A 144,179-nucleotide genomic window follows, 5' to 3' on the forward strand; every position below is an offset into this window, starting at 1 on the left:
TATATCAAGGAAGGTAACTAGATGGAGAGAGCAGTCTGGGATTTGATTCACATCTGAAATGGTTGGGAAAATGATTTTTTTAATATTTATTTACTATTTTTTGTGCTTAGAGGATCATTTGCTAAATGAAAAACATGCTGTACAGTATAACTATTAGCACTGGAAAGAAGTTAAAGGAAGCAGATTTCAGCTCAGCAGAAGGTGGAACTTTCTAACATTTAGAGCTGGTCCAATAGTGGAGCAGGCTGCAATACTTAACGAGTTCCTTGAAATGTGAACTGTTAAAAAGATGACCATCTGGCTAAATGTACAAGAGGGGATTCCTGCTTGGGCAGGAGTTGCACTAATGACCTTTAAGGTGTCTTCCAATTTTAAGGTTTCTATGGCTGTTCAACTGGGCTAACCTAAGCTCTGAATACATCTGAGTATTCTGTTAAGTAGTTGTTCGATCCTCACCTGCCCCCCCCACCCCCAAAAGTAGTTGTTCGATAAATTGTCAATTGACTTACTTAAAATAACTGTAAGGTCAAGTTTACCGTATGTAAAATTCGATAAAATGGCAAGTGGGAAACCAGGTTTAATATTGCAAATCCAGCCACCACCCAACCGATTCACGACGCTTTCAACTGAAAGGAAGAGCAAGTGTGCCAGGGGTGAGAGTGAAAAATCATTCAAATAATGTCCCTGGCACGTGAAAGTCTTTACATGTATTTGCACTGGCGGATTTTTCACGGCCAACATTCCTGTGCGCGGAGGCGAGGGCCTGGGTGTTGTGAGCGGTTCTCAGGAAGCCGGGACCGGACGCGCGCAGCTGCCAGGTCCGCGGCGGACAGCGGAAGGGAAGCCGCGGGCGGGCGGCCGGGCCGGGCAGGGCCGCGCCGCCGATCCCAGGGGCCCCCGCGGCGCCGCGCACGCGCGCTAGCGTGGCGGCAGCGCCGCCGCAGGACGCAGGGAAGCCGACAAGCGAGCGGCAGCGGCGGTGGTGGTTCGCGGCAAGGGCGACGGCTCTGTGGCCGAGTGGCCGTCCGACGCGGACCTCGGTGCCCTCTTCCGCATGCGTCCGTCGGTGAGCGCGCGTCCCGAGCTATCCTGTGCCGAGTGCACGGCTCCGTGCTGGGCAGCCCGTCTGCTCCGGCCTGGGCCGCAGCCTGCGCCTGACGGCCGGGCGGCCGGGTGCAGCTGACCCCTGGGCCCGGCACCCTTCCCTTCAATGTCTGGCGAGGCGGTGGTGGGGGGACAGGCGGCGAGGCCCGGGAGGAGATGAGGCAACGCGCAGGGGCCGGGGCGGCCGGCCTGGGACGGACCGGAGGGAGGGACGCATGGGGGATGGGGTGGGAAGGGGCCGGAGAACCGCGGGGCGGCTCGGGGTGCGGGCCAGGGAGAGCCCCCGGCAGACAGGACACTGAGCACCCGAGGCGAGAAGCGGGTGGGGTGTCTTCCGAAGGACTCTGGCGGGGATGTCGCGCACCGGGGAATCTTGACAAGCTGGACGCACGGGTCTGGGGCAGCTCATCTACCGTAAACGCTCACCCTCTACCTGGCTTCTTTCCACTTGGGGGTGGAGGTCTGGAAGTGAGGGGCTGTGGGTCGTTTGTTTGCTTCTGTTTTCCTTGAACTTCACGTTTTATTGACTGGCAAAATTGTCATGAGTGCCGGCTAGGCAAACCCCAGAAATAAACAGGAATCTATGCATAAATCTGCATGAGAACAAGGAGACATGGTGTTATGTTCAATGAGAGGAATCAGTGTTTTAAAATTAGCGACAAAAAACAGTTTGAGCAGGGCTTGGAAAGAGTTTCAATCTAGGGTTCACTAGTGGAAAGAATGTGGATAGAATTCAAGGGTCCTGTAACAAGACTAGGGGTAAAATTGCATCTTAATTTTTGTTGACTAGCTGAAATTTATTATTTCCTTCAGTTAGGAAAGTAGACAACAAACCACAATAGTATTGGTCTCAGATTGATTTTAAATGCACAATCTTAGATTTGTAGTTGTTACCAATAAAAATCACAGATGTTGTTTACAGTTGATGTACATATCTCAGATATTCTTTACGCTTATCATTTCTTCGAATTTATGGGGTTACCAGATCTTATAACTAATGTGATTATAAAGCCATATCTTTTTTATTGTTTTGCTAGTATTTCTGTATAATAGGTTTCTTTCATATTCATATATATTGTGCATTTAAAATCAATCTGAGGGCTGAGGACGTGGCTCAAGCGGAAGTGCGCTCGCCTGCGTGCGGCCCGGGTTCAATCCTCAGCACCACATACAAAGAAAGATGTTGTGTCTGCCAATAACTAAAAAATAAAATATAAAAAAAAAGACCTCTGAAATCATTAGCCAAAATAAAATTAAAAAAAAAATCAATCTGAGACCATAGACTTCACCAGACTTCCAAAGCATTCCATAGCACAAATGGTTAAAAACTCCTAAAAAAGTGAGAAGTTTTGGGGCATCTATGAATGCCTGGAAATATTTGTGTCATTAGGTAAAACAGAAGACAAAGTAGACAGGATAATAGTGTAGATGAAAAAGAATTTCATGATCAAGGAAATCAAAGATTTGGATAGAATCAGAGTAGTAGATTTGTAGTTGTTGTTTATACCAGAGTGGTAGTTTGGAAAGACAGACAATAGATTTTTCATTCAGGGTACTGTTAATCAGCAAAAGAATCAGAGGAAGAAAGGGAAGTGAATATTTTGGCCCTCAGATTTTTGTATTAAGGCGCTTCCCTAGTTCCAAGTAATCTAAGTCCTCCAAGCTCTTGTGTAATTCTGTGAAAGGAAATGTTAGTGTTTGCTGATTTTTCTTAAAATCATGAGGGTGGTATGGCTTTTAAAGAGGAGGATATCCTAATTTTCTTTAAGAGAAAAATACCAGAGTCTTTATCCAAATTTATCTTCCTGTTACCCTTTTTTTCATATATGATAGGAAGTAAATGTAGAGATTATGGAGTTGAAGAGTTGGTAAGTCATTTTTTTTTTTTTTAATTCTGTTTCAGATTCTTGGAGTTCTTTGTTTTTCTATTAGTCTTGTCATTGATAAATCACTCAGCATTTTTTTTCCCCCAGAATATGTGTATCTTAAAATTTGTACTTTGTGAAACACCTGTCAACATTGGGTGGGATTTTCTACCTCTGAAATAATAGCAGTAATAAAAAAATCACTGCAGCAATTTTTTTCTGGAAAATAATTAAGAGGGAGTATTAAAATGTAAAGAAAACTATGTTTTAAAAATATTTTTAGTTGTAGATGGATACAATACCTTTATTTTATTTACTTTTATGTGGTGCTAAGGGTCTAACCCAATGTGTCACACATGCTAGGCACACCTTCCATTGCTAGGCTACAACCCCAGCTCCTAAAGAAAACTATTTTATGAAACATGATTGGTATTTGTGTAGAATTGAACATTCCATTATGAGTCCCTGCCTGGGAGAGGTCATCCCTGTCAATCTGTGCCCTTACATTGCTACCTTTATCATTCTTTGCCTGCTGCTCCTGTGTTTTCTTTCTTTCTTTTTTTTGTAGTTGTAGATGAACAGAATACCTTTATTTTATTTGTATATGGTGCTGAGGATCGAACCCAGTGCCTCACACATGCTAGGCAAGCTCTCTGCCACTGAGCTACAACCCCAGCCCTGCCCCTATGTTTTCTTTATGGCATGTGTCTATCTGGTGTTATGTTATTTGTATATTTGTTGAATATTTTAATCTTTTACTTTCCTACTTTTATGTCAGTTCTGTGACAACAGGGGCCTTTTTAAAGTCTTGCAAATAGTATTATCCATATTGAATGAAACGGAAAGTTTTCATCTAATTTTTTTGGGGAAGTACTGGGGATTGAACCCAGAGGTGTATTACTACTGATCTAGATCTTCAGCCCTTTTTATTTTGAGACAGGGTCTCACTAAGTTGGTCAGGGCCTCACTAAGTTGCTGAGGCTGGCCTCAAACTTTCAATCCTGCCAAAGCCTCCCAAGCTGCCGGGATTACAGGAGCTTGCTACCATGCCTGACTTCATCTTACATATTTTTTAAAAGATAGAATATTATTTCCTGAACACTGTGTAGTGCTTTTGTGGGCATTTGGTTCCATTTGGGTACTAATTATTTATTTATCGTGATACTGGGGATTGCACCTGTGGCCTTGGTCATACTAGGACCAATACTTTATCACTGCAGCCCTGGGCACTACTTTTTTTTTTTTAATATTTATTTTTTAGTTGTAGTTGAACACAATACCTTTTTTTTTTTTTTTAAGGAAAGCAGTCATATTTTGCATATAGCAATTTTTTTTTAAAGAGAGAAAGAATTTTTAAATATTTACTTTTTAGTTTTTGGCAGACAACATCTTTGTATGTGGTGCTGAGGATCGAACCCGGGCCGCACGCATGCCAGGCGAGCGCACTACCGCTTGAGCCACATCCCCAGCCCCACAATACCTTTATTTATTTTTATGTAGAGCTGAGGATGGAACCCAGGGCGCACGTGCTAGGTGAGCACTCAACCACTGAGCCACAACCCCAGCCCTGGGCACTACTTATTCTTTTTTTTTTTTTAAAGAGAGAGAGAGAGACAGAGAATTTATTAACATTTATTTTTCAGTTCTCGGCGTACACAACATCTTTGTATGTGGTGCCGAGGATCGAACTCGGGCCGCACACATGCCAGGCAAGCGCGCTACCGCTTGAGCCACATATCCAGCCCCCACTACTTATTCTTAGTGCTTGCTGCTATGCAGGTTTTGGTTATCCCCTAACTTTCTATGATGATGTGATAAAAAGAAAAGGTCTCTGCTTTGCTCAGGTATATTTACTGTGTGATCTTAGGTTAGTGATTTTACTTCCTAATTACTCTCCTATTCTTCCCTTTCCCCCTTACTAGAGATTGAATTTATGGGTTCTTTATCACTTAGCTATATCCTCACTTGCCTACTGGTCTCAAAACCAGCTCTCTCAGCTTCCTGAGTAGCTACTTCACACCCTGCTAATTACATTCTATATGTTGAGGCCTACAGATTTGCCTCTGTCAAAAGAGAAAAGCGGCTCTATAAGGAATAACTAGTGTACTGGCTACAGTGGCATATGCCTGTAATCCCAGGGACTTTGGAGGCTGATGCAGGAGGATCACAAGTTCAAGGCCAATGTGGGCAGCTTAGCGAGACTCTGACTCAATAGAAAATTAAAAACAGGGCTGGGGATATAGTTCAGAGGTTGAGCACCCTGGGTTCAACCTCTAGTAATACCTGTGGGCCCCCCCCCCCCAAATTGCAAACCTATAGAAGAATAATACATAAACACCCATTTAGCCTTCATCTAGATCTGCAAATTGCTAACATTTTGTCATTTTTGCTTTACACAGAGAATACATACACTTTTTGCTGAACCATATGAAAGTTAGGTGTGAATATGGATATTATTTGTTCTTTTTATTCCCAGACACTTTAGCTTTTATTTCCCAAGAACAAGGACTCTATATCTACAATTTAGTTGTAGATATACAGAGATTAAGATTTTTAACATGGATGTAATATGATTACTCTTTCAACTTTTCCTAATACTGTCCTTAGTTTGTTGTTGTCTTTTGTTTTTGATTCAAGATCTAGTTAAAGATCTTGCATGCTATTGCATGGTATCAAATCTAGGATCTTTTTGTTTTTTAATTTTTTTAGTTGTCAATGAACTTCATTTTATTTATCTATTTTTATTATTATTTTTTAAAATTTTTTAGTTATACTTGGGCACAATATCTTTATTTTGTTCATTTATTTTTATGTGGTGCTAAGGATCGAACCCAGTGCCCCACATATGTGAGGCAAGCCCTCTGCCACTGAGCCACAACCCCAGCCCCCATTTTATTTTATTTTTTTATATGCGGTGTTGAGAATCTAACCCAGTGCCTCACTCTTGCTAGGCAAGCGCTCTACCACTGAGCCACAACTCTAGTCCCAAATCTAGGATATTTTTCCAGCCTTTTTGCGGTTTCTTGTGTCAATAACATTTTTTTTTTCTTTTTGTGGTAATGAATCCAGGTCTTCATGTATGCAAAGCATTTGCTTCACCATTGAACTTCATCCTCAGCCCCAGACAGTAACATTTTTATTTTTTTTTAAATTTTTTTTTTAAAGCGAGAGGGAGAGAGAGAGAGGGAGAGAGAGAGAAGAGAGAGAATTTTAATATTTATTTTTTAGTTATCGGCGGACAAAACATCTTTGTTTGTATGTGGTGCTGAGGATCGAACCCGGGCCGAGCGCACTACCGCTTGAGCCACGTCCCCAGCCCCAGTAACATTTTTAAAAAATATTTTTTTATGTGTAGGTGGACACAATACCTTTATTTATTTATTTATTTATTATGTGGTGCAGAGGATTGAACCCAGTGCCTCATACTTGCTAGGCAACTGTTCTACCACTGATCTACAACTCTAGCCCCCATCCCCACCCCCAGTAACATTTTTAAAGCATCCCTACCACTTGTTTTGTAGAATGCTTCTCAATTGCAGTTTGTCTGAACATTCCTTCATGGTCAGATTCAGATTAAAACAAGTGATTTTAGGTCTCTTTTAGTATAGCTCATCAGGGGAACATGACACCAGTTTTGTCATTGATGTAAATTTGATTAAGGTAACGTTTAGATTTCTCTTGTAAAGACATATTTTTTCCTTTGTAATTAATAAATAATTTGCGGAGTGACTATTCTTTTTACGTTTTTGGTTGTGATTTCTAGCCAGGCATGGTATTGCATGTCTAGTACCATAATGACTGAGGAGACTGCGGAAGGAGGATCACAAGTTTGAGGTTACCTACAGCAACTTAGCAAGACTGTCAGGAATATTGAGACCCTGTCTCAAAATAAAAAGGACTGGAGATGTAGCTCAGTAACAAAGTGCCCCTGGGTTCCCCAGTTCCCCCCAAAAAAAGGTTCATATAATTTATTTTTTAAAAAAAAATATTTATTTTTTAGTTTTCGGTGGACACAACATCTTTATTTTTTTATTTTTATGTGGTGCTGAGGATCGAACCCAGCGTCCCACGCATGCCAGGCAATCACGCTACCCCTTGAGCCACATCCCCAGCCCAGGTCTGTCTGTCTGTCTGTCTTTCTTTCTTTCTTTCTTTCTTTCTTTCTATTGTAGTTGGACACAATACCTTTATTTTATTTATTCATTTATGTGATACGCTCTACCACTGAGCCACAACCCTAGCTCTAGGTCATGATTTGTGTTTTGTTTTTTTTTTTTTAATTTTATTTTTATGTGATGCTGAGGATGGAACCCAGTGCCTCATGTGCGAGGTGAGCGCTCTCACTCTGAGCCACAATCCCAGCCCCTTGGTTTTTTTTTTTAAATAAATATTTTTAGTTGTAGTTGGACACAATACCTTTATTTTACTAACTTATTTATATGTAGTGCTGAGGATCAAACCAGGGCCTCCCACATGCTAGGTGAGCATTCTGCTGCTGAGCCACAACCCCAGCCCCAAGGTCATGATTTTAATAGAGGTGCTTGTCAGAAGGGTCATGAAAATGTAGATCAGATGGCTGGGGTTGTGACTCAGTGGTAGAGAGCTTGTGAGACACTGGGATAGATTCTCAGCACCACATTTAAATAAATAAAGAAAATAGAGGTTCATCTATAACAACAAAAAAAGAAAAAAGAAAATGTAGATTGGAGATACTGACTACTAAATGGCAGAATGAGGAATCCAGGAATGCTGTGTGGAAAAGATGACATTTTAACTGCACCTTGAGTCATATATGGCTACAGGGATATTAGAGAAGGGTTCCAAGTGGAGAAGCAACTTGAACAAAGACAAGGACAAAGGAATTTGTAAATTGAATGGGAAAACATCCAGGCCCTTTTCCGGCCCTAGTACATTTAATCTCTGAAAGAGAAAAATGGTAGGAAAGATTATGAAGGTAATTGAGATGAAGAAAGGCTGAAAAATCTGGGCCACCCACCTTCTCTCTCCATTATAACCAGAAGTTCACTATGAGAGCGATCATTTGCCTCAGGTCACCATCCTACCTGGAGCCTATTGAGTGAATTGCTTCCAGGGAGCCTGAACTCAGTGTACATGCAAAGAACCAGAGAGGTTGCATGGGGAAAATGAAGAGTATGGGACTTTGGTGTCAAATCTCAGTTTGAATCCCTTCTCTGCTATATAATAGCTGAATGATCAGGCAGTAAGTTATCTGAGTTTTCTGAATCTTTTTCCTCCTGTGTGAAGAGAAGGAGATATGTACCTGCCAAGTAGGATTAAATCTACTAATGACATAGGAACATGGCTTTTACTCAGTCATTAATAGTTATCATTTGGTGCCCAACCTCTAAATCTACCTCCATTACTTTTCCACCTTGGTACCTCATCCCATACTTTAAAACAAGCTCTTTTGGTGTCTTCTTGGCTACCGTCACAGTACTTTCACTTCCCACTTCACCCGTCAGGCTTTATTGAGTGTTGTGATCTGTGTTTCAGATGGGGTACAGCACTTACTGTCTTACAAGGTGCTACTACCTGATAATGACATTCTGAAAATTGAGACAGTATATACTAACTTGTTGGTGCAGCTAACAATATAAAGGTTTTTTGTTGTTGTTGTTTTGTTTTTTGGTACTGGGAGGATTGAACTCCAGGGTACTCAACTACTGAGCCACATCCCCAACCCTATTTTGTATTTCATTTAGAGACAGGGTCTCACTGAGTTGCTTAGTGCCCTGCAGCTGAGGCTGGCTTTGAACCTGCGATTCTCCTTCCTCAGCCTCCCAAGCCACTGGGATTACAGGCATGTGCCTGGCCAACAATATGAAGTTTTTTTTTTTTTTTTAATTTATTTTTTAGTATTTGGCGGACACAACATCTTTGTTTGTATGTGGTGCTGAGGATCGAACCCGGGCCGCACGCATGCCAGACGAGCGCGCTATCGCTTGAGCCACATCCCCAGCCCAATATGAAGTTTTTTACTCTTTTTTTTTTTTTGGTACCAGGGATTGAACCTAGGGGCACCATATCCCCAGCCCATTTTATTTTTTATTTTGAGACAGGGTCTCACTAAGTTGCTGAGGCTGGCCTCAAACTTACAGGCCTTCTGGCTTAGCCTCCTGGCTTAGCCTCCTGGCTTAGCCTCCTAAGTCACTGGGATTCCTAGTAGATGCCACTGCGCCTGACTCTTTTCTTGTCTTTTAAAAAATGCTTATCTGGGGCCCAGGGTTGTAGCTCACTGGTAGAGCACATATCTAGCATGTGTGAGACACTGGGTTTGAACGTCAACACCACATAAGATGAATAAAATGAAGGTATTGTACCCATCTACAACTGAAAATATTTTTAAAAATGCTTATCTCTATTTTCTGAATATATTTCAATGTGTATTATAATTTTTTTAAAGACATTTTCAGAAGGTCATTTCTTTTTTGTTCCTAAACTGAAACCTAATCTTGACACTGCAATGCACTGGTCAGAGTAAGTGGTGGATATCTATTAATACTTCTGCCTTATTTACTTATGTGTGTATGTGTGTGTGTGTATATATATATATAAATAAAATGATGGTTGAACAAATGTTTGAAAAGGGAAAAAACATACTTCATAGGAGTCTGTATAATTTAGTTTCAAGGTGAACCAGATACCTTAAATATTTGTAACTGAAAGAAAAGCATAACTTGATTTTAGAACCATGTATGTGCATGTGTGCTTGTGTCTTTGCTGTGTTGTGCTTTCAGTGCAGGGCTTGAGCATGCTACACAAGCCTAGGCTACTGCTCTACCACTGGGCTACTTCCCAAGCCCTTGTGTGTATTTCTATGCACATTTTTTTAGTATGCTATCTTCTTAATATAAGACTTTAAACATACTCTTTTAACTGTAAAAACAGGCATGATGTCTGCTCATTACTTAAGATGTCTGTCCAAAAGGTGCTTTCTTGGTCTTGCTCCTGTATAGTGCCAGTACATCCATGCAGAGACTAGTGGAAAGCATGTTGTAAAACGTGTTCAATTGGGCTGGGGATGTGGCTCAAGCGGTAGCGCGCTCGCCTGGCATGCGTGCGACCCGGGTTCGATCCTCAGCACCACATACCAACAAAGATGTTGTGTCCGCCGAGAACTAAAAAATAAATATTAAAAAAAAATTCTCTTTCTCTCTCTCTCTCTCTCTCTCTCTCTTTAAAAAAAAAAAAAAGAGAAAAAAACGTGTTCAATTTTTTTCCTTACTAATTTGTTTTATTAATTATTTTCTGTGAGACTTTGGAAGGGTTAAACTGTGATTTTTCTCCTGGAAAATTTAAAACACAAATTAATCAAGGGATATTAGACTGTGTTCAGGGTCAGAGTCAGTATTCTTTCAAGCAATCTTTTTTTGTTTTGGGGGTTAAGGGGAAGGAATGGGGTCTAGCTATATTCCCTAGGCTAACCTCAAATTCCTGTGGCCCCAGCAATCCTCCTGCCTCGTTCTCCCAAATAGTTGGGACTATAACACCCACCCACAATCTTTTTTTTTTTTTTTTTTTAATACTAGAGATTGAACCCAGGGGCACTTTAACATTGAGTTACATCCCCAGACCTTTTTATTTTTAATTTTGAGATAGGGCCCCCTAATTTGCTGAGGCTAGCTTTGAACTTGAAATTTTCTTGCCTCAGCCTCCAAAACTGCTGGTATTATAGCCATGTACCTCTGTGCCTGGTGGATTAATTCCTTTTGCAGAATTTTTTTCATCTACGCTGCCTTCTTTTGAACCAAGGAATCTAAGTTTGAATTCTTTAGTGTTTGTTTTTAACATCTAACCATTTAATGTTGTGATGGGACAAGTTGAATTCTGACAAAAGTAACTAATCAAACTCTTCTATGAGTAAGTTTCTATTTCATCATCTCAAAACGTTAATAATGATGGTAATGATAAGAATGATAACATTTATTAAGTTCCTTCTCTTTTTCTAAGTCATTGTATAAACTGTTTGAAATTATTAATACTCAAAATAAAAAATACAAAGAACAAATATTATCAGTTTTATGAAAGACCATTCTGGTAAATGTAATGAAACAGACATAATGGCCTGTTTGCTTACATGCTTTAATTTTGAGTATGAACTCTTGAGTCTGAAGCAAGCTTTGCTAGTATTACCGCTCAGCAAAAATGCAGCAGAAGCTCAGAGTTCTCTTTCTGCTCCTCCATTTGGTTGTTTTTGTACGCCCACTATATTTATGGAAGAAGCTAAGTTTATCCCAGGGACTAGAGCTTCCTCAAAGCATGTGGGTGGGGAAGTGTTCCTCTCAGAAATTTCCAGAGGGTTCTGAGGATTTTATTTTATTTTTAATTTTTTTGTGATGCTGGAGATCCAGTCCAGGGCCTCTCAAATACTGGACAGGTGTTTTACCACTGAGCTGCATTGCCAGCCCCTGAGGATTTTAGATTTTTCTTAGTTATTTGGTTCATCTTGATCTCAAAATTTGGGCTGGGGTTGTGGCTCACCAGTAGATTGCTCGCCTAGCACGTATGAGGCCCTGGATTCAATCCTCAGCACCACATAAAAATAAATAAGTAAAATAAAGGTATTATGACCAACTACATAATATAAAATATAAAATATATATATACACACACACACACACATATATATATATATATATATATATATATATATCTTAGTTGTCATTAGAGATTATTGAATTGGAGAAAGTTAAATTTAGTGGTATTTAATTTCAACCTAATAAAATTAGTGGAAATTTATCTATTTATGAAAGTTCATGATACCCTTTTCTAGATTGCATGGATAATTTGTCTTGTTTTGTTGTTTTGGCTGGGGATGGGTTGGCGGGTACCAGGGATTGAACTTAGGGGCACTTGCCCACTGAGCCACATCCCACCCCTATTTTGTATTTTATTTAGACAGGGTCTCACTGAGTTGCTTAGTGCCTCGCTTTTGCTGAGGCTTACTTTGAACTCACTATCTTCCTGCCTCAGCCTCCTGAGTTGCTGGGATTACAGGGCATGGATAGTTTTGTGTCATTTATTTCTTCTGGGAAATAAAGGGATATAATTTTAATGTCATTGCAGTTCTGCTTACTGGGTTGTAGCTTGTTATTGTTGAAGTAGGTCTTATTTTGAAATTAATTACTGTGTCTTTTCTAATGCACTTGAAAATTTCTTTTAATATTTTTTTTTTTAAAGAGAGAGGGGGGAGAGAGAGAGAGAGAATTTTTAATATTTATTTATTTTTTTTAGTTCTCGGCGGACACAACATCTTTGTTGGTATGTGGTGCTGAGGATCGAACCCGGGCCGCACGCATGCCAGGCGAGCGCGCCACCACTTGAGCCACATCCCCAGCCCCCTTAATATGTTTTTATTCACAGAATTTGTTCTGTTTCAGTAATTGCATTAGCCATTGTCAGCAGACAACTTCTCAGTGCAAAGTTGTTGTTGTTGTTGTTGTTATTATTATTATTATTATTATTGATACTAAGAGTTGAACCCAGGGGCTCATTACCTCTGAGCTACATCCCAGCCCTTTTTATGTTTTATTTTGAGACAGGGTCTTGCTGAGTTACAGAGGCTGGCTTTTGACATTTGACCTCTTGTCTCAGCCTCCTGAGTAGCTGGTATAGGTGTGCACCACTGTGTCTGGGTTGTTATTTTTTTTTAATTACTAAAGTAATCAATGTTCTTTGTTTTAAAAAATGCTAATATGAAAGCTTTTCTTTTTTGTGCAGTACTGGGGATCTGCCACTGAGCTACATCTTTAAGTCCTTTTTATTTTTATTCTGAGCCACTAAATTGCTTCAAAATAAATTGCCCACACTGGCCTCAAACTTGTGATCCTCTTCTCAGCCTCCCAAGTTGCTGGGATTGCAGGAGTACACCACCATGCCTAGCAAATTCCTTCCCCACATGGTATGTATACACATACATTTATGTATGATTTAAAGTTTTTCTTTTTTTCCCCCAGAATTATAGTTAACATTATATGTGTTTGCTAAATGCTTTACACACCTTAACTATTTAACTTTCAGAATTCTGTTCTGTGAACATATCTTATATATTAGGTTGTCTTTTATCTATTTGCAGATGACGAAATCTAGGCATAGAGAAATAAAACAACTAGCCCAGTATTGTACGGCTACTGAGTGGCAAAGCTGAGATTTGAGCCCAAGTAGTCTTTTTTTTTTTTTTTTTTTTTTTTTTTGAGAGAGAGAGAGAGAGAGAGAGAGAGAGAGAGAGAGAATTTTAATATTTATTTTTTAGTTTGTATGTGGTACTGAGGATCGAACCCAGGCCGCATGCATGCCAGGCAAGCACGCTACCACTTGAGCCACATCCCCAGCCCTGGTTGCTGTTTTTTAATCATTTTGGAACTATTTACCAACAGCATGGCTAATTTTTTAAAAATATTTATTTTTTAGTTGTAGTTGGATACAATACTTTTATTTAATTTGTTTATTTTTATGTGGTGCTGAGAATTGAACCCAGGGCCTCACACATGCTAGGCAAGCACTGTGCCCCTGAGCCACAACCCCAGCCCAGCATGGCTAATTTTTAATCTGAAGCATTGCCCTTTTTTCTTCATTGTTCATGGAACCCAGGGCCTTGTGCATGCGAGGCAAGCACTCTACCACTGAGCTACAGCCTCAACTTTTCTTTAGTCTTTTTTTTTTTTAGTTGAACACAATATCTTTATTTTATTTATTTTTTTGTGGTGCAATTAATTATTTATAAACTGAAACATTTATTCAGCACCTGCTATAGGCCAGTCACTGTACTAAGTTATGGAGGGTAACAAGATGGGTATGTACCTACTTTGGGGAACTTGGGAATTTTGTTGTGAAAACAAATTTTGCTGCAAACAGTGTGAAATTGCAGTGGGAGATATGGGCCCAAATGAGGATGTGTCTGAGTCAAGGAAATGGTGGCTTAAGCCTCTGTTGCGTTGAGCTGTGCCAGATGCCTACATGGGATCTAACAGACCAATGAAAGGAGTAGGCAGAACATCTAAAAAGAGGCTACACAGAAGACTGTCTTGTGAGAAACAGTCGAAGTTGTCATTGGAATGTTGTATGTCCCTAAGAGAACATGAGCCCCTTAAGGGCAGACCTTGTCTATTTTGTTCATCACTGCCTAGCACATAGTAGGTATTTAATAATAAACATTCATTGAATATATGAGTGAAGGAAGTATTAAAGTTTATTGTATTTGTCTCAGTTTTTTGGAAAGAGAATTAATTTATTAGTATGTTATTACCTGGCAATTTTTAGATAATGAAATTTAATAAAACATTATAAAATGAATAAGAAATGTTCTAGCACTAAAGGAGGTATGTGTTGTAAGGAGAAACAAGTGTAGACAAATCATTGTAATTCAGCATGGTATGTATAAAAAAATTTTGCAAGGAGCACTGTTATGTGGATTGGTTAGATCACTGAAAAGTGTTGGGTAATTAAGAAGCTCATGTTAAAATTATTTGATTGACAGAACACCAGAGATAACATTGTAGCAGGTCACAAAAAATGGTATCATGTCCTTTTTCGTCTTATCACATTAATAGGAATGTTAAATACTATGAGGGGAAAGTGTGTCTATAATTTTAATTATTTATTTATTGATACTGGGGATTGAACCAGAGGTGCTTTACTATTGACTGAACAATATCCTCAGCCCTTTTTATTTTTTATTTTGAGACAGGATCTCATAGAGTTGCTGAGACTGGGGTCAAACTTACTATATCCTCCTGCCTCAGCCTCCCAAGTTGCTGGGATTACAGGCCTATGCCACTGCCCCTGGCAGTGTAATTTTTAAAATGACAGTTCTATGGCAATGTAGCTATCGGTATATAAAAATCTTTCCTATGCTTAATCTTTTAGTTGCATAATCTTATTTTTTCCAAGCCTTATTTAATACTTTTTTTGGTGGTAGTGGTGGTACTGGTGAGCAAACCCAGAGGCATTCTACTACTGAGCTACATCCCCAGCCCTTTTTACTTCTTTTTACTTTTTGTTCTGAGAAAGAATCTTGCTAGGTATTGAGGCTGGCCTTGAACTTGTGATTCTCCTGCCTCAGCCTCCCAAGGTGCTGGGATTACAGGTGTGCACCACCATGTCTGGCTTTATTGATTTTTTTGATAGTGTGTCTCTCCCACCTTCTCCCCCTGCCATAGATAGGAGTTTGTTTTTTGGATATGTTTTGTGTATGGGGAGTACTCGGGATTGAACTCATGACCTTCTACATGCTAGGTAAGTGTCCTACCCTGAGCTTTATCTCTAGACCTTTTAAAAATTTGAGACAAGGTCTCACTTAGTTGTCCACACTGATCTTGAAGTTGTGATCCTCTTGCCTTAGTTCTCCCCCTGCCTGGTAGCTGGGATTACAGGTGTGCACCACCATGCGTGGCTATATAGCTAGTTTTAGGTTCATTGCATTATTCTTTAGAATCTTCCTATCCAGAACTTTATTAGTATATTTAAGTCTTAAACTATATGGAGGACCTGTTGTGTATGGCTGAGTGTGTTTATTATCTGGGCACCATTCTGTATTAATTCCTTAGAACTTTTTATATACTTCCATGTAGCATTTTAACTTAGAATTTGAGAGAATTTACTTGATCCTGAAGTCCAGCTACTTTGTCAGGCAATTGGATGCTTTCCAAGAAAGTTATACACCTGCTGACTTATATATTAGTAGTTGAAGAAAGAGTGAGGCTATTATAAGTAGTAACCTTGACCATAAATTAAAGCATTCATTATTAAAAGATGATTGGCTTAGTCATTAAAACTGATTTCTGAAGCCAGATATACTTGGATTCTGTTCTTAACTTTGCTAGTAACTAATTTGATTTTGGGAAAATACTTAAATTTTTCAATTTCCCCAGGTGTAAATTGTGATTAAGAATATCTTTTAGGGGGCTGGGGTTGTGGCTCAGAGGTAGAGAGCTCACTTACCATGCATGAGGCCTGGGTTCCATCCTCAGCACCACATAAAAATAAAATAAAGATATTGTGTTCACCTATAACTAAAAAATAAAATATTAAAATAAGCATATCTTTTAGGCTGGGTGTATAATAGGGTGGTAAAGTGTTTATTTTTTATTTATTTTTATTTTTTTAGAGAGAGGGAGAGAGAGAGAATTTTAATATTTATTTTTTAGTTATCGGCAGACACAACAACTTTGTTTTGTATGTGGTGCTGAGGATCGAACCCGGGCCGCATGCATACCAGGCGAGCGCGCTACCGCTTGAGCCACATCCCCAGCCCTAAAGTGTTTATTTTTTAAAAAAAAATTTTTTTGAGGGGGTACTTGGGAGTGAACTCAGGGGCACTCAACCACTAAGTTGTATCCCCAGCCCTATTTTGTATTTTATTTGGAGACAGAGTCTCATTGAGTTGATTAGTGCCTCGCTTTTGCTGAGGCTGGCTTTGAACTCGAAATTCTGCCTCAACTTCCCAAGCCTCTGGGATTATAGGTGTGCGCCACCACACTTGATGTACTTTTTTTAAAAAAAATTATAAATATAGTTGATGGACTTTATTTTATTCATTTATTCATATGTGGTGCTGAGAATTGAACCCAGTGTCTCACACATGCTAGGCAAGCACTCTACCACAGAGCTACAATCTCAGTCCACCCGGATTTCTTAAACAAGAAAAGGAAATATATTTGCCTTCCTTTGGTACAGCAGAAATTAGTGCAAAAAGTAGTAGAGTTATGGAAATTTTGTGTCAGATTTATGTATTTCGTTTCTGATCACAGTTTTGTGTGATTATTAAAACCTTGCAGTATATTACCAGATGTTAATGAGTTCTAGAACATCACATGGTAGCTTGTCCCTTTTCTAGGTGAAGGTTTTTAGAGATTGTGATAAATTACAGTGTTCAAATTCTTTTCTCAAGTTTGTTTAAGTGTTCTTACTGAAAATAGTTGCTAAATTGGATGTTTGAAGTTAGAAGTATATTATTTGTGTAATTAAAAAATTTAAGATTTTATTTTTTAGAACAGTTTAAAATTTATAGGAAAATTAAATACAGAGAACCCTTTAGACCCAGTACCAAATTCCCTTTATTACTAATGTTTTACCTTAATATGGTGTACTTGGGGGCTGGGATTGTGGCTCAGCAGTAGAGTGCTCACTTAGCATGGGCAAGGCACTGGATTCGATTCTTAGCACCACATTAAAAAAACTAAGTAAAATAAAGGTGTTGTCCAACTATAACTATAAATAAATAAATAAATTAATTAATGGTGTACTTGTTACAAAGAGTGAACTAATATTGATATATAATTATTCACTATAAAGTTCATACTATAGTCAGATATCTTCAGTTTTCACCTGATGTTGTTTTTCTATTCCAGCATACTATATTTAGTTCTCATTGTATAATTTTTTTTCAAAATATTTATTTTTTAGTTGGACACAATAGTTTAATTTTGTTTATTTTTATGTGGTGCTAAGGTTCAAACCCAGGGCCTCGAATGTGCTAGGCTAGTGCTTTACTGCTGAGCCACAACCCCAGCCCTGTCATTGTGTAATTTTTAATGGGATTATCTTAAATTAGATTTTTGCAAATGTTGCTTTATTCTCAAATTTCAAAGCCATATCATGTGTGCTGAGGTATATTATATTTCTAATAATGCTCTTAGATTGAAGATAACTGGCCCTTTAATTTCTTAATTTCTTTTTTTTTTAATTTTAATATTTATTTATTTATTTTTTAGTTTTCAGCGGACACAACATCTTTGTTTGTATGTGGTGTTGGGGATCGAACCCGGGCCACAGGCATGCCAGGCGAGCGCGCTACCGCTTGAGCCACATCCCCAGCCCTGGCCCTTTAGTTTCACTATTAGTCTTTTTCCAGCATAGTTTCCATAATGTTAGCAAATAGTCTGTCTTACCACTTTAGTTATGACTTCAATCTTTGCCACTTACTTTTATGAAAAGGTTCATTTTGGTGAGTTCTGTCATTTGATGGACATAGAGTCTGCTTTGTCTCAGTGAAATAATAATAAAAAAAAAATAATAATTATTATTATTTTGTAGCATTTGCCCATCTGAACTTTCAACTTCAGGAAGGTTGAGCTGTTTCTAATACGGGACACTTCTTCCCATGATGTTCTTCTTTTAAAAAAATTTTTTTTTTATTCTAATTAGTTATATATGATAGCAGAATGTATTTCAATTCATATTACACAAATAGAGCATAATTTTTCATGTCTCTGGTTAAATATAAAGTAGAGTCACACCATTCATATTTTCATACATTACTTAGGGTAATGATGTCTGCCTAAAATTACTTTTTGTTTAACAAGAATAATGACATCCTTCACTGTGGAGTCATTTTTTAGACCTCTCACAGTTTACTGTGTGAGGTAGATAAAGGTATTATCTCAACTTTGTTGAAGTGATCAGTTGCAAGTCACCTTGCCAGTGGGTGTCAGAGCCTGGTCCTCAACTCCTCAGATTTTCTGGTTCCAGTTTTAGTATCCTTTCCACTATGTTGACGAAAGTATTCTGAATTAAACTAAGAAAATAGGAAGTGGTCTTCTTGTATTGACTGTCTTAATGTTATTCCTGAGTGTTATCTGGTTGATAAAGAGGTGATTAGTTTGTTCACCTGACAACTCTAGTTGTCACAGTTTAGAACTGTTGGATACATATCATTAAGTTGGGATGTCTTTAATTAGAAATTCTCAACAGTAAAAACTTGGAATGTGATTTTTGTCCCATAGAAACTTTAAAATATTTTTCCTACTTTTGAGACCTTCTCTTGAATCTTAGGAATTCATTTAAGTGTAATTGTTAGCATTTGTAATGTTTATCCTCCTTGGAACTGTTTTTTTTTTTTTGTTTCCAAGGATTGAACCCAGAGATGCTTAATCACTGAGCCACATCCCCAGCCCTTTTTAAAAATAATTTATTTAGAGACAGGGTCTCACTGAATTGCTTGGGGCCTTGCTTAGTTGCTGAGTCTGGCTTTGAACTCATGCTGTTCCCGCCTCAGCCTCCTAAGCCACTGGGATTAGAGGCATGCACCACCACTCCTGGCCCTCCTTGGAATTTAAAAAAAAATTATTTTAGTTATTGATATATATTTATTTTATTTATTTATTTTTATGTGGTGCTGAGGATCAAACCCAGTGCCTCACACATGCTAGGCAAGCTCTTTACCACTGAGCCACACCCCCAGCCCCTCCTTGGAATTTTTAATGTATTTTATAATTCACAAATTCTACCTTATTAGGCTGTGCTGCCTCTTCATGCTTTGCATTAGTGTAGTTTTGATTGTTTATCATGCATGGGTTGGCAAACGTTTTTCTTTAGAGGGCAAGATAGTAAATATTTTAGGCTTATGGGCCATAAAGACTATGGAGGAGTCTTGAAACTATTCAACTTTACCATCGTGGCTGTGTGACATGAATGCAGTCAGATTTTATTTATTTATATATACACACACACACACACACACACACAAATGGACATGGATATGTTCCAATAAAACTTCATTTTTATAAAACCAAGGCTGAACTTGGCCCTGCAGCCATGGTTTGCTGCTCCCTACTCCCTTATCATTGTGGAAGTATACGGAAACTCATTGTGCTTAACTATTTCCACTAAAATCTCTCCACTGGGCTCTTGGTGATACATATTAATTATGTGAGTTGAGAAGCTTAAATTTATTCTTCAAAAGTTTAATATTTAATATGCATTGTTATAATCTGTTCATTTTAGTTAATTTCTGAGGACTAGAGATTTAAACTCATTTTGCTTTACTACTGAATTCATTCCCAGCCTTTTTTTTTTGAAAGAATTTTTAAAATATTTTTTAGTTGTAGTTGGACACAGTACCTTTATTTTATTTATTTATTTTTATGTGGTGCTGAGGTTCAAACCCAGGGCCTTGCATATGCTAGGCGGGCACTCTACTTCTGAGCCACAACTCCAGCCCTCATTCCCAGCCCTTTCTATATTTTGTTTTGAGATAGGGTCTTACTAAGTTGCTGAGACTGGCCTTGAATTTACAATCTTCCTGCCTTAGCCTCCCGAGTAGAATTATAGCTGGGATTATACCACTGTAGCTTTATTTTATTTTTGTAGAAAAAGTGGTAAGTGGTATTAAACTTAAGTGGTCAAAGTCTAGTTTTTGACCATTTAAAAAATAAATGAGTTAGTGGATCATGCCTGTAATCCCAGTGGTTTAGGAGGCTGAAGTAGGAGGATCAAAGTTGGAGGCCAGTCTCAGCAATTTAATGAGCCCTTTAGCAACTTAGAGAGACCCTTCCTCAAAGTGAAAAGGACTGGGATATAGCTCAGCGGTCAGCGGTAAAGCACCCCTGGGTTCAATCCCTAATGTCCGTCCCCTAATCAGAAAAATGCTTACAAATTTTAGGAAAAATTATATATTATATATTATTTTTAGGTATACCTACTGTTCATTTTAAAATTCCTTGATATTATTCATGCTCTCTTTCCACAGCAGTTTGTGACAATGCAAGTCTAAGCAGAGGCGTATTAAGAATTTCTTGTGTTTGGCCATGATATTTGGATGGGGCAAAACTCATAGGTCTAAGATATGCTCTCGGACTTTGAAGGGACCTTCTTTCTTGCTGAAAAGATAGGATGTAGAAACTACAGATGGAAAAAAAAATAGAACTAGTGTCAAGTTAGTGATATGAATAGTGAGTGCTTCATGAGTTCAGAATTGGGATTTGTCACTGGGGGATAGCCTGTATGGGAGGGAAGGAAGGTTTTATTGAGTTAGGGCTTGGAAATTAGAGGATGTAGATTAGATGGGCCTGATATAAACATGAAGTTGAATTGAAGATAAAATAAAAATGGGTATGCTAAGCCCCAGGCCAACATGATTCTAAATGGAGAAAAATTGAAAGCATTCCCTCTAAAAACTGGAACAAGGCAGAGATGCCCTCTTTCATCACTTGTATTTAACATAGTTCTTGAAACACTGGCCAGAGCAATTAAACAGACAAAAGATACAGATAGGAAAAGAAGAACTGAAATTAGCACTGTTTGCTGATGATATGATTCTATACCTAGAAGACCCAAAATAATTCCACCAGAGAAGTTCTAGAACTAGTAAATAAATTCAGCAAAGTAGTGCTGCAGTCTGGCTAGGCACAAATCCGAGCCACTGAAGCAGGAACAAACTTTATTTCTGAACTCCATCAGCGCACTCCACATACACTCCTGGGAACTTTCCCTAACTGGCTCCTCCAGCAACCACCAATCCCTCCTCTGGCACTTCCCCAACCAATGGGAACTCTCCGGGAATCCCCACGAGAACTCCAAAGTAGCAGGACTCCAAAGTAGCAGGCCCAGGCGGACAGCAGGCCTCTAATATACACAGCTTAACATAACCATTATCATCTCAATGGCTTGCTGGCATCACCTCTCAACCACTCAGTTCTGGCAAAAATGCCATGCGTCATTCAGACTCTGCTATGGCTCTCAGCAAAGTAGCAGAATATAAAATCAATACCTATAAATCAAAGGCATTTCTGTATATCAGTGACAAATCCTCTGAAAGGAAAATGAGGAAAACTACCCCATTTATAATAGCCTAAAAAAAATAAAACAAAATACTTGGGAATCAACTTGAAAAACTATAGAACACTAAAGAAAGAAAGAAAGAAGACCTTAGAAGATGGAAAGATCTACCTTGTTCTTAGATAGGCAGAATTAATACTCAAAATGACCATACTTCCAAAAGCACTATACAGATTTAATGCAATTCCAATCAAAATGCCAGTGACATTCCTCATAGAAATAGAAAAAGCAGTCTTGAAATTCATCTGGAAAATTAAGAGACCCAGAATAGTTAAAGCAGTCCTTAGCAAGAAGAGTGAAGCAGGTGGCATCACTATACCAGACCTTAAACAATACTACAGAGCAATGATGTAACAAAAATAACATGGTATTGGCACCAAAATAGACTTGTAGACCAATGGTATGAGAATAGAGGACACAGAGACTAACCCACATAATTACAGTTATCTTATATTAGACAAAGGCACCAAAAACATACATTGGAGAAAAAATAGCATCTTAAACAAATGGTGCTGGGAGAACAGGAAATTCATATGCAACAAAATGAAATTAAGGAGCTGAAGTTGTAGCTCAGCAATAGAGCACTTGCCTCATATGTGTGAGGCACTGTGTTCGATTCCTAGCACCACATATGATAAGCAAATAAAATAAAGGTCTGCCGTAGTCTGGCTGGGCACAATTCAGGAGCCACTTGTCAAAAGAAACTAACTTTATTTTTAGAACCACACACACCAAACAAAACAGCTCCTCAGGAAAAAACCCTCAGAGCCCAACTGCCACCACCGTCTTCCCACAAGCCTCTCCACCTCCCACAATCCTCCTGCTCTTGAGGCCGATTGGCTGGGTCGCATGGGTGGAGCCAAAGAAGTCCCCCAATGAGCAGCTCCGTGGTCTGAAAGGGCAGGGAAACAGCCCAATGAGCATCACCGCAGAGGAGCCAATCAGCTAGATGTTGCTAGGGCCGCTGTGAGCCAATCATCAGCTGGCAGTCTGAAGGGCGGGGAAACAGCCCAATGAACATCACCGCAGAGGAGCCAATCAGCTAGATGTTGCTGGGGCCGCTGTGAGCCAATCATCAGCTGGCAGCTGGAAGTTTGCTAGGCCCCCTTTGGCTGTGGCTCTCAACAAAGGTCCATCAACATCTCATTCATATATATATATATGTGTGTGTATATATATATATATATATAATGAAACTAAGCTCCTAGCTCTCACCATGCACAAAACTCAAAGTGATCAAGGGCCTGGGAATTAAACCAGAGACACTGCGCCTATTAAAAGAAAAAGTAGGCCCTAATCTTTATCATGTGGGATTAGGCCCCAACTTCCTTAATAAGACTCCTATAGCACAAGAATTAAAATCAAGAATCAATAAATGGGATGGATTCAAACTAAAAAGCTTCTTCTCAGCAAAAGAAACAATCAGTGAAGTGAATAGAGAGCCTACAATAGGGAACAAATTTTTACCACATGCACATCAGATAGAGCATTAATCTCTGGGATATAGAAAGAACTAAAAAAATCTTAACACCAAAAAAAAAAAAAAAAAAACAAAACCAACCAAACAAACAAAAACAACAACAAAACAAATAACTCAATCAATAAATGGGCCAAGGAACTGAACAGACACTTCTCGGAAGGTGATATATAGTCAATCAACAAATATATGAGAAAATGTTCATCTTTTGCAATTAGAGAAATGCAAATCAAAACTACTCTTAAGATTTCATCTTGGTGCTGGGGATGTGGCTCAAGCGGTAGCGAGCTCGCCTGGCATTCGTGCGGTCCGGGTTCGATCCTCAGCACCACATAGAAACAAAGATGTTGTGTCCGCCAAAAACTAAAAAATAAATATTAAAAATTCTCTCTCTCTCTCTCTCTCTCTCTCTCTCTCTCTTAAAAAAAAAAAAGATTTCATCTCACTCCAGTTAGAATGGGAGCTGTTAAGAATACAAACAACAGTAAGTGTTGGAGAGGATTTGGGGAAAAAGGCACACTCATACATTGCTGGTGGGACTGCAAATTGGTGCAGCCAATATGGAAAGCAGTATGGAGAATCCCTGGAAAACTGGGAATGGGACCACCATTTGACCCAGCTATCCCACTCCTCGGTCTATACTCAAAGGGCTAAAATAAAATAGTAAAAAAAAAAAAAAAAAAAAATGAGAAGGCCTATCTTACTCAACTGTTTTAATATAAGGAAATAGTGTAAAATAGGATTGGGCCTTGAACACTAAGCTAAGGAATTGGAAATTATCCTCTTGAATGTAAGGAATGATTAAAAATCATGAGCACCATTTTTCCTTTAAGTTCATGAAACTCACAGATGTGATTTTTAATGTTTTCAGTATAGTACATGTATTTTAATTAACATTTAAATATAACTTTATTACTGTTCACTTCTTTTTTTTTTTCCCCCACCCACCAAAGGACAATCTTGTCTAGACAAAATATGCAGGGAACAAGGAAAAGGAGTAAAAATGATGACACAATTTTTTGGTCTGAACAATTGGAAGAAGGGAATTGCCGTTGATAGAGATGAAGAAGGCTGGGTTTTGGGGTGGGGATGGGGAGTTTTTTGCAGGAGGAGATAGTTTCATTTTGAATGTTTAGTTTGAGATGCCGACTAAGCAGTTGCATATACTGATTTGGTATTCAGGATAAAAGTTTAAGACTGGTGAAATTAATTGGCAAGTTGTCAGTCCCCCTGCCCCGCCCCGTATTGGGGATTGAACTAGAGTATCCTAGTACTGAGCTATATCCCCAGCCCTTTTTATTTATTTTTATTTTGAGACAGAATCTTACTAAATTACTGAAGCTGGCTTTGAATTTATAATCCTCCTCCTTCCACCTCCCAAGTCACTGAGATTAGAGGTGTGCACCACCATGCCTGACTGTTATCAGTATTTTTTAATTTTTTGTAGTTGTAGATGGACAAAATGCCTTTATTTTATTTATTTATGTGGTGCTGAGGATCGAACCCAGTGCCTCACGCATGCTAGGCAGGCGCTTTGCCACTGAGCTACAGCCCCAGCCCCAGTATTTCTTTTCTTTCTTTTCTTTCTTTTTTTAAAGAGAGAGAATTTTTTAATATTTATTTTTTAGTTTTTGGTGGACACAATATCTTTATTTTATTTTTATGTGGTGGTGAGGATTGAACCCAGTGCCCCAGGCATGCCAGGCGAAAACGTTACCACTTGAGCCACATCCCCAGCCCCCCAGTATTTTTTTTAATATTTATTTTTTAGTTGTAGTTGGACACGATACCTTTATTTTATTTATTTATTTTTACGTGGTACTGAGGATTGATCCCAGGACCTCGCAGTGCTAGGCAAGTGTTCCACTGCTGAGCCCCAGCCCCAGCCTCTGTCATCAGTATTTTGATGGCAGAACCATGAGACTGAATGAGATTACCTGGGCAGTGTATAGAAAGAAAAGAGTGAAGTCTGAGTGTCTAGCCTTGGGGTGCTCCAAGTGTGTGTGTGTGTGTGTGTGTGTGTGTGTGTGTGTGTGTGTATGTATGTGTACAAGAGATTGAACTGAGGGGCACTTGACCACTGAGCCACATCCCCAGCCCTATTGTATTTTATTTAGACACAGGATCTCACAGAGTTGCTCAGCACCTCATTCTTACCGAGGCTGGTTTTGAACTTGTGATCCTCCTGCCTCAGCCTCCTGAGCTAATAGAATTATAGGCGTGCTCCACTGTGCCCGGCAAAAGGGTTGGTTTTGACCAGCAAAGGCAAGGCAGTTCATTCAGAGTAAAAGAGAGCTCACCATACACACACACAAACACACAAGTACAAATGTGTGTGTGTGTGTGTGTGTGTATGCATACATTTATGTATATGGTACTGTGGGAAATCTTGTTGCTTCAGTTTTCTTAGGTAGAAATCAAAGAGTTGAGAATAATGATGGTTAGGTTTGTGGAGAATGAAGAGGTATTGGGTTTGTGGAGAGGATGATATGAATTTAGTGACTGGAGAGAAGGAAAGCGGTGGATGAACTGGAAGTAAGAGTGTGCACGCTGTGCAGCAATGAAGTTCCATCTGGAGTTTATGTTCATGAATTGAAAGTGATGTTAGTGGGACCAAGTGTATGTGTGTTTTCCTATCCACAGGTGTCAATAAGGCAGAGCATTGGATTTTACTGGGATTGTGGTATAGTGAGGGGCAAATTGAGGGTGCACACCATTCTCTGATAAGCAGATGCTTATTCATAATGGGTGACTGGATGGGTAGAGAAGAATGGAGGAACTTTGGATTGGGCAGAGGGGAGGAGGAGGGGCGTGGGGGTGGGAAGGATGGTGGAATGAGACAGACATTATTACCCTGTGTACATGTATGATTGCACAAATGGTGTGACTCTGCAATGTGTGCAGCCAGAGAAATGAGAACTTGTGCTCCATTTGTGTAAAATGTGTCAAAATGCATTCTACTCTCTTGTGTAACTAATCTGAACAAATTAAAAAAAATGTTTGCCATTCGATTTATGTTAGTAGGTAAAACAGGGAGGGGTGAATTTAAAAAGGTGGTAGGATTAACAACTTGAAAGTCATGGTAGGGTCATGTGACTGTTGGTGATTGGGGGTGTAAGGAAAGATTGTAGCATATGACTGCAGTAATTCAGTCTGATCATATGAGAGTCAAAGCTGGGTTTCTTAATAATGAGGAAGGGAGAATGGTGTGAAAGTGCTTGTAAGAGTGTGAAGTGAAGGGTGTGGGAGAGGAAACAGCTATGCCTGACAGGTGTATAAAAGAAGCAATGTTCCTGTGGAAAAACCAGGATTCAGTTAAAGCAAGAAGGTAAAGGGGTTTCTTTCCAGAAAAGGTTCAAGTTACAAGGAAATTTCTGATCTTTGAATTTGTGCTGCAAGTGTAACTGAAAAGGATGGAAGAGATGAGTAGGGCAGGAGGTGAGGTTAGAGGAGGTAAGCTGTCTAGGAATTGGGTTCTACAGGATGAAGTATTGGGATTTCTGGGCTTCTTGGGTGGAGGACATGAAAATAAGTAAAGGCAGGTTAATTTTAGACCTTAGACCTGGTTGGGCCAGAGTAAGTTTAGGTGGTCTTGGTGAGGGGTGAGAAAAAGCAGAGGGATTTTCTTGCCAAATACATGCAGAGTTTTCTGGGGTTTCCATTTGATTTCTGTTATTGGGAACATAGAGATTTAATTAAGGGGCAACCTTAATTGAGCACACAGACTTCCAGCTGATATCTGCAGATGTTTTAATATATTCTGACACTATTAGGAAGTCAATGGATTTTAAAGGGGTCTTGGGAAGGATTGGGAAGTTTTACATTAGAGATATTTTGGAAATACTAATCTGTCAATGTGGGATGGATTGGAGAAAGAAGAAACCAAGAAGAGTACACATTAGGAAATTTTTTTCAGTTGTCATGGTAATGAATTTGGTTATTTGCAGAGGAATTAGAAAGTTGAGGACAGAGAGTTGAACTTGATGGCAGATTTACTACTGAGAAGAAAAATGTGTTTTAAGTTTGAGGAGTCTGTGCCATGACCAAAATAAGAAGGTCCAAAACAATTGCTGGTTTTAAAAGGGATATTGTTGTGTTTTGTTTTGGAGATTTTTGAATGTTAGACTCTTATTTTCCCTTTTTTCATAATTTACTTGCTTCTGACTTAAAAGCTCAGTATTTTTTTTATATTTATTTTTTAGTTGTAGTTGGACATAATATCTTCATTTTACTTATTTTTATGTAGTGCCGAGGATCGAACCCAGGGCCTCGCATGTGCTAGGCGAGCTGCTCTACTGCTGAGTCCCAGCTCCAGCCCCAAAGCTGGGTATTTATTCTTTATGAGAACAGTGGTTGTGTCTTTTTGTTCTGAACTATGTTATCAAAGTTTGTCATAGTGAAACAATTTAGAAAATGTTTGTTGAATTGAATTAAATTGGACAAGATGTTGGGTTTGCTTTGTTTGTTTTTAATATTTTTGTAGTTGTCAATGGACCTTTATTTTATGTATTTATATGTGGTGCTGAAAATCATACCCACTGCTTCATGCATACTAGGCAAGCACTCTACCACTAAGCCACAACCCCAGCGCTGTTTGTTTTATTTTGGTTTTGTCTTTTGCTATACTGGAGATTGAACCTAGAGCCTCACATATGTTAGGCAAGTGTTTTACCGTGTAGGTACATTCCCAGCCCTTTATTTTATCTCATTTTGAGACAGAGTCTCACTAAGTTGTCTAGGCTGGCTTCAAACTTGCCTTTCTCTACCTGAGCCTCCTAAGTAGCTGGCATTACAGGGGTGTACCATTGTGCCTGGCAATAGAAGATAGTTTTTAATAGCTTTTCCAATTCTGAGATTCTAGTTTCATATTAGGATGTTAAAACTATTTGAGGTTGATGGGTGTAGTTCATTGGTACAGTGTTTGCCTAGCATGCTTAAGACCCTGGATTAAATTTCTAGCACTGCAAGTAAAGAAAAAAGAATTTAAGTTCATATGAGGGCTGGGGATCGACTTTTTAAAATTCCACATGAGATTATGTGGTACTTGTCTTTCTGTGCTTGGCTTATTTCACTTAATATAATGATCTCCAGTTCCATCCATATTGTTGCAAATGAGGGGATTTCCCTCACCCCATACTGGTGATTGAACTCAGGGTTCTTTACCATTGAGCTTCATCCCCAGTCCTTTTCCTTCTTTCCTTCCTTCCTTCCTTCCTTCCTTCCTTCCTTCCTTCCTTCCTTCCTTCCTCCCTCCCTCCCTCCCTCCCTCCCTCCCTCCCTCCCTCCCTCCCTCCCTCCCTCCCTCCCTCCCTTCCTCCCTCCCTTCCTTCCTTCCTTCCTTCCTTCCGTTGTAGTTGGGTGCAGTACCTTTATTTTTATTTATTTATTTTTATGTGGTGCTGAGGATCGAATTCAGTGCCTTGCATGTGCCTAGTGAGTGCTCTACCACTGAGCCACAACCCCAGTCCTCCTTTCTTTTTTAAATTTTCTAATTTGAGACAGGGTCTCACTAAGTCTCAACTTGCTAAATTGCTGAGACTGACCTTGAACGTGTGGTCCTCCTACCTCAGCCACCTCAGTGTCTGGTGTGTACCACACACCCCCAGCTTTTTTTTTCCCCCATGGTTAAATTTCATTCATACTCCATTGTGTATATATGCCACGTTTTCTTTGTCCATTCATGTGTTGATTGACACTTAGTTGATTCCATATATTGGCCATTGTGTATAATGCTGCAGTAAACATGGAAGTACAAATATATTATTGGCTATATTGACTTATTTTGGATATATACTTAGTGATGAGATTGCTGGATCATGTAGTAGTTCTATTTTTTATCTTTTGAGGAACCTTCACACTGTTTTCCATAGTGGCTATACAAAATTACCTTCTCACCCACAGTATGCAAGGGTTCAATTTTCTCTAACTCTTTGCCAATTCATATGGTATTTGAGGGAAGACTCAAGTGATGTAGATATTCCCAGAACCCAAAGTTCTGTAAAAACTGATAGTAAAGAGCAAACAAAAGAGTTCCATCCATATTGTTGCAAAAACTTTCAGGAGTCAGTTTTTAACATAATTGGAAATGAAAGTAGATATTGCTGACATAATGATTAAGTTCATTGGTTGAGAGCAAGTGCATCTTTGGAGTAAAAATTGAATCGTTTGAGTCTTTACTTGGCTACTTAACTACTTGTGTCATCATCTTCCTAAACTGCCAGATGAAGATAATGAGATGACACAGGTTTGTGAGAGTTCCCCAAGGAAAAACAGCAGAATTCTTGACATAATTAGTCTAAAGAAATGTTAGTTTGATGTTATTGTTATTCTGATATTTTTATTTTTATTTTTTTCTGTATTGCAGATTGAACCCTGGGTCACTCTACTGCTGAACTACATCCCCCATCCTTCCAGTCCTTTTCATTTATAATTTTTACAAAGGGTCTTGCAAAGTTGCCTGGACTGGTTTCAACTTTTGATCCTTCTGCCTCAGACTCCCGAGTCGCTGGGATTACAGGCATGTGCCACTTTTAAAAAAACTAATTTATTTGCCAGTTGTCTCTGCTTTCCTGTTGTCTTCAGTATGGTAAATTTTTTCTACTTTTAGTTATTTATGTCTATATTTTATTTATGCTATTCTTTAACTTATGACTATTAAATTCTCTTGTGTTTTAAGTGGTATTCTAGAAGAGTAAAGCAATTTTATTGATTTATTTGATTTTGCAGTATTGGGGATTGAACCCAGGGCCTTGCACATGCTAGGCAAATGTTCTACCACCAGAGCTACATCCCTAGCAGTTTTACAAAATTAATTAACTTATGGTACTAGGGATTAAACCTAGGGGTGCCCTACTAATGATCTATATCCCAGCCCTCTTCTTTCTTTTGTATTGAGGTTTGAACCCAAGTGTATTTAACCACAAAGCCACATCCCCGGTCCCTTTAATTTTATATTTTGAGACAGGATCTAACTAAGTTGCATAGGACCTTGCTAAGTTGCTGAGGCTGGCCTGGAACTTGCAGTCCTCCTGCCTCAGCGTCCTGAGTCACAGGGATTACAGTATGGGCCACCACACGGGCCTCATTTTTTAATTTTAACAGTTTCTTGATTAGATGCCCAGGCTGGCCTCAAACTTGTGATTTCCCACTTCAGCCTCTTTAGTAGCTGGAATTTCACCTGGGTACCCAGCAAACCCTTTTCCTTAACGTTTTTTGTTTTTATTTTTTGGTGGTGGGGATTGAACCTAGTGCCTAGCATGCTACACATGTACTCTACCACTGAAGTACAACCCCACCCCTCTAACTGTTGTTTTCAAAAAATAACCGATTTGCTATTGTTATATGTTTTATGTATTGTATTTTTTTTTTTTTAATTGTGCAAGCCAGTAGATTTGGTACTAGCTGAATTGAGTTCACTTAACGTTTCTGAACTTCTGTCTTTCATTAACTATACTAGGGTGCTGAGTTGAGTTACTTTTTAAAAAATACTTTTATTTATTTATTTGTTTACTTATTTTCATATGTTGCTGAAGATTGAACATGTGCCTCACATGTGCCTCACCACTGAGCCATAACCTCAGCCCTCAAGTTGAGTTAGCCTTTATCCTGAGTTTAGTCTACTGGGAACAATGGAGAAAGGTATAATATCATTGTAATGAGGCATGTGCCATTTATTAAACAAAATAGGATTCCAAGTATGAATCCAAGTATGTGCTGTGGGGCATGCCTATATAATCCCAGAAACTCAGGAGGCTAAGGCAGGAGGTGTGCAGTTCAGGGCACTGTATCATTGAGCCACATCCCCAGCCTTTTTTATTTTTTATTTTGAGGTAGGGTCCCTCCATGTTGTCCAGGCTGACCTCTGCCTCAGAATCCTCCTGCCTCTGCCTCTCAGGTATTTGAGATTATAGTACGTACCACCAGGCCTAGCTCCTACTTTTAGTTATAAAAATTTTCTAACATAAAAACTTGAAAGATAGTACAGTAATCACCATATGCTCACTACTCATTTCAACAGTATTCAACAATATACCCACAACTCATTTAACATTTTGCCAATTAAAAAAGAAAAAAACTTTTTATTTTACTTTTTTTTTTTTTTTTGGTACTGGGGATTGAACTCAGGGGCACTCAACCACTGAATCACATCCCCAGCCCTATTTTTTATATTTTATTTAGAGACAGGGTCTCACTGAATTGCTTAGGGCCTGACTAAATTGCTGAGGCTGATTTTGATCTTGTGATCCTCCTCCTCAGCCTCCCAAATTGCTGGGTTTACAGGTGTGTGCCATCACATCCTGTTGAGTGCATTTCTTAAAAGTACAATAGTTTCCTGTATAAACCATAATACCAGGGGCTGGGAATGTGGCTCAGGCGGTAGCGTGCTCGTCTGGCATGCGTGCGGCCCGGGTTCGATCCTCAGCACCACATACCAACAAAGATGTTGTGTCTGCCGAGAACTAAGAAATAAATATTAAAAAAAAAAAAATTCTCTCTCTCTCTCCCTCCCCCCCTCTCTCCCCCTCTCTCCTCTCTCACTCTCTGTTTAAAAAAAAAAAAAAAACCATAATACCAGTGTCATATATAATAAAATCAACACTATTTTTAAAATACAGATATCTAATCCATATTAAGATTTCTCTGGTGTCACCAAAATGTTTTTTTTTTTTTCTTTTTTCCCTCAGTCAAGAGCACATCAAGACTCTTGAATTGCCTTGTGTGGTGGTTTACACCTGTAATCCCAGCTCTTGGGGAGGTTGAAGCAGGATGATCACAAGTTCAAAGCCAGCCTCAGTAACTTAGACTATTTCTCAAAATAAAGAGAGATGGGGATAAGACTCAGTAGTTAAGCACCCCTGGGTTCAATCCCTGATACTCTCCACCCCCTGAAAAAAAAAATTACAGTACTCTGAGTTAAAAAAACAAAAGAATGCTAGGAATAATTTTGCTGATATAATAGAAAAGCTTATATGAACATTAATCTGGCAAAGTAAGCTTGCTTGTATTGAATTGAAATAAAAGAAACAGGTAATTTTTAAAGTGCTTACTCTGTGCAAGATACTTTTTCTTTTTTTTTTTTTTGTTTTTGTTTTTTTGAGTTCAGAGATGATTCAGACATTATTTGTGCCCTAGAGCAGTGCTAGTCAGTAGAATTTTCTGTGATGTGGAAATGTTTTGTCTGCACTGCTTATATAGTGACTGCTAGGTATGTGTGGTCCTTTAGTAATGGAAATGGTGGCTAGTATAACTATGAGACTGGATTTAAATTCAACTAAAATGTTTTATGAAAGTTGAATTTGCCAGGCATGGTTGTGCATGCCTGTGATCCCAGTGACTTGGGAAACCAAGGCAGAAGGATTGCAAGTTTGAGGATATCCTCGGTAATTTAGTGAGATCCTGTCTCAAAATGAAACAAAAAGAACTGAGGATATATTTCAGTGGTTGATCCTCAGTATAAAAAATAAATAAATAGCTGGGATTGTAGCCCAGCAGCAGAGCGCTTGCCTAGCATGTGTTAGGCACTGGGTTAGATCCTTAGCAGCACATAAAAATAAATAAATGAGATAAGGGTATTGTGCCAATCTGCAACTAAAAATATTAATAAATAAAAAATGTGTATTATACATGTTTGTAAGGTTTTTAAAATATATTTTTTAGTTATATTTGGACACAATACCTTTATTTTATTTATTTATTCTTATGTGCTGCTGAGAATCGAACCTAGTGCCTCCCACATGCTAGGCAAGTGCTCTGATGCTGGGCTATAGCCCCAGCTCCATGTATCATACATTTTAATTTTTAAAAAATATTTATTTAGTTGTAGATGAACACACAGTATCTTTATTTATTTTTATGTGGTGATGAGGATTAAACCCAGTGCCTCACACATGCGAGGCAATGCTTTACCACTGAGCTACAACCCCAGCCCCTCATACATTTTAATTTTTTTTAGAGAGAGAGAGAGAGAGAATTTTTTAATATTTATTTTTTAGTATTTGGCGGACACAACATCTTTGTTTGTATGTGGTACTGAGGATCGAACCCTGGCCGCACGCATGCCAGGCGAGCGTGCTACCACTTGAGCCACATCCCCAGCCCACATTTTAATTTAAAAAAAAATTTTTTTTTAGTTGTAGATGGACACAATAGCTTTATTTTATTTATTTTTATGTGGTGCTGAGGATCGAACCCAGTGCCTCTTACGTGCAAGGCAAGCGCTTTGCCACTGGGCCACAATCCCAGCCCTACATTTTTTATTTTAATTCAATAATTTCATGTGTCTAGTGGCTAAAATATTAGGTATTTTAGCCTGAAAGTCTTATCTATTTTCAGAAGGTGATAGGATGTGAACATGTGAGAAATATGAGTTAGTAAGATATTTAAATAGCAGGCAGGGCAATAGAGGGGTATAGTACAGGGCATGTTTGATTTTCATGTTAACACTGCAGAAATGTAGGAGCATGCAAGGTCACTAAAAAAGGGTTTGTGTTAGGTTATCAAGTAAAAGATTTTTGTGAAGTTAAAAGATTCATATAATGGAGCAATGGCAGGTAGATTATTTGGGGCTAGGCTTCAGAAGGCTGTAAATGCCATATACCTAAATACTGAGCTGTTTGCTTGAAAGTAATAGAAAACCATTGAAAATGTTGAAAGCAGAAGAAAAGTAACATAATTGTGGTAGTGCTTTAAATATATTCATTTGGTGGGGTGTTAAATAATTGAGACACAAGTATGCTACAAGGATGGAATTTCAGTATGAAGAATGCTGGCTGGAGATATACTGAGATTCTACAGGAAGAACAGATATAGAAAAAAATTGGAAAACAAGAAAGGGTTTTTGAGAGATTGTGTTTTCAGGGGGAGAAGAGTATTTTTTTAATAATTAATATAATTGAGTTAAAGTGATGGAAAGTTGTTCAAGGCATATGTAGAGATCAAAGTAATAATAATCATGTATTGGTGCTCTCACCTCTCACCTATGTAGTACACAAATTTCTTAATACCCCTGGGCTTAGATTCCTTAGCTATAAAGTACCTGTCTCAGGGATATTGTGCAAAGTTCTAAGAATTTTGAATTACACCAGGAACAATTTTCTACTTATAAAGTATTTTCTCATGTGCTCAGTTGTAATGAATAACACCATACCCTCTTTGTCTATCAGAGTTGAAATTTGTACCTTACTTCCATATGTAGGTGTCAGCAAATCTTCGATTTTCTACCTCCTTACTTCTCTCAAATTTGTCCTGTTTTTTTGTTGTTGTTGCCCAACTGCAACATTCCTTGCTGAACAGTTTCTTGGTCTCTATTTAGTCTCATCCCCACTTCCTCTTCCCTTTCACTCTTGTCCTAGGAATCAAACCTGGGACTTCATGCATACTAAGTGAGTGCTCTGCCACTGAACTATATTCCCAGCCCTTTTTATTTTTTATTTTTGAGACAGATGTCATTAAATTGTTAAGGCTGGACTGAAACTTGTAATCCTCCTGCCTCAGCCTCTTGAGTAGCTGGAATTACAATTGTTCTCCACTGTATCCTGCTCTACTTCCTCATCTTTTATAGTCTCAAATATAAATTTAATCATGTTAATTCATTTAAAGTTCTTCCCATTAACTCTAGGCAAAATTCAAGTTTCTTAACTCTAACTTCTTGTACCCTCTGTCCCTGTAGCCTTCTCTCTCTTTATGACTTTCTTCCTTCCCCAGTCCTCACTCTTAACGCATAGAAATACACATAGCCCCAGGCTATAACAATCTATGTGTAGGTCTCTAAATGTACTATCACAACGCCCCCCTTTTCTATTTTTTGCAGTGTTCAGGATGGAACCCAGAACCTTATGCATGCTAGGTAACCACTCTACCACTAGATAAACCACTCTGAATGTACTTTGTTATACTGCATGCCTTTCCTTGTTTGTTTCTTCAGAAGTTTACCTGCCCACCATCTTCTTTATGTCCGGCAAATATTCGTTTTTCTTTCTTTTTTCTTTTTTTGGTACTGGAGATTTACCCAGGAGCGCTTTACCACTGAGCTACATCCCCAGCCCTTTTTATTATTTTGAGACAGAGTCTCACTAAGTTGTTTAGGGCCTCACTAAGTTGCTGAGGCTGGCCTCAAAATTTTAATCTTCTTGCCTCAGCCTCCTGAGTCGCTAGGATTACAGGTGTGCACCATCATGACCAGTATGTTTCATTTTTAATGCATTTCTGGACACACAACATTGTTTTCTGTGATCTGTGTAATAGATATTTCTATTATCGATACAAGCATTAGACATTCTAGGTTCAAGAGTATATCTTAAATAATAATGCTTTAAAATACATGTGCTATTTGTTTAGCCACAAGACAGACAAAATTTATGTGATTTCATTTATATCTTTGGCAACTATTTATTCAGTCCTGGCTCTGGTGGCATTTACTGTTTAGCAGAGAAGCCATCCAATAAGTTTGACTAACATGCAAGTACATGTCTGTAGCAGAATGCCAGCTAGGGGCAAGTGCTTTTAAGAAGTAATCTTTTCTATATTAGAAACAGTTGTTTGGATAGGCCTAAGAAAATATTTAAGCAAGAGAAACCTGTGTGAAGTGAAAGCACTAGTCTTGGAGCTATCTGGAAGAAATACCTTCTGGACAGGGATCAGCAAATGTGGAGGCTTTGAGGGAGGGGCAACTTGGCCTGTTCAGGAGACAGCGAAGTGGCAGGTATGTCTGGAGCTGCATGAGCTAGGGTGGAATGATGAAGATGGGACTGGAGAAATAGCTGGGGGAGATCAGGTAGGACCTTCATATTTCATTCTAAATGTAAGGTAAAGTCTTCAGATGGTTTCTTGCTGGATAAAGTGATCTGCGTTAACCCTATGAAGAGAACAGACTCCAGATGTTCAAAACAAGAAACAGGGAGGTGAGTTAGGAAGTGGTGATCATAGACCTCCAGGTGAGAGATGGTGGTTGGCTAGCAGTGGAAGCAGGGCATAGTCAGATTTGAGTTATATTTTGAAGACAGAATCGACAGAATGTGTTGATTGTGATGTGAAAGAGCATGGTCAAGGATGACTTCAGGGCTAGTAGGTAGATACTGGACTTAACAGTGTTTGCAGAAGCTGTCTCTGAGCAATGACCTTATTAGGAACTTTTTCCTTCTTTTTTTCTTACCTGTGTTTACCAATTTTAAAAACTAAACCTTTAAAGCTTCTGTAATAAAAATATATAGATTATTTTAAAAATTAGAGTTAATAGTGTTACTAAGTGTAATCTAAATCTTAGTATATTCTCCCACCCCTTTTGATTTTAGAAGAGGGTTTACGTGACCAACTTAAATTTTGTTCTTTTACTTTTAGTGATTGATTTTTGTACCTTTTTCACGTTTGAAAATGGTGAAGCTCGATATTCATACTTTGGCACATCACCTCAAGCAGGAGCGCTTATATGTAAACTCTGAGAAACAGCTCATTCAGAGGCTCAATGCGGATGTACTTAAGACAGCTGAAAAGTTGTATCGTACAGCATGGATTGCAAAGCAACAGAGAATTAATTTGGATCGGCTTATCATAACCAGGTAAAGAAAATATTTTCAGGTTAGAAATTCTGTGAACCACTGTAATGCTATGCTAATTGTAACTAACAGTCTATTTCCAGTCAAGTGCATGGTTAAAGATAGTTTGAATCAATGTTGAGTCTTTGCTTATAAAATAGTTTATTTTATTAAGTACTGCTTCAGAAAATTATAACTAAGGATTAACATTTTATTTTATTTTTAAAATATTTATTCACAATACCTTTATTTCACTCATTTATTTTTTATGTGGTGCTGAGGATCGAACCCAGGGTCCCGTGCATGCGAGAGGAGCGCTCTACCGCTGAGCCACAACTCCAGCCCCAGTATTAAGATTTTATACTACACTAATTAATTTTGTGTTTATACATATGATATTTTATTTTTGTAGAGAGTAAATTACCTTGTATTCTACTTTTCTCATAATGTTATTTAATATGTACACTTCCATGTTTTGATATTTTATATGTATATTTTAGGTTAGGAAACCACATATTTCGTTGTGTTAATCTCTCAATGTTTTGTTGTTCCAAGAAGCAGTTTTTAATTCTAAGAATAGGAATGTTGTCGGATACACACCTGTAATCCCAGCATCTCAGCAGACTGAGTCAGGAAAATCACAAGGTTGAGGCTAGCCTGGGCAATTTAGGGAGGTCCTGTCTCAAAATAAAAAGTAAAAAGGGCTAGGAATGTAGGTCAGTGATAGGTAGATTGCCCCTGGGTTCAATCCCCATAATTTCAAGGGGGGATGAGGAAGAATAATAGTGCTGAGGTATAATCTTAAAGAAGTCGGATATAAAAAAATTTCATTTTGAAATTCAAAAAGAGACAGGACTTATCTTTGATAATGGAAATCAGAATAATGGTTATTTCTTGGACTTGCAAGGATAGTATTGACTGGGAATGGGCATGTAAAAGCATTCTTTGGGTGCTTAAAATGATACATTTTGGGCTGGAGATATAGCTCAGTTGGTAGAGTGTTTGCCTCACATGCACAAGGCCCCACCAACACTGTACATTTTTTTTTTTTTTTTTTTTAGTTTGTTTTGCTTTGTTTTTGAGATGGGGTTTGGATATGTTGCCCAGGCTAGTCTCAGACTCTTGGGCTCAAGTAATCCTCCTGTCTCAGTCTCCCAAGTAGCTGGGACTACAGGTATGTACCATTGCATCTGACTGTTAACATCTTAATCCGAGTGTTGGGTGCATACATATATAAAAATCAAACAACCTACGCACTTGAGATTTAGGCACTTTGTTATATTTTACCTCAATAAAGGTAAGTTGGGGGAGTTTGTGCTGCTATAAACGTTGTTGTCAATTTTTACATCCTCTTGAAGGCTTATTTTATTAAGATTTGCTTCCAGAAGTAAAAATCCTGATTGAAGTATAGATTGCTGTTGAAAAAGGTTGTACAATATACCACACGTAGACTTAGTTTTGATCACTTTTTAGTACTTGAATTTTTTTTTTTTATATAAATGGACACAATACATTTATTTTATGTGGTGTGGAGGATCAAACACAGTGCCTCACACTTGGTAGGCAAGTGCTCTACCACTGAGCTACAGCCCCAGCCTAGTACTTGAATATTTGTACACTTTCTTGTGTTCATAACCATAAATAAGCAGTATTTAACTAGCAATTTTTTTTTTATCATACGGGGGATTGAACCCAGGAGTGCTTTACCAATGAGACATGTCTCCAGTCCCTTTTAATTTTTATTTTGAAACAAGTTCTCACTAAGTTGATGAGGACCTCACTAAGTTGCTGAGGATGGCCCTGAACTCATGATCCTCTTGCCTCAGATCCCTAAGCTGCTGGGATTACAAGCATTGCCACTATCCTGGCCGAATTTTTTAATTAATTTTTAAATTAATAGGGTGCATCTCTGGGCAATAGTTGTTAGAACCTTCAAATTGATATTTTTCATTGAGCTTGATTTTGTATGAAGAAATTAGACTCCTTTGTACTTTATAGTTTTATATTTACTAATTCATATGCTATTGTTCTAAAAGATTTTAGCAGGGTTGTGGCTCAGCTAGAGCACTTGCCTAGCATGCGTGAGCCATTGGGTTCAATCCTTAGCACCACATAAAAATAAATAAATAAAGATATTGTGTCCATGTACAACTAAAAAAATATATAAAAAAAAGATTTTAGCAGGTTTTAGTGATCTTTAGGTGGGGACTACAATCAACTCATAGTTTCATGTTTCTGTATAGTACATGTCTTATATTATTATTGCTATTGATATTATTTTGCTTATTTGCTTATTTTTTTAGTGCTGAAGCTTCCCCTGCTGAATGTTGCCAGCATGCCAAGATTTTGGAAGATACACAGTTTGTTGATGGTTATAAGCAGTTAGGATTTCAGGAGACTGCTTATGGAGAATTCTTGAGTAGATTAAGGGAGAATCCTCGTCTTATTGCCTCCTCTTTGGTTGCTGGAGAAAAACTTAATCAGGAGAACACACAAAGTGTTATTTACACAGTTTTTACCTCTCTATATGGCAATTGTATTATGCAAGAAGATGAAAGCTACCTCCTTCAGGTTTTGCGATACTTGATTGAATTTGAACTTAAAGAAAGTGACAACCCCAGGCGACTTTTGAGGAGAGGAACTTGTGCCTTCAGCATCTTATTTAAACTTTTTTCCGAGGGACTCTTTTCTGCGAAACTTTTCCTCACAGCTACTTTACACGAGCCAATCATGCAACTGCTTGTTGAAGATGAAGATCACCTGGAAACAGATCCAAACAAGTTAATTGAGAGATTCTCCCCTTATCAACAGGAAAAACTCTTTGGAGAGAAAGGCTCAGATAGATTTAGGCAAAAGGTTCAAGAGATGGTAGAATCCAATGAGGCCAAACTGGTGGCGTTGGTGAACAAATTTATTGGTTATCTCAAACAGAATACATATTGCTTTCCACATAGTTTGAGGTGGATTGTGTCACAAATGTACAAAACTCTTTCCTGTGTAGACAGACTGGAAGTCGGAGAGGTCAGGGCAATGTGTACTGATCTCCTCTTGGCTTGCTTTATTTGTCCTGCAGTTGTCAATCCAGAACAGTATGGCATAATTTCTGATGCTCCTATTAATGAAGTGGCAAGATTTAATCTAATGCAGGTATGCTTTTACTATTATTATTATTGTGGCATTTGGTTTTAAAATCAGTTGATTTGGGCAGGGGGGTGGGAACAGAGACTATGAAGACAGTGTTTATATATATATTCTTATCATTTCTTTTCCTCCAACTCTCCTAAGTATTTGCTTCTTATGAAATAAAAGCAGTCATATTGGGATTTAAAATAATGTAATCATTAAAAAATTTGGGTTTAATTTTAAAATGGAATCCTCACACTCTTTTTTTATATATATTTATTTTTTTGTTTTAGGTGGACACAATATCTTTATTTATTTTTATGTGGTGCTGAGAATCCAACCCAGTGCCTTGCGCATGCCAGGCCAGCGCACTACCACTTGAGCCACATCCCCAGCCCTTACAGTCTTAAATATATAGTTGATTCGATTTTCTGAGACAGTTCTACCATCTTGGTTCTATAATTTAAAAATCCAGAATGATTAAAAACTGAGAATGTCTTTTGTACTTCATTTGGTTGAGCAAAACCTGAACTGAACTAACACAAAGCTATTTAAAATTGGTATTCCTTTTATTATTGTTTATTATTATTTTTTTGCAGTGCTGGGGATGGAACTCAGGACCCTGAGTGTTAGGCAAGCACTCTCAGTCCTGATATTCCTTTTAGTGCTAGCAGATACTTGTTGCAGATATGTTAATGTGTTTAACTATAGGATGCCACCAGCCTATATACTGGATGTTCTGTATATATATACTAAATTACCTTTCGAAAATCTCTTAAATTCTGAAGTCTGAAGCTCTTTTAGCTCTAAGAGTTTCAAAAAAAGGGTTTTAATCATCTGAAGTATTGAAATTATGTTGTTTCTGCAGAAGATTTCCTTTTTATTTTGGTGCTGGGTGTTGACCCCAAGGCCTCATACATGCTAAGCAAATGCTCAGCATGTGCTCTACAAGTCTTCTAATAATTTTATCCCCCAAAAATACTGTGACAAAGAGATTTGGTTTATTTAGAATAGACTATCATTGGAATTTTTTTTAAGGTAGTAATAAGCCTTTTTTCACGATCAGTTTTATCATCTTGGGTATTTAGCAATTCATTATATAGAAATCCCTGAAATAAATTTTTAATTTTTTGTCTTCTGTAAATGTTACATGTTTCCTCATGATAGCATTTGTAATTTTATTTTCATCATTCTAGTACATACTGAATAGCATATTTCCAAAATGAGTGAAAAGAGGGTTATCCCAGATGCTAAGAAGATAAAGCCCTAATGATGTTAACTTTCTTTTTTTCTTTCTTTTTTTTTTTTTAAAGAGGAGAGGGGGAGAGAGAGAGTGAGTCATTCTTTATAAATTATTTTAAAATTTTCCTTACACATGAAAGTACATTATGAGAAACAAATGTACTTTTAATTTTCTATCATGTTGATATGTTGTGTTAAAGAGAAATTATAGCAAAATTTTCTACTCCTCTTTATAACACTTAATCTGAAAATAGTAAAAGTTAACATAGACAAGATACACATTTTATAGGGGACACTATTTTGTATGCCTGGTTGGGTGAGTCTGAATGTTATTCTGAAATAGAATTTTAGAATAGAACAGGAGTACTTTCATAGAGCAGAATTCATAAGTATCTGTAGCCTGTGTCTGCCCACCACTGCTTTGGGTTGCAGGTTGGCCGCCTTCTGCAGCAGTTAGCAATGACTGGCTCTGAAGAGGGAGATCCTCGGACAAAAAGCAGCCTTGGAAAATTTGACAAAGTAAGAATTAATATTGTGCTATGTGAAATACTGTTTGTAGAAAATTCTGGCAAAGTATCATTGATCTTAACTTTTCTCTTTCTTAAATCTTGTCCTTAGAGGATGTGTAAACTAATAAATACAGTGGTTAATTAGCTTTTTAATTAGTTACAGTATTTGAATCAGCAGCATTTTAAATTTAGGAAGGGTTTTAGTCTGCTTTTTCGCTGCTGTGGCTAAAGGACCTGCAGCACAATTATAGAGGAAGAAGAGTTTATTTGAGGACTCATGGTTTCAGAGGTCTTAGTCCATACAAGATTGGCGTTCTATTCCTCAGAGCTTGAGATGAGGCAGAACATCATGGAATTTGTGGCAGAGGGAAGCAGCTCACATCATGGTGATCAAGAAGCAGAGACTCCCCTCTGGAGATACAAAGTACATATCGCTTAGCCATGCCCCAGTTCCTACCTCCTTCAGCCACACCCTATCACTTCAGTTATGTTATTAATCCCGATCAGAGATTGGGTCAAGACTCTTACAACCCAATCATTTCTCCTCTGAACCTTCTTCGAATTGACTTACATGTGAATTTTTAGTGGAATCTTCCTCATAACAGGAAGATTCCACTAAAGATTACTACTCTCCCTTACAGATTTATTGGAGAGATGTTGTTCTAATGAGAATGAAAGAACTATTAAGATTATTTTATTTTAAATTTTGCTAGCCAACCTATTTTAAATTTTACTAAACCAGCCAAATTGTGGAGGCTGGCCTCAAAAAATTATCACTAAACCAACCTATGGATATATCAATCAGCAAAAATCTTAAAATATTTAGTGTATTTCATAAATGAACATTTATAATATTATTCAGTTAGTTTAGTTTAAATAAAAATTTCACTGGTCAGATTTTGAGTAGGCTATTCATTCATCCTGGTTTTCAGTTCAAAGGTTATATTGTGAAATTTCCCTTTCACCTCTCATCTCCAACCTTCTTCTTCAAAATATTCTTGAAGTTATCCATTTTTGGTGTATCCTAAAGGTCTAGGTACATATGCTGTCCCACTCACCACCTCTCTCTCTCTTTCAGAAATGGCTTATGTAGACAATATTCCCTGTTATATTTGTTTTCCTTGCCTGAATATCTTGAGATTATTCTTTACCATTACATAAAGAGTTTCATCTTTTTAAATTGAGTTTAAAATAATTTTTATTAAATTAAACTTTTCTTTGCTTATGCTACCTTAATCAGAAATTTTGTTCCAGTATTTTAAAGGGGAAATTTTTCACTTTGATATTTTTCTGTTTTAACAGAGCTGTGTTGCTGCTTTCCTTGATGTTGTGATTGGGGGCCGTGCAGTGGAGACCCCTCCAATGTCCTCTGTTAATCTTCTGGAAGGGTTGAGCAGAACTGTGGTTTATATAACCTACAGTCAGCTTATTACTCTGGTAATGGCTTTATTCTTTTATAGAATTTTTCTCAAAATTATTTTAGCTAAGCATGCACAGAGTCATAGATGAGTACATTGTGTGAGAAATATAAATTATGTTTGAAAAATTGATTTTACTAGCCAGTGTTTTTTTACTTTTGCCAGGTAAATTTCATGAAGAGTGTGATGTCTGGAGATCAACTGAGAGAAGATAGAATGGCTCTTGACAATTTATTGGCAAATCTACCCCAGGCTAAGCCAGGAAAAAGCAGCAGTTTAGAAATGACTCCTTATAGTACCCCTCAGCTCTCCCCAGCAACCACTCCAGCAAATAAAAAGAATCGATTACCTATAGGTAATGAGACTTTCTCATATTGGAGCTTTTCCTTAAATTCAGTATTTCTTCATTAGCCCCTGTTATTGCTTTGTTTTAGAATATAGTTTTAAATACTTTGAAAAATTCTTTTTTTTCCATGTTTACTGATAGTATTTCAGTTTTTAAAAATTATACAAGATTAGTTAAGGTTTATCAGCAGTCTTTATCTAGACATAGAAAATGTCATTTCTTAAAAGTAATCATTATTTTAGTTAGGTAGCACTTTCCTTTCTTTAAAGTTCTAAATAATGTAATAATGTAATAAGTAATATTCTGTTAGAAGTTTGCATTAATTAGATGGAAAATAATAGTTACTGTTTCCATTATTTTCCTTACTAATCAGTCTCTTATCAGTTCAGCTAAAATATCTTAATGTTATAAAATAAAGCAAAAGTTTTACTTTATCTTATTTATTCATTTAAGAATTATGTTTATTAAGCTTTATTCACTTTGCAAACATTTATTATCCATCTACTTACATATACACAAAAATTAATTGAGCATGTAGTACCAGATACTAGGTAAGACATTTATAAATGTTATTTAAGCCATGGAAGCATCCTATGAGGACAGCTGATATCTACTTTGCACATGAAGCACTGTGTTAGGCCCTGGGGATAAAAAGCCCATTAGGACACACCCATACTCTTAAGTTAGCTGCTGATAGGTAGTTTGGAAGAAGAAGAAGGCCAGTGTGTTTCAAATTACTAAGGTGTTCTGCTGGAGATAAGCATGAGGATACTAATTTATCCAAATGGTGGTAGTATAAGAGAGGATCTTGAAATTGACACTCTCTCTTGAAGGATGAATAAAGTTAGAGTAAACAAGCAGGGAAAGTGTTTAGGAGCAGAGTATTTTGTAAGGATGAGGAGGTCAGCAACATGTAGGAATATGAGTAGCTGTTATAATTTATGCATTTTGAAGAATGGAATTTTATTTTTTAAACTTCCATTAAGAACAACTTCTTAAAATTAATCTATCTTACATTTAATATAATATGGAATTAGATCATCAGGCATACGATGTCAGATTCTTCAAGTCTTTGGTTTTCTGCATCTCAAAATGTCAGCTCTAGTTAAAAATAGAAAAAAAATAACATTTTTATACTTAGTAATCTTTAATAATATGGGCTATTTTTATTCTCTTAACATGAAGAACTACACAATTTTGGGTAAATAAAGAGACCCCCCCCCATTGTCTATTGCTGTGCATTAGTTTTTTTCATTTCCTACATCTGAAAGTGTCATTAAAATTGTGTTTAATGGAAAGGAAATTTAAAATATTTGCCCAGTATTGTTTTGTATAGCCACATGTCCTGGTCATTGCATTTATTGCATACTTAAAAAAAATGTATCTGTTCTTCAAAGGGCTGATATTCTTTCTATTTAATGTTTTCGCAACCCAGGACAACAGTTAGCAGCCATCACTGCCTGGGATTCCTCAGCCACCAATCTTACTGCTCATATTACACTAGTAACCCCATTTGGTGGGTAACAGGCTGTTCTTTCTCTTATATAACTTTTATTTAAGAAATAGTGTTTACAAGTATGTTCGGTGTGCATGTTGCTTTTGCTGTTTATTAAGTTGCTACTTGAAATTTGATTACTTGCATTTGTGTAAGTTATAAACTTTAAATTCATGGACTTGCTCATGAAGTTGAATTTAAGTTCACAATTCAGTAGAAGATTGTGAAAGACATCAAATAAAGCTGTGAATAGGCCTATTTTAGACTCTTAGAAATTGATATGTGTCCTAAAGTTTCATACTAAAAGTAGTGAATGAACTGATGTACAACATTCTGAATTAAAGACAATTGTTTATATTTCTGCCTCTTTCTGTCTTCGAGGAGGTCAGATTTTACTCAAGGTGAAGTTGAAAGATTTTTGTATCTATAAAGTGTTTTTGTTTTATGTGTGTTTTAATTATTTTGCAATGAAAGATAATTTCTATTTAGTATTCTGAATTTAATTTTCTTGCTCTGAGAAAAATGTAAACTTATCACAGAAGACTAAAACTCTTAGAAAACTTGTCATAAGCAATCTAAATGTTTTGTGTCTAAAAGTTCTTAAAAGATATGCTTGGGAGCTGGTGCGTTGGCACACACCTGTAATCCCAGCAGCTTGGGAGGCTGAGGCAGTAGGATCACCAGTTCAAAGCCAGCCTCAGGCACGGCAAGGCACTAAACAACTCAGTGAGACGCTATCTCTCAATAAAATACAAAATAGGGCTGGGGATGTGGCTCAGTGGTTGAGTGCCCTTGAGTTCAAACCCTGGTACCATTTAAAAAAAAAAAAAAAGTAGATATGCTTGAGAAGTATCTTACTGGTAGAGTACAAGGTCCTGGGTTTAGTCCCTAGTACCAGCCTCCCCAAAAAGTTCTTTTTTTTTTTTTTTTTAAAGTTGGACACAATACCTTTATTCCATTCATTTATTTTTATGTGGTGCTGAGGCTCGAACCCAGGGCCCTGTGTATGCTAGGCAAGCGCTCTACCACTGAGCCACAATCCCAGCCCCCAAAAAGTTCTTAAAAGATATGCAGTTTTTTTTTTTTCTGAAGTATTGTTTGTTTAATTATAGGTAAGGGAAAACAACAAAAAAATTGAATCCTTTACTTATTCAAAATGTTTCCATAAAGCAGAAAAGACCTCATAAAGACCTCATATTCAAAAATAGGAAGAGCTTCTCTTTTGCATCTCTGGAAAGTGGTTAATACATTTCGGAAAAAAAAATGTGCTTTCAAAAACTGTGGTTTTGTCTGTAATTGTATAAAGTATATTACTTTATATGATTATCATGTTTCCACTGAAAGTATTTCTTTACTTTTTATTTTTTTCCGAGTGTGTATTAAAGCCAGGGACACTTTACCTCTGAGTTACATCCCTGGTCCTTTTTATTTTTCTTATTTGAGACAGGGTGTCACTAAGGTTGCTGAGGCTGGCCTTGAACTTGTGATCCTCCTGCCCCAGTCTCCAGACTTGCTGGAATTACTCGCGTGTGCCACCACATCTAGCTCCACATGAAAGTTTCTAATACTTAAGTTCAGTTAATACTATGGGAAGCCTGTGGCAGTTAATCATTTTATAGGAAAAATAGTGAAGGTTTTCTGAAAAGAAATAAGGTAGTGCTCTTCTTGTTATCCAAAAGTCTTAATCAATAGGCATGTTTTGCTGGACTTCGGATGTGATCATATGTGGTACTCCCTGTCCAGTGGATCATTGTTTCTAATTATCAGTTTTGGAGGAGAATCTGTATGATAGTCATCAATGAAGTAATTGATTCTAATTTTTAGTTTTGTTTTGCTTCTTTTTATCCTTGTTTTCATCAGTCTTTTCTTTGTGCATGTGCAAATGTTTGACACTAAAACATTTTTTTTATTCATTGTGCTATTTTCTTTATTCTGACTTTTTGTTTAAATTATTTGGTTTTATTTGAATTGTTAGCAACTCGGAGCAGAAGCCGCACTAATATGCTAATGGACCTACATATGGACCATGAAGGATCATCTCAAGAAACCATCCAGGAGGTCCAACCAGAAGAAGTGTTGGTCATTTCTTTAGGGACAGGTCCCCAGCTTACTCCAGGGATGATGTCAGAAAATGAGGTATGAATCTATGGCTATAATTACTTAACAACTATTAATATTAAGAAATTTAATTACTTTCTTCAAATTAATGGTCACTTGCTTCAATAAATCAATATTTATATGTTAGTCTGTTCAGGCTGCTATAACAAAACACTAGAGATTGGATGGCTTATCAATAATAAATTTATTTCTCAGAGTTCTGAATGGTGGAAATTCTGAGATTAAGGTAGATTCAGTGTTTTATGAGTCCAATTCCTGGTTCATGGATGGTGCCTCTGCACTGTGTCCTTACATGATGGAAAGGGCAAATGAACTTGTTGGGCCTGTTTTTTTTTTTTTTTAGAATTTCAATATTTATTTTTCAGTTTTCAGCAGACACAACATCTTTGTTGGTATGTGGTGCTGAGGATCGAACCCAGGCCACACACATGCCAGGCAAGTGCGCTACCGCTTGAGCCACATCTCCAGCCCCTTGTTGGGCCTGTTTTACAAGGCATGAATCCTATGCATGATCCAGTTGCCCACCCAGAGGCCCCACCTCCTAATACTTACATCATCTTGTTAGGTTAGGATTTTACCATATCAATTCTGGAAAAACTTTAAAGTTTTATTTAATATGTAATGTATTTAATATGTATTAATATGTGTTCTTCATTATCTGTAATGGGTCTACTGATGACACATAATCAGAGGCCAAGCTTGTTAAAAACAGTTGCAGAGGGAGCCCTTCACATTACATACATCTATGGCACCGAAGTTACTGAACAAACCCACCTCAAAAGGAATTTTCCTAGTAGTAGAAGAGCCAGGAATCCAAGAAATTGTGGTGTGGAAATTGAAGAGACTTTTCCAGTGGTTTGTAGAAAATGATCTGTATTTATTTATTTATTCATCCATCTATCCATTTATTTATTTATTTTCTGGTGGTACATTAGTGGTATTCCTGCTTTACAGAGCTAAAAAGTCTTCCTTCTCCCATCCCAGTACTGGGGATTGAATCCAGGGGCAATGAACCACTAAACTACACACCCAGCCCTTTTAATTTTTTATACTGAGGCAAGATTGCTGAGGCTAGCCTTAAATATGCAATCCTCCTGCCTCATCCTCCCAAGTAGCTGGGATTACAGGTATGCTCCATCATGTCCATCTTTCTTGGTTTTCTTTTCAGTTATCTCTTCCATTTTTTTCCTGATCAGCCAAAGAATAGAAAGTATACCTCAAGAATTTTTGTCTCTGCTAGCTAGAGTTATACACCTATAATCCCGACTACTTGGGAAATTGAGCCAGGAGGTTCACAAGTTTGAGGCCAGTCTCAGAAATACAGTGAGACCCTGACTCAAAACTCAGATTAAGAAATAGTGCAAGTATAGTTCAGTGATAGAACATTCAGGTGCAAGGCCCTAGGCTCAGTCCATAGTATGTGTGTGTTTGGTCGGGGGACTTATAACGACAGTGGAATGCTTAAGTAAGAAAAAAAATTGTTTTATAAGAGACCTCTGTGACATTTTACCTCACCCAATTACCATCCCCATCCCCAATTCAGTGGCTGCCTTGAAGAGAGCAGCTTGTGTTCGTTCTTGTGCAGTTTTTTAGTGTCTAAGAGAGCAATATGGACCTTATTTTCAAAGAATCATCGTTGTGAGTTTTATCTCTCTGGTGGATCCTTCAATGATCAGCTCAAGGGCTTGCTTTTGTTTCTCCTACCTCTGATGTTCCCCAGAGCTGTAGCACTTTCACAGTTGGCATTTGTCAAAAGCATGGAGAGGCTGAGGATGTAGCTCAGTTGTAAAGTGTATACTTAACAATGCACGAGGCCTTTGGTTCAATCCCTATCACCACCACCAAAAAAGAAAAAAAGCTTCAAAAGCAGCAGAGAGATGAAAAAGCTGAAGTAAAAGGTCAGGGAAAGAGATAATATGAGATATAGGGCATTGAAAAACTCTCATGATCCAGGGACTGGAAGGCTATAAATACACTTGTGAAAGACTATAGAAGACTACCAGCAGATGGTGAAGGGTAAGATATATTTGCAGACTGTCTGGTTAAGGGTGGAAGAAGCACCCAATCAAAGCCAGTTTGCAGTGACTTGGGAAGGTTTTCAGTTGTTTTTGTTTTGTATTCCAGGTTTTATATCTGCCAAATCACTTGCTGACCACTAAGCTAACAGAATGGACCTCTGTGGTCACACATGACATGACACAGACAAAGAAAGACTGAAGCTTTCTAATCTATAGTCTTACTTACTGTTCATCCTGTGTCTCATTATTTAATCTGTGGCACTAGTGGAGTAATGGAAAGGCATAGCTTCCATTGTTTCAACTGATAGACTTTTAAAAAAATAATGTTATTATATTTTTAATACCTTTATTTTATTTGTTATATATATATATGGTGCTAAGTGTCTCATGCATGCTAGCAAGGCTAGCCCTCAACTGATAGACTTTTTGTACATGGGATTTAAAAGCTTGTAGAGCTGGGTACGGTGTACAGTGGTGCATGCCTGTAATCTCAGTGGCTTGGGAGGCTGAGACAGGAGGATCAAAAGTTCAAAGCCAGCCCAGAAAAAAATGAGGCACTTAGAAACTCATTGAGACCCTGTCTCTAAATAAAATACAAAATAGGACTAGGGATGTGGCTCAGTGGTTGAGTGCCCCTGAGTTCAATCCCTGGTACATCCCATCCCAAAAATACTCTTTTAAAAGCTCAATAGACATTATAAATGAGTTTTAGTTAAAAATGGTGATTTAAGAAGAACTGAAATATGAATTTGCTGTGGTTTATTTTATTAGCAGTCTTTAATTTGTAATAAACCAAAGTTGATGTTTTGTTTTTCAGGTCCTAAACATGCAGCTTTCTGATGGAGGACAAGGAGATGTCCCTGTTGATGAAAACAAACTCCACGGTAAACCTGATAAAACCTTGCGCTTTTCCCTCTGCAGTGATAATCTGGAAGGCATATCTGAAGGTGAAGGGTTACTTCATTCAAGGAGTTGTGTGATTCAAGTAATACTTTGTTTTGTGTTCTTTAAAGGAGCCTTATAAATTATAATATACCATCTGTGCCTCTCACTGAGGAGAGTAATGAAATTTTCCTCCAATGAGCTTGAACAGTTGGCTGTAAAGATTGTATCCTGAATAAAATCAAGATTGCAAGAGGCTGTTGGTCATATAAAATGAAGAAGATATAAGTCTTTATTTAGACTTAAATAGAATAATAGCAAGTTTTGTTTCTCAGTATAAATATATACCAAAGCTTATAGCGCTCCTTTAGAAGGATATAATGCATGTACACATGGGGAGAAATGGACTAACTAGTATTTCAGGATGTTGTATATACTTTTAATGTTCTGCATTCCTCTGTTCACATACACCTTCATAAAGTAGGAAACAATGGAAATAGGAATTAAAAAAGAAAATTAAAAGCTAAGATTGTTAAGTGAGAATATGTCATTCTACATATTAGGACAAATTTTCTTTTTTAATGAAAAGAAGCCCAAGTTTGCTAACATTTAAGAATAAATGTAGGGGGATAGAGTTATAGCTAAGTGGTAGAGCACTTGCCTAGAATGTGTGAGGCACTGGGTTCGATCCTTAGCAACACATAAAAATAAATAAGCAAAATAAAGGTATTGTGTCCATTGGCAACTAAAAGTATTAAAAAAAAAAAAGTAAATATAGGGCTGGAGTTGTGACCCAGTGGTAGAGCGCTTGCCTTGAATGTATGAGGCACTGGGTTTGATTCTTAACACCACATATAAATAAAAAAAATAAAGGTTCATCAACAATTAAAATAAATAAATAAACTTTAAAGAAGTAATCGTAATTATTTCTCCTTTTTTTCTAACTTTTCAAAAGTAATATAGAACATATTCAATTTACTTATTTATTTTTAATATCTTTTTAAAAAATGTTGATGGACTTTAATTTTATTCATTCATTTATTTATATGTGGTGCTGAACATCAAACCCAGTATTTCACACATGCCAGGCAAGTGCTCTACCACTAAGCCACAACCTCAGCTTCAATAACATATTCATTTTAGAAAAGAGATCTAATCATCTATAATCTTACCATTCTGTTAATATTAGTTAGCACTTTGGCTTATTTGTAGCAAGAAAATGATAGTTCATAACCTTTTTTGTTTAATAATATAGCATTAACATTTCCTTTTGTAATTTTACATTCTTGAATAAATGATTTCAAATGGCTTTTTTCTCTAACTTCAAATGGGCACATGATAATTTATTTCAACATTCTTAGTAAATGAGTGAATTGTTTCTACTTTTTAGACATTATAAGTTCTGCAACAAGCCATCTTAGATTATTTTTTTGGGGGTTGGGAGGGATTAGAGATTGAACCCAGGGATGCTTTACCACTGAGCCACATCCCTGGGTCTTGCTAAATTACTAAGGGTCTTGCAGAGTTGCTAAGGCTGGCCTTGAACTTGTGATACTCTTGCCTCAGTCACCCAAGTCACTGTGATTAGAGGCTTGCACCACACCCTGCTTAATTTTTGATTAGTTCCTTAGGATGAATTCCTAGATGCAGAATTGCTCTCTCAAAGGGCATATATATTTTTAAGAACACTTGAGTATTTAGTCTCTTATCAAGGCATGAAAATTGCATGGTGACTCATGAATGTTTTAAAGATTGCTCATAGGGTAAACATTTCTCTAGGTCCTTCAAATCGGTCCAATTCAGTGTCCTCTCTAGACCTGGAAGGAGAGTCTGTATCAGAACTTGGAGCAGGACCTTCTGGGAGTAATGGAGTTGAAGCTCTACAGCTCTTAGAACATGAACAAGGTAAGGTGAAGTTGAACACAGTTGTACAAGTAGAAAAGAATTCACCTGATTGCAAGGTGAGCAATATGTTTACATAGAAGTTGCCTGTGTTCACTAAGAGAGTAAATTTCATTACATAATGACTGTTAAACTTGTATTTATTCGTGTTCCTTTATTTTTTATTTTTTTAAAGAGAGATTGAGAGAGGGAGAGAGAGAGAATTTTTTAATATTTATTTTGTAGTTATTGGCGGACATAACATCTTTGTATGTGGTGCTGAGGATCGAACCCGGGCCGCACGCATGCCAGGCGAGCGCACTACCGCTTGAGCCACATCCCCAGCCCTCCTTTATTTCTTATAAAAATATGTTTAAATTGTCAGGCTGGGGTTGTAGCTCGGTTGTAGAGCACTTGCCTTGTATGAGTGAGGCGCTGGGTTCAATCCCTAGAACCACATAAAAAAACTAAACAAAATAAAGGTTAAAAAAAATGTTTAAATTGTTAAGTGAATTGTTTAGGTTCAAATTACATACACCAGTAGGAATTATTTTTAATTCAGTTATATTATCTCAATTCTGTCATACTTAAGGGACATGACAATAAATACTCAGGGCTCAAGGAATTTAGAATAGGGCAAAAATGGTACGCAAATGATTGAACATATGGGAAGACTGTTTTGGTCATTGAGGTATAGATAAAAACATTGGAAGAACACACTAGCCTAAAGGCCAGTGACAGTGGGTAGGAGTAGGAAAGAGGACCAGTATACAAATAATTAAAAGAAGTGAAGCCATAGTGCTTACTCAGGTGTTAAGTAGAGCAATGAGTGAGGAGGTAAAGATTTAAAAATGGGCAGATCCCCATTGAGAGATCTGGAGAGGAGGAAGTCTATACCTGAATTGAAACTTAAAAACATTGAAAGTTTTTGGTTTAATGAAGATGAGGGGTTGTGGGGGATATATTCTAGTGCTTTAGGGAAGATTAATTTGAAACATTTTTTTGGATTTGTTCATTGTAAGATTTCTAGTTTAGGGCACTTACCCTGAAGTAGGCTGGAGGCAGTGATTCTTAGACTTTAGTGTACATTTAAAAGTTTTTATTTCCCAAGCTTTACTTCTAGAAATCCTGCTTCAGTTCATTTTTTAAAAAATCTTTTGTAGTTGCAGGTGGACATAGTACCTTTATTTTACTTATTTTTATGTGGTGCTGAGGATCGAACCCAATGCCTCACATGAGCTAGGCAAGTACTCTGCCACTGAACTACAGCCCCAGCCCCTGGTTTAGTCTATGTTTAGAAAAGAAAAGAATGTTGCCATTTGACTGTGTGGCTTGAGTAGAAGCATTGCTGTGTTTTATAGGATCAGTTCATCAATGTATCAATTAAGATTAAATTTGCTGCAAATAACAGAAAAACTTAAGATAATATTAGCTTATGACAAGCTGAATGAACATTATCTCTTTAACAAGCTTTCTGGGTGATCTGGATGTAGGCAGTTGGCAGTTTACATTTTGTGAAATTCTAAGAAGTGAGTTGACACAAGGCCGTAGGTTCAGTCCAAATCTCTAGCACCAAAAACAAAAACAAAGAAAAAAATGTGAATTGAGGAAAATTGGTCTGTGTAGGAATGAAAACTCTAGAAAGTAAATAGCAATTATCCAAGCCAAGTGAAAAACATTTTTAGTGTGTGTTTATCAGCTAATTATTACTACACTAATCTTGCACAGTAAACCACCTCAAAACATATATTTTTGCTCTTAGATCTGGGTCAGCTGGTTGGTTTTTCTCACTTGCATTGGGCTCACTCAGACATCTGTAGTCATCAGTGGTGGTGGCAGGGAGCTCTGCTAATCTTAACTAAGGATCAGTTGGTCAGTGGGAAACAGACTGGCCCAATTAGGTGTAGAATGGTATGGTAATACATGCCTAATAATGATAAAATATGTAACTTCAAATTCAAATATGTAAAGTTCTTTAAAGTTGATTAAAATGTTAATTAAAAAATCATAGCTGTGCTTCCATTGTCAAAGTACTTAATTCTGTTTTTGTTAGCTACGACACAAGATAATCTTGATGATAAGCTAAGGAAGTTTGAGATTCGTGACATGATGGGACTAACAGATGATAGGGACATATCAGAAACAGTGAGTGAGACCTGGAGTACAGATGTCTTGGGAAGTGACTTTGACCCTAACATCGATGAAGATCGCTTGCAAGAAATTGCAGGTAACTGCTATTCAGTGTCTCTGGAAGATTACTACTGAGTTATTCAGATTCACCCACCCTTCATGGATTAGAGTGTTAACACAAATGTGTTAGCACTAACTGGGAAACTGGTTAACTATATGGAATGAGATGTTTGGCTACTTTTTTCTTTATCTAAATATAGGTAGTGTTTTTCCTTTCTGCATTTAATCTCCTGGCCCCCCATTATTTGCAGATCTTTTGTGATTTATCTTTAAAACGTAACTTCACTTGTAACTTCTTCTTTTCTTTTTCCCCTCATTATTGGGAATGGAATCCAGTGCCTGATCATGCTAGGCAAGAGTTCTACACCTGAGCTCCATCCTAGCCCTTTTGATTTTTATTTTGAGACAGGGTCTTTCTAAGCTGCCCAGGTTGGTGAACTTGTGGTCCTCCTGCCTCAGCCTCCCAAGTAGCTGAGATTATAGACATGCACTTGCTTTCAAAATATTTTCATGTAGGGAATAGAATCATTATTTTACTAGGTTTAATCAAAAGTATGGAGCATTCTCTTCTTGAGTATTTTTAACACAGGCATACAATAATATTTAATTCTATTTGTATTCCTAAATAGTGTAAATAGATTTCTTAATTGGTTTTGCACTACTTTGTTCCAGATGCCAAAGTAGTAGTATTCTTGGCAGTAAGCTGTATTTGAGCAATAAGCTATATTTGCAGTTGAGTGAGTAGTATAAAGGAGCTGTGTATTTTTCTGCAAATATATTTTTTTGCTCTGAATATGTGACTGTTGTGCCAGAAGAAAACATATTGGGCCAGTATAACTTTCTGTGGTTAAATCTATTTGTTTGAGTGTTTGTAATCCCTGTAGGACTATAAATTTTAGAAAGCACTTTAGGACACATATAAAATTTGCTGAAATACAAATTTGTTTTCTCTGTGGAGGATCAAGGCTGAGCAGGAGGAACCTGATGAACAGGAGTTTGTGCCGTTGTGAATAGAGTAGGAATTTCGTGTTGTTAGTAGTAGGCCCAACTGAAACCACTCTCATCTTGGCTTCTTTTTTGTGGGTAGAAAACAAAGTTTGCTTGCTTAATATTTTTCCTTCCCCCAGCATCACTGCCTCTTGTCAGATCTCTCTTCATATTTTGCTCCCCACTGATCACACAGGTGCAGCCGCGGAGAACATGTTAGGCAGTTTGCTGTGCCTCCCAGGTTCAGGGTCAGTACTTCTTGACCCCTGCACTGGTTCTACCATCTCAGAGACAACAAGTGAAGCTTGGAGCGTAGAGGTACTACCAAGTGACTCAGGTTAGTATGCTATCATTGTTTGCTTTTTCATTTGCACAGAAGTTTTAAATGTAAGGTTTCCTAATTTCTATGTTAGATATATTATGTCAAATGTGCACTTGACAAGTAATCACGTTGCTAAGAATTTCAAATGGAAAATTAGAGTTTTTTTCCTCCCATTAAGAAAAGACATGGAAATTGTGCTCTGTATGTGTAATATAAATTGTAATGCATTCCGCTGTCATTTATTTAAAACAAAGTAAATAAATAAAGACACTGTAGTAAGCTGAAAAAAAAAAGAAAGAAAGACATGGGGTTGGGGCTGGGGCTCAGTGGTAGAGCGCTCGCTTAGCACATGCAAGGTCCTGGGTTTGATCCTCAGCACTGCATAAAAAAAATAAATAAATAAAAATAAAGGTATTGTGTCCAACTACAACTAAAATAAAATATTTTTTTATTGGTTGTTCACAACATTACAAAGCTCTTGACATATCATATTTCATACATTAGAATCAAGTGGGTTATGAACTCCCATTTTTACCCCAAATACAGATTGCAGAATCACCTCGGTTACACATCCATTATTTTTACATACTGCCATATTAGTGACTGTTGTATTCTGCTACCTTTCCTATCCTCTACTATCCCCCCTCCCCTCCCCTCCCATCTTCTCTCTCTACCCCATCTACTGTAATTAATTTCCCTCCATGTTTGTTATCCCATTCCCCTCACAACCTCTTGTATGTAATTTTGTATAACAATGAGGGTCTCCCTCCATTTTCATGCAATTTCCCTTTTCTCTCCCTTTCCCTCCCACCTCATGTCTCTGTTTAATGTTAATCTTTTCTTCCTGCTCTTCCTCCCTGCTCTGTTCTTAGTTGCTCTCATTATATCAAAGAAGACATTTGGTATTTGTTTTTTAGGGATTGGCTAGCTTCACTAAGCATAATCTGCTCTAGTGCCATCCATTTCCCTGCAAATTCCGTGATTTTGTCATTTTTTAGTGCTGCATAATACTCGATGGTGTATAAATGCCACATTTTTTTTTATCCATTCATCTATTGAAGGGCATCTGGGTTGATTCCACAGTCTAGCTATTGTGAATTGTGCTGCTATGAACATTGATGTGGCAGTATCCCTGTAGTGCGCTCTTTTAAGGTCTTCAGGGAATAGTCCGAGAAGGGCAATAGCTGGGTCAAATGGTGGTTCCATTCCCAGCTTTCCCAGGAATCTCCATACTGCTTTCCAAATTGGCCGCACTCGTTTGCAGTCCCACCAGCAATGTACAAGAGTACCCTTTTCCCCACATCCTCGCCAGCACTCGTTGTTGTTTGACTTCATCATGGCTGCCAATCTTACTGGGGTGAGGTGGTATCTTAGGGTGGTTTTGATTTGCATTTCCTTGACTGCTAGAGATGGTGAGCATTTTTTCATGTACTTGTTGATTGATTGTATGTCCTCCTCTGTGAAGTGTTTGTTCATGTCCTTGGCCCATTTGTTGATTGGGTTATTTGTTTTCTTATTGTCTAATTTTTTGAGTTCTTTGTATACTCTGGATATTAGGGCTCTCTCTATCTGAAGTGTGAGGAGTAAAAATTTGTTCCCAGGATGTAGGCTCCCTATTTACCTCTCTTATTGTTTCTCTTGCTGAGAAAAAACTTTTCAGTTTAAGAAAGTCCCATTTGTTGATTCTTGTTATTAGCTCTTGTGCTATGGGTGTCCTATTAAGGAATTTGGAGCCTGACCCCACAATATGGGGTCAACTTTTTCTTCTATCAGACGGAGATTCTCTGATTTGATATCTAGCTCCTTGATCCACTTTGAATTGACTTTTGTGCATGGCGAGAGGAGGGGATTCAGTTTCATTTTGTTGCATATGGATTTCCAGTTTTCCCAACACCATTTGTTGAAGATGCTATCCTTCCTCCATTGCATGTTTTTAGCTCCTTTATCAAATGTAAGATAGTTGTAGCTTTGTGGATTAGTCTCTGTGTCCTCTATTCTGTACCATTGGTCCACCCGCCTGTTTTGGTACCAGTACCATGCTGTTTTTATTACTATTGCTCTGTAATATAGTTTGAAATCTGGTATCGCTATACCACCTGATTCACACTTCCTGCTTAGAATTGTTTTTGCTATTCTGGGTCTTTTATTTTTCCATATGAATTTCATGATTGCTTTATCTATTTCTACAAGAAAAGCCATTGGGATTTTGATTGGCATTGCATTAAACCTATAGAGAACTTTTGGTAATATCGCCATTTTGATAATGTTAGTTCTGCCTATCCATGAACAAGGTATATTTTTCCATCTTCTAAGATCCTCTTCTATTTCTCTCTTTATAAAATATTTTTTTAAAAAAGAAAGGACACATTGTTAGATAGTACAGACTAAGATGAAAGGTGCTTTCTGACTGTGTTCAATTATTTTGGAAGCAATTGTTTGTACCTCATTAGGGTTCTAAATGGGTCACAGAGTTTAGTGTCTCCCACCAACTTATCCCAAGGTAAGAGTAGCAACATAGTTCAGGTCCTGAGTGGTTGACTTCCTGGTGAGCATGCCTAGGTTTATCTTAGGGGAACATTTTACCCTTTAAAAGATGTTTAATGTATGTTTAAAGTACATAAATTAAAGTCGAGGCACTGTGCTCCTAAGAATTCATTCTTCTGTGTAGGGTTTTTTATAAATATATATAAAGTATTTTGTACTTTTCTTTTTTCTTATGTATGTATTACGGTCTTACTTTTTTCTGATTATGAAGACAAATCTTTACCTTCAACTAAATGTCAATTACAGAATGCAGATATAAGTAACTATTTCTGCATTACATTCTGTCTGATTTATTTGGTGTAAGAATGATTAAGTGATCCTGATATGTTTTATAATGCTATACTAAAGCATTCAGACATGCTAAGCTTGTTAGGAGATGAGTGCAAGACAGTAGGATTAGCTCATCATCTATCAAGTATCCATCTAAGTACAAGTTCATTTTTAGGAGCTGGTTGATTTACTGCTAAGCTATTCCATATATTCTTTTCCACTTTACATATTAACCAAGAGCATACTTTATAATAGTGATCTAGAAACCCAACAAACTGACTTACATTGGGATGAAATCACAACTGTAACTTCTTTAACACTTAATCTAACTAGTTGCTTAATCTAACTAGTTAACTTGCCTATGCTTAGAAAGCTATTTATACTGATTTCATTCATATCTGATGAGCTTTGTTTATCTAGGTCACAAAAGCTGAAATTGTGGCATGTTGACAGAATCACTGATGTGGCTTCTGTTTTTTGCTTAGAGGCCCCGGACCTAAAGCAGGAGGAGCGTCTACAAGAGCTGGAGAGCTGTTCTGGACTGGGCAGCACATCTGATGATACGGATGTCAGGGAGGTCAGTTCCCGCCCCAGCACACCAGGCCTCAGTGTCGTGTCGGGTATGTCTGTCTTGCTTTAAGGTCGGTCTAGGAATTAGAAGGTGTTATCCCCCCCCCCCCCCCCGTTTATAAGATTGATGCCAAAGAGATATGTTTTATTTGAGAGCTGAGTAATTTCCAGGAAACCAAGTGATTTCTATGGCCCCTTTAATCTTTGAAAATTTAACGTTTGGCTTTTAGAGCCTGTTGAAGTAATTGGCAAATGATCCCTATACAACTGTTTCCATTCTTGGTAGCCTTTGCTACAGTATTTAGATACCATAGGATAATTCTAATTATGCTGTATAAAGCAAGATAAGTATATTTGAGCAATGGTACAATAAAGGATAAATTCTAAATAACTCACATGTATACACCTGGGACATATATAAATTGAGAATGTTTACATTTCTTTAAACTTTATAAATATTTTTTGTGTGGCTATTTTGTCCTTCTTGCTGTTTATTTTTTACTATTTTTTCTTAAAGGTATAAGTGCAACCTCTGAGGATATTCCTAATAAGATTGAAGACCTAAGATCTGAGTGTAGCTCTGATTTTGGGGGTAAAGATTCTGTCACTAGTCCAGACATGGATGAAATAACTCATGGTAAGAAGGGGAAATGAGAATGAACTTTTTTTTTTTTTTTTTTTTTTTTTAAAGAGAGAGTGAAAGGGGGGGGGGGGAGAGAGAATTTTTTAATATTTATTTTTTTAAGTTTTCGGCAGACACAACATCTTTGTTTGTATGTGGTGCTGAGGATCGAACCCTGGCCGCACGTGTGCCAGGCGAGCACGCTACCGCTTGAGCCACATCCCCAGCCCCGAGAATGACTTTTTAAAAATTTTTTTTCAATCTCATGTGTGGTCGAAACTGGCATTCTTCCACATTGCTGGTCATTATACCAATTGGTATAGCACTTTGGGGCATAATTTGTCAATATGTACTTAAGACTTGCAGTGTTTGTATTCTAAATTTTGTCTGGTTAGTCTACTTCTAGAAATCTGTCATGAGAAAATAATTCCATATGTGGAGAAGGAGAATTCTTATGCACAAAGATGGCCTTTATAACATTTATATTGGCAGAAAATGGTAACCAATAATTGAAAAACAGAATGACTAAGTGAATTTTTAAGTAACCACTAATTAAAATTTATGCAGATGTTTTTAAGATGCTCTTAAAAAATATGAAATAACTTAGAGAAATACCTTGAATATAATATTACAGGGAAAATATTTTATAGAATTTTATAATTAAAGTAATAAAGCATTAAAAACTCTGCATATTTGAGCCCTTCCAGGGTAGGGGTAAGAAAACCTATATGCATAGAAAAAGAATTGGGAAGAAGTACCAGAATGCTAGCAGTGGTTTTATATGTGGGGCCGTGGGTTTTGAAGTCGCTTTTCTTTCTTTACACTTGTTCTAAATTGGAGTTGTTTTTTGCTTTGTTTTGTTGGTGCTGGGGATTGAACTCAGGGCTTTGCACAGTCCAGGCAAGCACATTGTCACTGAACTCTACCTCTAGTACTTCTAACCCAGGTCTTTTTAAACCTCAGCACTGTTGACATTTTGGGCCAGATAATTCTTTGTTGTGATAGCCTGACTTGCATGTTATAGGATTATTTGCAGCATCCCTGACCTCTTCCAGTAGTTCATGCCTGCCACCCTTCAGAGTCATGACAACCAAAATTATCTCTAGTCATTGCTAAATGATCCCTTTGGGGAAAAAAATAGCCACCAGTTGAGAACCATAGTTCTAAAGCGGCAGTCTCAAAGTGGACAACTGACGGTCTTTAAGACTCTTTTGAGAATAGGGGAATATGAGGTCAAAACTATTTATTAAAGTTTATTGTCCTGGGGCTGGGGTTGTGGCTCAGTGGTACGTCACTTGCCTATCATTCACAAGGCACTGGGTTCGATGCCTGAACCATGTAAAAATAAAAACTAAAGGTATTATGTCCATCTACAACTAAAATAATAATAATAATAATAATAAATAAAAAAGGTTTATTGTCCTTTTTCATGTTGTTGCTATTTGCACTGGTGGCACACAAGCAAAGGTGGATAAAATTTGCTGGGGCCTTAGCAAGAAACAAGGGCACCAAACCATATCAGCACCATGAATTCTTCACTCACAGTTACAAGTAAGGGAAGTTTTGATCATGGATGTCTTTGATGAAGCAAATTATATATACTGTTGTTGTGCTTGTTCTTTTTCTCTCTCTCTTTCTTTTCCCCTGTGGTACTGGGGATTGAACCCAGGGCCTCACACATGCTAGGCAAATGCTCTAGCACTTAGCTGTATCCCTAGCTCTTTTTATTGTGAGACAGTGTCTTGCTAAATTGCTGAGGTTTGTCTCAAATTTGTGATCTTCCTGCCTCAACCTTCTGAGTTGCTGGGATTACAGGAATGCACCCCCTCACCTGGCAGTAAATATTATTTCATTACATCTCAACCCGTGAATACACATCTTTTTAATATTCTGTGTGAAGAAATAGAAATACCTATAATACATTTCAGCTGCATTCTGAAATATGATGTCTTAAGGAAGAGCACTTATATGATTGAGCTGTTAGTTTAACAGCCAGTTGTTTTATTTTTCTTGAAAAAACATTTTTACTTGAGTAACTGACAAACTGTGGTTTTATGAATATATACTCAGCAAACATTTTTTGGAAAATTAACAAAGTGAGCCTGTTAACTTCACTTTGACTATACTAGTCAAGGAAAATGACTAGTATAGTTTGTACCAATGGTAAAATTCAAACAGATAAAAATTAAGAATTTTGGAAACCTATATACACTTTCATGAGTCATTCTTTTTTTATATATTATATATTATATAGATAATATTTTATATATTATATAGATAATATTTCCCTATTTTTCTAGGGGGGGAAGGTAAGTCGCAGGGGAGGCTATGACTTTCTAGAAAGTGTAATCATTTAGGTCTCTGGGCCTGTGCTGTCTATATTAACCATAGTAGCATTGGGTCATTAGAATTAGTAGGCACATGGATTCTAGAAACCTTAAAGTAATGAATATCCATGTGTGAAGATGAAAATGAAATAAAATTTGAAATAATCAGAATTTCATTTTTTTCTGGTGTGACCCTCAATTTAAAAAAAAATTTTTTTTAGTTGCAGTTGGACATAATACCTTTATTTTATTTATTTATTTTTATGAGGTATGAGGATCGAACCCAGCCCCTTGCATGTGTGAGGCGCTGGGTTCGATCCTCAGTACCACATAAAAAAATAAACAAATAAAATAAAAAATTTAAAAAAGCCAAATGCTGAATGATTCATAGTAGGGTAAGGAGAGGTAGCATGGGAGGCATAGATGAACTCTAGATAGGGCAGAGGGATGAAAGGGGAAGGGAGGGGGCATGGGGTTAGAAATGATGGTGGAATGGATAAACATTATTATCCAAAGTACATGAAAGAAGACACGAATTGGTGTGAATATACTTTGTATACAACCAGAGATATGAAAAATTGTACTCTATATGTGTAATAGGAATTGTAATGCATTCCATTGTCATATATAAATAAAATTTGTTTTAAAAAAAAAAGAAAACTATAAAGAACACTAGATCACTCGTGTATTGAAGCCCTCTGATTTCTAGTGTGGTCTCAGAGTTTGCCCTCTTGTTCCAGGCGCCCATCAGCTGACCTCTCCTCCTTCTCAGGCAGAGTCTCTGCTCGCCATGTTTGATCCTCTGTCTTCACATGAAGGTAAACTAATGAAAGGAACTTCTGGACTCTTGTCATAGAAGAAAGAAACCAGACTCTTTTGGTAATGCCTTTATTGAATTGGTTGTGTCTTGACTGCAAAGCTTTTTTGCTGTGTTGCAGGGGCTTCTGCTGTAGTAAGGCCAAAGGTTCACTATGCCAGGCCATCACATCCACCCCCAGACCCCCCGATCCTGGAAGGAGCAGTGGGAGGAAATGAGGCCAGGTTGCCCAACTTTGGTTCCCACATGTTAACTCCAGCTGAAATGGAGGCTTTTAAGCAAAGACATTCTTACCCTGAGAGACTAGTTCGCAGCAGGAGCTCTGATATAGTATCTTCTGTCCGGAGACCCATGAGTGACCCCAGCTGGAACCGTCGTCCAGGGAATGAAGAGCGAGAACTCCCTCCAGCTGCAGCCATTGGTGCTACTTCTTTGGTGGCTGCACCTCACTCATCATCGTCGTCCCCGAGTAAGGACTCTTCAAGAGGAGAGGTATGGGAACACAGCCATGTAGAGTTTGCTGATTGTGCTCGGCTCAGAGTTCTGCCTGCCAGTTTCTCTAGATTTCTGAAATGAACATGAATATGTAACTCCCAAATTAAGGATAGACTGTAATACTCACTAAAGATGAGCTGTTAGACTAGTATGACCATTGCCACAACCCATAGGAAATCTGTATAGCTTTGGTTTTATAATAATACTATCTTGTATTTTTATAATACTTCACTTTTCTCCAGGCAGTTTTTATATCTAATTTCATTTAAAACTCACAATATCCCTCTAAGATGGCTAAATGAAGTATGATTTTTTTTTCTTGTTACTAGGGATTAAACCTAGAGGCGCTTTATCACTAAGCCACATCCCCATCACTTTTTCTTTTTTTAATTTTTTTTAGAGAGAGAATTTTTTTACTATTTAGTTTTTAGTTTTTGGCAGACACAACATCTTTGTTTGTATGTGGTGCTGAGGATCAAACCTGGGCCGCACGCATGCCAAGCAAGCGCGCTACCGCTTGAGCCACATCCCCAGCCCTTTAATTTTTTTTTTTAATATTTGTTTTTTAGTTTTAGGTGGACACAATGTCTTTATTTTACATTTATGTGGTGCTGAGGATCAAACCCAGTGCTTCATGCATGGTAGGGAGCACTCTACCACTGAACCACAATCCCAGCCCCTTAAATATTTTTTTTTAGCTATCGGTGGACATAACTTTTATTTATTTATATATTTTTATGTGGTGCTGAGGATCAAACCCAGTACCTTGCACATGCTAGGCAAGTGCTCTACCACTGAGCCACAATCCCAGAACCCCCATCCCCCCACCCCCTTTTTTTCTTTTTAAAAAGGGTCTGGATAAGTTGCTGAGACTGGCCTTAACTTGTGATCCTCCTGCCTCAGCCTCCTGAGCTTCTGGGATTACAGATGCGCACCACCACACCTAGCAGTATGATTTTTAAATTTTGAAATAATTGTAAATTTACACAAACATTGGATGTACAACAAAAGAACACTTCTTCCCCTTTTGAGAGTAAGTTTGAAGGTAACCTGATTCTCCCTCACCTTTGAAAACTTTAGAATAAGTTTGCTACAAATAAGTACATTCTTCTACACATCATAAAACAACCATAAACATTAGGAGGTGAATGCTGATACATGACTACCATTTAATTCTCACACCCCTGTTTGTGTGATCTCCAGTTATTTGTTGTAAAAGGACCTGATTCAGAATGACACATTGCTTTTAGTTGTCATGCCTTTTTAGTTTCTTTCAATCTACAATAGTTCTTCAGTTTTTCCTTGACTTGTATGACCTTGGTCCTCTTGAAACTTACAGGCCAATTCTTTTCTAAAATGTCCCTTAGTTTGAATTTGATGTTTTCTCATAATTAGATTTAGTTTATTTATTTATTTATTTATTTTAGCAGTCTTATCGCTAAGGTGTCACTGCATTCTTTTCATTGCATCCAATTAAGGAGTACACAGTTTTAATTTGTTCCTTTGGATCATTTGTTGAAGGTGGTATCTGCCAAGGTTTACCTCTTGGAAAGTTGCTCTGTTTCCTTTGTAATGAATGAGTATTTTGGGGGAGGCACTTTGAAAAAATGTAACTATCCTATTTATAAAAATTTTAAATTTCTATACTTACGATTATATTTATGGTCTTCTGGTTCTTTCTTCTGGTCAGTGGGTTTATTAGTGTTGTTTATTTTTTAAGCCCAGTTGTCCCTATTTGGCTAGTCAGAAACCTTTCAAGCTGGTTTCAGGGTTCTTTTTCTTTTTTTGGGGGGGGGTACTGGGGATTGAACTTAGGGACACTCGACCACTGAGCCACATCCCCAGCCCTGTTTTGTATTTCATTTAGAGACAGGGTCTCACTGAGTTGCTTAGTGCCTGGCTTAATTACTGAGACTGGCTTTGAACCCGGGATCCTCCTGTCTCAACCTCCTGAGCTGCTGGGATTATAGGTGTGCACCACCATGCCCACCTCCAGGGTTCTTTTGACTTGCCTCCATCATTTTTTAAGTTTGTTTCTGTTTTTGCTTCCTGGCATGAGATGTTACAAGCTTATATTGTACTTTGACGGCTCTAGTCCTGAAATCAGTAATTTCTTCAAGGAGCCCTGGTTCTTTTTAGTGAAAAATAGTTTTTAAAAATTGAGATCAATCGGCATTCATTTCTATAGAGATGTTGCTGTTCCCTGGACCTGTCATTGGACAAAGCTCGGTAAAGGGGCGGGGGGGAGAGAATGTCTATCTATCTACTCATTTACCTGTGTGTTCATTTATCTTTTTCCTTCCATGCTTATAACTCCATTCTTCAATAGTGAGAACCCTGCTATTCTTTTTTTTTAAAATTTTTCGTTGTTGTTGTAGATGGACAGAATGCCTTTATTTTATTTGTTTATTTTATGTGTTGCTAAGGATTGAATCCAGTGCCTCACATGTGCTAGGCAGATGCTCTGCCACTGAGCTACAGCCCCAGCCCAGAACCCTGCTATTCTTATTCTTTGTTCATGTACTTATTTGATCAGTCTGCCTTATATGTATTTAATTTCCCATCACTATTGCTAACTTCTCCCTGGCACAGAGGCCCCTATCTCTCTGCTTAGGGTCTAATTCTCTATTCACATAGATGCCCTTGGAGAAGGTATTTTCAACCCCAGTTTTAAAGGTGAGGAAAGAAATTTAAGAGATTTGTCTGAGGTCACACCATAGGCTAGTGAAGGAATTATAGTCCTTTCTCTTTGACATGACAAAGTTAAATATAACTCTGTATAATGGTGATCAGAACCAGGACTTTTTTGATGGGTGGGGAGCATACCAGGGATTGAATTAAGGGGTGCTTTACCATTAACTACATCCCCAGTCTTTCTTTTAAATTTTGAGCCAGGCTCAGTGGTGCACACCTATAATCCCAGGACTGGGAATGCTGAGGCAGAAGGATCACAAGTTCAAGGCCAGCCTCAGCAACTCAGGTCCTAAGAAATTTAGTGAGACCATTGTCTCAAAAAAATGAAAAGAGCTGGGGTTGTAGCTCAGTGGCAGAGCATCCCTGGTTCAATTCCCAGCACCAAAAATACATAAATAAAATTTGAGACAGGGTCTCATTAAGTTAAGACTGGACTTGAACTTGAGATCCTCCTGCCTCTGTCTCAGCCTCCTGAGTTGCTGGGATTACAGGCATGCACTACCATGTCCAGCTCAAATCTGGATTTTTTTTGAAGTTCGTTAATTCTAAGTTTGAGTCTTAGCTGTCCTCATGCAGGGTGTATAAGTTGGGGAAGATAGAGAGATAATCTCATTTAGCTATGTATTTCTTATCTATAAAAAGCCCTAATAATACGGCCTGTCTCTAAGACTACTGTGAGGATTAAATGAGATAATATCTATTTTTTTGCACACAGTTCACACCTGGTTTTATTATTAATACTATTACTTCCACCATCTCTACTACCCCTCTAGAGTTTATTTAAGCTGTGTTTACTTATCCATCAGTTTTTTTTGTTGTTGTTGTTGTTTATTGTGTGTGTGTGTGTGTGTGTGTTGCCAGGGATTGAATCCAGAGTCTCACACATGCAAAGTATATATTCTACCACTGAGCCACATTCCCAGCCCTCCATAAGTATTTTTGGAGTTCTTACTCTATATCAGGCTCTTCCTTAAGCTTCTAGTTAACTAACAGTAATGAGATAAACCTCTCTCAAGCAGATCACAGTCTAGTGCTTGAGAGGTAATTTCCATGTTCCAGAATTTACCTACATGGCAATACGAACAGTTTTGCTGTAAGGCACATAGGCCTGGTGTTTGTATTTCATAGACTTTCTGAAATCTTTTTCATGGTAACTTATCCATAGTTATCAACACCAAATAAAATATTACACTTTTTCTGCAGATTGAAGAACGCAAAGATAGTGATGACGAGAAGTCAGACAGGAACAGACCTTGGTGGAGAAAACGTTTTGTTTCAGCCATGCCTAAAGGTAATATTATAAAATTTTAGAATACTGAATTAGCAACAAGAAACAAAACCCCAAAATCTCTCTTGGAGAGCCAATATCTCAACTCCTCTGTGGGGCTTCATGGGCCTAAGTTTCTAGCTGTTTTGAGAGTGTAGGAAATGGGTTCACTCAGAAGAATGCTAAGGCAGAGATTAGAAATATTCTTTGCAGGAAAATGGTAGTGGTTTCATAAATGGAAATCATGCTGGTCATATATCGTTGAAGTTAAACATGTTGGACTGTTGACAAATGTATTGCTGTCATTTATTGCAGGAAAATGGATGCCATTGGTAATTTAATATTGAAAATTCATCTTTTGTAGTCCTGGAACAAATTTAAGCTTTTTATGTCTGTGTTCATTGAAAATGTTTATACCCTAAGTATTATGCAGTGTTTATTTTGGAAGGTAGTTGTATAATATTGTTTTTCTTCTTCTTTTTTTTTTTTGTGTGTGAATATCCTGGCATCATTTGAGTTGGCAAAAAAAAACTCTCTTCTTGAAAGGAGAGATCAGCAGCAGCTAGGAACCTCTTCCACAGGCCTCTCCCAGTGCTGTGGCACCTAGGCACTGAGGAGAGCTGCTTCCATGCCATACTCAAGCCCACTTGGTGGGGAGGAAAGAACGAAGCAAGAGTTTTTGACTGTGCTGATTTGCAGAGAGGTTAAGAGGCAGTGGTTTTGATCTAATCCCCATGATCCCGCCTAAATTATTCTTCTTATGGTGGATGACTCTAGGCAGATTCTGAAAGCTTCTTTAAGAACCTTCAGGGCTATTTTTAAAGAATGATTATCAGTCAACGCTTGGGAATTTTTTAGCTTTTAAACTTTTCCTCCTCCTTTCACTTAGAAATGTTGGCACACCAGTTAACTTCCAAGTAGTGCAGTATGTTATATGTCACACTACTGACTTTATTTAATTTCCAGCTCCTATACCATTTAGAAAGAAAGAAAAACAAGAAAAAGACAAAGATGATCTGGGGCCTGACAGATTCTCAACACTCACAGGTTTGTAGACCCATGGACTTCCTGGCTCCTTCATTCCCAGAGCACATATTTCATAACACTTTTTCTTGGGTGCCATAGTGTTGCCTTTTTAGAAGAGTGTGTCTGTGTGTGCACGGTGGGGAGTGTGTTCTTCATAGCCCTGTGGTTTCCAGTTGGTGGCCACAGTGAATCTCAGTGTGCTCTTCCTGCAGACCGCCACCACCATCCTCATCCTCATTGTCATAACTTACGTTTATGACGAGGGCCCTGATCCTGAGCCTCTGGGCACCCTCCACAGCTCGCCGTCTAGTGGGTTGATGGCACAGTGCCTACGGGAGAGTGGTGACAATTGTACTGTGCATACCAGACCTTTAGATCATTGATTGAGTAATTTTCTCTAACAATGATCATAGAATTCTAAATTTATTTCCATCTACAGTTTGTTCTTGTCTATTCAGGAGCACAGTGAAATTCTCTTTTACCTAATCATTTCCTTTTTTTTTCCCCCCATAATAAAGTGTTCAAACAGTATCATAAATGCCAACTATTATAATAAAAGATTTAAAACTTTACTAATTTTTTACAGCTTGAGCCATTCTAACATTGCTATCTGACCCAAGAAAAATACAACTAGGGATTGGGTTTTTACTGTATCCAGCATTTGTATTCCTGCACCTTTTTGTTGGCCCATTATAAATAAGTACCCTAAAAGAAAAGAGTTTGAGAGGTAGTATTAATGACCCAACCTTGAATTTGATAACTAGGTATTGTTTCCTAAATGTTATAGAGCACCTAGAAGGAAGTTCATTTCTCACCTCTTTTTTTCCCCTAATTTTAATTTTAAAATAAGTTATCCTACTGTCCTACTATAGTTTAAATGAAGATTTTTTTTTAAAATTTTTATTTATTTTTTGTGGCACTGGGGATTGAACCCAGGGGTGCTCTACCATTGAGCTACATCTCTATCCCTTTCTACTTTTTTATTTTGAAATACGGTCTCGTTAAGTTGCTGAACTTGTTTTCCTCCTGCCTCAGCCTTCCACATAGCTGGGATCACATGTTTGCTTTGGTGCCCAGTATAAAATGAAGATTTATAATTAAAAAATGGGATAAAGCTCAAAAGAACATCCTCCTCAAAGAGATCAATATGGTACAGGTAGCATCCCATTTTGATGCTTATAGTTCTAGTACCTAGTTTTATATATTTAGCTATATCTCCATGTCCAGCATAGCAAATAAAGCATACCTGTTTTATTGGATATGGTGACTTCCCTGTAAGAAAAGGTGTTCAGGCCACAGTTCCCTGTTGAGAGCAGCCCAGCTTGTCTTATTTAATCAGCAAATACTTGTTGATCATCTGACTCATGCCAGGCACTGTGTTACATGTTGTGGGTATTCAGTCAAATTGCATAGGACCCTGGTTCATAGGCACTTGTCAGTCTGGTTGGAAAGAGAAAGAGATTGTCTCTTTGGCAAGGTATTTATGTACGTTTTCCATTTCCTAGTTCTTAGTGTTAGAAGAACACTAGTACATACAAACTGAACTATTTTGGGTAAAATTACTTTAATATTTAATTTTTAAAATTAATAACTTTGGTGTAGCTCAGTGGTGGAGCACTTGCCTAGCATGTGCAAGGCCCTGGGTGCAAAAATAATTAATAACTGGTGAAATTATAAATTATTGGGCCTTTTGGCAATATGTTTTTTTGTTTTTTTTAAAGAGAGAGTGAGAGAGGAGAGAGAGAGAGAGAGAGAATTTTTAATATTTATTTTTTAGTTCTCGGCGGACACAACATCTTTGTTGGTATGTGGTGCTGAGGATCAAACCCGGGTCGCACGCATGCCAGGCGAGCGCGCTACCGCTTGAGCCACATCCCCAGCCCCGGCAATATGTTTTTAATTCTTGGTATTGATACTAGAAACTAAGTAGGTAGAATAAGTGTTTTTTTTTTTTTTGTTTATTTGTTTTTTTAAATATAGTGATTCATTTTCTTTAGGTTCAACTCAAGTAGTTAAGCTTCCCTGTGGGTGTAAAAATTTCTACCTAGTCCTGCCAGGCGCAGTAGCACATACCTCTAATCCCAGTGGCTCGGGAGGCTGAGACAGAAGTTAAGACAGGCTGAATCACAAGTTCAAAGCCAGCCACAGCAATGGTGAGGCACTAAGCAACTCAGTGAGACCCTGTCTCTAAATAAAATACAAAATAGGACTGGGGATGTGGCTCAGTGGCCAAGTGCCCCTGAGTTCAGTCCCCAGTAACCCCCCCCCCCAAATTTTTACCCAGTCTTAATTAATGACCCATTGAAAGTTATTAAATTAATTACAAATCTTACAAAAGGACATTTCTCAACAAATCTGGCAGTAATCCTGCTACCCTAAATACTATTTTTCTCATATTCTCTTCCAATGTTTTTTCTGTGTTTGTACATAGTAGCTTTTTTTATGATTGAATTAGATTATATTTGAAACTTTGTATTCTTTCACCACATGACATTTTATGAACTCTCAATTTCTACCAGATCTAGTTGGCTTTTGAATCATTTTTATTGACTATAAAATAATCTGATTTTACTATAGTAAAACATTCTCTATTGGATATTTAAATATTTTCCAGTTTTTAGCCATGAAAATCATCCTTACTGCTTTGTATACATAGCATTTTTGTTTTAATTATTTTCCTGGGTTAAAAATTTTAAGAATGGTGTTAATAGAAACATAGGTTATAACAACATGGTTATGGTTCTTACTATGTGTAGCAAAATCACGTTGTCCCTTTTTCAGAGCCTTTCTTAGCACTCAAAAGCTATCAGCAAAAAAGTATTCCCCCTCCAAAACAAGATTCTGTAATGGTAAAGGTTCTATCAATTGACATTTTTAGAAAGATGAACTTTTATTAGGGATCTCATCATGAAATTAAATATGATTAAATTACTTTGGAAATTCTTTTTCTATATAGTTGAATATAATTCTACAGAGACAGGAACACCAAATTATTGTTTCATGGAAACAAAAGAAGAAGCTATGAACATGCTGCTTCACTTCTGTGCCTTGATTTGCTCTGCTGTAAAATGGGGTGATAATAGTGCCTCTTTATAAGATTGTTTGATGATTAATTGAGATAGCCCACCTAAGGTGCTTAGTGCAGTTTCTGGCACATGGTAAACACTCAATAAATGTTAGCTTCTGCTAATATTAGCTACCTACCTATCTCTCTCTCTCTCTCTCTCTCTCTCTCTCTCTCTCTATTGCTGGGAATTGAACTTAGGGCTTTGTACATGCTGAGCAAGCATTCTTCCACTGAGCTACACCCTCAGCCTTTTAGCCACTATTAATATGCATATGTATAAAATCTAATGATTTTGATATGATTTTAGAATTTCTTAGTAAAAGTAGGATTCTGCCAGTTGCAGTGGCACAACTTAGGTCCTAAGTAACTTAGTAAGACTTTGTCTCAACATAAAAAATAAAATAGGCTGGGGATGTGGCTCATTGGTTAAGCAATCCTGGGTTCAATCCCCAAAACCAAAAATAAATAAAATGGGATTCTCCCAAAACCAAAAATAAATAAAATGGGATTCTAACTAAATGTTGGTATGGTTGATTATCTATTGGCCTAGCTCTATCCCAGGCGTTTGTACTTTACCATGAGACTTTATTTTATCCTGTAGATCATAGCAGTTCTTTGCTTTGACAGCCCAGTCAATTAATGAATAACTTCTAATACTCCAAGATAACACTTTTGATGTGCTGATTTTTTTTTTTTTTTTTGTCAGCCTAACTGTTCTATAGGTAAACAAAGCTGTGGTTTTGTGGGTATGTTAAGTTTTTCTCAGAGCATTCAGGTACCATTCCAGCACTCTCTCAGGATGTCTAGATTCTCTGAGTGTTGCTGACCATGGTATGAACAAAAGTGCTGTGTGCCAGCAGTTGCACTATCGTGGTGAGATTAGTGAGATAGTATATGAATATCTGTAACTTTCAGATGTGGTGTAGAAAGGAATTAATTCATGAAGAAAGAATAGAGAAAGGCACATCTCATCATTAAAAAGAGTTTAAGTTTAAATAGTTCTTTTTTGTTCATCATAGAGATATTTGATTAAATGAAGTCTGCATATAAAAGTGCATCTTTGGAAGTTTTGTTAGCATGAATTGCCATTAACAGTGATTTCAGTGTAAGCCCTTTAGAAACCTGTTATCCATTCAGTCTGCACTGAAGTTTGTCACTGTCATGCAGAATTCTGGTGATGATGAGAAGGTGGAGTGACTCCTCCCAATTTTCTGCTTTGACAAGGCTCTTAGACCTAGAAATGGGATGAGCAGGCAGCTGCATGGTACCTCTTAACATTGAGATATGTGCTCTTTTTAAGTCTGACCTCCTAATCTGCCTTTGGGATGTGCTACTGGTGTCATTACTAACATCATCGTTAGTACAAACCCAAGGAACTAATTCTCTCACCTTCCTTTCCCCTGCAGATGATCCCAGCCCTAGGCTCACTGCACAAGCTCAGGTTGCTGAGGATATTCTGGACAAATACCGGAATGCCATTAAACGGACCAGCCCCAGTGAAGGAGCAATGGCAAACTATGAAAATGCAGGTGATAATCATGATAAAGATTTGAACAGTCATTTTTACCATAGTAATAAAGATAAATCTTTTAAGTACCCTTTAAAAAATAGCTAGAGAATCAATATACTATTTTAAAATTACAAACTTGATAAAATTGATGTCCCTCTCTGTACTCTCCCACTAAGCCTGGGCAGGTGCAGATGTTCAGATGCCTGAGTCATCATCCCATGAATCCTGGAGTCACTGCCCAGAGTGACTGGTACATGCTTTAGCAGGAGGGAGGAGATTATTTTACAACTGCCTATAGAACTGTAATTTCATACAGTTATCTCTCTTCAGGTAGCTGACGCAGCACTCTCTTAGGTTATCCATTGTTGCTTGGTTCTTATTTTTTAAATGATTATGTTTTTCTCACAGTAGAATATTGAATAATTTGTCAGAAAAATATGACACAGTCCTCAAGATAAATTAAAGGAAAACAAAAGTGTATGAAAGCTTAAGTAGTGTCTGCATCCATTTATGCTTATGTGTGCTAGGAGTATCTTCTAGAAGAATCTCCAGGAAACTGGGAATATGAATTAGCTCTGAGAAAGACTATAGGGGCCTGAGAGGGAGTCATGGGAAAAGAGAATTTCCACTTTTCTATTCTGAACGTTCGTATATCTTCTATGTAAACATTACAATTATTAACATTTTTTCTATATGTTTTTCCATTTTTTCCTGAAGCATTTGAAATTTTCTCTGAATAATAAGAATGTTTTCCTATAAAAACACAGAATCTTCCTTATATTCAGGAATTTTTTTATTCCCTTTGATTTTATGTTGTTTTATGTATGTTTATGTTCTATTTTTTTAACTTTTCTTTTAATATTTATTTTTCTTTTTAGTTGTAGTTGGACACAATACCTTTGTTTTTATTTATTTATTTTTATGTGGTGCCAGGGCCCCACATGAGCTAGGTGAGCTCTCTACCGCTGAGCCACAACCCCAGCCCCTATATTTCTATTTTTTAAAAATTTTTTTAGATGTGGATGGACCTTTATTTTATTCATTTATTTATATGAAGTGCTGAGAATTGAACCCAGTGCCTCACACATGCTAGGCAAGTGCTCTAGCATTGAGCCACAACTCCAGCACCTGTTTATCTGTATTCTTGATTGACTAATTAAAAACACAACAGGTAGAGGGACCCACAGATCTGGCTTTTCTGTGGTAGTCCTCTTGCTCTTTGTTGGGTGTGGTGAGAGGGCTGTGGGGGAAAGGTCTGGAAATCCATGTGCTTGGTCCACCTCAGCCATTGTGCAACAAAGGGATGTAGAACCAGCAATTTTTTTTGACTGGGAAGGAGTCCATGTCTCTAAAGTGAATTATTATGTAAAATGACTTTTGAAGATTTTGAGTTTTGTGGTTCAGTGATTTTGATTATGGAATATTAACTTTATTAATTCAGACTTTCACTGTTTTGGATTAGGATTGTGATAAGAATTTAAAACCATGGCTAAGGCTGTAGCTCAGTGGTAGAGCGCTTGCATGAGGCACTGGGTTCTATCCTCAGCACCACATAAAAAATAAATAAAGATAATTGTTACTTTGTATAGAACCAGAGATATGAAAAAAAAATTGTGCTCTATATATGTAATATGAATTGTAATGTCATATATAACAAATTAGAATAAAAAAATAAAAAAAAAGATAAGTGTTCCCATCTACAACTAAATAAAAAAAAGAATTAAAACCATTCCCAGCATCTGCTCTCATGATACATTATTGTTCCTTTAACCATTTGGTCAAATGTTTTGAGTTTTTTCTTCTTTCTATTTTATCTTCTGAAGAACTCTTACTCTAAGATATTACTAATTTAGGATTGAGTTGCTCTGAATTACCTACTAGTACCAATACCAGAATATTACAAATTAATATAACTATTCTTTTCTCGGTGATGGGTTTTGGTATCCAGAGGTCATGGGTGATGGTGAAAGTGCTCATGATTCTCCTCGGGATGAAACACTACAGAACATCTCAGCTGATGATCTCCCAGACTCTGCGAGCCAAGCAGCCCACCCTCAGGATTCAGCTTTTTCTTATAGGTATTTCTTTTGTAGTATTTGGGACTTTGGGGTTTGGGCTTTTAATCATTATTGCAGTCAATTCAAATGATTCATTAATTCATTTTAATAATACATTTATGAAACAGATAAGAATGAAATAGTTACTGAGAAGACTTGCTTCAGTTCTGGATGTCATGTATCAAAGACAATAATTCAGAGATTTAAAAAAAAAAGACTCATATGCCCACATAAAACACATAAGCAAACAAAACAAGTTGCAGTGCTCCTGCCTGTGCAAAGCTATGAGTGTGTGTGGCACACATCAGGAGAGGGCATGGGTAGTTTGGAATCGCCCTGCACACAGTGATAGAGTAACTCACTGTCTCAGTAAACCTCTCTTTTTGTCATCATCCTCATTATGTGGGCAGGCCTCTATTTCTAATAGGGCTTGAGAAAGAAAATGACTTCAGGGTTCTTTGATAGCAATCCTCAGACAAGAAGCCTCAGCTTTAAAGCACTAGTTATCCCTTGTGGAATTGCAAAGTCCGGTGTCCTGTGTCTCCCTCACCCTCACCCCCACCCCCACCCCCACCTCTCTCTCTTTTACATTTTTTTTTTTTTATTTTGATACTGGGGATTGAACTCAGGGATGCATTGAGACAGGTTCTCACTAAGTTTAAGTTGCTGAAGCTGGCCTTGCACCTGTGATCCCCCTGCCTTATTCTCCTGATTTGCTAGGATTACAAATGTATGACACTGCACTTGGCTTAAATTTTTATTCCAGAAATTTTCAAATAGATACAATGATGTACCCATTATCCAGATCCAACAGTTACCAACACATAACCAGTATTATTCCATATTTACCTCCTCCCAGTTATTTTAAGGAAACTCTTCCTTAAAATAATATATATTATTATATTTATATATTAAAATAATATATTATTATATTTTTGCAAAAATATTTGTAAATAAAATTTGCTACTGGGTTCAGTGGCAGACACCTATAATCCCAGCAGCTCAGAAGGTTGAGGCAAGAGGATCTCAAGTTCAAAGCCAGCCCCAGCAACTTAGTGAGGCCCTAAGCAACTTAGTGAGAATCTGTCTCAAAATTTAAAAAATTAAAAGGACTGAGAATGCGGCTCAGTGGTTAAGTGCCCCTGGATTTAATCTGTAGTACCAAAAAAACCAAAAAACAAAAAAACAAAAAACCGATCTTTTTGGAACTTTCCATATTTTTTTCCTACAGTATAATTGGGGGAATAGCAGATAGAATTACCTTCCAGCATGACTTACTTTCTAAAACTCATCAAGTGACTTTACCATTATGTATTTTATAATATTTTTGGCAAATGAGGTGAATGTTACCTCATCTTGATATCTACATTTCTCATTTTATAGGAAGAAATCCAGTAGAGAAAGACTCAGAGCTAGCATGAGGTGGACAAGTGACATCCTACAGAGGAGGCACACTCTCTGGCCTTTCTCTAAGGTGTTCAAATTCCTTTATCTAGATAGCAGATTTGATTATTCTGAAGACATTCTGGTCTGTGACCCACAGGACCAGAAAAGACCATAGGCACTAACAAATAAGAGAGCCTCAATACTTCCCCGTTAGGGAGAGCTGCATTGCTGTGGAGGGTAGCCCCTAGCTGAGGAGGGCTCAGCTACTGGGTGGAAGTAGGTGGTTCAGCATTTGGAAGTTAAGAGGAATCCAATACAAAAACTCTCAAGCAACAGAGCAATAAAAAGGGTTTCTTGTCAGTAGGCAAGTTTATATTGTGGCAGGACCAGAATTTTTCAAGAGATGCAATAGAAGGTGTTCTTGTGTGAGTACTGGGGTGAGCTGGCAACCTCTCTGGCACATATGCTGTCTGGTTCTCCTGAGTTCCTGATGTAAAACTTAGCATGTGATGGAAGGTCAGAAAAGGTTTGTTTGACTGATTCAGGTGACCCTATGGAGAGGTCCTTGCCCAGAGCACTTTTATAACCTTGTTCTTCAGGTAATTAGAAGTGTGTTCTTTCAAGCGAGAGTGAGATGTAAGTTAAAATTATTTTTTTAGGGGGCTGGGCGTTTAGCTCAGTTGGTAGAGTGCTTGCCTCCTGTGCCCAAGGCCCTGGGCTAAATCCCCAGCACCACCACCCCCTCAAAAATATATATATAAATGTGTGTGTGTGTGGGATTGTATTGGATTCCTCTTAACTTCCACACACTTGTGGGGCTGGGGTTGTGGCTCAGTGATAGAGCATTCACCTAGCACATGTGAGGCACTGGGTTCAATCCTCAGCACCACATAAAAATAAACAAAATAAACATTTGAAATATTTGAATCCTGAAGTAGCATATTTATTCATAAAGTAAATTAAAAAATTTTTCGGCTGTAGATGGACATAATACCTTTATTTTGTTTATTTTTGTGTGGTGCCAGGATTGCATGCTCAGGAAGTGCTCTACCACTGAGCCACAATCCCAGCCCTCATACAGTAAATATTTACAAAATATGATCATTTCTGGGTGAGGAGTTAGCTCAGTAGTAGAGCACATGCTTAGTATGTACAAGGCCCTGGGTTTGATTCCTAGCACCACAAAAAAGAGAAGTGACCATTCTGGACAAAGAAATTAATGTGTTTTGTACCCATTATTCAGAGATGCGAAAAAGAAACTGAGGCTTGCTCTTTGCTCTGCGGACTCTGTTGCCTTCCCAGTGTTAACCCATTCAACAAGAAACGGATTACCAGACCATACAGACCCAGAAGGCAAGTTGGTGCTGGATAGTTTAGTTTCTTCTGTATTTACAGCTTGAACCAATGAAATTGCCAGTATTTCACTCTTTGGCTGTATTAATATTCCATGGTTCAACTTAACACATTTGTTTTCATGTCACTTAAGGGCACTTTGATTACTGATAGTTTATCAATTTTTTTTTTTTTTCTAAATGGCAGTGGCACTACTGCTTAATTTTGGTGATAAATGGTACAGTAGAATTAATGTCCCGAATGCCGGGGACAGTGTATATATAAGCTTATATAAACCCATGGAAATTCTTATAGTAATGTAATTCTCATTTTTTTATTTAGACAATGAAATTGTATGCTTCTTAAAAGTTCAGATAGCTGAAGCAATTAATTTACAAGATAAGAACTTAATGGCTCAACTTCAAGAAACAATGCGTTGTGTATGCCGTTTTGATAATAGGACATGTAGGAAACTGCTGGCATCCATTGCTGAGGACTACAGGTAACATACCCAACCCATTCAACAGACCTTCTCAGCAGCAAGTGTTTTCTTTTTAGTCCTTGTTTCACAAACCAGTCTAGGCCTACTACCAAGTGCATGTCTATGTTTACCTGGATATAGATTTCTAAGCTACGCACTCCAGAAATGTAGTTACAAATGAGCAGCTCTTCCTAATAGAGAAGTGCAGTTTATGTCAGCTTTGCACAAAAACAGTAAAGAGGTTTGTCTAGATTGTGAGGCTAGGATAACTAGTTTATTACTTTCCTTTTTAAGGGACATTAGTAAATACTACTTTAGTGGACTAGAGAAGTGGTAGTAGATTTTTTTTGGCTGCCAGCTGATGGTTATGGGGAAGAGTGTAACTGAGATGCACGGGCAGTGTGGAGGCCTCATGTCCTAGTAGACAAGCTCCACATTAACACCATAAGCAAATAGCTGGTGGGGAGTGTTTAATGAACTAGTTTGTATAGCTTGTATTTTGTTGTTATTTTTAATCATCACCATTTTCTTTTTTGTATGGGGGGGGTGATGGTTGGGGATTGAACTACTTCTGGGCTGTATCTCCAGCTATTTTTTTTAAATTTTTATTTTGAGATAGGATTTCACTATGTTGCTCAGGCTGGCCTCAAACTTGTAATCCTCCTACCTCAGCCTCCCAAGTGAGCTGGGATTATAAGTGTATAACACCATGCCCAACTTATTTTCAATTTTCTGTAACTGTTCATTTCCTGTTAAGTAGGAGGTGCTACTAGTGGGGAGACCGTGCTCCAGTATAAAATAGACCTAGAATCTGAAGAGCCTTAGTAATATTCACTGAGTTAGGGAGCTAAACATTCAGTTCAAAAGATACTGTTCATCACAGACATGCACAATTTATGCTGCCAGCTCAAGAAAAACAGGATTCTGTTTCTTGAGCTGGCAGCATAAATATTCCCCAGTACATTTGTCTGTAGCCTGACATGCCAATTTGTAAAGCCAAAGTTTATGAAGTGAAAAAAATTGGAACTCTTAGTCATAAAAAAAAAACAGTAAGCACTGTACATATCTGATGTCCTGCAAAGCATTTTTCCTTTTAGGAAAAGAGCCCCATATATCGCTTACCTCACTCGCTGTCGACAAGGACTGCAGACTACGCAGGCTCACCTGGAGAGGCTCTTGCAAAGGGTTTTACGGGACAAAGAGGTAGCCAATCGATATTTTACCACTGTCTGTGTGAGGTTACTGCTTGAGAGCAAAGAAAAGAAGATCAGGGAATTCATTCAAGGTAACTACTGTTAGAAGAAGCATGTCTTCAACCATTTATTATTAGGAAGATTGGGAAAATTTGTTTTGTTTTGTTTGCTAGCTTGTGTAAGTACCTGCATGCTTTAGACCAGCTCCTTAAATACCCAGTTAGTTTGTGGATTCTTTTTTTTTTTTTTTGATGGTGTTGGGGCTTGAACCCAGGACCTTGTGCTTGTGAGGTAAGCACTCTACCAACTGAACTATATCCCCAGCCCCTGTGGATTCTTAATAATTACACTTTGATATCAAATCTCTAAATTTCTTTTTCTCCTGGATTGAATATCAGTTTATTTAAAAAATTGGGGAAGTTGGTAAAACTTTGGATTCACACAATTTTTCTCATTTTTACAAACAACATATTTTTAAACAAACTCATTGGCACATAAATATTTAGGTATTTCTTACTCTTTCCTGATTTTAATGACTTGGCTGTGTATTGTCCTAAAATAAACCACTCCAAAACCTTTAGGCTTTAATGTCTGTATCACTAGCAATTAAAATGATTTTAGGGGGCTGGGGATGTGGCTCAAGCGGTAGCGCGCTCGCCTGGCATGCGTGCGGCCCGGGTTCGATCCTCAGCACCACATACCAACAAAGATGTTGTGTCCACCGAGAACTAAAAAATAAATAATAAAAATTCTCTCTCTCTCACTCTCTCTTTAAAAAAAAAAAAAAAAAAAATGATTTTAGGGGCTGGGGTTGTAGCTCAGTGGTAGAGTGCTCACCTCGCATGTGGAAAGCAGTGGATTTGATCCTCATCACCACACTTGTTGAGGAAACAAGAAACATAAAAACTGGGCTGGGGATGTGGCTCAAGCGGTAGCGCGCTCGCCTGGCATGCGTGCGGTCCGGGTTCGATCCTCAGCACCACATACCAACAAAGATGTTGTGTCTGCCGAAAACTAAAAAATAAAAATATTAAAAAAAAAAAAAAAAAAAGAAACATAAAAACAAAATAGAGGTATTGTGTCCATCTACAACTACAAAAAAATATTTTAAAAACGAATTTTAATACATTGGTCCCCCCTTATCTGCAAGGGATATGTTCCAAGACACCCCCCCCCCGCAGATGCCTGAAACTAGGTCTAATACTGATCTCTATATGCTATACCTATAACCTATAATGAGATGCCTACCAAGAAATAGCTTGCAATTCAAAACTTATGAATTGTTTATTTCTAGAATTTTCCATTTAATATGTTGGATTGAAGGGAAATGAAACAGGAAAATGGGGAAGTTCTAAAATTTCCTTTTTAAGTTTATTCATATGATGTATTTTAAAAATTATTGTTTGTGCATTGGAGATTTTCAGAAACTCACAGCAGCTGATGATAAAACTGCTCAGGTAGAAGATTTTCTACAGTTTCTTTATGGTGCAATGGCCCAGGATGTCATATGGCAAAATGCAAGTGAAGAGCAGCTGCAGGATGCTCAGCTGGCCATCGAACGAAGTGTGATGAATCGCATTTTCAAGCTTGCCTTCTACCCTAATCAGGATGGGGATATCCTTCGTGATCAGTGAGTGCTTCTGTGTTGAGTGCCTGTGCTGGATGTGTGTATCAGGTAGCCCCATACTTTAGGCAAGCCGTACCTGTGGTTTAGCATCTGATAATAAAGGAAATGTCTCAGTTATCATTTTTTACCCATGAGAGTTACGCAATTCAAAAGAATGATAAGTAGGACATGGAGGGGCTTATCTGTAATCCCAGATGCTTGGGGGACATACATGAGGAAGATGACAAATTTGAGGCCAACAAGGCCCTGTCTCAAAAAATTAGAAAAAGGCCTGGGATATAACTCAGTGGTAGTATATACTTGTGTAGTATACATGAGGTCCTATGTTCAATCCCCAGCACCACCAAAAATAATAATAATAATAACAATTTAAAAATAATAATAAATACCCAGTTTTCAGGAAGGTCATCAGGCTGGCAAGTATATGAATTTGTGTGGCCTTTTTGGAAGGCACAGCTTTGTATTCTCCCTCAAATGTTTTTCCCTGCTTTCTCTGTCTGATTAACTCTTATTTATCATTCACATTTCAATTCAAGCATCATTTCCTTGGGAAACTTTTCCTGACTAGCTTAAATTCCCTTAGGGCTGTCTCAGGCCTAGTACTTGCATTTATTGTTATTTGCCATTTATTTAAGTCAAGGTTTCTCAACCCAGCACTACTGACTTTTGAGATCAGGCAGTTCTTTGTGAAGACTAGGCTGTCCTATAGATGTTAGGGTGTTTGGCAGCATTCCTGCCTGAACACCCTAGGTGTAGTAATGCCCAACCAATTGTGACAACCAAAAATGTTTTCAGACATTGCCAGATGTCTCTGGGGAATGAAATTCTCTCCTGTTCTTCTTCTTTTTTTAAATTTTGTTTATTTTTATTTTTTATTCTACTTTGTTATATATAACAGCAGAATGCATTACAATTCATATTATACATATAGAACATAATTTTTCATATTCCTGGTTATATACAAAGTATATTCACACCATTTGTATCTTCATACATGTACTTAGGGTAATGATTTTCTCCTGTTCTTGATTACTAGTTTGTGTAATCATTTGATAAATGCTCTCTCTCCTACTGGATTGTCCCTTCTGTGAGAGAATGAATGTCATCGCATCAAGCACGTGTCTGGCTTCTAATATGTACTCATTATAGATTTATTAGGAATGAACAGTTATATATTTGACTATCAACAAATATCAGCAATTATATGGTATGTGAGTTATGTCTGAATAAAAGTGTTTTAGAAAGTAATATTGAGAGCTTGGGATGTAGTTAAGTGGTAGAGTACAAAAGGACCTGGGTTTGATGCCTACTGCAAAAATATTAAATAAGAAGTAATCCCAGTGGCTTAGAAGGCCAAGGTAGGAGATGGTAAGTTCAAGGCCATCCTTAGGAACTTAGCGAGGCCCTAAGCAATTTAGCAAGACCCTATCTCAAAAAATAAAAATTAAAAAAAAAAAAAAAGGCAACCGCCATCCCACTCCCACCCTCCCCCCCAAAAAATGTAGAATAGTGACATTGGGTATTTTGGGGATTGAGACTATGGAGGAATTATCATTTTCATTATTACTCTTCTTAATTTTCCTGAGTACTGCTCTTCAGTCCTACGTTTGCCCTAAGTGTTTTATCCGTTATTACTCTTTTTTTTTTTTTCCTAAGTACTGCTCTGCAGTCCTACTTTTGCCCTAAGTGTGTAACAGTTATCTCCATGCTTCCCAGCCCAGTAACTAATAGGGGTCTGTGCAATAGGATCTCAGAGAAGGGTTATTAATAGTTTATGCAAGTTTTGTTTTTGTGGGATGCAACCCAGGGCCTTATGCATGCTAGGCAAACACTCTCTACTGAGCTACACCCCCAGGCCTACAGAAATTTTAAGAGGTTGCACATAAATTTGAGAGAATTCACATTCTTGTGAAATCACTTAGAGTTGTTCCAACTTGCCTCTCTCATGTGTTCTTCATCTCCGAGGTTGTTAGCCTACCCCAGGGCCTTTTCTCTCTCCAGAGCACCAATTTCTGGTGTTAGGCATGGAATATAGAATGGGATATTAAAGTTACATTTACTGCAGAGAACAACTTTGAAGCAGACTATTCCTACCCACTCCTTCATGGCATTTCTGCAGGTTTAAAGACAATAAACAGTGTCTGGATCTTTCCAGATACTGGAAGTCAAGAAGCTATTCTAGCTCCTGCTACTGAGGCAAATCCTATACCTTTAAATCCTGTTTTCACATACAAAGTGTGGGACTGGTGAATGGCAGAGTCCCTTCTCCATCTGAAAGCCTGATCTTTGGTTTCCGGCTCTTGATCCTTCTTACTTTCTCTCACTTTCTTCTTTTTCCTCTCCTTTACTAAGCAGTGTGTTCAAGCTAAGGGCTCTCTCCTCTGTTCCTTGGAATGCTGTCCTAGTCCAGGAAAGGAGGATTCCCCTACCCCATCTGCATCCCCACAGCTCATTTGGCATTTCTAAGCAGATCCTAAATCTGAACCTTTTCTGATAAAAAAGAAAATTTATGGCCATGAGAGTCTCAACTGTACTTGTAATCTGCATATATAAATAAGTCTAAAATACTTTGAGTGTTTTGAAAAAAATTGACTGGCTTTTTTATGCCTTATTTTCTGAAATGTATATTTACATTTGCATTTTGGTTTTCAGGGTTCTTCATGAACATATCCAGAGATTGTCTAAAGTAGTGACTGCAAATCACAGAGCTCTTCAGATCCCAGAGGTAATACAGGTTTATTTACCATGGGTTACATGTTAACTAAGCTGCATGGTGTACCATGTGCATATTACCACTATGTCAGGGAACTGTAGTGTGATAAAATAGAAAGCACCGTTTGTACTAGATACTCTTTACTCTGTCATGTTCCCAGGGTTAAATTTCCCTGGCATAGAAAGGGCCCTCAGTAGAGGAGAGGAGGAGAGTGCCTCCCCAGAGCTGCTGGCTTCTGTCCCAAGCCCTGCCTTCCTGGGCAGCGAGCTGTCTTGGTGTTCATTTTTTTTTTTATTTTTTTATTTTTTATTTTTATTTTTTAGTTCTCGGCAGACACAACATCTTTGTTGGTATGTGGTGCTGAGGATCGAACCCGGGCCGCACGCATGCCAGGTGAGCGCGCTACCACTTGAGCCACATCCCCAGCCCTGTCTTGGTGTTCTTACAGTCTTGTTTCCACACAGCCATCCCATTTGAAGAAGGGGCTTGTGGCACTCCAAAGAGGGTGAGGAATTTTGTTCCAAAAGAAGTAATTAAATATGGCATGGTCTCAAATTACCTTTTAGTTATTGATACTAGCATTTTTACCTGGCATACATCTCTTACAAAATAAGAAATCTGGAAAATGTCAGCTATTTGAGCTAGTTCTGGTTGTTTTTATTAAATTCCCCACAAATGAAACATTAATTGGCATAAAATTTTTAATTTTTTTTATTTTTGGATCTCATTTCAAGAACTACTGTAAGAAAGTATATATTCTTAAATTATCTTGTTTTAATAGCTTGTTCATGCTATTAAATGTACAAAAGTCCTTTTCTAGCTATTTAAGAAGAATTATTGGGGCTGGGGACGTGGCTCAAGCGGTAGCGCGCTCGCCTGGCATGCGTGCGGCCCAGGTTCGATCCTCAGCACTACATACAAACAAAGATGTTGTGTCTCCGAAAACTAAAAAATAAATATTAAAATTTTCTCTCTTTCTCTCTCTCTCTCTCTTTCTAAAAAAAAAAAAAAAAGGATCATTGAAATTTTATGAATTCTTGGTTCTTTGTTATTGGATACCCTTTCTATTAATGTATATCTGTGTTGCTCTATTTTAAAATACAAAGTATATTACATAAACATTTAAAAGATAACCATAATCTTGGGTGGAAGGGGAAGGACCTGAAGTCCAGTTTTACTGAAGAAAGAGGAAAGCAGCCACCTTAGCCTGTCCCTGACTTGGGTTGGAGGTTGCCATGGTCACTCCAACAGATCATTGCCCTTGTATTGAGGGTCTGTTATTATCTGTGGTCTCACTTAGGTTTATCTTCGGGAAGCACCGTGGCCATCTGCACAATCAGAAATCAGGACAATAAGTGCTTATAAAACCCCCCGGGACAAAGTGCAGTGCATCCTGAGAATGTGCTCTACAATTATGAACCTCCTGAGCCTGGCCAATGAGGACTCTGTCCCTGGAGCTGATGACTTTGTTCCTGTGTTGGTGTTTGTGTTGATAAAGGTGGGTCTCTTACTACTATCAGTTAAAGAGTTTAGGTGGCATCCTGAGTAGGGTGGCACAGGGCTTAATGTGGTGTAGTGTTAGAGACCTGGACTCTTCTCCATCTCAAATCCTGTGTTATCCAGAAAGAAAGTGTATAATGTCAAGATTTGTTCTGTTTAGAAGTCACAGTTTTCAAAACAAAGCAAGAGAGGATCAGTTCCTAGATGAACATTTTCAGTATCTAAGTAGTTTATAGGAAACTAAGTAGTTTATAGGAACTATAGGAGTTCTTTTTTTTTCTTCATTTTTTTTTTTTTTTAGTTGTAGATGGACACAATACCTTTATTTCACTTATTTATTTTTTTATGTGGCACTAAGGATCGAACTTAGTGCCTCACACATGCTAGTCGACCACTCTACCGCTGAGCCACAAACCCAGCCCAGTGCCTATAGATCTTTTTTTTTTTTTTTTTTTTTTTTTAAGACCTTTCTGAGTTTACAAGAGAACTTGGGGCTAGGAAGGTCTTATTTTTTTTTTTTTTTTAATATTTATTTTTTAGTTCTCGGCAGACACAACATCTTTGTTGGTATATGGTGCTGAGGATCGAACCTGGGCCGCACGCATGCCAGGCGAGCTCGCTACCGCTTGAGCCACATCCCCAGCCCCCTATAGATCTTAATTGGGGCTTAATGTGTCATCCTTGAGTGAATGAAAACAGGTTCTTTTTATTGTACTTTTGTAATCTTCTTTCACATGGAATTCTTTATAATGGTTGTTAAATAGACCACCAGATTTACCAATCACTTCTCTCTTCTTTGAGCCTCTTATTTTATAATTATACTTCGTTATTTTAAAAAGTATTGACATCTTTTGTCTTTTTTTTTTTTTTTAATGGTGCTAGGAATTGAACCCAGAGCTTTGTGCATGTGAGGAAAGCACTCTACCAACTGAGCTATATATCCCTTTGTCTTTCTTTGAACTCTAAAATTGCAGTTCACTTAAACATTTTATTTTGAACATTTTGGGTGTGACCATGCAGTTTGGGTGCACACAGCCCCAGGTGACATCACTGAATATTAGCACACCCCAGCCGCTGATATCTAAAGTATGTCTGACATATATCTTCCTAATCTTTAGTATTGGTGATATTTCTGCAACTGAAACTTTTGGCTCAGAGTCAGAAACCCCACACACAGGCAGGTGCAACTTCTCCTGGCCTTTGCTGTTCTCTATTCTGAGTGTGATCTGGCTAGTCCTTCTGCAGAGCCATTTTGAACAGATTTTAAGGAAGGGGGCTCAGCTTATCGTCTTATTAACTATTTAATAGCATATGTCCTTTCTGTTAATGTGAAAGAAAGTGAACAAACAGAAGATGTTCTGTGTCCCCTCTTGGCTATAGGGGGCACATTACCTTTTTTATTTATTTATTTTTACTCTCAGCTGATTCTACCAGGACTTCCTAACCAGATATTATCAGTTAGCCTACAGCATTTATTTTCTTATCTAACTTTCTGGAATCCTTGACTGTTGAAGAAGATTATGGAGATTAGTTCAGTCACCTGAAGGGCTACCAAGATTAGGTGATTTGCCAGGATGGAAGGCTCTGGGTAGTTCAGCTAGAATTAGAACCCAACTGTCTTTCCAGTATATTGTTTATAGATTACTTCCAAAAAGCAATTTAGGGTTTAGTTTCAAAAGGACTGGTATTTCTTTCTCACACACACACACACACAAAAAAAAAAATTTAAAGAACACATGCTAAGATGACTTGGGCAGAGCTTAGCATCTGAGTAATTGACTTGTTCATTTTTCACTTCTCTAGGCAAACCCACCTTGCCTGCTGTCCACTGTGCAGTACATCAGCAGCTTCTATGCCAGCTGTCTGTCTGGAGAAGAGTCCTATTGGTGGATGCAGTTCACAGCAGCAGTAGAATTCATTAAAACCATTGATGACCGAAAGTGACCAAGACAAAGGCCCACCATGGCAGCAGACTGTTAGTCAGGCAAACAGATCTCTAAGAAAATGCAGCAGCTGCTTTGAAGGCTGAAGATTGTTTTTGTATAATATTGTACAGCATTCAGACATTTTAAAACAGATCTTTACTAAAACAGATTAATGAGCTAACAAGCAGGTTCTCTTTTCTTTGGGCTCTTTTCCTTTCTAAGTTGCATATTTAATTTTCTTGTCCCCAAGTAGAGAATAGTACTGCAAAAAGGGACCACATTTTTTCAGGTATTTTGAAATATTGAAAAACAGAACAGAATCTCTTAAGGAATTCCTAGACATCCATTCATGGATACCCCATTCTTTCCTATTGTTTTAAAAAGAACAGTACACCTCTTTTAAGATGCTGTCTTATATGCATCTAATAGAAGAAAGATACCAGCTGCACTGAGGGTTATAATAGTGGTGCATTTGTGGCATTATCTATAAATACACTCACCTAAGTTGAAAAGCTAAGAAGGAAATGTAAATATAATATATATTTATATTTGATGTAATATGGACATCTTCAGATTCTAATAAACAAGGAATATTGCTGATAGTAGGTTGTGAAAAACCCTCTTGTGAAATGGTTTCCTTGACAAAATTTAAGCTGAGCTTAAAAGCAAAAAACAGAAATATTTATTAAAGTGTCATACAGGTCATTGAACTCTTAGATGTGGAGTCTGATGAGGAGTCTGGAAGTCCCTGAGGAGGTCATGTAGGCACAGCATTCTGTGGAAGCACGTGAACCTGCACTCCTAAGAGACAGACTCTCTAGGTGACATAAAAAGGAACAGTAGACAGCCAAGATATCAGTGTGGTACTTCTCATCTAAAATACTAAATATGCTATAGAAACCCCAGACAGAGCTCCTTATAAACCTTTAATTGTAATATATTTTTGATGATTATTCACATTGAATGCACAGACCAGGAATTCAGTGAATGTCATTTTTTTTAAAACTAATTTGTATTGTCTGCTCTAGTGATACAGGTTTTACTAGTGATAAACTATTTTAACCAACCATACTATTCTTATGGAAAAAAAAATCTATTTTGACAGGTTTCTGTGCCTTTATTTCCCTATTCTGAAAAAAAGTAACGTGTTTCAGTAGTTTGGTTTGAATTGTGTATTGATAATTAATCAGGAATGGGCTTTGGTGTCCGAGCAACTGGCCCAGGAGGTACACCAAAGCTTCAAGCACAAATCTTGTACATAGGCCATCACCAACTTGTTCTGCTTTGTATGTTTCCTAAACATGTTTATCTTCTAACAAACACAATCCCATTGAGCCCCTCATTGCTGGCAGCAATTTTAGGCATTTGTTTTTAAGGGAACTGTGACAACTAGCCATGAGCAGGTGGATACAGAAGCTGTCTGCTCTCTTCTTGAGATCTCTGTGTCTCCTAATGCCAAAAGAAGCTGGATTTTTTTTCATGCCTCCACTTCTTGCTCATTTATTTTAAAACACCCAAATAATAAGTTATACATAGGAGTGTGGGATGTGGTTTCTGTCTTTTAGGGAAAGATCAAAATTAAATTAGTACTACAAAATGTCCTTTTGAATGTTAGGTCAAGAAATCCATGTACAGGGCTGGGAAGTCACTCAGTGGTAGAATGCTTGCCTGGCATGCTCAAAGCCCAGGGTTCAAGTCACAGCCCCACACACAAAAAACAAGTGAATTTGGGGGCTGTAGTTATGGCTCAGAGGTATAGCACTTGCCTAACATGCATAAGGCCTTTGTTCCAATCTCCATCACTGCAAAAGAAAAAAAATCCATGTAGAAAGCCATGTGCTTCATGGGCTGTCGCTCACTAACAACCCTGCTTGAGTATTAGAAGTCACAACCCATCATAAGTACATTATAAGACAAACTGTATGACATGACTTCTGAGACCTAGATGGGGGTCCGTTTACTTCAGCATTTGATTGAGTAAATGTTAGTCAACTGAAGACTTAGAAGAGTTGGATTCATTGTTATGGGACTTAAATCATAAATCAATGAAAGATTTTTTTTCCTCTACTATGGTAGCTAAATATATTCCATGTTTTATCACTGTGGAAATAAATATGAAGATGTGGACATTGCACCAGGGTTCTTTTCTGTGGAAGAGAGGTGGTGGATTTGGGGTGTTGGGCTACATTGCAGGCAAGAATTGGGGTTCTGCAGTGCTCAAGCAGTATTGACGTAGAACCGTTGATTCAGAAGCTGACCAAGAAGCATAGGACAGCCGTTCCAGGGACGGCTCCCCCTAAAGTCCCTTTCAGGAGCAGGGGGACTTCATCATTAACCATCACCTCTCTGGGTTCATGATAGTATTTCTTAAAGTGTTGATTTCTGAATCAGTTAAGTTATTCTCTGTATGGCAATGACAGTATGTGAGACAGAAAAATGACTATTACGTTTGGGGAGGAAAGAGGAACAGTTGTTCTTCAAGGCTTTTTTACTACCTTCTAATACTTGTTTTACATGAAGGATTAGTGCAAAGGTACAAAATCACCATTGGGAACATCCAGGAGCCACCAGTTATTATACAGAACTTACAGAGTTAATGCACATTCTATGGAGATACAATAGCTCAGCTCACTGCAGTCTCATGGAATTTTCTTAAAGAAAAGAAAAACCATTTTTGTATTAATATTTTGTTTCTGGAAGTAAGAGAAATACAGATTGAACACAGTCTTTTCTTATAAAGTTTTTTTTTTTAGGAAAAAAACCTAGTGAATATTTTGTTGTTTCTCTTCACTTTAGGTAAAACCTCAGCCATAATAATTGCTTTTTTTTTTTCCTTTATAAAAACCTGCTTAGGAAAATCTTTTATACAGATAGGTAAGAAAATTAGGCTTTCTGGGAGATTGAAAATAGCTATGATGCATGGTTTTCTTTTTCTGTTATATCCTGGAAGCCTGTGTTTAAAGTGGACTTTACAAATACATGTTCCTAAGGTGCATAAGCAGGACAACAAAAATCCAGCCGAAACAGTATGGAGCTGTGTTCTTGCCATATGAACTGGTACCTGACAGTTGCCAAACCTAGGCACCAGCTTCCTATTGCTTGCTGTAAGAATTCCAGTTTGGGCCAAGTAAAGGTCAGCTAAGTGTTTTAAATGTATGAGTCTTGAAAATGTCTTCCCTGCTGACAGTGGGTATGAAGAGGGAAGGCAGGAACATGCTTGTTCAAAGGCTGGTGAATAGTGTTAGTGGACTGCATAGACGTGATAGAAATGTAGTGCAGTTAGCGTCCTCAGCGGTGTAGCCTGGGTGGCCTTCTGCCTTTCCATCCCTGATTTGTTCCTTTGAAGAAAAATCTGTTTTCCCTCCCTTTAGTTGAGTCTATATGTAATTGTTACAATGGGGGGGGGGTGTCAGAAACCGTCTTCTTGAAACTCAAAAAACAGTTTTAGTAAGTGGATTAACAGTAATGGGGTATTTGAGATGTTCTGAATGCCAAAATTCTTGAAAGATTTGCAAGATTAGTAATTACTTTATGACTTAATGTATGTTAGAATGTAGGTTACCAAGAAGCAGGATGACCAAGAATAGCTCTATTACTCATGAGAACACTTGGAGACATGAAGGTAGATCTGCTGCAGCAGGAGAGCTGTGGTTGAGCTGCAGAGTCCTGTGGAGCAGCACGAGCCACCGCCAGAGCTCAGGATAGAGGAAGGCCCAGCAGCACTGTCCTCTCACCTTAACTCGCCTCTGCCAAGGTAATCGTCTTGTCTACCGTCTCCTCCTGTGCTTCCCCTGTACTAAAAAGCTTTGTACTGCCTCCTGTCTTGAAACTGGTAACACTTTGAAGCCTCAGTCCATGAGCTTGCACAATCTTGTATATGAACAGGAAGCCCATCCTGTCTCCCAATGTGATTACTGCTGTATGGCGTCAATCTGTAAAACTGATTAAAAGGGAGAGCAGTTTCATTCACTGGCCTTCATGTTTCCATCATCTATTTTGTATTCAGAAGCATTTCTGAAACTTTATTTGGCTTTTCGAATATGATTGATGTTCTCCATGGATTCACACTGTCCTTTTCATCTGAACATCCGAGGATACTTGTCCACATGGGACGGGAAGGAATCCAAGTGACCCAGCAGCGCTGAGAGATGGTGAACAGCCACTGTCTCTGCACACTTCTGTCTGACATTTGTAGCTATTCCTCAGCCTTAGTTCTAAATATGGAAGTGCTGTACAATATGTACAGAAGCCTGTACAACCCTTCCAGCAGAGGGTGGCTACTACTAGACAGGAGCCCCAGCTTACACAGGCCCGCTCCTCTGAGGCTTCTCACTGGTGGGCAGGTGCTTTCTCCATGTGGACTGCACTTCATTGAGAAGGAAGCATTTGAAAGCTGGCTTTGGGGTTGGTTTTCATTCATTTGATTCAGTATTAAAGTAGGTGGGAGGACTTGTCTGAAGTTGAAAGTAGAATTCAACTTTTCTTTCCAACTTGGAGCTGCCTATGTCTTGTTAGGTTTGTCCACTCAACCCTCTCTCTAGATAAGTGGCGCTGTAACTTTTCTCCAAAAGACACTGAGGCAGCTCCTCCTGCCTGCCTGAGGTGCTGCTCCGCCCTGAAGATGACCATGGAAAGCCAAATTAGGTCCGCAGCTATAAATGTGACCCCTGCCTAAAGAATTACATGAAGAGCTTATGCCTCGGTAGAGTCTTTTCTATCTGCGTAGGGTAGTGAAATGCAGTCCTCATACTTCAGAAAACATTGACCAAAAAACCATATTGGCTGGAAAATCTCTGGTTGTGAGGGCCCAGAAAATATCTTTCACATTTTGTGCTAAAATAGAAAAAGCTCAATTCTGAGTCCCTGGATCTGCTGTAGACAATGAAAATGAAGCCATGGTAATTTTATTTCTGTTAACTGTACAGAAATCAGTATATTGCTGGCTAACTGCATGAAATCTTATACTCTCTCGAAGAGTATCCAATATTATTTTTTAAAATAGATATTTTTTCATCTGCTTTCCTTACCCCCATAATTGGTAGTTTTGATAAAACTTTTGTAACCAGGGCTGTTGACAGACACTGCTTCTGACCTGACCCTCCCTGACTAAATGAATTATAATATTTTGGGGTAGGACCCAGGAATTAGTCGATTTTCTTCCAGCACACTAGGGAACTCTATCGTTGTCTCTTAGACTTCCTGTTAAGACTTTCCTGGTGTGCTTGTTGGCTTATATTGGAATCCATAGGGAGTGGCACCAGGAATCTTTAAACAAGTCCTCCAGGTGACTCTTACACTCAGATGAGTAAGAATCCCAGGAAAGCCAGCATTCATAAAGTAAGGGCCACTGTCTTCCCACCTGTATGGCCACCTGGGACTATTATTCATAGAGCTGCATGCCTGTGGTCCCATAACCATATATCAATTTCTGGGGAAATCCCAGGAATCTGCATTTCTGGTAAGGGCCCCCAGCCGACTCATACTCAGGAAAATTTGGGATTCATTACAGAATCCACACAAACACCTGGCTCCACATCCCACCAGGGACATTCATATGAATGGGAGTCGACCCTTCCAAGGGACAAGGACTCTTGCCTGCTGCAAGTCCAGTAACCCTCTAACAATGTCTCTTCACATGCTTAAGTCCACATGTTTTCTTCATTCACAATGCCTGAGTTATGTAATGCTGTCTCCTTAACCTCAAGTCACTACACATCCCAGGAGGATTGTAGTCAATGATATACACAAATTTGTTTCATCTTTTTGTCTCATTTTCCACTGTATGCTTTTAAAATGTCTGTTTCAATTGTGTCTTGTGTCCATTTGAAACCTATGTCCCCTGTTTAACAGCAGCACCAGTAGCGCAGTCCCTAGCCTCCCCCCAGTCAGTACGGGCACTCCCACTCCTGGATTTATTTGCTTTCCTCTGGCCCACCTTACATCTTAACCTCTGGTGACCCTGTTTTCCTTCTCTTGTGGCTGTTAATGGTGATAGGTGAGGCCACCTCTGCTGCTTGGATGGGTGGGAGCTTCGAGTCAACCAGGCCAGAGGAGGCAATTGTGCAGGAAAGGGTGGGAGGGAGGGGATGAGGGCCATCTGACTGGCACAGTGCAGCCAGCAATGCCCAACAAACCTCTACAGCAAGATAGGACCACACCAACAAACCTAAAGAGGTCTTGCCCCTCCCTGGATGAGGACTATCTTTTTCATTAACTGAAAAGCCAAGGGTTTCAAGTGGACGTGCATGTGCCAGGCTCAGGAACTGGAGGGTGAGTCTCATCTGATCTCTGCCAAGAAACTAAAGCAAGTGACAGCCTCTGGGAAGAGTGTTTATTGATTTTGGCTCTGTGGCCTCATGGGTCCCATGCAGTCTCTAGTTTTGTCACGTGTATCAAATCTTGAACTATTACTCCTGTGCTGGCACTTAACTGAGGGCACGTAACTGGCAAGAAGTTACCAGAGATTGCCAGGAATAAGGGGTGCTTGGACTCCTAGATAGGAAATGCTCTCCACTGAGCTGACTCCACGGGAACTTGAGTCTTTCCAATGAATACAAATTTTAGGTGCCAAGAGTCTTTCCAACCTAGCACACAGACAGCTCAGGCTGGGAAATCCTGGAAAGACACCCTTCAGACAAAGGCCAACAACACCCTGGTTGAAGGCAGCCAGCACTGGCTCTGCTCTGGTGGCCCAGGAACACCAGCACCCATGCACAGAGACATCACTCAGAGAATCTATTTTTAATTGAAAGATTCAGCTGAGAGCTTAAGTTCCATTATGATCCGTAGCCATGAATAGGAATCATGAAATGCCTGTCCTGGTTTTGAAACTTTAATCCGGAAGTTCCCTACTCATCCCTCCTCAGCTCTGGCTTGCCCTGTTTTAGCCTCTCTTTTTGGCTGCCCCCTTACCCCACCCAAATCTCCTGAGGAAACCTCTCCTGAACCTGCCTCTGCTGCACACAGTGCCCTGCCATTTCCAGGCCTCCCTTGAGCCCCTCCTAGGTGCCCTGAGAAATGAAGTCTGATCAGATTTCTCTTCTGCCTGAAATCTTTTCTGTTTGGGTTCCAGCCTACCTTTACAGTACACCCCCTCCAATTCCATCCAAGCCCCTCAAAACTGTCACCTTTAACCAAAGTGCAGCTAGGCTTTTGCTCATGTCTCTGATATGACCACCCCTACTCTGCCCCAAGTGGCCCTTCCTGGAGGACATTCCCCAGATGACCCCCTTCCTACCCTCCCCACTGGGGCATGACCCCCTCTGCCCCGAACGTATCCCTCTACACGACAGTGATACCCCTGGAACATGAGCTCTCCTGTCTCCAAATAGCAGGTGCCCCAAATGTTTGCTGATGGGGGTGATGGGTAGCTGGAGGAACTCCTCAGTGCCAGTATTCTTCCCTTCCTTCCTAATTCGGCCCCTGCCAAGTGAGGGACTTTCCCTCCTGTACCTCCCGGGCCGGGGCTCAGAAGTTCACCAAGCCCACAGCCCCTGCCCTCGCCGTGCTGGTGTGGTGGAGGCACCACCGAGCACCAAGTCTCGGCCCGCGAGAAGGCTCCACCGCGCCCCGAACCCCGGAGGTCCATGGGCACCTCGGCCGCCGCCGGGCCCGGGTCTGGGAATTCGGGGGCACATGGGGGAGTGGCCGGCTCCTGCCACGGACCCCAGCGGGTCGCGGGGTGGGAGACCTTCCTGCCCTCCTCCCCTTTGGGATCCAGGCGCCCGGTGGGCTGCCACACGTGGGTGCTGCTGGACCACGTGGAAGCGAACAACCGGGAGGAGGAAGGCTGAGACCAACGCATGGGGCAGATGACATGCCACACCCTGTCCTCTCCTATCTACTTGCAGCCGACCAGGCTCAGGACAGCCAGGAGGATACCGCATCCTGCTGGGCTGACTCCCTGATCCCACCCAAGTGTGCTTGTCCCTTTGCAGTTTGCACCCCCTTGTCTGAGGGCAGGTTCCTCCTATTTGGGGAAGTAATCATTCTCATCCTTTTTATTATTTGAGGTGGCATCTACAAACCTATGTGCTGTTCTTTTGGAAATCCTCAGATTTAACCTCATTTCAGCGTGCCACCTACCTTGCACAGGTGCTCTTCTAGAATCTCCTGTTCCCTGGATTGGTTTCTGGGTTGGCCAGCTTCCTCCCAGGGCCCTGCTTTGCTGTTCCTTGAGTGACATCTTGTGGCCAAGTATAGGTACAAACCATTGGCTGAAAAGGCAGCTTAGCAAAGGGCTCCTCCAGCCTCTGGAAGAGCAGTAAGAATTCCCAGAGGGAGGGGGCGCTCTGGGGCATGGAATCAGCCCAGCCCTTCACTAGGACAGCTCTAGACCGACCTCAGAACTGGCCCAGGTTCCCTGCTTTAAACACACTAATACACCAGGTTCCACTAATACATCAGGATCCCTTGTAGCCCATCCTGAGTTCTGGCAAATAGTCATTATTTCCATCACATTAAGCTTTTCTGTAGCAACTGAATGACAAGGTTATTATTCCAACTTCACAGGTGTTGCAAAAGCTCTGCTGCATAGCCAGTGCCTTGAGTACAGCTCTGACCTCTCTAAAAGACCTCTCTGGACACAGTCGTGAGAATCACAGGAATCCATCTGTCCCTTTCTGCAAGGAGGCGCCTGTGTTGTTAGTCACAGTCACACCTGGAACTGCAAGACCATTATTTTCATGTGCCAGGTGCAGTGTGAGTGATTACACACAATGCCTTCCAGCAAGGTCAGCATTATAAGACCCATTTTACTGAAAAGGAAGCTGAGACTCAGAAAGGGTGAAGTGGCTTATTCAAAACCTTACTGAAATAAATAAATAAATGGCAGAGCTAGGATCTGAATCGAGATCTTAAGTATTCCCAAGTCTGTATTTTGTAGTTATGATGAGATCTTGTCTGCCTTCTACAAAGCCAGCCTCACAGGACTGTGTGGGATCATGGGATCTGGGGAGGGGAAGGGGCTCTTCAAACTGTGGAGGATGCTGCCCATGACAGTTCCTATTATCCCAATCCTGGTGTGCACTTCTTGTGCATGTGAGTCTTCAAGGTCAGGGCTGAACACCCAGCATAGAGTGTGGCACTTGGAGGACATCAGCAAATCAGATTGGATTTTAGTCTCCCAAGGAGGGAAGATCCACTTTGCCAAATCCAGTACAGGTGCAATCCCAGTATCAAGGCCACAGCAAGGACAGACCGATCTACCATATTCAGAAAGAGAAGGGGTGGGTGACCTTCACCTCCTCCTTTGTTGCAGCTGGCTGGCATCTGAATTCCCCCCTGCAGGGCCCAGACAGTAGCTGGGGATCCCTTGCAGACCCTGCAGAAAGCAGCAAGGTAGGTAGAATATCAATATGGCTGTGAAGGTGGAGGGACAGATGAGAGAAAGCCTCCAGGTGACGGAGTAGAGCAGTCCCACTGGGCGGCTGCCTCCTCCCTGTGCACAGATTGAACCCATGATGAAGATGAATGGAAACCCCTTTGCTGGAAAATGTGGTTGCAATTGAGATGGCTACCTGAGCTGAGGGGTCCTCCCACCAGCCCCAAGCAGGGAAATATGAGGATTTGGAATTGCAGCAGCAGCAGTCACATGGTTATCACAGAAACTAGGCAAAACTGATCAACACCCCCAATTACAGGATAAATGATTCAGGACACCCATTAGCCTGGCAAGGATTATCGGACTCAATCATCGGCCTCGGGGGTCAGGCAGCCACTGCAACAGACAACAGCTTGCACAAGAGAAAGGCAGCCCAGATGGGTGAAGACCCCTGGCCCAGCTCAGCCCTCAGTGAGGTGGTGTTAATGACCAGACACCTTTCCTTCTATGGTTAAGGGATTTTAATGGCTGGTTGAGGGAGACGATGTGGCATTGTCTTGTGGCTTATTTAGCATCTACTACGAAAACAACCATGTGGACAGCATCCAAATCCCTCACTGGGAGGCAGGACTGATGAGGACACTGTGTCTTCATCTTTCCAGACTGAAAAATCCCAATTTTTCTCAATATGTCCACTGCAGAGCAATATGTGATCATTTGGTCACATGCACTGTAGACCAGGAAGGAAGTTTTGCAGAGATTTAATATTGTTGACAAGATTGCAGGGGGCTGGCTTAACTCACTTCAGGTGCTCTCGAAGCATTCGCACAATGGATAAGCTAATTACAAATCATGCCTATTTATTCATTCAACAGGGCCTGGGGGAAATTCAAAGAGGCAACACTGTCTTAACTTCATTCAATTTGTAGTCTGTGATTAAACGGAACACAGCTGCAAGGCCCCAGCAACACTGCCCGATTCCTGCCTTTCTCTGGATCAAGCTGACCCCTTCTCAGGGAGCCACACCTGTCCTCAAGCAGGGTCCTGTCATCCTTCTTCTGCCCCTCAGCTGCCCACGGGATGCTGTGTTTTGGGGCAAGGCCCAACAGCAGCCCTCACTTCAGCTCCCTTTTCTGTCAAGTGGGCAGTGCCCTTGCTGCAGGATTCCTGAGAGGAGTAAGGGAGATGTTGGGTGTCCCCTGGCTGTTCCAGAGTCCGGTCAGTCACTGTGTGGTGAAGTTCATTCTTTGGCCTCCTCCTCTGTCTTTGTACACTCACAGGCTGTCACTAAGTCAGAGGACCCAGGCTCATCCAGACAACCCATGGCCACAGCAAGCTTATCTACTGTCCCTTGCCCAGCACTGGATGCACATGGCCTTGCATCACCTCCTGACTACAACCCTGGGAGTCCAGACCTCCGTGCTTTGACAGGATGACCAGCCATTTCCATCTGCCCAGCACTGAGGGTTTTCCCTGGATGTGGCATCATTTAGGACTAAATCCTGACAGTCCCAGGTGAACCAGGACAGTTGGTCACTTTCACTCTTGGCACCCACGGAACTCTCCTTCCCCATTTCCTAAAATAAACCAAAAATAAGGCTAATGTTACCTTCAATCTTGAGAAACATCTGGGAGACCCAAGGTTATTTATGATCATCAATAAATGACAAGATCCAAACAGCCAATGTTTGCTCAGTATTTCTAGATTTACATGGTGTTTTTAAATCACTGGATGAGTGTTTTGGGGCTTCCTTTCTGCTTACGCTGTACTCTCTAACTGAGTCCCACTGAGTCCCATGGCAAGAGCATCGGATCCTCTTCCTTTTCCCCCATTGAGGCTGCAGACCTGGCAGCTCCTTGGATTCTGTGGCCCTCTGCTCAGCATGCAGCTTCTGCCCCTCTTTTCTGCCTTTTCTCTTAGATGCTCCCATATCTACAAGGGGTCCAAGCTGGGAAATAGGTATTAGCTTGAATTTCCTTTTGTGTGGCTCCCAAACAGTCAAACATGGGAAATCTCACAGCGTTCAGCCTAATGTAATGATGAAGTTCAGGCCAAGGTGCAATTTGAGGTAGCTTAATCTCTTTGAGCTTCAGTTTCTTATCTGAAAAATGGGAATCTTAATAGCTTCTGCTTCCCAGTGTTGCTGATGAGATTAAATGAGATGATTCACATTTGGCCTTTTGACAGTGTCTGGCTCATAGTAGGCATTCTCTCTATTGGAGCCTTTATCGTGGGCTCGTATCTCTGTCCACCTTCCTGAGCTGACCTGCCAGTGGCACCAGAAAGAGAGGAAGTGAATGCATTGCCTCCCTCCCATGCATTTCCCAAATGACCTTGAATTTGGCTGGGCTGCTTTCCCTCTCCAAGGGCTCTTCCTTTGCCTCCGCCCCTTCCCTTGGAGGACTCTTGGTAAAACACCCCATTTCCCATGGCTCCCCATGGGGGGCCTGATGGGTTTCCAGACGTGTTTCCATCCCCCCTGCGGTTTCTAAAACATACAAATCATTCTGGCTGAACTTCTGTGTTTCATTACTAGGAATGCACATTTGAAAACAACAGAGGGTGAGGTTTAAAAGCAACATGCAATTTTTATTACATATATCTCCAAATCTGCCATTAGGCCCGTCCCCGCGGTGTTATTGACCTTGATTCTTTCTCATTTGCATCCTGCATTTTTCATCCTTTGGAATATGGTGTTTTGGGACTTCTCCATCATTAAGTGGATTTACAGCAATTTCCCTGTGTGTTTTCTCCAAGGGATTCTGTTATGAGATGCACATTAAATCTCCATTAATACCTCATTATCCGACTGATAAGATTACCATGATAATGAGGCAGAAATTCTAATTGTTTCACTTCTTATTGCGCCTTCCATTTAATCCTTTACTCTACCTGGAAGTTGGTCACAAGCTGGTGAGCACCAGGCTGGAAAAACCCTTCCCATTGGCAGAGCGGAGACTGGGATCATTGGGATCAGTAGTGACTGGGGAGAGAAAGGGGGTGGGATGGTGTTTCAATGAAAACCTGGCACAAAGTTTGGGGGTGGAGAGCCATCTGGGTGGGCTTGGTTGAATTTAGAGCGCCCCTTTGCTCTGGTCCAGTACACACACACACAGTCACTCACAGGTGCACACACAACACACACATGCACACACACTTCAAGCTCAAGCCTCCTGACTCATGCTCTAATTTCCTATTTATTTGGATCCCCTTCCAGAACATTCCTAGCTCCAGCACACTCCATGAACCTGCCTTCCAGAATGATGAACTTGTTTAACAGAGAAAGGCTGTGGGCCAGGAGACCCTGGGGGTAAGGGAGGGAGGGGACAGAGACAATGAGAGAAGAGGCCTTTTCAAGGAGAGCCTGTGCTCATCTGCTACAAGTCACGGTCCCTCCATCTATTGGGTGAGGTCTCCCCTGAAATGGTCCTGTGAACAAGAGTCCCTCAGCTATCTGGCGTAGAATGTGTGAGTCCTGCACTTGTGGCCAGAAAGTTCCCTGGAGTGAGATTGTTTGGACCATAGAATATGCAGACCCCCGGCCCTTACCTGCCTCTTCTACTTGAAGAGAAGGCTCCCAATCACACAGGGAGCTCCCAACCCAGTAGGGGCCCTCCCTTGAGGCAGGGAGAATATTTTCTTTCTTTCTTTTTGTTCTTTTTAGTTATACATGACAGTAGGGCTGTATTTTGACATATCGTACATACATGGGGTATAACTTCCCATTCTTGTGGTTGTCATGGGATGGAGTTACACACGTTGTGTATTCATATATGAACATAGGAAAGTGATGTCCGATTCATTCTACTGTCTTTCCCATTCCCATCCAAGGGAGGATATTTTAAAAGCCTCTGCAGCAAGTCAGAAATAGTCAGAAGGGTCGTGCTGTCACAGCAGAGGGTCTGTGGCTTGGAGAAAGAGCTCTGGTGTATTGAGTTCAGGCCCTGCCTGGAAGCAAGAAGCAGAATCCACCTATACAGAGTGGAAGGGCAGCTTGGCTGCAGGCAGGGGAGGAGCTAAGTGGTGCTCAGGTGGAACAAGCAGTCCTTGCATAGTTATCTTAGGCTTACAGCAAGGGATGCTGGTTTCCAGTTGCCTTCTCTTATTAGTGAGGAAGGAGAAAGAGTTAAAATAGAATGGAAACTTGGGCTCCTTAAACTGCAGACAAAAAAAGCCAGGCCTCATCAAGATCAGGTAAATTTCTGTGTAAGCAGAAAAACTGATAATGAGACATCTGTTGCCTTATGTCCAGATCCCTCCAAAAAGGCACCAGTTAGATAACCTGATTGGATCAAGGAGTGAGTGAAGAACTTGTGGGCACTGAGTGCCTTGCCCAGGATTGGGGTGGGGGCCAACTTACTTAACTCTTACTTTAACCCCTAGACAACAGACACCCATTGGCAACCCCCTTTGGGAGCTCTGCTTTCTTTCTATTACTTTAATAAATCCTGCTGTTTTGTTCTCACCTTCCAATATTTGTGTCCGGGGATTTCATTCTTCAAATTGGCAAGGTAAAGAACCCACCCAATCCAGCTCTGTGCTGCATTAGTTTTCTAGGGTGGCCATAAAAAAGTTCCACAAACTGGGTGGCTTAAAACAACAGAAATTTATTCTTTCACAGATTTGGAGGCTGGAAGTCCAAAATCAAGGTGCCAGTGGGACGATGTTCCCCCCAACACTCTGGACAGAATCCCTCTGTGCCTCTAGCTTCTGGTGGTGGCTTCAGTCCTTGGGATTCTGTGGCTTGTGGTTGTGTCTCTCCAGTTTTTGCCTCCTTGTCACATGGTCATCTTCACCCTGTCTGTCTCTCTCCTCTCTGACAAGGACATCAATCAAACTGGATTAGGGCCCACCCTAATGATTTCATTTTAGCTCAATTCCAAATCAGGACACATTCACAGGTATTAGGGGTGAGGATTTCAATACATCTTTTGGGGGAACACAATGTAACCCATGAGACCTTCTGAAACATACCCATGTAATTAAACGATTAAAGAAAATATTAGACAAAGACTAGTACAATTGGCTGAACTTGCAAATGGGGTTCTCAGATGCTTGGGCCTCATTGTAATGAGGCGTCAGGGGCTGATAACATCTTCCAGATCTGAAGGCCCTCGCAGGCCCACATTACAGTTGTAGAACCACAGACTGGCAGAGGTGGAAGGCTTCTGAGACCCACCAGTTGCACCCCACCCTTTCCTTGAGTGCATTTTAATCATTTTTATTTCACCCCAAAGTAGTATAAATACATAGTTTTTAAAAAAATTAAATAGTACTAAAAGTTACTAATAGAAAGAAGCTAGTGGTCCCTTGGCCCTTCTCTCCCTCTTAAGTTCTTATCCCCCAAAGCAATTATTTGCAACTATTTACTATTTTATGTTTGTCAATAATATGTTTACCAACCTTTTTCTTTTCCATGATGGGATGGAACCCAGGGCCTTGCCCACGCATGTGGGCAAGTGCTCTGCCACTGAGTCACACCCCAGCCATGCCCGTTGCATTAATTAGGTTGTTTGTTTGTTTGTTTTTGTTATTGTGTTAGAAGAATTCTTTATATATTGTGTCTATTAACTCCTTATCAGATAGAAGATTTCTTCCCTCTTATCTGTCCCCAAGTTATCTTTCTACTTTCTTTATAATTTCCTGTGATGTGCATGTTTTTAATTTTGAGAGTCAAGTCGAAACTCGAATTTTGAGATGAATCTCTATTCTCTGCTTCTGTGGCAGGTGAGGTCTGCATAAGCTGTAGGTCTCTGCAGCCGAGAAACATGTCACAGCTCTTAGTGGCGGGCCATGACCCCAGCAGCTCACCATCCGTTTCTTCTTTCTGTGTTCTTGTCTCATGAATTGGAAGAACGAAATCCAGAGACCAGGATGAGTGACTGTAAGAGTAGGGTGTGGGACTGGGGATGTGGCTCAAGTAGTCGAGCGCTCGCCTGGCTTGCGCGTGGCGCTGGGTTCGATCCTCAGCACCATATAAAATAAAATAAAGATGTTGTGACCACCAAAAACTGAAAAATAAATATTAAAAAATTCTCTCTTCTCTCTCTCTCATGTGTGCATAGAAACAGAACTCCCACAAGGTGAGAGGGGGCCCTTCCATTTTCTCCCCTCTTCTCCAGAAGCAGGGGGTTGAAGTCAGTGAATCTGCAAGCCTGGTGGGTCAGGGTGGGGGTGTCTGGAGCTGCTGCCGGGCCTGGACTGGGTGCCTGCATCGGGCTGGCTGGCCTGGGCCTGGCCACTGCAGACGACAGATTGGTGCTCCTTGGCTCCCTGGCAGCCCTGGAAGCCCACCACACCTCAGGCCCATGTGGGCTCCAGCCCAGTCAGATCCTCACGCTGCTACTCCACTGCTCACTCCACAGCAGGGGACAGTGAGCTGGCTGTGCGGCGAGTGCCAAAATTTATCTGCGTTTTCTTTTTTCTTTTTTGTCTTAATGTTCTTAATAGTATTTTTCAAATAACAATTTTAATTTTCATGAAGTCAGATTATCAATTTTTTTTCTTTTGTGGGTTTGGTATTGTATCAAAGAAACCTAAGATTTAAAAATTTTCTCCTGTTTTCTTTTAGAAGTTTTGTAGTTTGTGGCTCAAGCGGTAGCACGCTCGCCTGGCATGCGTGCAGCCTGGGTTCGATCCTCAACACCACATACAAATAAAGATGTGTCTTCCAAAAATTGAAAAATAAATATTAAAAATTCTCTCTCTCTCTCTCTCTCTCTCTCTCTCTCTCTCTCTCTCTCTCTAAAAAAAAAAGTATTGTAGTTTGATGTTTTACATTCAGGTCTGTGAACATCTTAGATCGGTTGTTTGACATCCTTTGTTCATTTTGCAAAGTTTGTAGCCATTTTGATTTCAAATATTTCTTCCTTTCTGTTCTCTTCTTCTGGGATTCCAATAACACATTCTTTAGGCTGGTTGACATTGTCTCATGAGTCTTGTGGATGCTCTGCTCTGCATCTGTTTTTACCCCATTGCTTTTTATCTTTGCATTTCAGTTGGACAATGTCCATTGACTTGTGTCTAAGTACAGAGTCATTTTCTTTCTTTCTTTTTTTAAGTCCCCCCCCACCCAATGCTGGTGTTTGAACCCATGGCCTTGTACATGCTTGGTGAGTGTTCTTCCTCTGAGCCACACCTCCAGCCCAATGTAATTTTCTTTTACTGTTTTTTTTCCTTGCAATTGCATTATATTCTTTCTTAGAGTTTCCATCTCTTCAGTGAAACCCCCCAACTGTTCATACATGTTCACATTTTCCCTCAAACCCTTTAACTTTAATCATAGCTATTGAAAACTCCTTAATATAGGCTGGGTGTGGTGGTGCACACTTATAATCCCAGCAGCTCAGGTAGGAGGATCAAAGCCAGCCTCAGCAATTTAGGAAGGCCCTAAGCAACTCAGTGAGACCCTATCTTTAAATAAAAATATAAAATAGGGCTGGGATGTGGCTTGGTGGTTAAGTACCTCTGGGTTCAATTCCCAGTACCAAAAAAAAAGGCCTTAATATGAATGTGCCTCAACTTATAATAAAGTTTTGTCCAATTAAAACCACTATAAGGGCTGGGGATGTGGCTCAAGCGGTAGCGCGCTCGCCTGGCATGCGTGCGGCCCGGGTTCGATCCTCAGCACCACATACCAACAAAGATGTTGTGTCCGCCGAGAACTAAAAAAAAAAATAAATATTAAAAATTCTCTCTCTTCTCTCTCTCTCCTCTCTCACTCTCTCTTTTAAAAAATAAAAAAAATAAAAAAAACCAAAACCACTATAAGTTGAAAATGTATTTAATATACCTAATCTGCCAAGCATCCTGCTTCAGCAACACGGTGCACTGTGGAGTCTCCACTCTGAGCTTGTGGCTGACTGGGAGGTGGGCTCTGCCCAGCACCACAGGACAGCATCCATAGCTCTAGCCCTGGAAAAGATCAAAATTCAAATTTTGAAGTCTGGCATTCAACTGAATGCGTACCACTTTCACACCATTGAAAAGTTGAAAAACCCAGTTGGAGCAGCCGCAGGTCCTCCTGGCCCAACCACTGGGCCGTCGCTAAGTCTGGTTCCGCTCATTGCTTTGTCTTGGTGGACTTTTTTTTCTTTCCTTGCTTCTTTGTGTGTCTCATAATTTTGGGTTGAAAGCTGGACCTGGTGTAGAGGACTGACCACCTGAAAATGGGCGCACATCTAACCCCAGGCCTCTCCTCCAGGGAGTGAAGTCGATCTAGCCAGCAATGGTTTTGTTGTTTTGTTTACTTGGTGCTTCCTGAGCCTCTAGCTTTACCTCACTTGATAACAAAGCATCTTTTACGTGCTAATTTGCCATAAGTGTATCTTTTGATGGAGTGATTTAAAGTCTTTGCTTTTTTTTTTTTTTTTTTTTTTGGAACTGGGGATTTGACCACTGAGTCACATCCTCAGCCCTTTTTATTTTTATTTTGAGACAAGGTCTCAATAAATTGCCGAGGCTGACAACTTAGTGAGCCTCACACTTACAATCCTCCTGTCTTGGCCTCCTGAATTGCTGGGTTTCAGGAGTGTGCCACCATGCCCAGCTCTTCTGCCCATTTTTATTGCTGCTTGATATTCCTCTAGCCTTGGTAGGTGTTACAGGTGGGCCTGGTTTGCAAGAAGCTCTTCCCCAAGATCTACCCTCCCCTCAGCTTTAGGTCTTCCTGTCATATTTGCTCCTCAGAAAGTGCCCTCTCTGTGTTCTTGCCCCCACCTCTGCCTTAGATCACGGTCACTTGTTAATGCTGCTAAGTCTGGTGGCATTCTCCAGTGTTCTGGTTCAGCTTTAGTGTGAGGCAGGCACTGGTCAGTGATCCCCAGGGTCAGAGTGCAAGATGTATTTCTGCCCCTCTCCTAAGTTAAGAGGGTTTTCCTACTTGATTCCTTCACCCACAAAGTGTCTTCATCTGTCCTTGAGAGCTTTTCCCACCCTGTCCCCAGCTGTTGAAAGCTTTTAATCCATAGTGGAGAGAGGGGAACTGGAGACCCAGGACTGGAGGAGGCTTTCTTGGGCCTCTGCTGGGGATGCGATCTTCCATATGAACTCTTAGGAGCCTGCACGTGGGCAGGAAGTCCTGTGTCCACAGCACCCAGGGGTGCTCTGCCTCACACTGGCTCACGTTTTACCTTGGGCAAGTTGCAAGAATTTTCAGCCGATGTCTTACTGGTCTTGAGTGGCTGTGTTCCACCCACTCACAGGATTGGATTAACCTGCTCAGAGCGCAGAGCCCTGGGCCCACACTCTCATTAGGCCCCACCTCCCCACACTGTGGCTCTGGGGACTGAATTGCTAACACGTTTTGGGAGGCACCTTCAAATCACAGTAGACAGATTCCTTGCCATCAGCTTGAGTGGTGTCCAGCATCTGTGCCATTGGGTCCCAGCTGTCCTTGTGGGCTGGTTGGTTGTCTCGGGACCTCAGCTTGGAAGAGCTGTGACTTTGCCAATCACCCTCTTATCTGGAAGCTAGAAGTCAGTGTTGTGTTTACTGAGTGCCTCCAGCATGCCAGGCTCCCCCAGGCATGGCATCCCAGCAGTGGGTAAGACAGGCAGCCCTGCCCTCACGGGGCACACGTCCATCCTGGTGGACCTCGCTGAGGCCTCCCAGTGGTGTAGAGCTTTGGGTTCCACCCTTCCGTACAGCTACTGCCGAACTGGGCTTGAGGGGACAGCCCGCCCATCAGAGCTGCCACAGCCCTGGCCCAGCGCGTCCTGAGGCCCAGCTGGCTGCCAGCCATGCCTGGGTCCCCCTCTTCCCCTGGGCCTTGATCACTGCTTCATGCCTGCAGGCCCTGCCAGCGAGAAACTGGGCCCCATAGTGTATTTCTGTGTGAGTGTGAGGGGTGAGACCAGACTGCTGGGCCTTGGATTCCAGCTCTGTCACTTGTCATCTGTGACACTGTGACCAGGTTAATTCCTTCCTCTGGTCTTGTTTTTCTCATCTCTAAAATGGGAGTTGTTTTTTCTTATTAGCAGGTGCCCAGCAAGGACACAGCTGGGTGGAGATGGGAGGGCACTTTGCCGCCCACCAGTGACCACCTGCTTCATCCAGACCTGGCTCCAGGAAGCAGCCTGGCCCCGTGCTTCTGAGCCCACTGTGACCAGCCTGCTTCGGCTTGAACAAGGGGACCATCCTGGGGAGGTTTGGGGCGAAGCAGAGCTGGGCCAGAGAGTCGGGACTCTCAGCCGTTGTTTTTTTTTTTTTTTTTAATACATTTATTTTATTTATTTTTATGTGTTGCTGAGGATCAAACCCAGGGCCTCACATGTGCTAAGCAAGCACTCTACTGCTGAGCCACAACCCCAACCCCTCTCAGTCATTGTTAAGGGCTGGACTATGGCTCATCTTGAACCCTAAACCCAAGATATCAGGATGTGACCTTACCTGAGCCAGGTGTGATGGTGCATGCCTGTAATACCAGCCACTCAGGAGCCTGAGGCTTGAGGTTGGCAAGTTTGAGGCCAGGCTCTACAATTTAGTGGGATCCTATCTCGAAATTAAAATAAAGAAAAGAGGGAAAAAAGGACGTGATCTAATTTGGAGACAGGTATTTATAAAGTCCCCCATCTACAAAAAAGGAGGTCGCTGGGTGAGGACTAATTCAACATGACTGGTGACTGGTGTCCTTCTAGACAGAGGCCCAAATGGGGAGAGCCCCATATGAGGTGAAGGCAGAGTCGGGGCTGCTGGAAGCCTGGCAGCACCATAGATCACCGCAAACCACCTGAGGTCAGGGGAGAGGCAGGGAACTCTCCCACACAGCCCTCGTGACAGGGTAGTCTCTGACTCTGGCCTCCAGGACCATGAGATGCGACGTTTCCAGGGTCTAAGCCGCCCAGCTGTGGAGCTTGGTTCCAGAAGCCCCAGGAAGCTAAGGTTGCACTGAGGTCACAGCCTCCACCAGGTCCTGCCTCCCTGGCCCCTCTACTTCCTGTGGCCTGAGGACACTTACCTCTCGGTAAGTATCTGGTTCCTGCCCAGCCTCTCCACCAGGGCTGTTGGTAATGTCACTGGCCACAGTCCTGAAGTTTGGAGGGGGCTGTCCTATCTATGCTCAGCCCTGTTCCGCAGCCATAGTCCTGAGGCCTTGGGCTCAGCAGGCACCGTGCTGCCTTTTCCTGGCCTCAGCCACAATGAATACACAGAAACATAAAAACTGTCCATACTGATGGAGCAGGGTTTCGATACAGGTGTGGGATTTGCATAATGTTCACATAGTTTCAGTGTAGTTATCTCTCCTCACACTTTTATCATTTCTCTTTGGTGAAAGCTTTCAAAATCCTTTCTTCTGGCTTTTTGAAATGTTCAGGGCGTAACTGCTGCCTGTCGTCACCCTGCGGCAAGAGCTCACCAGAGCTTCTTGTTCCTAAAGTAACTCAGTGTCCACTGGTCACCCTCCCTGTGGCCACTCCCTCTCACCACGCCTGCTGCTCACCACCCAACTTCTGAGGTCAGCTCTCTTAGGCTCCACGCATGAGGGGCACCTGCGTTTCTTGTCTGCTCTCCCTGCACGTCAACGTGAATGGCAGGCTTTCCTTCTCGTTGTGGCTGGATGGTGCTCCCCGGATGGTGCTCCCGGGTCTGGATACACCACGTTTCCTTCTTGATGGGCACCTGGGTCGTCTCCACCTCCTGGCTGTCGTGGAGAGCGCTGCAGTGATCGTGGGAATGGGAACGTGTCTTCTGCACTCTGACTCCATTTCCTTTGGTCACCCTCAGTGGAGGGACTGTTGGATCATGTGGTAGTCCTAGTTTTAATTTTTTGAGGATGGACTTTCCATGCTGTTTTCCATGGTGGATGTACTAATTTACAGTCCCGCTAATGTGCTATTTTTTTATTTTTAATTTCGCTGAGAGGCTCTCTTCTCCCAAACTAGATTCTTCCCTTAAGAGACCTGGCAAGTTTGGAAACTGGAAGAGCTCCCTGTGAACAGACACACAGGGTCGGGACCGGCCCAAGGCCGACAGGGTGGCAGCGGCAGGTTGGGGCTGCTGGGTGGAGAGGGCTCTGTGCCCACTTTGGGTTCCAGGTGGACTTAGTGGCCTGGGGCTTGTGTCTCGCTTCCTCATGCAGGAAATGGGGCCTGGGCCAGGGCTCCAAGGCCCCAGGACTGGCATCCTCCTGGCCTTGCCTCTCAGTCCAGACAGAACATACCTGCACACCCTCTGCTCCAAGTCCTCGCTCCAGGGTTCCTTGTACCTGTTGGGGTTCATGCACTCCTGTCCCCAAGAGTGTTGTGAGATAAGGGACTTAACAGCAGGAATTGCCCTGGCACCCTTGTGGAAGGATCTAGAAAGCAACAATCTGGAAGGAAAAATGAGGATCAGGGAAGGCGTTGCCTGTCAGTAGGTCTGCAGAGCCAGGGGGGCACCCGGCTTGACTGTGCAGGCGCCCCCTGGAGAAGACCACAGGAGCCATGGCTAGGGTGCAGGGCTGCCCTGTGCGTCGCCAGTCATGGTGCACACGGGCCCCTGAGGCCCTCCTCCTTCCCGGACCATGCTTATTCCTCTCCTGGTGGGGTCCCTCTCCCCCTTGAGAGCCTAGAACTTGAGCACCGATGCCCAAGTTCAACTACTTCCGGGCTTTTCACCTCGTAGTGTAAGGAGACGGGAGAGAAAGAAAAGGAAAAATGGGTCATATACACAAAGACATTCGGTGGAAACCAGACAGTGCAGCAGTGGCCGGCGTCCACTGCTTCTCCACACTGCGGGTGCTCCCACCCGGCGCCCAGCTGGTGGTGCTTCCTGGCTTGGCAGGGTGACTTAAAGTGTCCTCATTCCTGCCTACTCCCGAGTTCTTGTCATTTCCATCCCAGTTGGCCCTCCGAATCGGCAGGTTCTGCATCTGGGGACTCAAACCAACCTCCAAGTGAAAATATTATTTAAAGTTGTGTCTGCGGTGAGCAGGTACAGGCAAATTTCTTGTCATTATTCCCTAACTAATACAGTATAACAGCTATTTACATAGCATTTGCATTGCATTAGTTACCACGAGTCATCTGGAGATGACTTAGAGTGCACGGGAGAGGCTCTATGCAAATGCCACGCTGCCGTGGAAGAAACTGGAACGTCTGTGGATTTCGGTGTCCGTGGGTGTCCTGGAACTAATCCCCCAACGGTTCTGAGAGGCCACGGTATCCCGGCTGGCCCCGTGGGATAGTTAGCAAAGCAGTTTTCCTCACAGCCAGGACTAGTCACCACCTGCTTTGTTCAGAGGTGTGAAGGAACCATGGTGGCCTGATGGCTTCTGGTTTAGGGGAACTATTGCTGTCCCTAGGTGGGAACTCAAAACTGCAAGGATGGGAACAAATATTTGCTGGAGGGTCCCTCTGGGTGAGAGTGGCGAGAGCTCCTCCATCCTACCCTCCTCCTGGCTTGGGAGGAACAGCGGGATGCTGACGGGAAACACAGGCCCCATCCCATGACGAGCCCGTGAATTCCACAGGCCCAGACAGAACACACCTGCACACCCTCGGCTCCAAGTCATGTGCAGCGAGTTGGGTTCCCTGGCAGAAGCAGCCTTGTGGAATCTCATGGGGACCAATAAGGCCTCCTGCACCTCTGTGGATGGTGGTCTTGGCAAAAGCCTTTCAGGTTGGGAAGCAAATTGATATTCAGAATCAGGGTTCATGGCAGCGAGAACAAAGTCCAGTTCCATCTATGACAGAAGGGGTCCTCGGTCACTGACCTGCCACCAGGTGGGATCTGGTCCCCCTGGGGGATGGCAGACAGTCTGCTAGTCCTATGGAAGTGCATGGCAACCAGTGTCTCTGGGCTCTAGATGACGGATCTGCTCTAGCAAGGAAACCACATCTGGAATGGTAGCTGCCATCAGAACCACTGCCAAGTTGATGGGGCTCTGCTGCCAATCTCCAAAAGCCATCTGCCTCTGTACAGACCCAATAGGTGAGTGAGCGGGGTGTGGTCAGCGTCCACCACGGCTGCATCCCTCAAGGTGTCGATGATGGCACCCATCTCTGCCATCCCGCAGGGCCGTGGGCAGTGTGGTCTGCTTCTGGCCTACTGTTTTGGTAGGAGACTCCATTTGGCCTTTCCCGCCACACAGCTCCACAGATGACGAACTGCAGTCGGCGGGTACGTCTGCCACGGTTTGAATGTGGCTGAGTGTGCCCCCCACAGTTTCATGCGCTGGAAGCTTGGTCCCCAGTGTGGTGATGTTGAGAGGTCATGGAACCTCTAAGAGGTGGGGCTTAGTGGAAGTAATCAGGTCACCGGAGGCACTGCCCCCAGAAGGGATCACATGGTCCTTGCAGGACCCTGGTTATTTCCCAAGAGAAGGCATTTTATAAGAAGAGCAAATCTGGCCCCTGAATCTCTCTGGCCTCTGTGTCACTGTGTGATCTCTCCCACCACGTGACCTCTCTGCCCCACAAGCTCCCACCATGATACCATCCACCATATTGTGCTGTAGCCAGAAGGTCCTCACCAGGGCCAACCAGATGCCGGCACATGCCCTTGAACCTCCAGGACTGTGACCTAAATAAACCTCTCTTCTGCATAAAGTATCCAGTCTCAGGTGTTTTTTGTTTGTTTGTTTGTTTTTCATTTTTTATTTTTCATGGTTGGGGATTGAACCTGGGGCCTTGTGCACGCCAGGAAAGTGCTCTAATAAGCTACACCCCCAGGTAGACTTAGGTGTTTTGTCATAGCAACAGACCAAGACAACATTAGTTCCACCGCGCATTGCTGCACTGGGAAACTAGCCCTGTGTTCAGGGATCCGTGGGATCATGTGAGTGGGACCCGAGCAAACTCTCCTGTTTGCTGGATTCCTGCAACGTCACTCAAACATGGCCGCACAGTCCTTGACACTTCTTCCACCAAGCGGTAGAGTCAAATTTCTCTTGAGTCTGCTTTGACCAATCCAGTCTAACAGAAGTGACACTGTGTGACTTCTGAGGCCAGGCAGTACAAGAGGGTGCTCGTGGGTCCCCTGAGTCTTGACCACCCCAGGCACCCTGGTCTACAGCCAGCCCTGCCAAGGCACCTGAGAGAAGCGGACACGCGCCCTCCAGCAGCCCCTCGCCTGCTGAGTGCCACTAAATGCTCCCAGTCCACACCATGAGGAACAGGAGAGTTGTCCTCCAAGCCCTGCCTCAAACCAAGACCCCAAATAACGAGACCCAAGGAGAGCATTTGTTACACAGCAACACAATCCGGAAAGCTTCCAGAACCTTTACTCTGCCTGGATCCCAGTGCATTTGGGGTCTCCTGGAATTAGTGTCAGCCAGAGCCACCATTCGATAATCCCTAAACGTTGGGGTTTCCCTCTCAGTGCACAGTCATTCTGGCCTTGGCCCCCTGGGGAGAAGCAGGAGGAAGGTTTATGGTGTGCGCTCTCAGCTGTGGCAGGGCCCTTCCTCCTGGGGATCCGACCTCCCCTGGCTTCAAGGGCCTCTGGGTGGATAGGTGTGCGCTGCTGCAGCCGGGCAGAGCTGCTGGCTTACTTGTTTTGCTCTTGGGGTTGGGGTTGCCATGACCTATTGATTCTCTCCCCTGTCCCTTCCCTCCGGCACTGGGGACGTTCTGAAGGCTGAGTGGGTGAGCAGACCACCACCGGCCAGTCCACTCGGCGCTCCAGTCTCGGCTCTCTTGGATACCTCGCCTCTGCACTGCTCTGGAAATTCTGCCATCTCCGCATTGCTCTATGCAGGCCGTCCTTGGGATCAGCCTCCTTGAATCAACAGAGCCGACCCCGACCCTCCCGGCCACCCCTGTGGCTTGAGCCAGTACAGCAAATCCAGCGCCTGCTTAGTGCCCCACCTGCACCTGGGAATCAGGCCAGACCCCGTGCTGCTCCTCGGGCTCCACTCCCCTGCGTGTCCCCTGTGGGCCTGGGTTGGCAACATCTCCCAGTTCTTTTGGTGCTGGTGATGCCTCCTCCTGGGTCCCCCTTTGCACCTGATCCCTTGACACTTGTCAGGTCTTGAGTCTGGCTGTAGGTCTAGAAGCACCTGGAGGTGGGGGTGAGTTTTGAGGAGGATCCCAAATGTCTTGCAAGGACATCACCTTGGGAGAGGCCACTGGAGGCCGTCTAGGCACAGGGAGACTCTTCTGCCCTTCACTCAGAACTTGACCTGGAAATTCAAAGGCCTGGGCTCATCTCCCCCTGCCCTTCTCCAGTGCACCTAGAGACCACCCCCAGCAGATCTCCTCATTCCCGCTGACGCCTCCCACGCCAGGAGCCACGTGGCCACCCAGAGCCCTCTCAGGCACCCGACTCCAGGGCTTAGGTAAGTACTTCACTATTCATGGTGTGGACCACCAGCATGCCCCTTTCTTTACTCCCGGGGACAGCATCCCTCTAAATCTCCTGATCAGAGAGCCATGGCAGGTCCCCAGCCTCCAGCTCCTCTTCCTGGAAGCTTCCCCAGCCCAGCAACCATAGCTCTTAGGGTTCGGTCAGGAAGCAAAGCCTCCGTGGCTTTATATATGGGACTCAGGTTCATTGTGGGGACGGAGCCTGACCCAATGTGGGAGAACCCAGGGAGGTGAGGGTCCAGAGGAGACATTGAGGGTAGAGAAGGTGACTCCACCAGGCCATCCGAGAAGCCAGACAGGTCCAGCCACTGAAGTGAATGAGAGGAGGGCCCATGGGAGCCGGTGTCCCTGTGGTCGCTGCTTCTGTAGGCTCTTGACAGAGCTTCTGGGCCACCGTTGGTCAGCAGGCTGGAGGCAGAATGGAGGAGAGCAAGGAGAAGCACTTGGGTCTTTCTGCCACCCTATCTGACTACTGTGACCTTCAGAGAGTAGAGGTCACTGCTTCACTTCCAATTTCGAAAGCTCACCTGCAGGATCCGCCCAGGAAGGGATTCTGGGAAAGTCGCTTCCCAACTGCACCAAGCTCATCCACCTCCCTGTGCAGACTGGGGCCTGCTGGGCCGCCCCGGCTCTGTGAGCTCCGCAGTGCTGGACGGGTCTTCGCCACGCCACATGAGTGCGAGCAGCCTCTGCACACACTTGGAACAGAGAGGTGCCCTGTGCCTGCTTGGCAAATGGGTGAGTGAGTGAATGGAGGGTGCCCGCTGGGTCCAGGCTGGCGCTGGTGCTGGAACAGAGAAAAGTCAGATAGAGGCAGAGGGAGTCACGGGCAGTGAGCTGGGCTGGGGAGGAGGCTGAGCTGAGCTGAGCTCTGAACAACCTGAAGAACTGGAAACATGCTGGGGTGAAAGACGCTCAGCTGGGAGCTCAGAGAAAGCAGAGCCATCGATAGCTGGGGGGAGCACAGACTTCCTGCAGAAGGTCGCACAGGGGAGGCTGGGACTGCGGAGGGGAGCAGGTGCACAGGCTGAGAGCATGATGCCTGAATGTTTAAGTCCCTCCAAAAGGCAAAATGTTGTCTAGCTGCTCGGGAGGCTGAGACAGGAGGACCTTGAGTTCAAAGCCAGCCTCAGCAAAAGCGAGGCACTAAGCAACTCAGTGAGACCCTGTCTCTAAATGAAATAAAAAATAGGGCTGGGGATGTGGCTCAGTGGGCAAGTGCCCCTGAGTTTAATCCTGGTACCCCCACCCCCCAAAAAGGGCAAATGTTGGCACTTAACCCCCGGGTCCTGGGGTTGAGAGGTGGAGCCCTTCAGGGAAGTGACCAGGTCTGGTCATTCTGCCTTTATTGATGAGATCAGTGTCCTACGAAGATGCTTTGGAGGGCTGCCTGGCCTTCCATCTCTTCTGACACCTGAGGACAGCGTTGGTCCCTTTCTCTCCCTGCCACTGTTGAAGGAGTTGCCCTTGCCAGACACAGCAGCTGCTGGCACCTGGATCTTGGGCTTTCCAGCCTCCAGCCCTGCAAGAAAATGCACCTCAATCCTGTTTATAAAGTTTATTTATTATCTACTTACTTACTTTTGGGACTGGGGATTGAATCTAGGAGCACTTTACCACTGAGCTATATCTCCAGCCCTTAGTGTTTATTTTGAGAACAGGGTCTTGCTAAGTTGCCGAGGCTGGCCTCCAACTTGCAATCCTCCTGCCTCAGCCTCCCCAATAGCTGAGATTACAGGTGTGTGCCACAGTACCCAGCCTGAATTTCTATTCTGTATAATTATCCAGTCTTATATATTTGTTACAGCAGCAGAAATGGACTGAAACAAGGAACGTGGCTTGTGCCCACCCAGGAGGGAAGCCCAGGGCACACACCTTTGATGCTGTGAGCGTCTCATTTTGCCCCACCTCTAGGTTGGAGTCCTGCCTGGGTTTTGATTTCTGGAGAAGATTCCTACTATGAAGGAGGACGGTATTGTTCAGATTAAGAAATGAGTAATCTTTATGGTGTGAACAGAAGCTATAAACAGGAGGTAAAAACAGAAACTTAGGTCTTAAGTTCTCTCCTGCTTCCAGGCTCAGCCCCTTGGGTCCGTGTCCCATCAAGTGGTCAGAGGGATACCTCTGAATCCCTCCATGGCTCCCCATTGCCCTGGGATATGCTCCAGCCTCCTTAATGTGACTGCAAGACCCTCAGTGCCTTCCTCTCTCACCCCGGGCCTCCCCATGTGCCGCTCTCTCCTTCTGGAACTTTCTTCCCTCTTAAACGCTGCTGCCTCAGAGCAGCTTCCCTTGGCCCCCAGCCTGGGTCCCTAGGTCCCCACCTTACCACTCATCCTGATGTTGGGTCAGGGTCCTCCTGGTCCCCAGTGTCCCCACTGAACCTGCTCAGCAGCCTGAGCTGGCCTGCTGGGGATGGTCCCTACAGCCTGGTGGGACTCCAGATGGGCCTTCACCCCATGTGTGCTGGGGGAGGAGGGGAGGGGCCCACCACAGGTGGCAGAGAAGAGAGAGGGGAGGACGCTTTGGGGGGGGCAGCCCTTCTTCCAGATCACCCTGCACTCAGGGCTTCCCTTGGCTCTGTTCTGGGAACATTTTCCATGTGGCACATCAGTTGAAACCAGGCCAGTGAGGACGGTCACCATCGGCAGGCCCCACTCATGTATGGGGACCGACGAGGTCAGAACAGTCCCTGTGCCCTGCTCTCCCAGCCCGCCAAGGGGCCTGAAGCCACCCGTGAGTTCTCTCTAAGGGCAACTTTGCAATGTGCTTTCCAGCCTTACAAATGTCCTCGCCCTTGACCCAGAAATTCCATGGCTTCAAGTTTATCCCTAGAAGTATTGTGACGATTGCCCAAAAAAAACACCCAGTGAGTTTCCTGTGGCGTTGGGTTGGTGGTGTTTAAAAGAGTTTGAAAATTGCAAAAATGAGCTGGGCCCGGTGGCTCACACTTGTAATCCCAGAGACTCTGGAGGCTGAGGCAGGAGGAGGGCAAGTTGGAGGCCAGTCTCTGAAATTTAGCAAGGCCCTGTCTCAGCATGAAAAGGGCTGGGATGTAGCTCCATGGCACAGAGGGTTCGTTCCTCAGGACTGCAAAAGCAGACAATCCAAACCCCACATTGTTACGGACTCGACAGCCTCGGGTGTGTGTGGAGAGCGGGTGAGACTGAGGGCTGAGGCTGAGGCTGCATCTTAACAGATGTTTCTCCAGCACCCCTCCCGCCCCAGTGTGCGTGGTCTCTGCGTCCCTGTGCAGCGCCTGGCCTGTGGGGAGTGCTGCAGACACAGTGCGGCTCTCTCCTCCCTTCCTTCCCCACAGAACCCCAACTTCGCATCTGCCTCAGGGGAGACTAGCAGGTGGATCTGGGTCATCTCTGTCAACCGCAGTGGTCTCATGGCGGTGACTGATTTCTTCCTGGGACACGGTCCCTGCCCCTCCTCCTCCCTCTGGCCTCACAGGGTGACCCCCAGCCCCAGCTTCCCTCTCTTGCTGGAGGACTTTGTCTGGCGGCCCAGCCTGCTCTGAGGAGGTGTCCTGCAGGCCGGAAGTGCCAAAGAGGTAAGGGCCACCCCACCCCAGGGCGGCCCTCGGGACCGGTGCCACCATTGCCCGCCTGCAGGTGGGGCGACCTGGGGAGGCCTGTGGCCGATCACCTGCCTTGGCATGGCTCCATCCTTGAACCTGGGCAGGCCTGTGCTGCTGGAGGCCAGAGAGATACCGCAAGGACCCTGAGGCTGCTCAGAACAGGCCGGGAGTTCCACCTGGACCCCCCCACCCCACCCCGTCTGCTCGCTCTTGGAACCCAGCCACCACCCTGTGGAGGAGCCCAGGCCACCTGGAGAGGCCACAGGTGGGGATTTCAGCTGCCAGCTCCAGCCAGGCCCTCAGTGGATGGCCAGCTCTGCCAGATGTGCGAGTGGGCAGCCCTGAGATGATGCCCGGCTGCAGCCTGAGTTTCCCAGCTGGGCCCCGACCCTGCGGTGGAGCCACACCCCCCCCCCATCAATGAGCCACCGAGAATCATTGTCTCAAGCTACTAGGTTTGGGGGTTTGGGGGTCCTTTGTCACACAAGGCTTTCCCTCATTGTCCACCCCCTTCTGGTTTTTCCTTGGCTCACTTCCCAAATCAAAATCCACCCCGGGCCACCCCTCAGGGTCTGCTTTGGGGGGGCCCAACCAAGGCAAGGCTTTCTTTGGAAGGGACAAGGACAGAGGGAGCAGCTGGAAAAGATTCCCGCCCCAGAGATGGGAGTGGCTCCAGGACCAGAAACTTGACTTTTTATTCAATACAAATCTGAACTGTTTACATTTTAAACAACTCTTTGTTCTAATTTTCAAAAATATAAAGTACCTCCATAAAACCTTGGTTGGGTCCCCTTAGGCCGAAGCTGGGCTGGGGGAGTGGATGCCTGGGAGGGGGCTCCCAGCTTCCTGCCCCCAGCTGGCAACGGAGCTTGGCACCGTCTCTTGTCCTAATGCTTTAAATGAACTCTTAACAATTGTGGTGAGTCATTCAGAAGAGAACACCGAGCTTCAGGGAGCTGTGCGATTCAGGTGTCATGTTCAGCAGAATTGGCACATGTCACATAGTTGTGCCAGAGTCACCCCATCCCTCTCTGGAAATTCTCCACCACCCAGGCCGAACTCTGTCCCCATTACGTGTCCCCAATCCTCCTCTCACAGCCCCTGACAGCCACCCTTCTGCTCTCTGTCCCTGTGAATGTGACTCTGCTGGGAGCTCGTAGAAGTGGAATAAAAATGACAGTACGTGTCCTCCCGTGTCTGGCTGACTTCGCTCAGTGGTCCGAGGGTCACCCTGTGGTCACCCTGTGGTCACCCTGTGGCCATCCTGTGCTCCCGGGCAGGGACGCTCACCCGCCCTGCCCAGGTGTGGCTGGTGGCTGTGGCAGGCAGGCAGGGCGGGCCCCCGTGGCTGGCCCAGACTCTCCGTTCCAGACCAGCTCCCGGCCTCCCTTCCCAGGCCCGGGCAGAATTGCCGGGCGAGGGTAATCAACACTCAGCCATGTTTCCAAGTGCAAATGGAGCATTTGTTTAATTATGTGTAAGTAGCAATACATTGTGGCCATTATCTAAATCACTATTTTATTTCCTGGATGTGGTTTCATAATGCAGGGTTTCTGCTCCAGCCTAGCATCATTAACAGAGAGGAGTTAATGAATATAAAAGCGTAAAGGCTAATTACACTTTAATTTACAATCATGGTCTCATTTTGGGACCACATGAAATCTGTTTTGAAAACAATTAAAAAAAAATCCCACTCTTGCCCTGGTAAGTGGAGGGACCCCGGCCAGGAGCCCGGCTCTGTCTGCCACGCTGTGGCTGAGCGGCAGTGGCTGGCACCGAGCCCCTCCCTGGCGCCATCACTGGTAGGTTGGCAAGGCCAAGTTCGCGCCCTGTGACTCTGTCTTTTGTTCCCAGCAATTTTCCTCTTGCCTTCAGTGTCTGCTTTTGTGGCTGCTGTGGAGAGGTGGGGAGCCCATCTGGAACGTTCCTTGGGTGGCCGTGACTCTTACATGGCCTCACAGAGAGGAAAACTGGTTGGGATGACCTAACGTCTCTTCTTTTAAATTATTTTTTTATTATAAGATTTGTGAGAAACAGACATTCTCTGCTACCCAGAAGCAGAACGGGGAGAGAGGAGCAGGGCGGGGGACGCGTCCCGGGAAACAGTCTCTGGTGTCTCTCGCAGGTGGGGGCACAGGGGACCCCTGGTCTGGGTCCCATGACCCTGTGGAGAAGGAGCTTTCCCCCGACCACGTGCCCTGGGAGGACTTGCAGCTCGCTGGGCCCCATTGACTGATGATCCTCCAGGAGCTGGGTGTGGGGGACAGAGGGACCCACTGGGGGGTTTGTGAGGGGTCCTCGCACACGGGCATTGGGGAGCAATGTCTGCCCTGTCTGCCCTGCTGCTCGGCCTCCTCAGGCAGCTGATGCTCACTGGGCAGAAGGGGACAGTCTGAGGGGCAGTGTCGCTGGCACTCCTGGTCGGGTGGAAAACAGAAGGATCTGTGGGGCACGGGGAGACCCCACCTGACATGCAGCCTGGCCCCTGGGTGAGCAGGTCCGAGGCCAAGGCCTCACTGAACTGCCTGTTTAGGAGACACCCGGGTATCATGTGGGCCACATCCCACGTCAAACGCGGCTGCCATTATTTCAGGGTCTGGACGTTGTGGAGTGGCTCCCTGGAATGACTGGGCACGCGTTCCTCACCCTGGCTGAGCCAGGGCGCCCATGATTCGCTCCACTGTGGGCCTCTGCCTGGGGCCTCTGCCTTTGACTTGGGAGGCTTCGCGCTTCGGTGGAAACGAGGGGAACGCGCTACCTTGTGTGCAGACCTGCTGCTTCAGCGGCCCAGCGGTGGCCCCCGGTGACCATGAAGCACGAAATGATACCCCGGCTCCAGACGTCCGCCAGGGGGCCCTCGTACTCAGAACCTGCCCAGCTTCTGCCCAGCTGTGGACGGGCTACTCAGGCCCAAGGCGGTGAGTGTGCTGTTTCCTCCGGAGTCCGCCAGGATGCGCTCGGCCTTCGGGTCTCCACGCCGGGCCCTTCTCGGGGCAGTAGCGCACCACCCCTGGGATCTGCCTGAGCACCCTGGGCCTCCTTCTCCTGCATGCCACTGGCCTCCGGGACAGGGTGACGGAGCTGCCCCCCTGCCCCCCTGCATGCGTCACCACGGTGCAGAGATTTCCAATGGTCTCAACGACTTCAAACAGCTGGATCACATTGGGTGCTCAGGGTCTTTGTCACATCTGGTTCCCACAGGACAGGGACGTTCTGATCTACCTTTGGCAGGACTTTCATGGACACCTCTGTCCCAATGGCCAGCTAGTTTCTCCTGGGCATAGCCGCGCTGCCCAGTGTCCCTCAGGACCCTTGAGGACAGTCTCCTGGCGGGAGCTGGGCCTCTGCCACTCCCACTGCTCTGACGACTCTCACGACAGTCCCGAGCAGCAAGGCCCACGAAGGGTCCTAGCTCAAAAAGAAAAGGGCTCACAAGCCAAAGCAAAAGACAAAACAAGAGCCCCCAAACGAAGAAAACCAAAATCAAACCAAAAACCCAAGTCAAAAAACCATGTAAAAAGACCAGAGCCACCAAACCACCCAATGACTGGGTCCAAAAGGTCACCTCCGAGAGTTCCTGTGTGAGGGACAGATGCCCAGCCAGCAGGTCCTTATACAGCTGTGATTGAAGTTTCCCCCCATGCGTCCTTGGGAGGTCAGAGCAAGAAGTGGCCCAGTCACCCCCGGGGCAGAGCCTTTGGGGCATCTCACTTTGGGGCCTGCAGGACCTTTTCCGCTTAGGGAAGTCCTAAGAGTAAGGAAGGATTCTGCAAGCTTTTGGCTTCAGTGGGTTTTGAGGCTGATATTTACTCGTTTAGAAATTAAAATTTGTGGGATACTTTAATGGTCTTCTCATTTCCAGTCTGAAAGTCTCTAATAACTTTTGGCTTTTAAAGATCTCCTTGGATCCACCCTCGAGGTGTTCAATTCCTTTCTACTTCAACCCAGAATGGCTGGTGTCAAAAGGATGGTAGCAGGTCACTCATGGCCGGGGTGGGGGCGGGTACTGTCTGGGTGGCTTGGTACTAACACCTGGGGGGGCGAGGGAGGGGAGTGGTCGTGATTCCCCACGAGCTCCCCATCAGATTCCTCCTGACCCTCACAGGATAGCTGCTCGACACTCAGAGGGGCTCCAGGTCTGTTCCAAGTCCCTCCCCTGCAGACCCCATTTTCAGTCTGTAGATGAACCCCTGAAGCGGGTCCGTTGGCTAATTTTAAGACCCTGTCTTAGAGGCAGTGGTTTTGTGTAGTGCGGGGGATGGGACCCAGGGCCTTGCAGGCTCCACCACTGCGCCCCGCCCCAGCCCCTGCGGGAAGCGGCCCTGCTTCGTGTCTCTCTTTGGATACTGAAGACCCTCCCCCACAGCAGAAAGGGCTTTTTCTCTCCATTTAACTTCATATCATCTTTTCACAAAGTTGTGAGACTACATTCTCTGGCAGTGGCTTTGGAGTGTTCCCCATCATCTCTGAAGGTGCCCATGTGTGATCATTTTTTTGCAAATGCAGTCTTCAGGCTGGGAAGAGGGAGTCTCTCTTGCTCCCTGGAATTATTATTTTTTAAAAATATTTTTTGAGCTGTCAATGGACCTTTATAATTTTTACTTATTTATGTGTGGTGCTGAGGATCGAACCCAGGCCCTCACACATGCGAGGTAAGCGCTCTGCCACTGAGCCACATCCCCAGCCCGCCCTGTGGAATTCTTATACTGGCAAGTTTGTCCTTATCACCCGTCAGTGTCCTAATATTTAAAAGTAATTCTCTTTCCTCTTATTCATGAGAGCATTGGATTTTTCCAAGGGCAGAGAAATAGTCAAACATTTTTCTATTTCTTAATGATGATCACAATTAAAAATCTGGACAGAGCTAGGAGCAGTGGCATTCGCCTGTAATCCCAGAGGCTTGGGAGGCTGAGGCAGGAGGATCACAAGTTTGAGGCTGGCCTCAGCCGTTTAACATGGTCCTAAGCAACCTGGCAAGAGCTTGTCTCCAAATAAAAAAAATGTACAGTGTAAACCACTCCTCCTTCACCAAGAAGTGCCCTCCTCTGGATTGGAATCGGGCTCTGATCTATCTAATGCTTCTGAAGTGGGGGACTGGGGGCGAGGGACACTGACATTGACCAAGTTCCTACCCTGGGCCAGGCACCACACTAGGTTCTTCCACACTTATCATTCATTCCTTGAAATTGCCCATGGCAATTTGTCTCCCAGAAATTCGACTTAGTCCCTCGGAATGTTTAACAGAACCAAGGAGTCATAGTTAATTTTCTTAGGTGTAATGATGGCCTTGTAGTTACAATGAGAATAAGTGTCCTTATTCTTAGATCAAAACAAGTTTGGAAGTGAAAGGTTATGATGTTTGCCAGTTAGTTCCAAATTTTTATTAATTACATATATTACGTAAATTTAATTAAATCATGTAAATAAAATAATATTATGTAATATAACATAAATATTCATACATTTATATGAATATAAATATTTACGTAATGTTTAATATACAAATATTTATATATTAATGTGAATATAAAATATTCATATAATATTTATAAATTTGTATAATATTTATGTACTATTTATAAAGACCTCATCAGATCCACACTTGAGGTATTTCCTTCTTCTTTCAACTCAGAAGGGCTGGTGTCAAAAGGGTGGTAGCAGGCCACTCACATGGGGAAACTATAACAAAATGCTCTGTCCCCAAGACACTGGGGGCTGGGTACTAATGCCTGGTGGGTGGAGAGGGAGGGAGCATTGGTCATAATTCCCCATACAGGGAATACATAAATATAAATATTATATATATATATATATATATATATATATATATATATATACACATGTGTGTGTGTGTGTGTGTGTGTGTGCATATATATAGAGAGAGAGAGAGAAAGGGAAAGAGAGAGAGGAGGGAGGGAATATTAGTGCTCATTACACAGTTCTTTCAACTTTTCTATGTTTGAAAAATCTTACAAACAAAAAACTCGGAAGAGTCTGGGGGGTGGCACAGTCTGTAATCCCAGTAGGAGGCAACTTCGAGGTCAGTCTCAGCAACTCAGCGAGACCCTTCCTCAGCCCCCCAACACACACACACACTCACACACACACATACACTCACACACACACACACACACACACACACACACACACACACACAAGGCTGCCATGTAGCCCAGTGGCAGAGGGCCCCTGGGCTTTCTTTCTGCAGAAAAAAAGGATTTTAGAAAACTCCAGCAGTCACTGCCCTTTTGTGACAAAAGAGGCAGAAAGGGTCCCTCCTGGCCGCTGGTGGAGTTTAGGGACTCACCAGCAGGGAACGTCTGGGCTGGACTGCTGATTGAGGCGCCATTTTATTATGTTAAAAATAAAATCAGGGAAAACCACCATTAAGTTTTTCCATGAGATGAGAAGATGACTATGGTACAATAACTGATAACAGCAAGATGAAAATTGCGTATCCAGCATGATCTCAAAATTATAAGAACAATAGATGCACATAGGCAAATCTGAAAAGAAGCATCAGAGGTTTCTTTAAGATTCTAAGAATATACCTTCTCACACTTTCTGTATGACACAGATTTGGGGGGGACTTCCCAGCTCAAAATCCATGGTTGGGGTTGTGCACCTGTGAGGCCCTGGGTTGAATCCTCAGCACCACATAAAAATAAATAAATAAAATGAAGGTACTGTGTCCACCTACAACAGATCAATCAATCAATCATCCATCCATCCATGGGCTGTGCTCCCCACCCAGGGGGGTGAGAGGGCTCCCAGCTTGACTCCACCACCTTGACCCTAACGGATTGGGTGAGAACAGGCTCAGTACTTGGGCAGGAGCAATCAGAACTCCTTCCCCAGGAGTTTGGGAAAGGCCTCAGGAAGCCCGGACTCAGTCGTGAATGTGGAGCTGCCTGCGGGGTGAGGAGCCTGGTCCCCCAGGAGGGAGCCCCGGAGAGAAGCAGGAGGCCTCGGGGGACCCCAGAGGGACCCCAGAGCTGTTCCTGATTATGGTTCCAGGCTGTGGTCCTGCCCTTGGATTTCCCCTGTGGCTTTTTGTTAAATTCCCTTCTTCTGTATTTAGTCTGCTTGAGTGGGATTGTCACAACCAGAGTCCTGACGCGCTGCGAGCCCGCGCTGTTAACACAGAAAGGAGGAGAGCGGGTCAGGGCCATCTACAGACCCGGCTGCACCTCATGCTGAGCCACCCCTGAGTCGTGCAAACGCCCTCCAATCATCCCTGGTCGTCTGGGCTCTTCCTTGTTGCAGGGCCCGCCCTGAAGTTGTTTCTAGAACCCTCAATGGTCACCAGGAGGCACTGGGGGACAGGAGGGGAGGAATGGCGACAACAGGCTATTTCTCCCCCTCTCAGTTCACAGCGCCAGCTCCCCCAGGACCGCCCTAGGTTCGGCTTCGGTGGCACCTGAAACACCCTCTCCTTCTGTCCACCCCATTCCAGGGAGAAAGTGGCTTCCTGCTACCATGATCTGCAGGTCGATTCCTGTACTTTCTGGCTTCTCAGCTCTTTTGTCACCTGCTGTCCTTGGGGGCAGGGATGGGGATGATGACGGCTTGGGCATGTGGTCCCACCTCTCTGAGCCTCTGTTCTCTCCTCTAGCCACATCTAGAAGAGGAGCACTTCTGTGTGTCCCCAGTCCCAGCAGAGCCCGGCACACAAATGGCCTCAGGTCTTCTGCCTGGGTCCCCTCACTCTGGGACCTGCAGCAGTTTCTGCATGAATGCTGGAGAGCAGAGAATTGGATGCTGCCCTGAGCCTTGGTTGTCACCTTTGTCCCTCGGCGGTCCGTGGTAGTGTCACCCCTGCTGCTCACTTACTTATGGCTTTTCTTGCTTCACAAAAAATATGCTCAAAACTTTGTTCATGTATCATGTCCATCAAATGTTGGGCTTCAAGGGCTGCCTATATTTTTCTCTGACTTGGTGACATTAAGTGTGTAACTGTTGGAGTTGGGGTGTCCGGTCGGGATCCAGATCCTTTGTGTTCCGAGCAAAGAACTGAACAAAACACACGGAAGTCACCAGCTAAGTGCAGATGTATGGAAGCCGAAGGTGAAAGGAGCAGTCTCCAAGGTAGGGTGGCGGGGTGCCAGGGAGGGAGGCTCGGGGTCCCAAGCCTGGAAAGACCCGTCATATGCTGAGCTGTGAGCCGTTCTCTTCCCTGTGCGGACCTGATTGAGACCTCGCCCCTCTTGCTCCCCTTGGTTATTTTAGAACACCACGCCTGCAGTGGGCCTTATCACGGGCCCTACTCCTCATGGTAAGGGATGGACATGCTGGCTCATCTCCCTGGCTGGCCCAGCAGGTCTTTCTGTACCCTGCCTCTGCCCTCTTGGGGTCCCTGCTCTCTCATTACCTCTGGAGTGCAATAGTACTTACCCTGTGGAGACCCTGGAAAGCCCTCCCTCCCACCCAGCCTGGCTTCCAACTGTGATTCCCCCGTCAGCTGGGCAGCACTGGGCAAGTGACGGCCACCCTGTGAGCCTCAGTTTTCATAGCTATGAAATGGGCTAGTCAAGCTGCCTAGCTATGGAGTGCTGCCAGGGTTCCTCAGGCTAATCAGAGACCCAGAGTTAGGATAAAACTATCTGCAGCAACATCAGCCAGCCATGCTGGTCCCCTGAGGCCTGGGAAGTGCGGCTGTGGGCTGAGCCACAGAGTCCTGGGCTCCCGTGTCCCCCAGGCTGCACCTCTCCCTGGTTGCCACTGTTGCTGAGAGCTGGAGCTTTGCCTACAGCCCTGGGCCTGCAGCTGGGGCCACCAACATGAGCCGATGCCCTGCAGCGCTTACCAGATGCCACCAATATCCCTGTCTGGAGAGGTTGGAAGGTTCTGGATCCCAGACACCTTCTATCCCTGGCTCCCCCAGCAGCTTCTCTGGCCAGGCTGACCTGCTTTGTGCACCAAAAGATGAGTCCCACTTCTGGGCACCTTGGGAGTTAGCTTGAGCTTTGGGGCATCCTAGGGACCTGGGTGCAATCCAGTCCCAGATGCAGGAGCTTTGAGACTGCACAGTGCTTGACTTCCTTGAGCTCCGGTCATGAGGTCTGGAGATAGTCAGAGTAAGATGCCCATGAGGGTGCCCTCCTAAGTCCTTCCTGAGCCCCTTGTTGGACCATAGGGCAGGGTGGCCAGGCTAGGGGGACAGACAGGTACAGATGTCCTTTGGCCTGACATCTGGAGAGAAGGCTGTCCCATTGGGTGCACTAATGGCCACATATCTTGAGCCCTTGCTGTGGGGAAAGTACAGGATGTTGGGTGATTGTCCTGTCCTTTCTGGGCACCAGTGGGGTGGACACTGAATGCCCCATGTCAAAGCTCATGTGTTGAGTGGCCTGTGGGGCCTTTGCTGACTCGGAGCCTAGGTACATGGTCTGCTCGAGACACCTGCAGCTGCCTCGGTTTCCTCCACCACATCCTGTTTGCAGGGTTGGGCAGAGATTCTTGGGGTGAGGTGGCTGCATCCCTGAGCCCAGAGTCTGCATTGTGTACCCTTGAGGGTTGTGGTCCAAACTGGGGGAGCCCTCTCAGTACCTTTGAAAGTTCTAAATCTACAATGTTTGGGGATGGAGCACATTGATGTCATCTTGGAGGCACCCCACTCCCATCCCTCTGCTGGTAGGAGGCCCCAGATTCTCTCAAGGTTGGTGGGACGGGCAGTTCCTTCCCTCGTTGGCTTATTCTCCTAGAGTCCCCGTGCACTGTTACCCACATTGTGGACTGCACAATACTAGGGACCCTCTTCATGTCATAGACACAGCAGATTTTTCCAAAATTAGAACAATTTTCTGAAAGATGGGAGTAAAGGGTGTCACATGAATCAGAGTCATTTCTTCTTTGGGAATTTGACATCTGAAATCTTGTTAGCTCCCATTCATTCTTTCAAGCCCAGGTCCCCTGACCCTTCGCCCTCTGTGTTGGAGTCACTGCCCACTTCCCTACCCAGGCCTGCCCCAGTCCTCCCTCCTCTGCCAGGCTGTGAGCTCTGGGCAGCGATGGCTGCACTGGATTAGGACTCCACCCATCCCCTGGCCTTAGTCTCTGCCCAAGGACAGAGACACGGCTGGGCTTGAACCTATGGAATTTCCTAGGTGGATCAGGGAGTGCTGGCCGGACGCCCACCCTGCCCATTTTACAGAGAGAAACCTGGAGGCCCAGAGCAGGGAGGGGCCCCTCGAGGTCCCACAGTGAGTTAAGAGGCTGTTGGTACCTGCTTACAGTTGCATGGTAGGAAAGCGGCTGAGGGGTGCAGGAGAGACTGGGGACAAGGGGTGGAGAGTCACAGGCCACCCCCCACCCCCAGGACCACACGAGTCACTTCCATCCCAAGCTGATGTGGAGCCAGGATGTCCAGGTCCTTGGCAGCTATTCTCTGGCAGAAGTGAGTGTGTGCATGTGCATGTGTGTGTGCATGTGTGTGCCCATACCCTGGAGTCCAGGGTGAGGAGCCTGGGGAGGTCACAGAAGGGACCCCACCTGAGGTCTCTTGGAACAAAGTGACCCCCGCCACTCCTGTCCCCCATCACCCGCTCCCCTCCTCATCCCATCCACTTCATCCTTCCAGGATTTATTCCCAGGCCGCGAAGGCTGAAAATAATTTGCTGACAAAGGCCGTCCCGGCAGGTGCTTTAATTGGTTTTGTGGGAGCGGGCCTGGGAGCATCTATTTAGAAGGAAATAGAAATTATGGCGGTGCCACCGTCCTTTCTCTGTAATGGGGACGGTGCAGTGTCTGTGTGGGGGGAGGGCAGCTTGGGGAGGCCAGGACGCAGGGAGCCCCGCTTCTTTTTCTGGGGTGCAGCAGCTTGGGCCTGGGTATCTGGGCTGGGACAGTGGGGGCTTCAGGGCAGCTCCTTCCTGCCCCAGGTGGTATCAGGGCAGAGTGGCTCCTCACTCTCGAAGTGCAGAGGCTGAGAGAAGGCATGGGACCAAGGGGGACCTGGGTAAGGACAGAATTGGGGCTTAGAGCTCCTGGTCCTGCTCTCTGTCCTTTCTCAAGGAGACCCTAACCCCTGCCTAGCGGAAACCTGCCGACACACAAATCAGATCTGTCACTCCTCGGCTCCAACCACTTCCATGACTCCCCAGTGTCTTCAAAGTGACATTCAAGACCCCTCACGGTCTGACTGACCTCTGATGACCTTACCACCTCATCAACCTTAGCTTCTCTCCTCAGCGGCTCCCCACCAAGAGTCTTGAGTCCTTCCTGGTGAGTTCCTGTGTGTCCCAACCTGTGCTCACCTCCACCTGTCCCATGGCTGAGGGCAGCACTGCTAGGGCATCCTCATTTTACAGATAAGGAATTAGAGGCTCAGACAGGTTAGGTCACCTGCTGGAGGTCACCCAGCAGGACCCGGAACTGGCCCAGGCTGGCCTGGTGCTAAAGGCCATACTGTCAACTCTTACAGTTTAACCAGCCAGGCCCCCTCTACGCCCCAGGGCCTCCCTGTAAGTACCCCTCCCTGCATTTCCCCTTGGTAAATTCCTACTCATCCTTCAAAACCCATTTGATGTCACTTCTTTGGAAATCCTTGCCTGACTGACCCCTTCCACCTCTACCCTCCTCTGGGCCTTCCCAAGCCCAGCCCAGCCCTGTAGCTCAGTGGCCATATCAGGATGTCAGTGCCTGTCCCTCTACTTCCTCCTGTACCCCAGACTGGGAGCTCCTGCAGAGGAGCCCTTCAGGGGTGAGGGTTACAGCCCCGGAAATATGCAAGGGTCTCGGGTCCCGGGGCTTTGAGCAGCCTAGAACATCACTGCTCTGTGTGGCCACGAGCAAGGGCCTGCCTGTGAACTCTGTCCCCAAGCATCTGACACTTGGGACGCTGAAGGCCAGATCTGAGGTGCACCCTCACACCATGTGACCCACGTGACACTGATTCATCTGATGTATATGAGGGGTGGCCACTTCCCATGCCAGGCTGGGTCATGCCCAGGGTCAGTGTGGGTTCCAGGTCCTGGCTGTGGGCTGGCCAGGAGGCCCTGGAGAGCTCTGGAGCAGGTCTCGAATCAGCCTGGAATCTCAGCTCTGCCACTTACATGCTTGAGAGCCTGGGCCGGCTCCTGTCCAGCCTGGCTGTCTGTGGACTGAAGAAGCAGTGACAACACCCAGGGGTGCCTTGTTCTGAGGACCACAATGTCAACCCACATGAACACTGGGTGCCATGTCCCTGCTGGGCACTGTTTAGGGTATTGATGGGGGGAGGGATTGCCAAGGTTCTTAGTCTAGACAGACAAGGAGACCATCAGGCCAGAGCCAAGGTTCTGGGTGGCCTTGGTTCTGGGGTCCAGGTTGGGGGTGAGCCCAGGTCTGCAAGAATTGTTTTTCCGGGTGTGATTTTCCTAGGAATCCAGGATGGGGTTGAACAGTGGGTGGCCCTGGGGACAGATGAGCAGGAGGAGGGTGCTGAGGCCCAGAGGGAGGGCTGCGGCCTGGGTGAAGGGCCCAGGGGAGACCTGCAGGGTCGTGGTCTGGAGGAGGTCACCTGCCAGGGTCAGGTGCTCAATTCCACTTGTCCCGAGGCCGGCCTGGCTGTGAGGCAGGGGCCCTCAGGTCCCCCCTGTAATGTGGAAGTGGCCCCTCTTTGTGGCGGGAGTTGGGGTCTCAGCTGCACTCGGGCTCCCCGGGGTTCCGGCGGGGCTTCTGGGCCAGTGGGGGGTGAGTGGCGAGGCTGGGGCTGTGGCCGGGTGCCCCTCGCCGCCCAGGGTGGGAGCGACAAACGCAGGGCCTGGCGGCGCGAGCGGGCGGCAGCCTGCGGGGCCGGACCGCAGGTGGCGCCACGAGGCTGCACTTGGCCTCCCTCGCGGCCCGGGACCCGCCACGCGGCACCGCTGCTGCCTCGTCCGCCCGGACCCCGCGGGGCCGTCCCCACCGCCGCTGTCCGCGGACCCCGTGTGACTCTGGTGCGCAGGGTCCATGCCAAGGGCCACGGCCGAGACCAGGCCCAGACGGACGCGCGGGCGGCGGACCTGGGGACCCAGGAGCGGCCGCCCTCCTCCCCGGCCCGGCCCGGCCCGGTCCCGCAGCTGCCACCGCAGGGCCTCGGAGACGGAGGCGGCCGGCCCATGGCGTCCCGGGCCGCGAGGCTGCGAGCGGCGACCCGCCGGCCCTGCGCGGCCATTGTTCCCGGGCGCGCGGGGAGCGCGGGAGCTGGGGGCTGCTCTGAGCGGTTCCCTGGCTCCGATTGCAAGGAAAAGCCTTGAATTTGTGTCACCGTCCCCACATTTGTATGCATCCTCTTGAATCTGCGTGGGCCTGGAGAAAGCCTTTTGATCTTCTCCTTTGCCTGGATGCAGAACTGTGCCAAGTCACCCAGCCTGAAGGTGGCATCTGGGTCTGGGTGGTGTCTTGACTTCGGGCCTGGGGGCTCCATGAACAGTGCCGGGGGCCAGCATCCGGGTTGGAGGTGGGATTGATGTGCCCCAAACCAGCCCTGGAAGGCTATCTGCAGAGGCTGGCTGTCCAGAGGCCGGCTTGCCAAAGGACTTTTAGGTACTCCAAGGACTCCAAAAGCTACACATGTCAATAGCAGGTGCTGGGGCCTTTAGGTGAGGTGACAGGGATCTCCCGCCCTGCAGAGCAGGAAGGACCCTTCATCCATGCCTGGTACCTGGGGGATGATGTGATCAGAGGGGGCTGGGGAAAGCACTGCCTGGCAGGAACCAGAGCCAGGAGGGTCTCAATGCCAGAGAAAAGGGCTCCTGTCCAACCTCAGGTCACCAAAGCTGGAGGCCACCTGGGACCGTGGTCACATCTGTGAGGACCCCTCCTCACCCCACCCCTCTCTCCCTGGCCACCTGATGCCTCCTGCCTCCTGCTCAGCCTGGAGTCTCTTTTCCTCTTGTCTATTCCCAGGCAGCCCTAAAGCCCAGACTTGTCCATGAACTTCTGCAGCTTAAAACCCAGCCATGATTCCCTTTTGCCCTCTGGACCAGGTCCCAACTTCCTAAGTGCCTTTAGGACCCTGGCTTCCCTTCTACTTTCTGCTTTTTTTGTGCCCCCATCTGGGTGCTGGGTGCTGGGTGTGTGTGTGCTGGGTAACCTGTGTTCTTTAGGGACCCCAGCCTCTGAATGCAAGGCCTGGGGCAGAGTGACTAGGGGCACAGACTCTGGAATTTGACCAGGACTCCTGTCTCCAAGCTGTGTGACCACAGGCATATCACACCCTCTCTGAATCTCAGGACAGACATGGCAATGGGAGCCCCATCCACTGGGGAGTCACATAGAATGCTAGTCTAGGCTCCGGTACTCAGAAAGGGCCAGACTGTGAGCTGTGATTCCACTGTTAACATGAGTGCCTGTCTGGGGGGTCCTCCAGCCCTTAATGCTATCGTCTGGAAAGCTGGCTGCCACCACCTGTATGCGACAGCTTCCCTCTCCAAGGCCTGGTGTGTCATCCAGCTGATGCAAACTGCTCTTTTCTGCCCTCTGAGAGCAAGAATTCTCACACCTGGAGACCCAGGGTGGTGGAGGCAGTGGAGGCTGAGCCTGTGGAGGGCAGCGTCTTAGCCTAGGTTCTCCTTTGGTGCAAGCACAAGTGACAAGAAGGCAGTTGTGGGGTGGTCGCAGAGGCCTCCGCCCAGGCAGCAGATGGCCAGCTAGGCCTGCTGCTTCATTGGCCCTGGCCGTGGGTGCCTTCAGGGCCTTTCTCCTTAGCCCCAATCCGGGAGCCCAGTTGGCCTGGCCTTGGGTTTTCAGCCTGGGTGAGGGAGGTGGTGCACAGGCAGGGCTAGACGGCTTTCCCGGAATCCCAGATCCTGCTTTAATAATCCGGTTCAGAATTAATGTCCATTCACGCCATCTCCACTGCTCCACTCATTGGAAGATTAAATAAAAAACCCAACTCCCCTCCCCCCAATGGAGGGAGACCAGCCCTGGTCTCTCCAGCTGGGCTGCCTGCCTGAAGCCAGCGCCAGAAATAAATCTCTTGGAGAGAGCCACTTTGCTCACTCGGTTTCAGTCCAACAGGGCATAGTGGCCCCAGTCACTTCTTGTTTTGTTTAGCTGATAATCTTTGACTGTATCAGGGGACCCTTGCAGAAGCTCAGTTCTTTCCAGGGCCAAAGCCTCCCCAGGCAGCCGGGTCGCTGCCAGGCCTCTGGAGCCCGGCAACGGTCCCTCCCCAGTGGCCTCCCTCTGCTGCAGCCAGCTCCACCAGGAACCCAGAAGGTAGGTTCCTGGGGCCAGGGCATCAGGGAGGGGACAGGCCTGGGCCGCTCCTGACTGCAGTGCGCACTTGAGGCCTCTCTGGGGAGGAGTGGTGTTCCTTGCCTTCATCTGGATGCTGGGCCTCCAGGACCCGACCAGGGACGCCCCTCAGTGAGGTTGGCTGAAGCAGGACTCACTCACTCACTCATTCACACAACAACAACAGCATCACTGTGCACCCCTCTGTGCCAGCCTTGGAAGGAGACAGGGAGAAATACATGGCCCTGCCCTCCGGGGTACAGCCTGCCCAAGTCGCTGCTTCACCCCATGAACTTTGCTGGGTCTGTAGATTGCTCTGTCTTGAGAACATGATTTTTCCACTTTTTTAAAAAATCTGGACTATTAAGTATCAGAACTAAGATGTTAATGAATAATATTTAGAAATATTGGAAGCTGACATTTGGTATCTCACTTATGTTTGGTATTCTCCCTGGAGGTTAATAAATGTTAAGTAAATAAAGATTTTGTTTTGAGGGTCATAGTTTTAAGTTAAAAAATCCTCATTTTTAAGTACTCATAGACTTACAGGAATTTGAAAAAATAGTGTGGAGAGCCAGATATGGTGGTGAACACCTGTAATCCCTCTGGCTCTGGAGGCTGAGGCAGGGGGATCAGGAGTTCAAAGCCAGCCTCAGCAAAAACAAGGCACTAAGCAACTCAGTGTGACCCTGTCTCTAATAAAATACAAAACAGGGCTGGGATGTGGCTCAGTCGTTGAGTGCCCCTGAGTTCAATCCCTGGTACTTCCCTCCACCACAAAAAAAAAAAAAAAAAAAAAAAGAAAAAAAAAGTGTTGAGACTTCTGAGTTCCCTTTACCCAGCTTCTCCCCAAAGTGCTATCCTACATGACTGGGACACAGTATCAACCCCAGGGTCTGATGTGACACCAGCATAATACTGTTGAGTAGACACAGCTCAATGCAGATTCATCAGGTTTTACCTGCGGTCGTTTCTGTGTGTGTTTATAGAATCTAGAGTTATGGATGGATTTGTGTGACTCACACACATTTAACAAGTATTTTTTTTTAATTTTTCTTAAATTCATCTATTTATTTTGCAGCCCTGGGGATTGAACCCAGAGGCACTGCACCTCTAAGCTAAATCTTTTAACTTTTATTTTATTGATTTTTAAATTTTGAGACAGAGTCTCGCTAAGTTACAAGGTTGGCCTCCAACTTGAGATCCTCCTGCCTCAGCCTCTTGAGGAGCTGGGATGACAGGCAGGCGCCACCGCAACCCACCGCGCTGGGATGCAAGGTCTGGGGCATTCTGGGACGGAGGTGTAGCTCCCGCAGCATAAGGTGCCCAGGCCCCCAGAGTGAAGGCAGGTGGACGGCCTATGATCGGACACCAGTGGCTTTGAAAGCAGAGGGAGGGGTCCAGGACACAGTAGATGCCCTGTGCCTACCAGGGACTCTGCCTGTGAGAGGCCCCGCCTGGACCAAGGCTTCTAGAACCATGAGCTCGGATAAACCTTTTTTCTTTAAAACTCACCCATTCTGTGATGCTGAGAATGGACTCAGCCGGTATCCAAAGTCTCAACGGACCTGAAGCTCAACAGTGAAAAACGGGCAAAGAGCCTGCAGAGACGTTCTCAGCCGTGACTGGCCAGCAGGCCTATGGGAAGGTGCTCGGACTCAACTCAAGCAGGGTCTGGCCTGGCAGCCCACCCACACTGGACCTGCACCCCAGTGCCAGGCTCCTCGGGTCTGTGACGCCCCCTGGCTTCAGTGGCATCCTTGGGCACACTCGCACTACCCAGCACCCAGGGGAGAGTGCAGGCAGCCGCCCCGGGCCGGCTTACTCTTTCCTCTGGCTCCCACAAACCTCTTCTGGGGTCTTCTGTCATTTCTGTCTCCCTCCCCAGGCTGGTGGCAGAGCTCCCTTTCCCAAAGACCCCCAGTCCCTCCGTGCCTCCCACCCTGCGGAGCCTGTCTTAGCTCCTTCTCTGAGCAGTGGGTCGAGGGCCTCATCTAGGGGTCGCTCCACCCCAGGGGTCACCAGGTAATGGGGCCATGTTTGGATTGTTCCATGGGCAGGAGTGGAGAGATGGGGGAGCGGGCAGGTGGAACCACAGGCCCAGGAACGTGACACGCCCCTCAGGACATCAGAGGTCCCACAGACGCAGACTGGTCCAGTCCCAAATTCCATCAGCAGCCGTGTTTGGGAAAGACACAATTCCCTGGCATGGGCAGGATTCAGGAACGCAGGGGTGACCTGGGGACAAGCGTCTCGGTTCATTTTTGGGATCTTGTCCTACCTTAGGTTTTTGCCGACAGGCAACTGAGGCCCAGTGCGGCCACAGATGTGCCGGAGGCTGCTGAGCAGGTTTGAATTCCGGTCGCCCCGGAGCCTTGGCCTGACCAGCTCATCCAGAAAGCCCGGGGGGGAGGGGGCCCACACTCTTCCCACAGGAGGCTCCTCTCACCGGCTGTCCCTAACAGGGACCCAAACTGTCCCTCGGGACTGGCTGGATCCCCCACATGGCTTCCTGCAAAAAGGTCCCTCAAGAGCAGCCAGCTTGTTTGGATCCTAAGACCATTAAAGGCATGAACTGGGTGGGGTGGGAGGAGGCTTGGGAGCCTGGAGCTGCTCTTCATTTGCTGTGTGGTCAGGGATGCTCCCAACCTCTCTGGTCCTCGGTCCTTCTCTGTGCACCTCTGGCCATCACACGGGACCCCAGCATTGCTATGTGGTGGTGAGGTCAGGGGTAGTGTGGGTGACATCTGACCAGGTCCCTGATTGCAAGTGGCCTGTTGTAGGCCTGCTCTGAGTCAAGTCCTGGGGAAGTACCCATAAGCCAGACAGACGCGGTCCCTGATGTGACGGACTGCCCCACAAGAAGACCAGACTCTAGAGCTTTCTGGTGGGAAGTGGCTGGACACCCCACTGTGGGCTGAGTGGCACCCCAACCCCAAATTCACATGCTGAATTCCTAACACCCAGAACCTCGCAACCTGACCATTAGGGAAATGGACTTTTAAAGAAGGGATTGAGTTAAAAGGAGTCACTAGTCCAAGCTGATGAAGAGGAATTCAGGAAACAGGCAGAGGGAGGCTGATGGGAAGTCAGCAAGCACAGGCCGAGGAGAGGGGCGCAGAGCAAGCCACCCAGGCCGACACCTGGACCAGGATTTCTAGCCTCCCAAACTGGGAGGCCACGCTGAAGGTCAAACCCAGGGCCTCGCACATGCTAGGCCATGCTCCACCACGGAGCCAGGTCCCAGCCCAGTAAATCTCTTTTGTTTAAGCCTCCAGGGTTTGGCACTTTGTTTGGAAGCCCTGGTAAACCAAGACACCTCCAGTGTGTTAATCTGCATTTAGCTGTGCGTGCTTGTGTGTGTGTGTGTGTGCACGTGTGCGCGTGTGTGCAGCTCCTAGGAGCTGATAACACAGAAAATGCAAGAATCCAGTTAAATTTGAATTTCAGATAAACAATGAGCATGCCTTGCACAGGATGTACTGACATTAAAACATTTTGTTTATCTGAAATTCACATTTACCCGGGTGTCCTGGGTTTTCCTTTGCCAGATCTGGCCACCCAGCCTGAGCCCTACGGGGGCAGCTTCCTCCCCCGCCCACCCACAGAGGTTCAAGGACACAGAGCAGCCTGGGAGCCCGCAAGGGGGTGAGAGCCAGGGCTGCTTCCCCAAACGGTTCCCAGCTCCTGCACAAACATATTTATTGGGCTTGATGGCAAACAGATTATGCTTGTCCTAGGAAGGGCAGCTCGAAAGAGGAACCTTGAAGTCCGGGAAATAATGATGAGGGGTAAATTAAAGTGCATAAAACCCTCCCGAGAGATAACGTCAGGGTGAGTTACAGGCCTGATAAGAGACTGGGGGCTTGCAGAGGGGGCTCAGAAAGGTCGCCCAGCAGTGCGCAGAGGACCAGGAATCATAAATATGGGGCAAGATGCCCAGCCAGGGTCGCCGGGGTGAAAATATTGGGGTCATTCCAAAAACAATTATCCTGCTTGGTTTGCTCTTCAGGTCTTGTAAATCTTTCACCTTTTATAAAAGATTTCTGGAGAAAGAAGCACTTTGGAAGCTTTAACTGATTTTGTGGCTGCTTCTTGGTGGTTCTGCTAAAAGAAAAGACAAAGACAAAGGGGAAAGTAATTACCCAGCATTCTCAGGGCCCCGGGCGGCTAACGGGTCTCCTCTTGTCCCTCGGAGGGCTTGGGCTGTCCGGGCCAATCACCGTGGGGCTCTTGCTGCCCATGGACCTGCGTTGGGGGCCCACGTGGCTGCTGTGTGGCAGCCACCTCGGCTAAGGCAGGGTCATCCTGAGGTGCGGCCACCTTGACCCAAGCTGCCGTCGTCTGGCTGTGTGCCCATGGAGCTCTCCAGGCTGGAAAGTGGACCTGGGCTGCCTGGGGCCTCAGCCTCCCTGCCCTGGCTGGGTCTTGTTTTCCTGTCGTCTGTTCAAAGGCACCCTGGGTCCTGCCCTGTGCTGTCTGTGCCCCAGCTTGTGCCAGCAGAAGGTGATAGTTGACTTCACAAATGTTTATTGGCACCTTACAGGCTGGCCACCGTGCTGGACTCTGAGCCTCGGGGCCCAGACCAGGGCTTCCTCTGCTGGGCAGCATTTCCCAGGGTCCTCTGCCCGCCTCTGAGCATGCACAGCCCCAACGCTGGCTCTGCCTTGGCAATCTCTGGTCTTCTAGCTCATTGGTTTCTCAGGGCACCGTAGAGGAGGGGCATTAGCCCACTTCACAGATGAGGAAACAGGCTCAGCGAGGACAAGGGACTGGTCTAGCGTCACACAGATAAGAGATGAGCAGAGGCAGGATTCCAACCCAGATCGCATGGCTCCAGAACCATGTTCTTCCCAGTGTCCCCACCACTCAGATGAGAGCCATGAGGATGACAGTGTGGGCAGCTCTGGTCCTGCCCGGAGTCAAGGGCTTACGTGTGCCAGGCGCTGCGGCCAGCCTGGTGGCTTGCATGGCTGTGGGGACAGGAGTCAGTGTTTCTATGTGCACGTGAGTTTCTTCAAATAGTCTCTCACCGTCTGGGAATTCCACCAACATAATTATTCGAGTGGGATCAACGTTTGCTGAGTGGGACGTGGGGCTCCTTTGGGGTTAAGTCCCACTTGAAGGTCCCAGGTGTGGGAGGGGGCAGCCGGGGCTCAGGCAGGGGTGGCTGGTCAGTGCGTTCATTCATTCAATAAAGTTCCTCTGTGCCAGGGTGGGAAGAGGACAGACTGGGGTCCTGCACCCAGCTCTCAGCCTCAGGCCGGAGACAGACTGGAGCCCAGGAGGCCGCTGCAGGGTGGCCTGGGAGGGTGACGGAGGGTGATGTGGCAGCCTGGAGGAAGGCGGGCGTGGCCCTGAGGATTGCATGGACGTGTACAGGCGCTGAGGCCCAGAGGGGCCAGGTGGCTCCTCCCAGGCCACAGGGAGGGTGGCCAACTGATTTGCCTGACTGCGCCCAGCACCCCCCTCCCAGTGCTGATGCAGCTTCTGAGCTGAGGGACTCCAGTTCTTGAGATAAGGCCACAGACTCTGGCAACCAGGGAAATGCTGCTTGTCACCCCGTTTGGAGCACAGTTCATGGTGGCCGTGAAAGGCTCTGGGGGTCCCGAGGAGAGCCCTGCTTAGCAATGTCCACCCAAACCTCTGTGGCCACAGAATCCTTCTGGGAACCAGGACACCTTTTAGCAAATCCTGTGGAGCGTGTGCTCCTGTCCGACACTGATGGGGCAAAGCCAGTGTCATCCCTGCCCTCAGAGAGGGGACCGTCTGTGGTCACTTCCCTGGATCCCCACCCTGGGGGACGGCCCTGGTCTTGGCCTCTGCTGCCCCGACTTCCTGTGGTAGGCAGAGAGCTCCCACTGGCCCCGTCCCACCTCCAGAGCCTCGAGGAGCAGTGCTCAGGGTGGGGGAGGGACAGCTTGGGAGGCTGAGAGGGACCCTGGGCGTCCAGGTGGCCTTTGGCCTGGTGGCCTTGGTGTCTTCACCACCAGATGACAAGAGGGAGGAGGAGAGGTGCCTGGTGACCTCATCTCGGAAAGGGGCGCACGTGGCTCTGGGGGGCCCCTGGCCTGCCCGGGCCTCTGTGGCGGCTGCTCCTGACTTTAGGGCCTGGAGCCCCTGAGATGGTACAGGCCGTGACCCAGGACCGGAGCCCAGGGCTCAGGAGCCAGCGGGGTGCCTCCTGGTGGAGGCCCAGGACGGCCCAGCCCAGGCACGTGCAGGGGGCTGAGGACGGTGACAGTTACCAGCCAGGCGTGGGAGGGGCCGGCCAGGGGGTCCAGGGCCTGGCTCCTCTGAGAAAACGGAGGAAGCCCGAGTGGTCAGGAGTCCCTGCCCACCTCTCCCTGGGGAGCGCTCCCTGACCCCGGAGCCCCACTGGGTGCTCAGTGGGTCTGTCACTGACGCGACTTGGTGAATCAGATGTGACAGGCCACGTGTGCCAAGATGGCGGCCAGCTGCTTGGCTGCAGGGCAGGGGCTGCGCGGAGACCCCAGTGGCATCCTCCGACAGCTGCAGGCCAACCCGCGGCGCAGGTGTGTGCCTGGGCCAGCGCCCACAGAGGAACTCACACGACACAGGCGTGCACACACACCACAGGCACAGACATGCACACGTGTGCACACATGCACAGATACGTGTGCACCACAGACAGACACTCCACACGTACACGTGGGACTTAAGTCTCACACACTGACCTGTGCACACAACCGACCTCACATCAGACCACACAGACACACACAGGCTGCTGTCCCCCAGGGCCCTGCCTCCCTCCTGGGCCCGGAAAGGCGGCTGCATGGTGGAGGCAGAGGGCTCAGAGTCAGAACTAGGTTCAGGTCCCCTGAGTGCCCCTCCCTCGCTGGGCAAAGCTCCTTCTCCTTCAGAAGACCCTGAGGCCGGGTTCTATTGCACCTTGACCTCTGACCCTTGAGGTCCACAGCCCCACGCAATGGCCTCTGAGCCCAGGGAAGGTGAGAACCCTCTCTGCGTCACACTGGTCCCTCCTGTCACGTGACAAGCTCCTCTTGCCTCGGAATCTGTCCTTTCCAGGCTTCCACCAGCTTGTCATCACCCAAGGGACCCATCAGAGCCAGGTCGAGTCCTCAGCCCCTCGCTGTAGATGGGGACTGTCCCACCTGGCCTAATGGCTGCCTTAACAGATGTCCAGTCCCCTGAGCACTAGAGAAAGAGCCAAAGCCCCATGGACTGTCGGTCTCCCAAGAACAGGCTCTGAGCAGGGCCATTTCTGCGCCTGTAGGGTGCTGAGGGCCGGGCCTGGGCAGGGTGGGGCCTGCTGATGGGTGCCGGGCTCACACCCTCCTGGGCAGGATCTCACCTCTTTATCAGGAAACTGCTCACATCTCATCAGTGGCCACCTGCCCACTAGGCAGGCCTGGCCCTGGGTCCTCCCATCGGCTCCTCGAGGCCTGCTGGGGTGGCGGACACCAGCTGGAACCCAGACTGGCTGGGCTCTGCCGTCAGTGCACTGAATTGTGCCTGAGAAGGAGAAGGTAGAGCTGTCCCCTCACTGAGGTCACGTCTCCTCACTGTGAATCTCAGCCTGGTTGGTGACGGCTGCACAGTGGATCTTACAAGCAGCTCCAGCGCTGGGCCCTCCTGTGCACCATCCCTGGCCCTCTCAGCAGCCCTGCAGGGAGGTTTTGTCCCTTCCGTCCCCATTTCCCAGAGGCGCTTTTGGAGAGATGGAGGGGTCACCCAAGAACCCTGGTGCAGGCACTCATGGCAGCCTGGACCCCAATGTGGGCTGAGCGCCCCCAGTAGGACCCAGACCTGTCTCCTGAGCCCAGGGGCATGAAGACCCCCCTCATCCTGACATTTACGGACCTTCCTTGGCCTGGCCCTGAGGGTGGGGGGACTGTACTGAGGGCAACTCACAGGCCCATGCTGGGCTGTGCACAGGGGCCCGATGGCTGGACCTGGGTGCACAGCGAAGTCAGGTCAACGTGCTGCTCTGGTTCAGCACCTGGCCACGCTTCTCCAGCCCAGAGGCCCGGATTCGAGGGTCCCAGCGTCCTGAGCAGGTCCCTTCTGCAGCAAGTGTGAGGAGCCCGGACCTCAAGGCCAGCCGGGCAGCCGTGAGCTGCTCAGGTCCTGGCACCGGGTGTTCCCGGGCAGCCATCTGGAGGGCTGGGGCTGTGGAGTTGGCAGTCAACGGGGCCTGGGCCTGCTCTGTCACCCACGCCTGTCACATCTGGAGCCCTCACAAGGCCGGCCACCGCCCTGGGTCTCCCCTCTTCTGTGGAGCCCACAGAACGTCTGCTTTCCCCAGGAGCATCTCCCACTCAGGAGCCCTGACATGGGTCCCGTTCCGGGGCCAGGTGACAGACAAGCCTGGGAAGGTCACCTGTGGGCAAGGGGTAGAAGTGGGTCTGAACTCAGGTGGGCTGCAGCCTCCCCTCCCCTCCTCCCCACCCCCAGGGAAGCCAGCTTTCCAGGAGGGAACTGAGACTTCCGACACCTCCCCAGGAGTCCAGGTCTGGGGGGAAGAGTGACCTCCGAGATGAGGAGGGCACCGAGGTTTGGGGAAACCTTGCTTCTAGAACATTCTCTCCTAATTTACAGCCTCCTCCAGCCGTTTTCTCCAACACACATCAGTTAAGCCCTTAAAATAGTCAAGGGCTTGAAGAATGCTAAAAATTTAATGTATGTTAAAAGGGTATTAAATTCTAAACTAAAATTTACATGGAAATATGACATTAAAATATTTTTAGCTTTCAGGAAGCTGGGGGCTGGAATGCTATAATATAGACAAATTCTACCATTTTAAAAAGAATCAGCCTGAGTATTTCTTGTGGATTCCTAGTCGGTGCACACAGAAACGAGCCCTGCCTGGGGCTCTTGGCTGAGGCAGGGGGGGGTGAGAGGAGGGCGGCCGGTGCCCCGGAGGGAGGGAAGGCTCAGCTCCCGTCTGTGCTGTGGGGCTTCCCTGGTGGGGCTGGGCCTGCTCCTGGAACTCTGAGGCCCTGCCGGCCCAGGAGGCCAGAGTGTTCTCAGTGACTATGGAACTGGGTCTTATGGCTCCATGGCTACCTGTTCCTGGTCCCCAGCTGTGTGGTAGGCCTCTGCCCATTATCCTATTTCTTCCTCATTGAAGAAGGTGGGATTCTGTCTCACTTGTGCAGATAAGAAAATGGCTCAGAGGAGTTGAGTAATGGGGTCCAGGGTCACACAGCACGGGGAAGAGGATTTTCATTCCTTCTCAGACTCTTAGGGCTTTTATTGTTCCCTGGGGCTGGAGCAGGGCCTTGAGCCCAGCCTGTCCCTCTCCCCACTACAGCTCTCATCTCTTTTGGGCTCTCCAGACAAAGTCCCCTCCTCTGCCAGGTGGGAGGACCTAGGGAGCACCACACTGTGTCCCCTGCTTTCCAAGGGCCCAGAACAGTGGCTGGACATGCTCCACGGATGTCGGGGTGGGCAGGGGGAGTCAGAGGCACCCGTTCTTGGCCACAGCTCCATGTCGGCCCTGTGCTAGACCCGAAGGTCCCTTGACCCGTCCCTGCCCCAAGAGCAGGTCTGCCCGTGGCTCTTCTAGGAAGAGCCACGCAGGGCCAGGAGAGAGGCTGGGGGGTGGTGGGCTGGGAACTCCACAGTGTGCGGGCGCCTCCCAGTGCCCTCTCCCGGCCGCGGGAGGCAGGGGCTGTTCCTGGGACAGCAGGGTGGGTGGGTCCCCGGGTGCACCTGGGGTCTGGTTGCTGAGCTGGGCTGGGGTGACTTCAAGCTACCTGTCTCTGTGCAGCCCTCCTCTGTGCAGAGGAGCGGGAAGCCCAGTGGGCAGCTCCGCCGGCCGGCTGTGCTGGCCTCTCCGGGGCCGAGTGCGGGGCTCGGGCTGGCAGCCGCCTGGCCCCGGGAGAAATTCCAGCCAGGCCAGCGGGGCCGCGGCGGAAATGACCACTCAGTGCCTGGCGGGGCCCTGGCAGCAGCCACACCTCCGGGAGGCCACTCATTGGCAGTTAAAAATCTATTGTGACTTGTCAGAAAAATGAATGAATGGGCACTTTAGTCCTTCACTTCAGGCTCAGCTCTGCCTGTCGCTGCAGGAGCCGAGCGGCCGGGCTGGGCGCTGATGCGAGTTTTCCTGTGGAGGATTGAAGCGGGTAATGAACAGGCTGGGGACACAAGCCCATCACCTCACCAGTCACGCCGGCCTCTGGAGAGCGCCTTGTTGGGACTTGCCTTTGTGCGAGGTGGTTGGTGGGAACAGAGGTGACAGTTCCCTGCTGCTCCACTGCTTTCCCCGCAGGGGCCTGCAGGGGCCACAGTGTTGGCCCTCCAGGGCCCAGAGAGAGGAGGGATGCTGGGGTGGGGGTGGAGGCCGGAGGGGGACAAAGAGCCTCAGGGGAGGGACTTTGCCTCAGTTTCCTCGTCCATAAAATGGGGGCTGGGCGGGCATGAGGCTGGGGGGAGAATGAAACCGTGATGTGTGCCGACAGCTTGGCAGGAGGTGGGCCCTGGGGAAAGACGGGGAAGTGCTGATGTCACTGATGTTTGCTGTGAGTCTTAGGCACCTCTGGTCACATGCTGCACACACACCGGTCTTGGGGGGTAAGAGGATTTTTTTTTTCCCCTTGGCACCAGGAAGTGAGCCCCGGGGTGCTCTGAGCTACATCCCCATCACTTTTTATTTTTTATTTTGAGACAGCGTCTTGCTGAGTCATGGAGGCTGGCCTTAAGCTTGTGAGCCTCCTGCCTCTGCTTCTGAGTCGCTGGGATTACAGGCATGCGCCACTGCATCCCGTGAGGACCCGTGTTTTAATCAGGACAGCTGTGTATTCATTGGAGCGTGCGCCAGAAAACATGTGGCTCTCCAACTCCATGACTTCATGGCTATCCTTGTTTTGAATGGGGTTTAAGGTGGGGAACATTAGCCTAGATTAAAGGAAAATATTAAATTGTAGACAAGTGGCCTGTGAAAGGTGACACTTGAAAAGAACGGGTCATCTCAAGGTGGCAGCCCTTTGCTTCTCAAACATTGGTGGCTGAATACTCGGTGGTTACATCCCCAGTCCCTCTGGGGTAGGTGTCAGCATGGGAGTGACCTGGTGGGTGGAATGTGAGTGGGAGTGGGTGGCAGCATGCGTTCCTTTCCACACAGCTTCACAGATGTTCCTCCATCTCCAGCCCTCCCATCCCTGCCCTGGCCTTTGTGGAAGCCCGAGGAGGATGTTGGAGCCACAGCTGACAGCTAAGGAGAAGTAACTTGCTTTGGTAAGCCAGTGAGGTTCGGGGGCTGTTTGTTACTGCGGCATAGCCTGGCCCATCCTGACCAGGAAGCTTGTCCAATCCTCGCCATTGTCATTGTAAGGACCCGGTGTCTGAGTCCCTGCTTTGAATCCATTTGGGAACGTACCTAGGCATAGCAGATTTTCGGATCATGCTATCTTCCCGGGGAGGTCATTATGGGAGCTCCACTCTGCAGATGCCAAAGCTGATGCTGACCTCACCCAGGTGGAATTTGTGGCCAATAGTCCTTGATCCAGGCGCATTTGACTTAAAACCTTCCTTTGGCCTGTCACATCTGAGTCTGAGTCCTTCTGGTAAATTCAGGGATTGGCAGCAGGCAGAATTGCAGGTCCCTGAGGCAGAGACCTGTGTCCCACCCAGGCAGAGGCCTGGCTCCTCTGTGCCCTCCTTCTGGGCGTGGAGGCAGCTGGGCTCTGGGGCTAAGCTGAGGTCCCCTCAGGGTCAGCACCACAGGGTAACATGGCATCAAGAAGAGGTGGGAGGACACACCAGCGTCACTGCTGCCATCCTCAAGCGCTGTGCACGCGGCTCTGTGCATCTGACCCACGGAGCCTCGACCCTCGCAGAGGGGCAGGCTTTCACGGCCGCTTATGGGCAAGGACAGTGAGGCACAGACAGGTCCACCCTTACCTGGAGGCACAAAGTGGGCAAGGAGAGGAGGTGGGCTTTGGCCCCAGCCTGGACACTAAACCCCAGCCACCCTTGACGGATGGGTCCCCACCGAAGAGCTCAGGTGGGTCCACAGGGTTTCCCCAACTCCAGGGCAGGAAAGTGACGTGACTAACTTGACTCACAGCCTGGGCCTGGGGCTGGGCTCTGATTCCAGGTCTGTGCCCTGAGACCTCTGACCTCGAGTCTGGGGGAAGCCAGGCCCCTTCCTCCTGGAGGAAGGGAAGCAGCTCCCTGGCAGTGAGGCAAGGGTCGGGGCAGGAGTCTCTGCCAGAAGTTGGGGACATGTCCCATGCTATGGGGGTACTGTTGACATCCTGTGTTGGCCACAGAGGACTGGCCTTGCCCTCCTGGGGCTTTCAGTTCCCTTGGGAGGCTGCGGAAGCCCTGCCCCATCCTCCTAGCTCAGGGACCAGCCAGGTCACAGCTGTCTTGGGGCGCGGAGAGGGAGGGGCTTGTCAGGGCCCAGGAAGCTGTGGGGTTCTCTCCGTCAGGACCGGGAAGGGCTGACAGGAGCCCCCTGCTCCTCACACCTGAGCCTGCTGGCCAGCACACTGGTCTCCAAGCGCTTACACCTGAGGGGTGGCCTGGGGCCGCCTGCCCACCCCTTGGCCTCACCAGGCAGAGATCCCGGCTGCCACGCTGGGGCTTCCATCCCCCCTGCATCCCTGACGTTCTGCAGCCCCTGAGCTGGGAACCGGGAGCCTGAAGCAGCAGCTGACAGTTCGTCAGGGACATGACAGGGCGGAGGCCAGCTCCCAGGCTTTGGCCCTGTGAAGCGAGGACTGAGAGGGACAGGGCCTGGGAGGGATGGTGTGTGGAGGAAGCTGCCGGCTCAGAGCCAGGGAGGCGCTGCACGGTGAGGAGGGCACCTGGGCTCAGCTGGGCGAATTCCGATCCGCAGTCGACAGTCAAAGCCATCGTAGGCTCACCAACATGGCCGAGGGGGAGTGTGGAATCCAGCAGTGAGCAGCCGTGGCCAGAGGCACGCAGCAGACTGAGAGGGGACGGTGACAGGCACTCAGTGCCCTGAGGGAGGAGGCTGGACCGCATGACCTCATCTTTACCCCAGAACCCCTTCCCTCCTGCAGGGTTGGCTCACCAGGACTCTGAGGCCCAGCCAGCAAGAGACGAGAGCTGCAGGCTGCCAACCTCAGGGGGCAGAGGCAAGGGGCAGGGAAGAGCAAGGAGTGGTGCCGCCCGTTGCTTGTGGTGTGTCTGGGCAGCGAGGTGACCCCAGCCCCGGGTCCTCCCTTCTGCAGCAGAGGTAACGACAGGATCCACCAGGGGCTGCTGTGGCAGTGCCCTGGGATGGCCCGCATTTTGTACAGGGCCGGCATGTGGCCT

The 144,179-nt window shown here is 43.8% G+C and overlaps 1 protein-coding gene across 6 annotated transcripts; it reads left to right on the top strand.

Annotated features, from left to right (window-relative positions):
• The first annotated feature begins 936 nt into the window (after positions 1-936).
• On the top strand, positions 937-89,224 carry Gapvd1 (GTPase activating protein and VPS9 domains 1). Of its 6 annotated transcripts, none has more exons than XM_077797102.1 (28): positions 937-1,066; positions 29,387-29,539; positions 36,358-36,575; positions 38,855-39,698; positions 41,349-41,435; positions 42,728-42,862; positions 43,009-43,198; positions 44,625-44,705; positions 46,660-46,820; positions 49,638-49,767; positions 51,482-51,607; positions 53,637-53,810; positions 54,957-55,097; positions 58,382-58,516; positions 58,984-59,103; positions 62,156-62,233; positions 62,354-62,724; positions 66,625-66,712; positions 67,655-67,735; positions 72,188-72,310; positions 74,240-74,369; positions 76,978-77,087; positions 77,409-77,568; positions 78,645-78,832; positions 80,157-80,370; positions 83,020-83,092; positions 84,381-84,578; positions 86,384-89,224. In XM_077797102.1, exons 3-28 carry the CDS (start codon positions 36,391-36,393, stop codon positions 86,522-86,524), a joined length of 4,464 nt encoding a protein of 1,487 aa, XP_077653228.1. In that variant the 5' UTR covers positions 937-1,066; positions 29,387-29,539; positions 36,358-36,390; the 3' UTR covers positions 86,525-89,224. The 6 variants fall into 6 exon arrangements, with proteins under 6 accessions (XP_077653228.1, XP_026242041.2, XP_026242042.2 ...); XM_026386256.2 differs by having other exon boundaries at positions 49,638-49,704; XM_026386257.2 differs by lacking the exon at positions 44,625-44,705.
• The last annotated feature ends 54,955 nt before the right edge of the window (positions 89,225-144,179 follow it).

The sequence above is a fragment of the Urocitellus parryii genome, chromosome 4 (assembly GCF_045843805.1).
Source record: "Urocitellus parryii isolate mUroPar1 chromosome 4, mUroPar1.hap1, whole genome shotgun sequence".
NCBI classification, from domain to species: Eukaryota; Metazoa; Chordata; class Mammalia; order Rodentia; family Sciuridae; genus Urocitellus; species Urocitellus parryii.

Excerpts from the sequence above, each read along its gene's own strand:
- Gapvd1 (XM_077797102.1), top strand. The coding sequence starts at position 36,391 with ATGGTGAAGCTCGATATTCATACTTTGGCACATCACCTCAAGCAGGAG. Across the intron at positions 41,436-42,727 it reads GCCTTGGAAAATTTGACAAA|AGCTGTGTTGCTGCTTTCCT; the intron begins GTAAGAATTAAT and ends CTGTTTTAACAG. Across the intron at positions 59,104-62,155 it reads CATGGATGAAATAACTCATG|GCGCCCATCAGCTGACCTCT; the intron begins GTAAGAAGGGGA and ends CTCTTGTTCCAG.